This window comes from Melospiza melodia, chromosome 3 (assembly GCF_035770615.1).
Source record: "Melospiza melodia melodia isolate bMelMel2 chromosome 3, bMelMel2.pri, whole genome shotgun sequence".
NCBI lineage: Eukaryota > Metazoa > Chordata > Aves > Passeriformes > Passerellidae > Melospiza > Melospiza melodia.
Window position 1 is genome coordinate 107,968,152 of NC_086196.1, and position 144,179 is coordinate 108,112,330.

Below are 144,179 nucleotides of genomic sequence, written 5' to 3' on the forward strand. Positions count from 1 at the left end.
GCAACTTCTTTTGGCCTAATTTCTCAAATCTAATTACTTGTAAGCTTCACATTTGACTTTTCAAGCCAGAATGTGTCTGGTCCTCATGGCTTGAACTTCTAATTAGACAAACAATGAACTAAGAAAATCATCTCTTCTATAGTGATACCCCTTTTACCTCAATAGCTTTCTGTGGAAAACAACAACAAATTTAACTAATGGGGGCATCTGGTTATAAGCTTGTTTATTAAGTCTCAAAGCATTTTTTTCTTTAGTAATCCTTTATTGGTGATGTGACTCAGATTTTATTATTTTTCATCTTCCATAAGAAAGGCTTAGTTTTAGAGATGTCCCACTTGTAAGTTACCAAGATTGGTGCTTTGGACAGCACAGTCTGCCTGAATTTACTCTTAATGAGAAATAGGTGTTTCCTACAGGCACAATCTTGTGCACGTTGCATGTGTGCCCAAAATGAGGTGCCATGCTTCAGTGAGTAACAGGAGTGTGTCATTAAAAATCCCCATTGATTTATTCTTCACCTTTTTTTTTTCTTCCTTGATAATGGGTTTTATTTATGGAAAGAACTAAATTTTAAAAGTGCTCAAGTTTACATAGAAAATCAAAGCTATTTTTTTGGGGGTGTTTTTTCCATAAATTTTCAGCACATCATGCAAAGAAATACTCCATTTTCTGTTCTAAAAAAACCCACAAAAGCAGAATAACATCATAGAGGAGATGCATGGTACAATATCTGCTAACCATTCACAGTCAGATGTTCTCCATGTTTAAAATTGTATTTTCTCTGTTACTTTCACAGGAAGAAACTTCCAGCTCTCAGGTCTTCTCATACCTCTGGAGAGGACACCATGCCTGAAGTGATTGTGAAGAACACCTCAAACAAACAAAAAACCAAGGTAATCTGTCTTCATCAGATCCTGCCCAGAATGCATTGCTAAGTCCTTACATGAAAAAGGTTTTCTCTCTCTTCCATTATAATTTTTTTATCATTAGGTGTTGTAATTAAATGTTGTTTCTTCTATAAAACCAAGTTCTTCTTCAAAACTAGCTGAGTCTTTGGTCACAAAAATTGCAGCTTTGAGTTCCATTTATGGGTTTTTCTAAACACCTAAGTTACCTTTCTTTTTCAAAAAAAAAATAAGTCTTTTAAAAAAGTCTCTTTTCATTTAGGAAAAAAGAATTTAAAAATCTGTGTTGGCCCCCTTCTGTACTCTCTTTTCAAATAGAATCCCATTCAGGAAAAGCCTTAGTTTGGAAATTGTCATAGAAAAAAATAAAAGCTTTGAGAAGCTGTGGGGGTTTTTTGTTAGAAACTGGTTGCTATACTTAGAAAACCAAACAAAAATAAATTATCAAAGACAGAGTTTTCTTGTTGGAATCTTCATCCTCTAAGCTGCAAAACTGAGGCAGGTAGAAGTTTTGCCCCATCACTGTTGCATCAAATTCAAGATTAATATTCTGCAGAGGAATTGCAATGACCAGGAAAACTATCTCAAAGCAAGGAAATTAGGAAAGAATTAGCAAGGAAATGAGGCAGCAAAGGACACAGAAAGACCTGAAGCTCCATGTCCCACAGACCTATGGATTTTATCACTGAGCATCCTCTTTTAGCTGGGTCAGGAGATGGATCTGAAACTTCACAGCAGTGTAATTTACAGAGAAATGTGCTAGCTAAGAGTTCCTGGTCCTCATTATGCAGATCTTGCTTTCTGCTGTCCCCCTGTGCTGGTGGATACAAATCTGGTGGAGACAAACCCCTCCAGGTGCTTTGGTGTGCAGTATTTATTTATATTAATAAAATATATATAAGTATATATAGTATATATATATATAATATAGTGTATATATATATATTTATATACATACATATACACACACACACATATATATACATACTTTATATATATATGTGCTTTATATATATATATAATAATATTTATATTACATTAGCTTGATTTTTGGAAGCCAGCTAAACTGCTGTTTGATACTTTGTGGCATAAAATCCTCAGGCTGAAAAGGGTTTCTCCTCTAAGTAATTCATCCTTCATTTTATTGATTTCTTTCTAGTCAGCATAGTAGATGAAGGCTGAAGTGACCTGCTTGAAATTTTCATATTTGCTTCTTTTTTCCAAGCTATATTACAAAGCCTGTCCTCACTTATCAGTTTTTCACTTTAAATTTTTCGCCTTCTAATACTTCAGTAACTGATTGAAATTTTACTGAGAGTCAGGGAGGGAAGAAAACAGAACTAATCAAGTCATGGCAAGGGGAAGCAAGTTCATTTTCTCAGCCCAGAGAAGTGTCGTGAAGCCCACCCCTGGTGGAAGGTCCATGGGTTTTAGCCCTGCAGGTGAGTGATTCTGGGCCAGATTGCTTTCATCTCTCTGACAAAGAGAGTTCAGTGTTTGGCAATTTTGACTAAACTGCCAGCTTTTCCCAGAAATAGTGATCCAGGTTTTGAAATGACATTTTTGTCATTTCAGCCTTGTTTAGCTTATTCCAGGTAAAGCACAGTGGAGGCTGCTGCCTCTGTTACAAACCCACACCTTCTCTACCAACAAACCTTCAGCAACATGACCATTAGAAAAACCTTCACATCTGACCTGCCATTGTTGATAGGCACATTCCAATGTGTGGCTGCTAGTCTGCAAAAATGATCCACAAATGGCAGGTTGCAGGATGTAATTTCACATCCTGCAGGATGGTGTTGAAGTCCTCCTGCTTCACTTCAATATGAAGGTCATTCCTCCAAACCTGAAATTACACTTGCTCAAAGCTGCATGGGGAGCTGTATAACAAGCTTAATTTAGGATAAAAACACAGGATAATAATGTTTTGTGTCAATTTGTTTTCTGTGGTTCAATAAAAATGTTAATTTCTCACTGACCTGGAGACAAGACTAGTCCCTAAGAGAGCAGTGTATTTGAGACTATGTTTCTCTGTTGTTCAAATTGGTGGATCAGTACTCAAAGGACTCTTTGGTTTTACTAAGAAACATTCACTCAGTTCCTCCATTTCTTTTTTTAAAGCAGCAAAGTGCTTACCAACCACCTTTTACAGCTTTGCTTTTCACCAAGCTTTCCTGAGACTGTAAATGTTCAATATGACAAATCCATGCTTCCTAGTATTGATGAATCTGGCTCTTGGAAAGCCTGAGTGGTAATGATTAATTATCTGATTAAACCAAAAAAAGAGCTGCATTAAGGGTTTGAAAGATATGCCCTTCAGAAGATTGAATTTCATGATCTCCCTAATCAGTGTTTTGTAAATTCACAGAACATACTATGTACAGCTCTTAAATCAGGGCAGATTGCATATTGATTAACAGTGTTATCACAAATTAGCAGCACAGTATCAGTTTCTCTGATGCAGGGAACTATGAACAGGAATTGTTTGCATTTCTATGTGAGCCTCCTGGAGACAAACAGAATGAAATGAATAGCCTTTTAATTTAATTGGCTTCCAAGGCAAGCCTGAGAATAGAAAGCACAAAGCGTGGCACAGTTACTGTAGAAACAGCGGAGGTCAAAAGCTCAGCTTGCAGGCCTTACGTCAGTCAGCACTGCTCCTGTGCAGTAATTTTTTTAATTCTTGCTGCATCTCCATCAGATCCCAGGCAGCCAGATAATTCAGCATTAGTATTCCAAGTGGAAGTGCTGGCTCATTCGTCACTGGTCAGATCATGCTATGGAATTTGTTTTAAAAAAGCTGACAAAATGAAAAACTACAATCAATTGGTGCTCTTATATATCAGCCACAAGAATTAGATCAGGACAAAAAGAAAGATTTTTTCTCTCCTTTTTCTTTCTCATAGAAGAATAAAAAAGAACAAGGAAAGAAAAAGTGGTACAAAATGGATAATAGTCTGGCAAGAAACCCTTTTTCAAAACAATCTTTCTATAACAGACAGTTAAGATTTATCTGTTATTTAGTGGAGTCAGCCCGGCTGAATGCAGTGAAAGCAAAAAGGGAGATATTATTGTGCTAATATTCAAAACTCCTGCACTCTTTTGACTGTAGAAATAAAGAGCTACAGCTCTTGTAAAACTTGAGCTGGCCTAGGAGCTCATCAATGAACACAGAAACCCATCCACAGAGTGCTAAATGTAGAAAAGGGATTTCTTCACTATTTTTGGACTGGCTAGTGCAGGATCTGTGCTGCTACTCCAGCTTGAATTCATTCATCCTTCTGCAGCAAAGTTCAGAACTCCTCCTCTGTGTCTGATCCCATATGCCTGTGCCAGCACAAAAGCCTGGCACAAAGCACTACCATATGTAGCAGACTCAGCTGCACCAGGGGGATCACATGAATCTCCCATTTCATTTCTGGATTGTTGATTCTTAGAAGCACAAAGGTTCCTTTGAGGAGGTTGTGCGTGAACAGTTGTTGGCGTTTTTATTATTTCCTATTACAACACTAAATTATTCCATGTAGTATTTTAATCTGCTGAAAGAGAAGGTAGCGTTTTCCAACTAAAAATATCCTAGTGGTCAGTGTTCTTTCCACGGAGCACTAGGGGTTTTATACAGTTTTTACAGGTTAGCAAATTAGCATATTTGATGAAAATCACCAATTAGAGATATAAGAGGTGAGGTAATTTCCCCCTTGTCGGACAATGCTCTTTTCCTAACCCAGAGATGGGGCAACTGAGAGGCATTTTAAAAACTTTTGTTCCCATGAGAAGGGTGAGAAAACACAGATGTTATAATTACACCTGTGACCGTGTTCACAGGGGTCTTAGGATGGGGGAAGAGACAAGAATGTTGATTCCATGTTTCAGAAGGCTTGATTTAGTATTTTATGATATATACTACATTTAAAAAATACTACATTAAAAGAATATAAGAAAAGGTTTCACCAGAAGGCTAAGCTAAGAATAGAAAGGAATGATAACAAAGGTTTGTGGCTCAGCTCTCTGTCCGAGCCAGCTGGGCTGTGATTGGCCATTAATTACAAACATCCAACATGGGCCAATCACAGATGCACCTGTTGCATTCCACAGCAGCAGATAATCAATGTTTGCATTTTGTTCCTGAGGCCTCACAGCTTCTCAGGAGGAAAAGTCCTGAGGAAAGGATTTTTCATAAAAAAATGTCTGCAACACACACCATCACAATCAGCTATTTCCTAATCACAATACACTAAAAGTGTTTCTTGGCCTATCAGCTTTTTGCCACACCATGCTGTGGATGTCTTAAAGCCAGTCATCTAAAACTACCCCTCATGGGTCCCACTACGATGGATCTTTCATACTTCTGTTTCTCCAAAGTATCTAGTCTTATTTGCAAGGCCATCTTTTGAAACTTTTTTCTGGCTCCATTTCTCTCTCAACAACATCTGTCCCATTCCATGGCATTTCTAAGTCAGCATTTCTTGTCTCAAGGTTTGCATATGGATGCACACACTGTGTGGGCCTTCGGTCAGGCCCTGAGAACTCTGCACAAATCCATTTCCCACAGTTCCCCCTCTCTAAGTCCTTCCCCCTCTGATGGAAACTTGTTGATGAAAATGTGTCCCAAAGAGCTGTTTTTTGGCCTTGGCTCTCAGAAAAAACCAAGATAGGATAGGGGCTTTAGAATGAGTGTGGAAACCCAGGGCACTGGGAATATTTCCATGTCTGCTCTGGGGTGCCCTGACCCCCAGGGGAGCACTGTCTTTGACCCTCACTCATGGAGAAAGTTTCCTAAACTCCAGAATAGACCAAAATCCATAAAAGTGTGAAATAGATTATAGAGAGTAGTGTGGGTGTATCACTTGGTGAGAAATTTAGGTTTTGGGATTTTTAGTATGTTGTGGATGGAGGGCACAGGGTGTTGTCCTGGGTTTCTTCTTCATTCTTCTTCTTCCTCCTTCTCCATGGGTTTGGGTGGCATTTTGTAATTGGGCAGAAAAGTCCCCATTGGGGGCTCTTTGGGATCAGTTATTGGGTTGAAAGGGAAATAATCCGGGTGTCAGTTCTTAATTGGATAGTTTAGTCTTAAAAGCCCTTGTAACAAGAGATTGTTGGTCATTTTGTGCCTTGCTAATGAAAAGCTGCTGAACTCATGGTTGTGAGACTGTTTTAGTGATAAGAAATAATAAACACCTGAGTCAGAACATGAAATACCATCTCAAGTGCCTCCAATCCAGATCCAGAGAAATAAATAAGTTTTGTCTTTCTGCCTATCAGAGCAGGGAAAACTAGATATGAATGCAATAATCCAGAGCTCCAAATATATGTGTAAAGAATGCAGAGAGAATATGAAAGGAAAAAAAGACCAAATTGATCTGGCATCACTATCATGGAGAGGTTGTCTTGAGCAAACCTGGGATGGCAGGTTTTGTGAGGGTTTGACAGGTAATGCACCCAGAGAAACTGGATGTATCCTGCACACACGGCCTACACAGGATCATAGAAGGTTTGGGTTGGAAGGGGCCTTAAAGATCTTCTAATTCCATTGCTGGCTGATCCAGCAATGGGGCAGCCACAATTTCTCTGGACAACCTGTGCCAGTGCCTCACCACCCTCAGAATAAACAATTTTTTCTAATATCCAATCTAAACATACTCTCTTCCAGTTGTAAGCCCTCCCCCCTTGTTCTGTCATTACATGCTCTTGTACATTGCCCACTGTGGAAACAAACTGTGCTTAATTGTGGCCAGGCTGCCTTGAACAGAGGTCCAAAAGATGGACTCATGCAGCTTCACTCCTCTGCCCTGAATTTAAACCCTTCATTACTTAAAACTGATTTATCTCAAGTACCCTCATGTAGGCAACATTAAACTTAAATGGATTAATCTCCAGTTTAACTCTACTGAAAAAGCTAACTGGGGACAAGATGAAAGGAAAACATGTAAAAGAGGTTTTTAGGTGAAAGCTTCAATGACTTAATGAAAAAGAAATGTCATCTAAAGTGAATTTGACACAGGCACAGTTACCTGCATGGTAACTTTGCTTAGCATCCTTCACCTTTCCAATGGTTTTTGCATCTGCTATGTTCCACCAAGTCCAAAAAGAAAAAAGAGTATATACCAATTTAAACATATTATGACTCCTGGTAAAATTGTGTTCTCCCTCTTTGATAACTGATATTTCTCAGGTAATGTTGGAACCAGAAGAAAAGCTTTTCCTTTTCTCAATATTCAGCTCTAACTACTGAGAAATTTTCATCCTGTTAGGGAGCCAGGCTTCACACAGGACTATTTTCCTTACCGTAGCCCTGTGTTTCTAGGAACTCTGCCTTCCAGAGGAAATCCTGCTTAGTGACCTTTGAATATTTACCAAGTGGCATAAGGTAACTGAGGGCTGCAGCCTAGCAGTAGAGAAAAGCTCTCTGTAGAAGCAGATTTGATAATTATGGAGAAAAGAGGCCTCATTTCCCTGCCATGTAAAATGATCTCCACCTGGCCCACTCTCACTCCATAGTATGCTAAACAGCACATGCATTTTCTAAAAGTAAAACACTGGTGTCCAAAAACTGGAACTCAGAGAGGGACTCATATAATGCATCAGTGGGGGGAAAAAATAAAAATCAGTAGGTATAAATGAAGAAAAAGGCTGTGTCAGCCTTCATGGAAATAACATATTTTCTTCCTAAGCTCCTGATGCATAGAACAGGCAGTTACTGGCTGGGAAATAAAAGGAAGCTGGAAAACAGGAGATCCTGCTGGCTGTAATCTGCACAATACCTGAGCACCAGGAGTTTGTTTCAGCACATAAAATGCAGCAGCATGTGCATGTTAGGGGGGAGAAGGGGTCAGAGAGGAGAGGAGAGGTGGCACCAAGCTGGGCTGGCACTACAAAAGGATTAAGAACAAAGTGGGGCATTTCTACCAGGAGCTGCTGCAGATTATTGGGTAATTGGCCCAGGTGCAAATCTCCCTTCACTATCACCTGTGTGATTAAAGAAGCCTTCCCCACCCCTTCCTTCACTCACTTGGCTTGTGATTTCAGACTCCTACATCCAGTCAAAATACCTCTGTGGGAGGAAAATAAAAGAAAGAGGGTGAGCAGAGCAATGCCTGTTCTTTAAAGATCATCTTTAAGCTGAAAGACTGCACAACTACTTGATTAAGGTAAGTCTCAAGGCAATGGGTAGCATAGCAAGATTTACAGTGGGATCTCTTTCAGGCAGTGTGATGTGTGCATCCAAAAATCTTTGTTTTGCATGTCCGTGTTTATTTTTCTTCTTCATCTCCTTAGCATTCCTGCTGGTAAGTGCCTGGTTTTTGGCTTTTCAGAGCATTTTAGAATGCCTATAGAGCCTCATGGGCCCAGGCAGAAGTGGTTTCTCCAGGGATGTTCTTATCCCTGCAGTTGAATATGGGCTGCCTGTCCCTCTGGGAATTGAGGAGATGGGAGAAGTAGAGATGAAGGGTGAGTGATGTGGAGGATACCTGGGAAAAGGGCAGAGCATTGGTATCTCTGTCAAGAGTAGGAGCTTGGATCAATGAATGGACTCAATGGCCACTATGAATCTTTCATGAGTGAGCCCTCTCAATGACTAGGCAGGTTTGTAGGCTGCTGTTTCACTTTTTCAGGGATCTAGGCTGTCCTGGCAGCTGTGTCCCTTTCCCAGGGTGGTTTTCTTGCATGGAGCTGTAAAACAGTAATTATCACCAGCTCACCTGCTAAGAGTTTTTGGTATCATGCTCTGTCTCACAGCAGGAACATGAAAGGAGGAACAATCATCTCAGCCTCCTTGCACTCTAACACTGAGGCTGCCTCTCATAATTTCAGGGTAATTATTTGCAAAAAAAGGACAAATTCCACATTCCTGGTTTTGGTGCTGCTCCTGGAACAGCTGCTGCTCTCCTTTGAGTGAATGCCTGTGCTCAAACTTGCAGTTTCCCATGCCCTGTATGGAATGTGTGCATTTTCCAGACTTTATCCGGGAGGGGAGGTGAAAAATGTAACAGGTCTAGTCCGGAATAGAATCAAAGATTTATAAGTAGCCATGCATTTTTTATGCATATAAAGTAATAAGAGCTGCAGAGTAAAAGCAGAAATGTGACAGTAAATGGTTGCTCTTGCCAGTTTTCCACAAGATATGATCAAAGCACCATTTCAGCAGCAGGGCTGCAAGACTGCACCCTCTAATAGGAAGACAATTATTTGATCAGGCTCCAGTTGAGGCCAGGAGCATCCTCTGCTTGAGGGCCTGCTCAGCTTCTTTTGCATTACATTAAAAGAAGCTCAGCTGGTCAGACCAAATGGCTGACAGAGAGATGTTTTGTAATGCATCCTTTTGTTTCATTCCCATAGCCCACTGCTTCAAAGCCAGGGTTTCAAGTAAATAAAAAAATAAAGGTGTTTGTGAGCAAATTGGAAAGGAAGTGTTAACACAGGATGGATCTGTAACCCTCTGCTTGACAGAGAAGAAATCTTCTGTTCTTTCTCTCCCTATATATCTTCCAGTGTATAGTTCTCTTATTAGTTTGCTTTTTCCTGAGTATCCCACTTTCTGTTTTTGTAGTTAGCTGCCAGAGAGACGTATTTTCTCCTGCTGACTGTATCAGAATTTCCTGAGGTTAGGGGAATTGGTGCTTCTGGGGAATTATTGAATTCAAGTTATTTGGTGATACTTCTTCCTGCTTCTGCAAGCCCTGCAGGACAGCCAAGACATATATAATTTCATTTTCTGGAACATTTAGGTCACTGATTTGTCTGCTGGCCTGGCAGTGTTTTATTTTCACATTGTGTATGAACAAGTGTAAAGTTTTGTGAGTATAATCAAGTCAGTGTGAAAAGAGACTAAGGTTCATCACAGGATTTCTTGCAAAATAATTGTTGGAAGCGCTGGCATGCAATCTGGCTTGCTTATCAAATCTATTTAAATGGTTGGAGCAAGAGAAAGCATTGTACATAACTCGGTCAGACTTGTCTTAAGAGAAGTTTGTTCTAGAAATGTAACAAAAAAAAAAGTAAATGCAAGCAGCTGGTGTTTTGCTGGTTTGTGACCTGCCTTAAAAGCTTTGTGGAGAATCCTGCTGATGGCAAAGCTCTGGCATGTGCTGCTTTGCTGAATGCTGCTTGATGCATCTCTTGAGGTGCCTTCTGTGCCCTAAAGAAAGTTTTGGTTCATCAATTACAATTTGGGGAACAAACATTGATTATTTGATGTCCCAAACTCGCTGAGTATTTTCTAATTTTTCACTGAATTCTGCTGTTCTATTCTTTGGCAATGTGTCTTTTGGAGTAGCTGCAGTATCAAAATTGTTAATTTTCTGCCACTCAGCACATGTGCTGCTATGCCCTCCAGCTTTTCCTTTTTGAAGCCCTGGCATCCTGCTTCACTCCAGTGTTTCCTCTGAGACAGCTGAGCCCGCCTGCGCGGTCCTGGCGTGTTTCTCTTTGGCCTGAGAAGCTGATCGCGACAATTATTGTCACCAGTTCAAGCCCATGCAAGAATCTGGGCTTTGAGAATGTTTGAAATACTGCTGCCACTGTTTCAGAGACCCAGATGTATTAGTTTGAAACATTTCTGCTATTAAAAGGGCTGTGAGGAATTTTGGGTGAGGAAATTTCGGGTGAGGAAATTTTGAGTCAACCCCATGTTGACTTTGCAGCCTAGATTTCACTCTTTTGTTATAAGACTAGCTTTCAAACTTTTGATCAAACCACAGACTAACAGATTTATCTCCCCCACCCCCCTCAAAATTTAATTTGCAAATGAAATCTTCAACCTGAGACTTAGGCTGCAATTGGTACTGATTGGAATAGTCTGAGGGAAATCAGGCTGAATGAGGCTGTATAATTCTTTATTTGATATCAGTAATGAAATGCCAGCATTGGTTAAAATATCCACCAAATGTCAAAGGTTTATATCTTAAGAGCATTATTCACTCCTTGTTCTTTGGTATTTCCCTGAGGGTGGAAAGGACTGTAGTTAGAGGAGAAGAAACAATGGTCTGATCAATCACAGACCTCTTGAATTGCAAATAAGAATCAGAAACCAGCTCACAATCCTCAGTGCTGGTCTGCTGAGCTTTCTGCAGCCCCCTCATGTCATTCTCCTATGACTCTACATAGTGCACATGCTGAAATCTTTCTCACTGCTTTAGTTTTTGGGGAGCTTTTTATATTTCCAGTAAGGTGCTTTTAGGCTTGTAGAGCCTCTCGAAACAGAGCCACTCTACATTTCTGTCAGCACAGAGCCCTTCATGTGGGAGCCAGGGTGACAGAGCACTGCAGCAGCACCCTAACAGAGCACCTCTGTTGTACCTGATACAAGCAGTTATTATCTTTTATAATATGTGAAGAAATGAGTGGTGAGCTGAGAAACAGTGCTGAGCTGCTGGTGTAGTCAAGTGCCTTGTGATTTTACAACTGCCTTGTAAAAATGTGAATGTTTCCTCTCATTTATTGCAAACACCAGTGCAGCTCCACTGGGATCTCAATGCTTTAGAGTCCTCTGTGACACAGCTGCCAGAAGGGACTGGTGTCACTGGAAAAATCCCCTTGCCCAGGATTTCTGGAAAAATCCACTTGCCCAGGATTTCTTCTCCTGGGAAGCTGAGAAGCCTCAGAGAAAAAGGAAACCAATGTTATCTAATTTGCTTCTCCTGTGTTTTGCTGCTTTGGAATGTGGTTGGAGATTGTTTATCCAACAGGTGAATGTTTGATTGGTTTCATGTGAATTGTTTTAACTTAATGACCAATCACCATCAGCTGTGTCAGGACTCTGGCGAGGCTCACGGGTTTTTAATTAGTATCTTGTTAAGCCTTCTGTAAGTATCCAGCCTCTATTCTTTAGAATAGTTTAGTGTAGTATTCTTTTATTTAATATAACATAATAAAATAATAAATTACCCTTCTGAGAACATGGAGTCAGATTCATCTTTCCTCCCCACAACGGAGGACCCTGAAAATACCACAGACTGCCTGTGCTGCTGCTGCTGCAGACAGATGCTGCTGGGAACATCTGCAGCTCCCTGTGGTCTCCTCTTCCATTACAGGGAATTCTGGGGTGTTCCAGGCACAGAACAATATATAATGCCTTGGTCTCCCAGGGTTTTCTCTTTGATTTCTGAGATATTTCACAGGTTTCTGCTGTGCATTTAGAACAGGAGCTTGCAGGGAGTTGCAGGAATGTTCCCCCCTTTTCCTTGCTCTCGTGATCAGACTGAGGCTGAGTGCCTGCTTTGGAAATATGCTCCAGAGAAACCAAAGCCATTGAAGTCCTACCTGGATTCCTAGTGGAGATGTAAGGGGCTGGCAGAGCTGCAAAGGGACAGGATAATCCAAGTTTTTCTCTTCTATCTGTAAACTGGAAAACTTGGTGGAACATTGTGTGAGCTCCTGAGCAAGGCAAGCTTTCTTCAGTGGTGCTCTTTAGTTAAGAGATGTGCTGATGATGGTTTTGATGCAGTTGAAATCAGTTGGAAAGGGCTAAATGTCCTTATTATCCTGGTCTCAGACAGGGGCATGTCGAATAGAAAGTCATTTGAAAAAGCACTCTTCCCTGGTGTTGCAGACATCTTTTATGAAAAATCCTTTGCTTGGGATTTTTTCCTCCTGAGAAGCTGAGAGGCTTCAGGAACAAAATGTAAACATTGATTATCTGCTGCTGTGGAATGCAACAGGTGCATCTGTGATTGGCCCATGTTGGATGTTTGTAATTAATGGCCAATCACAGCCCAGCTGGCTGGGACAGAGAGCTGAGCCACAAACCTTTGTTATCATTCCTTCTTTTTCTATTCTTAGCTGGCCTTCTGATGAAATCCTTTCTTCTATTCTTTTAGTATAGTTTTAATGTAATATATATAATAAAATAATAAATCAAGCCTTCTGAAACGTGGAGTCAGATCCTCATCTCTTCCCTCAACCAAAACCCCCTGTGAACACCATCACACCCTGGCCTTTATATTTTGCTTAAAATGTTTGACAAAATTGGATTTTATTCTTGACTCAACAATAGATAAAGAATATAATGAGAAAGCAGCAAGTTGTGTGTAAAGCAAGTGGAGCTGCCCTGCCTTAAGAACTTCATTCAGGTGTCTGTTATAATAATTCAGTGTACACTGTGCTTTCCTATCAGATTTTCCTAGAGATCTCTGCTGTGTGCAAACATAAAGGAACTTGGAAGCTGCTGAGCCTTCTAAAATGTTAATGTAAGCACGTTGCATATGTAGGACTAGTGAGCATTTTCTAGGACAAACACATTTCAGACTGTGATTAACTGCTTCATTAGCTAATAATTGATTGCTATTGGTTTGGGGCAAGCCTGTGCCACGTGGGTTTGGTTTGCAGGAGGGGTTTAGCATGGTACTTCTACCCACTGCATCTCCATCTGAACCAGGAGCTACTGAGCAACAAGCACTTCTAAAGATCAGTTTCCCTTGCTTATTAATTGGCAATTACTGTAGAAAAATATCCATGATCTAGTGGCACCTGTCCCTCCAAAATGGCATCCCAGACTTCAAAGTCTGTGGGGATGAATTCTGCCTCTGATGTCTAGTGAGGGTGCAGGAGTGTGGTGGTGTTCACAGGGGTCCCAGGATGAGGGAAGAGATGAGAACCTTGACTCCATGTTTCAGAATGCTCATTTATTATTTTATAATATATATTGTATTAAAAGAAAATTATATACTCAAAGAATAGAAGAAAGGATTTCATCAGAAGGCTAGCAAGGAAAAGAATGATAATAAAAACCCAGACACAGGCTGGACCTGGGATTGGCCATCAAGTAGAAACAATTCACATGGACCAATCAAAGATGCACCTGTTGCATTCCACAGCAGCAGATAATTATTGTTTTTCTTTCCCTCTGAGGTTTATCAGCTTCTCAAGAGAAAAAATCCTGGCAAAAGGATTTTTCAGAAAATATGTCTGTGACACAGGAGTACAAGTAGGGGCAGAATGTATCCCCTGGTGATATGAACACTAGGAACCCTTCTCTCCTGCTTGGCCTGGGTGAGTAATCTGAGACTGAATTTAATGGCATTAATCTTTTGCCCCGTAGTGCAGCAGATTGTGCCCAGAGAAGACTTCCACAGGAGTCCCAAGGAGTGTGGGCTTTAGGTGGAAATAGCAACAATGCTGGTGCCAAGAGGCTGTTTCAGGCTGGGCTAACTTGCTTTTTCCCCAAGTTCATTTATTGCTGAGTCCAGAAACAGGGATATCTGGGATGGGTTTGAGTAGTCTCAGGTTTGGCCCTCTTGTCCATTTAGCTCCAATGTTGAACTGTGCAGAAGTTCTTTGTTAGCAGGGGAAAAGCATCTGGTCATCCAGTGATCTTTTCACACTTAGCTCCTTGCCAAGGAAAATAATTGGTCATAACAAGAAATCTGCACTCACTCCCTCAGTTTACTTGTGTTGGGCTGAAGAAAACACATTGTAATATGCTGTTAGACACATTTTTAACCTGACAGCTAACAGTATTGCTCAATTAGATTATCTCATGTCTTAACACATCATTTAGGTTACATAGATATCCCGATTTTTACTTGGAGTTTTATTTTAATGTTCCTTAACATTCCTGTGTAAATACAGCTCTTAACTGATCACAATAAGATCCTACTGAAACAGGACTGGAATTTCCTCATTAATATCCAATTTTGGTACAATACAGTATGGTATTAATGTCACTTCTGGTCTTGTACAGTTGTCAGGGCCCTGACATAGCTGGACACAACAGCGTGACTTTTATAACCTTGTTATAAAAAGCAATTAGGGGCAACATCCAGCTCTGCAGTTAGGCACCACGTGGAGATGAAAGGAGCCTCCCACAGTGAATTTAATTAGCAGGAATCACATAGTACTCTGTGACCTGCAGTGCAGACAACATAGTTCCTGTCCAGCAATGTTACCCTTGCTCTAAAAGGGCACCTAAACTGCTCTGGTGCTAGACCCATGCATAACTTACGGGCTTCCAAGGGACTGGAGCTGCAAACTTCCAGCCAGGAAGGTTGAATCAGGAAATGAAATGCTGGTAAATCCAATCTTGTACCAAGCAGCAGCATGGGCAGCTTTAAAATGCTGAGGAATAATCCAGGAGGAGCTGTGTGCTAATGCCAGCAGTGACTGGGTGTGTCTCAAGAATGTGTGTAACAGATTTTGGTAATCAAACTCTGCACAGAGTAATAAAATGAGTGGCTGCTTCACATGTGTAAGTGCAAGGGGTAAGGAGAGCTGTGATGTGTGACTTTGGATGAAAAGGAGTGTTCAGAACTTGTGCTGGCCATTATGCAGGAATTCCTTATTTGATATTGAGGGGATGTGCCCCATGTATCTCCATGCAGAACCTGATGGTGCTTGCCCTGCTCTGCAAGGGGCTGGGCAGCCTCCCAGAGCAGCCGGCCACCCTCCACAGGGTGGAGATAATGATATGAAGATAACCAGAGGGCTGGAGCACCTCTCCGGCAAAGGCTGAGAACTTTGGGCTGAGCCTGGAGAAAAGGCTGTGGTGAGACCCCACTGTGGGCCTCCAGTACCTAAAAAGAAGGGAGAGGGACTTCTTACAAGGGCGGGCAGCATCAGGACAAGGAACAATAGCTTTAAGCAGATAAAGGGCAGGTTTAGATTATCTGTTGGGAAGAAATTTTTCAGTCAGAGAAAGATGAACCACTGGCACAGGTTGCCCAGAGAGGCTGAGTGCTCCATCCCTGTAAGTGTTCGTGTTCAGGTTGGACAGGGCTTGGAGCAGCCTGCTCTGGTGGAAGGTGTCCCTGCCCATGGCAGAGAGCTGGGATGAGATGATCTTTAAGGTCCCTTCCAACCCAAAGCATTCCCATGATTCCTGTGGAAAAGCATTACCTACACCAAGAGAAGGGCTGCTCTCATTTTTCTGCTTTTTCCCCTACTCTGTGCTCTGTGTGCTGAACCCTTGCTGGGTTTCACAGTGCTGATGCAGTCAGATTTTCTGCCTTGAAATCTGATTATATCCATTCTCCAACCTGCCTGTGCCTGGTGCCAGACTTAAAGAGCCATTTCTGCTATGATATCCTGCTGAGACACTTGCAGGGCATTACTTGCAGGAGGCTAACTTGAATTTGACCTAGAGTAAAAGCAGAGATTTTTAAGATTGCTTTCAGTGTAAGATAAAATCTTCAAGCTAGAGGTGCAGAAGACAAAACTGATATGTGCCCAGAAACAAAAAGAACAGGATTTAAAATAGTTTATTAATAAATTATTATTTTATAAACAGGTAAGAAGTAGGTTCCCAAATTTTCATCTAAGCTGAATTTCATCAAGTACCAAGAATAACTACCTCTCCAAAATGTAGTTATTCTCAATCACATCAGGATTTTCATATTTTTAGGGCTTGGTCCAGCAGCCTAAGAGGAAAGAAGCTGTGTTTGAGGCTGTTTTAGAGCACTTCAAATCCATCTATCCACTGCCATTCTTTTTGTTCCATCTCAGGAATACTGAGCAATTAAAACATTCTCAGAGTAGTGTTTAGCTCTGCACTGAAGCCAGCAAGTGCAAGGTGTGAGACAGCTTTGCAGGCTGCTCCCAGGCCTGAACTTGAATGATAGAAGTTCATCAATCAGTGATAGCTTGGGAATGTTGGATAAATAGAAGGAGAAGGATGCCAGCAGGGCTATGCAAGATTGCCTTGTCTGTTGGAACCCAGGACATTCCTCTGGCTGCCCTGGATGACTCGAGACCCTGGCAGGGGGCTCAGAGACCTCGGCACAGAGTCAAAGACACCTGTGCCTTCGATTTTAGCCCATGGAAAAAATTACCAACTTTGTGTGAAGATTACAAGCCACAAGAGTTTGAGTAGAATAATAGTTAAGTTGTCAAAGGGTGAAAAAGTAGAATTTTGAGGATTTAGAATGGGGGTTCCAGAGGCAAGATGGAGGAATCTGGGCATGTCCTGTCCTTCTTCTTCTCCTTCTTGTCCTTCATCTTCTGCTGTGATGGTGACACTTCTGGATTGGTTTAGAGTAGAGACAGACTATCTAACATAGGTGATAGGAATTGGAAAATTATTGTAAATAAAGTACTTGTAGTTCTTAGTATAAAAAGCTAACACCACCCCAAGAGTGGTCAGAGTGCCTCAACCCGACCTGCTGGACAGATCTCAGCAGGTCAGAGAAAGAATAGATAAGGAAATAGATAGTTATAGATAAGGAAAAATAAACAACCCTGAAAAGCAGAACTGAAGAATCTCAAATTCTTCTGCAGTTGCAGGGCTGGGAAAAAAGAGACTTTCTGATACCTTGGGGGTCATCTCAGCCACAGAAACCTGAGACTCGTCCTGGTGTAATGGTATTGAGTCAGTAACTTTGGCTTTTTTTGGCTTCATGTCCAGCTGCATCTGCTGAGCTGCCTGGGGTGCCCATTGCCATTTTAGAGTTTGGGGAGGACACAAGGGCACCTGGCGGAGGAGGAATGGGCAGCGAGGCTTTTGTTGTTTGGTTTCAGCAGCACTTGGCTGGGCTCCCCCACCTCCCAGTGGCAGGAGGTGTTTGCAAATACAAATGTGTGTGAGGGCTGGGATGAGGTGCGTCCTGCAGCATATGGCTGGGCAGATGCACGGTGGCAGGTGTGAAGTGTGTAACTATATTTGTGTGCTCCCAGCCTGGCTTGGGAAGAAGAGAGAGGCTGCTGAGAACTCTGGCTAGGTACTCACTTTTCTTGTAATATATTAGTTTAATTTAAATTCACTTTACAGTCAGTGCACATGAGAATTATTTTGAAGGTTTAATTTGCTAGCTGCTGAAAGCAATAAGGTGGCTATCAACAGAGAAGAAATAGCTTGGCTGTTTGTTAATGCTCTTGGGCTGTACTGTAAGTACTCCAGGCAGCTGTAATGTGGAGAGGCAAATAAACCATTGTTCCTTTTAGAATTGCTCATTTTATGGTATCAATAGTTTCTGTTTCTAGATATTTACCTGTGGTACTTTCTGGGGCAGATAGCTGGGGGAATCCATGCAGATTCTCAGAAACATGCAGAGGGAAAAGCTGTTTAACCACCTAGAAAACATAATGCTTGGTCTCTAATTAGTGGCAAAAACTTCATTAAATTTATTATGTTTGGATTGGTGCTAATTTTTCTGCCCAGTTTGGTCAGCAGAAGCTGTACTGAATTGCCTGTATTTGTACTGGGAATTTCATTTCTTATGATGGCGGGATTTGATTTTATCTGCAACCATCTGGAGTAAGTTTATTTGTGTTACGTGGCTTGCATGTATTTATACTTCAGACTGAGATCCCTTAAATTGAATTCTCTGAATTTTTACATATCATATAAATGACATTTGCTTGCAACACAGTGGAGTGATTACAGTGAATACTGAAATGGCAACATTCTGCAGGGAAAAAAATACAGTGTAAAAAGAACATTCATTTACAACAGGGTGTAAATTTATGCTCTTTAATGAAATGCATTCACTGTGCAGTAAAATACTTCTTGTGCCTATTGAAGCACAATTACAAAGCACTGAAACTTATAATAGTTGAGACATTCTGTTTCACAGTAAAAATTGCCATGTTTGTTAAAATTACATTTGATAGAGTGAAATAAACATGGTCTGTGCATATGTTTATTTCTCTATATTCATAATATTAAATAAATGCAATCATGACATCAGTCTGCTGTAGACCAGAACTCCTGTACCTGGGCTCATTCAGCAACAGTTGTGTTCCACCTCTGCTTCCTTGTAGTTGGCAAGGTACCACCCTCAGGAGAAGTGTGAGGAAATGGGGCTTGGCAGGGACTGGGATGTGGGAATGTGCCCCCTGTTGATGGAGTGACAAAATTATCCTTTGTCTCCTAGAAAAGGAAAAAAAGCCCAGAAGTTTTTCTCCTCAATTAGGTAAAAAGACACCTCATAGGACTTGAGGGATTTCACCTCAAACTTTAAGATAGCCAACAGGACAAGAGCCAAAAAGTCCTGTCTAAGCAGTTTACTAGAAAAAGAAGAGAACAAAGGAACTAATGGCTTTTGTGAGGTGTTCTACCAAGAGCAAGAACCTCTTACTTTGCCTCAGTTTTTCCTCTGTAAAGAGCTTTGTTATTTTGCCTTTTAATAAAACTTTCCTGTTTCCAACACTACCACAGAAGCCATCCTGCTGATTTGATGCCTTCTAAGGTAGCTGAGCTATCTTGGGTGTGACATAAATTTCCAAGAGCTTATGAGACCTGGCTCGAGGAGACCATATATCACTGAGATTTTCCATGGAAATTTCTGGAGCAGGTTTTGTGTGACAGAAAGGGCCAGGAGACATGGATGCATCTCTCAGAGGGAAAACTGACCAAAAGGTGGCTGTCAGAGCCAAGTGGGCCCCATGTGAGCAGCCACGTTCTCTCCAAGCTGTGACAGAGATCTCTGCACAGGCATTTTGCCAGGATCTGGACAGAACATATTTGTGGCTCTTGGCAGTCAAAAAACCCTGTGGCCCACAGGCTGGGCTTGTTTCAGGGAGGAACTCTTGCAGCTCTTGAGGAAATGGCTGCAGCAAGGGATGGTTGTGGTGACATTACAGCCAGGAGCTCTTGATCGCAGAGGTGCTGGAGATGATGGAAGTATAAAAAGAAAATGTAATTGTCTCCAGCCCATTCACTGCCAGGAGAGAAGCCTGATGGCACAAATGCTTTTGGTTTCTGCAGGCACAAACTGAGACAATGTGTATTTTTGGATAGATACAAAAATGTTTTTAATAATGTATGCTTGGTAATTGCTCTGATTTATTAGGCCATAATTGTGCTAGGGAAATGCAGTGTTTCTGGACAGGCCTTTTTGGGGTTGTTCTGGACAGCCATCAGCTGTGACGGTGGTCACAGGGATTTTCAGGTGAGGGAAGAGACGAGAATGTTGACTCCATGTTCAGAAGGCTTGATTTATTATTTTATGATATACATTACATTAAAACTATACTAAAAAGAATAGAAGGAAAAGTTTCATCTCAGAAGGCTGGCTAAGCTAAGAATAGAAAAGACAAGAATGAAAACAAAGGCAGCTGCCTCAGACTCTCTGTCCCAGCTAGCTGGGCTGTGATTGGCCATTAATTACAAACATCCAACATGGGCCAATCACAGATGCACCTGTTGCATCCCACGGCAGCAGATAATCAATGTTTGCATTTTGTTCCTGAAGCCTCACAGCTTCTCAGGAAGAAAAAACCCCAAGAAAAGGATTTTCACAAAAAGATGCCCGCTACAATCAGCCGTGCTACAGAGAGAAGCTTTTCCTTTGTTTGCATGCATTCTTCTCCCTTTGACAGCCCCCAGCTCTCCTGTAAGGGAAAACCCCCCCAGAGAGAGCCACAGGGCTCTGCTGGCACCACAGATCCCACACCCATTGCCTCCTGGGCTGCCTCTGAGGCCTCCTGGCATCACCATCCCCATTTTGGGGCTTCCTGGGGGAGGCACAAATTACTGCAACCCTCAGGCCACTCCAAATGACTGCCAAGCCTCCTCGTTGCCCCTCTGAGAGCACTGGAGGGGGATTCATCATCATCATCATCATGTTGGGCTGAGGATCTGCCCTCTGCAATCTCTGGTGCCAAGTTAACACATTTCTTGCTGTCCCAGTGTAACAATCCTCACCTTTCCTCAGACCTCAAAGAACAGGCAGGCTCTCACTCCAAGAGAAAAAATTAAAATGCCTCAAATTATAGTGTTGGACATCAAATAGCAAAGATGCCTTTTATCAGCGCAGATTCTAGCCTGCTTTCTCTTTGTAGCTGGTGTTAAATTGCTGGCTGAAGATAACCACTTATCATGGCTTACATGCCCATTTCTATTCCAGAAATGTGAGGAGACTCATCTCTCTTGGGCTAATAATGCTCTGTCCATTTCTGTCTTCAGCTCAGCTGACAAAGCTGTTACATAAAATAAATGCTGTAAAGATGAAGTTGGCCATTCCCTCCCTTCTTTGCAAAGGTCATCAGCTCAAAATATGAGATAACAAAATCTCAATTCCACTTGCCCTTTTTATTTCAAAAGAGGAAAACCTGCTATTTATTCCAAGCAAAATATTGGTTCAAACTGAATGGGCAGGAGGTTGAAGAAGCGCCTGGGTTAACTTGAGGATTTGCTGCTGTGGATTTTCTCCAGGCTGCCTGTCTAGGGCACAGCTTGCCAGGGCTCTCCCATGTAGATTTTAGGCCCAGATGCCCAAAGGTATTTGCTCTCCACTTTTAGTTAATTTTCCACTTCTCCTCAGTCCCCAGCTTTTTCCCTGAGTGGCTCTGGCACGTCTTTTATTGCATATTCTCAATAATGCTGGTCCTCAGGCTCAGTGACATCCTTGGCTGTGTCCTTGTGTATGTGCTGTAGCAAGGGAGAAGTTGGGGATGCAACTGGGATAGAGCTGGTAGAACTGGGAAGGGAAGAGCCTGGGAGAAAGTGACAGAAAGTGGGGAAGAAAAGGAGTTGTGCTTGAGGAGGAGCAGGGCAAGGGAAGGGAAAGGATGGGCTGGGAAGAGGATACAGGGTGCCAAAGGAGGGTGAGAGACCCTGAGAGGGCGTGGGGTATCCAGGGAATTGAGAGCTGAAAGGAGGAGAGGAAAAACTTTTAAAAATTGAACCCTGTGATTAAAACAGTTAATTTGAAGAATGGCAAATTTGTGAGGAAAGGAGGAAGATAAAACGATGGAGAGGCTTTGCATGGAGGTGGCATTTCCATCCTGACTGCAGCTGGCAGAAACAAGGTTGCAGGAGGGCAGGGGCATGAGGAGACCTGCTGACAGAACACCCCAAGAAGAGCAGCACCATTGCAGAGCCCCTCTCTGCTCCCCCCTGGCTCTGCCATCCCCTCCCTCCAGCCTGCATCCCAGCTAAATTTATTCTGCTCCTAGTACTGTTTCTGTGCTGAACAAACTAGCTCTGTACAAATTAGGAGGACAAGATGTTCAGAAGTGGTGAATTCACACTTTTTTTTTTTGTTTTCCTAGCACATAAAAGCAAATTTAGATTGGTGGTGGGGAGGGCAACCAAACTCAGGGGGTGGGGAAAACCACACACAAAAGCATTTCATTGCTCAAGGAGCTGAGTGCAACATATCAAAGCAGCTTCTAAATGAATCTTTGTATCAGCAAGGTGGATTGCAGCAGCACTGATGCTGATTATAAATGGTGAGTTTCTTCCCATAAAGGCCTGAGCAAACACACACTTTGTCTTGGGCCAGGTGCCTTTTGTACTGAGTTTCCTATTTCTGTAGATACAGATGAAAATTTCCTAGCAATATTTGACCACTGTCATTGTATTTCTGGGGTGCCCTGTAGCAGGGAGGAATGATGAATCTGACTCCATGTTCTCAGAAGGCTAATTTATTATTTTATGATACTATTTTATGTTAAAGAATACTAAACTAAACTATACTAAAGAATACAGAAAGGATACTTACAGAAGGTTAAAAAGATAATAATGAAAATTCGTGACTCTTTCCAGAGTCCCAACACAGCTTGGCACTGATTGTCCAATGAGTGAAAACAACTCACAGCAGAATCCAATGAAACAATCACCTGTGGTAAACAATCTCCAAACACATTCCACATAAGCAAAACACAGGAGAAGCAAATGAGATAAGAATTGTGTTCCTTTTCTCAGAGGCTTCTCAGCTTCCCAGGAGAAAAATCGTGGGTGAAGGGGTTTTCCAGAGAACATGAATGCCACAACTGTGACCTTGGTTTCTCTGGGCCAGATGGAATTTAGCATCCTCTGTGCCCCTGTTAAAGAGGCCCTTGGGGTGTGGGGTGCCATAGCTGCTGAGGAGGAGGAAGTGCAGCTCAGAGGGTCAGGCTAGGGAATGGGGCAGTGATTCAGGGCTTAGGGGCTGCTCTGAAACCAGGGACCCACGCCATGCAGCAAGGAGCTGGTGCTCCTTAAGGAGCAGCTCTGTGCACATGGAGAACAGAAGAAAATCTGCTCTCTAAGCTATCCCCAGAGAGATGCTAAGGAGGACACATCTGGCTGTCTTCTGCGAGGCACTCGCAGGGCCCAGATCTGCCATGTTATGCACGAGGCTAAATTTACAGATTGGAGAATCCTTTCAAGGCTGAAGTACTTGGTTTCCTAATTCCTCGAGCCTGAGGGACACCTGAACCTAACTGCTTCTGTAAATTCTGACTTTAAGGCCAGATTACTGCAGCTGCAGAGGAGTCTGCTGCCTCATTTCCTTGCTCTGTGTCTCAGCAAGGATTACATTTTTTTAGTGCAAGGATTAGCAATTCAAACAGAGGGAAAAGAAGCCTGAATATGCTCCTGCCAATTGCTTGGTTTAATTAAAAAAATTCTTTCACCATATTTTTTTCAAAGAAAAGTGGCTTTTCCAGAGGAAATAATTGAGTTCTTTTAAGGGGCAGAAAAGGAAGGGAAAGCCAAACTTATTTACCATGTCAAATCCAGCAAGGTTCATTGAAGAAGGAAAAAAAAATTTGAAAGTTTCACAACAAGACTTAAAATTCAGTTTGGTTTAGACTGGAAGCACTGCCTTTTTCCCCATTCCAAACATGTGTGAGAGCTGACCTTGCCCTGCTGGGTGCTGTACTCTTGACTTTCTTGGTGCCCTCCAGTGTCAACTTCACTTTTATCAAAGAAAGGATCTGAGAAGAAAGGGGACTTGCTAGAAATCTGTAATTAGGATCTAAATTCTCTTCCCCTTCAGGTTTTTTCCTTGCAAGTGCTAGGATTTCTCCATGAGAAATGGTGATCATTGATACTCTCCCTGTGATGAACAAAATCTCTCCTGTCAATGCAGTAAGCACAGAGATGCAATAGCTTGTCACAAATCCAGTCCAATACCCCCCTGCAAAATAATTACACTTCAAGAGAATTTTAATCTCATGTTAACAAGACCCCCTACAATCCTTGTGCTCTCAGTCATATTAGAAACTGATTTATAATTAATGACAACTGCAATGCCACCACCTTTCCATGAGAGAGATCTTTAGCTGCCTTCTCAAAAGGGATTGAAAAAAAAAGAAAAATATGAGAGAAAGGTTTAACATTTAATAGTTGCTTTGCCATGTTAATAGTAAGTGGCTCTCACTCAGAAGTATCTGGAAGCACAGAATATAGGAGAAAGAAAATAATCTTCATACAGTGAGCATTTAAATTACAGTTGAAAAAACCTTATTTGAGTAAAATCAAAAAATGTATTCTGTGCAGCATAATAACCAATAACTGTATTTTGCCTCTAGAGAGGTAGTAAAGTCAATACTTTGACCAGGATTTGAGAGCTTGCAGAGTTCATACTCAAGATAGGGTGTTTGTGGGATGGATGTTCTTAAGAAGCACGTTAGAAATTAGTTTGTTTAACACAGAAAATTTTTTTGTTGGTATTCCTGTTGGCTTCTGCTCCTTTGATTTTTTTTTCCCTCCAAAATTTACTCGATAAATAGGTCCCTAATGTATCTACATTCTTCAAAAGCATTAAAAAATCTGGGTCTGATTAATTAAAATCTCATTATCCATCATAATTGCAGTAGGTATGCAAAAATAGAAGATTTATTATTCAAGGAATTAATACATTTCTAGAATTCTTTGGGGTTCATATGAGAGTTGGAAATGAGCACTGTGTAATAATTTGCTTCAGGAGAGCTAATTAAGTCAGTTCATTTATTCAGTTATCTAAGCCTGGTCTAATCCTGTACACTGCTAAAACCTTTTGATGCTCCCAGCTTCATTACTGATTTGAATTTACATGAGGACACAAACAGAAAATGTTCCTTCCATTTAGTGATGATGCATGGGAGGTGCCAGGCCTGAGATCCACAGGGTAAATCTGCGGCCTGCCCTTGTCTCCCAAGCAAAGCCATGGACTGCTTCTCACAGCAGGTACCTTTGGACAACACCAGGTGAAAATGCTTCTCTTGCAGCTGGCTTTGGACCCTGAGAGGTCTGGGGGGGAAGAAGGGGGGGTCACAAGCAAGCTGTGATCACAAACTGCTGTCACAGCTGGCATTTGCTCTGCACAAAGGCTCTGTGCTCTGGGAAAAGATGGGAATGGTCCTTGTGGCCATCTTGACCTCTTTCTGCTTCTCTGCCTCGTGCCAAACACTGGAGAGTACACACAGACAAAAGAGAGTCCACTTGTCAGTAAACAAAGGGTGTTTATTTAAGATGAGGATGAACTCTGAGTTCTGACAGCCCTCTGTTTGAGGATGCTTACTGTGAGGGGAGGGAAAAGGCCACAAGACCTGTTGTCTGCTGTTTCCTGGAGAAAACCTGATTGGTTGCTTTTAAAGCAAAATACTTTTTAGAAAAACACTGAAGTTAATTATTATTAGTCTCATGTACATGAGTTTTTTCCTTTCATTATATCCCCACTGTATTTTCATGGGAAACAGGAAACCATTCTCGGTATGCACTGCTTGGAGTTGATACTGTTGGGATATCAGAGTTGAATTTTCATGAGGAAACCTCTGGAGACTTGAGTCCTCATGCAAACTGGCCATACTGGGCATCCATTTAATTTCTTTTCATAAAACCGCACTACAAAACCAATTATTTGGTCTGAAGCTTCTGGAGCGTGCTGTATGCTTAAGGAGATCAAAGTGGCAGTTCTGGAGAATTTCCATGAATACATTGCATGAGGTAAAAGAGTTCTACAGGAAATTTCTGGTTTGCCAGGAAGGACTGAAGAAAATTTGCAGTCCTTGCACTGCTGTAGTAAGGGAATTGTTGATTAGCCAGATGATCACTGGGTCTTCTGACTTGTAATTTACTGGTTTGCATGGGAGTTTGCAGACTTGCTTTTTGGAGAGCTGAAGCCATAGCTCCATCAGAGACATGAAGTGATGATGGCCTCTTAAATTCTCAGCATTTCTCTTTTTTTGGCTGTGCACAAATACTTCATAAATTTTACATCCAGCTCATTTTTTGCAGCCCCAGATGCCATAGCTTTCAATTAAGTAGGGTTTGGATTTTCTCTTCCATTTTGTAAAGAATCTCCATTATTAGACGTTGACACCAATTGATTATCCCCCTTTATTGCATCTTCTAAGAACACTGAGCCAATTAAAAACCCCTAAGGGTGAGCCATCCCTGTAGACTCCTAATGGTCCCACCACAGCATGTTGTTCCTTTGGTACCAAGGCAGCAATTAACAAGTTTTTGATGGAACAAAAGCTCCCAGAGACAGGCATGGCATGATAACAGGAAGGTGTCTCATTTTTGTCTCCTCATCATGGCAAGATCTTGTATAATCCTTCCTCCTGTCGAGGTGCTTGGTGTGGGACCTGCTGCAGTGCATCCAAAAAATAATGATATTTACACACATTCAATTATTAAAGGGTGCTAAAACCTAAATCTGAACTGCAGTCCTTTTTAAAGCAAGAGGTGGTTTAATGTCATTTAAAGGGAAGGATTATCTTTTCTCACTGAGATGATCTCAGTGCTGCCACTGAGTTCTGCACCGTCGGGTTTTGTTGATGGAGTAATTGTTTTTTAAAGCAATTTTTTCAGTTTTTAATGTCATGTTTATGCAAATTTAAACACAGCAGCCAAGAAGGAGACCTGTCATCTTTTCAAAATAATCTATAAGACTATTCTTTAGACAAGTCTTAATTGGGAAATAATTATTTCTGTGCATGAGATTAATAATAACTAAGTAATTTGCTATTGTTTTTCATTAGGAGAATTGGTTTTCAGCTGAGCTATTTAAAAATCCAGAACTATGGATTTTTAAATCCATAATCCTGAAATTCTGGTGATTTTTAAGGTAGATGAGATGTTATTGTATATGGTGTAGAATGCAAAACACATCTTTCCCCCCTAGTGAACTTCAGCCTGTCTGGGTTTTATTTTGTGCTCTGGTCCATGCTAGGTAATTTTAGATTGGAAGGAAACAATACTGTTGCATCTGCACTACTGGGGAGCCTTAGTGTCCCAGCCTACTCCTAAATGTCCCTTCTCCATGAGGAAAGGATGGGCTGGGAGAAAGGCCAGGGCAGAAGTCGTTCTCCAAAGTGAAGGAGGAGCCCTTAGGATCACTAAAATGCTCTGTTCAATCCATGGCAGATAATGCTGCTGTTCTTTGTCTGTCTCCTTTCAAAATGAGAATTTTGGAAGATTCAATTTGCTTCTCACTCTGGCTGAGCAGCGGTCTCTAAAGGCAGGAGTAAGAAGGAGAGGAACTTGTCCATTTGGAGAGAATGGACATGTTGATGGCCATTTACTTCTGCAGTGGAAAGTGATGTTTCTGCCTAGGAAAGTGTTGGCTTTTCACTTTGAAGGATCAGATGTCACAGGAGGTGCATGTTGGGTGTTTGTGGTACAGCCCAGAATCTGCATCCTTTGGACAAGCCTGTCACTGTGAGGGACCTGTACTAAAACTGGAAACCACATGGGGTGTGACTGATTAAGCCTCTGCTGTGAACTTGGATCATCTTGGGAAGTTGTGAAGAGAATCTATCCTGGGCTTTGAGAAAAGATTTCAAATTTAAGTTTTGCATCCACGTGTGCTGAATTCGTGGGTCTCTGCTTATACCTGGATCTGGAAAGGTGCTGCTTTGGTTGTCTGTGATTTATTTCTTACGGAAATCCTTTAGGGAGTTGCTGCATTTCCTCAGTACTTGTGTACCCAAGCTTTCTTTCCCCTCATGTGTATGTATAGATATATATACACATACTTACCTATATATAAAGCTAGAAATTAGTAGTTGACTGTAAAGAATTTGGCAAAAACTCTGGCCAAACTGTAGATTCACTATGGAATCTTGTGACTTGAAACTCATTTTTTATAGTTCATTAAAAGTGTAATGAGTGAGATGGAATCTGTCAATGCAATTAGTCCAGGCTGGAGGGAAAGCAGGAGCTCATTTCTTTTGGACAGTAGCATCCTCTGTGATGCACCCTTGTCTCTGTAAGTGTTTTATCAGTATGTAGCCAAAAAAACAGTATGTAGGTCTTGCACTTCAGTGCTGTCACTTCAGAGTGATGCTTGAAATGCTTTAGCAATCATGTAGCTGCAGCAAACAAAGTATAATCACTCCCTTGTAAAATAACTGGTGATGTGTCTTCATTGGGAACCCAAGCTCTATTATCTCCAAAACAGCACAGTGCTACAGCATGAGAGAGGAGCTGGAGATGGGAATTTTAAATGGAAATTTTCTGCTTGTCTTTAGCCTTAGTGATGGAAAAGTCACTTCAAAGCTGGAGCTGTGTCAGGGTGTGTGCAGGAATATGAGTGGTGGAGAAGGTGCACTTGTGGCTGCCCCTGCTCATAAGGCATTGAGAGGGAGTCAATTATACTGGAGGACAGCAAATTGAAATTGAGAGGAACTGTCTGCACCATTAACCAATGTGACTCTCCAGGACTGCATATGAAGTGCAGAGAAACTCTGGAGAGGAACAGCCTATTCCCTAGGTGAGCAGATTTATCTGGCGGCTTTGGTCCCTGGCTGCACACAGTGACTCAGGCACTTGGTGACAGTGCATAGAGAAAACTCCTGTACAAACTGAGTAGTTTGGGTTCTGTTTACCCATGTTTCTCACCCCAAGGGGCTCTGTGTCCCTGCAGGAGCTGTCTCATTGTTCCTGCATTGTCTGCAGTGTAACTTCAGACCAGCTTGGGGATAGTGCAGTGAGAGCCTGTGATGGCTGTAGCTTATGAGGGATGTGTGGGACCCAAGAAAGCTGATCTGCTAGGAAACACACATGCAAATGGGCTCTGCAGCATCCCAGCATGGGTTTTCCCAGTCCCCTGTGCAAGGAGAATTGAACTGAGTCTCTCATTCTCACAACCCAACAGCCTCACTCCTGCCCAAGGTTAATTCCTATCAGAGGCTTCCCTTGCAGTGACAGTGTCTGAGGTAATTTCAATAACTTGACACACCCATGCTTTCCCTAACAGCCTGTTAAACCCTTTCAAACTGTCCAGATCCCCCTGTGTACAACGGGAGATACAAAATCATGGTAATGCCATTGCTGAGAGGAACAAACTGCTGTCAGATTCCCCTCCATGTTCTCAAAGAGTGAGTGTACAATTGCAAATCTATTGAGCTGCACTCCATTATCTCTTATTAATGGGAAATTGTCCATAAATTGCTAAGGCGTGACTGGGCTTTTTTCCCCCAACACAGCTGCAGTCTCTTTGTCCTGAGATATTCCAGCCTCTCAAAAATAAAAAGAGAAAGTGGTGTGTGGGGGTGGGGAGAGATGGGAGGAGGGGGGGCTTGAAATCCCTCGTGCAGCAACTTCCAGCAGCTCCTGGCAAGAGGAGCTTCTTCCCTCCTGGCTGCCCAGCAAAGGGAGATGAGCAATTAACAAGGACACACAAGAGCAGCAGCAGGAAGAAGCAGGAAAAAGGCTGTGTCATGGTGAAAGTGAGGTTTTATAAAGAGAAACACTTCTGTTTGCAGCATTGTTGTGGAGCACAAACACATTGGTGGGAGGCCTTTTCTGTAACATCAGCTTCCCCTCTCCTCCTTTGAAGAGGAGTGGTGGATGTGGAGGAGCACAGAGAGACCCAGCACTCACCAAGGGCTGTGGAAACTTCCCTTTTACCTTTTTTATCAGATCTTGTAACAGCTGGGAATGAGAAACCCTTGGGACGGTTGGACTTTCAATGGGACTCTTTGGGCGCTCTTTGGGACAGAACAAGAATCTGCCACAAACATCCCAGATGGAGACACTGAAATCTGAAAGCTTCTGAGCCTGGCCCAGGGCTGTTGTTACTGATGGCTCAAGTGGCGCTTGAAGGGGGAAGATCTTGGAAGGCACAGGAAAAGGGAGGCTGGGCTCTCAGAGCAGGATGATGGCACCAAGTTGTGTTGAAGCTGTGTTTTGCAGTGGCCAGCTGTGCAACCCTGGACCCTCCTTTCATTTCAGAGCCCCATGAGTTATCTGCCCAGACTTTGGGCATCTCTACAAGCAACACAAACACTCCTGAATAGCAGGAGCCATGGAGCAAGCAACACAAACACTCCTGAATAGCAGGAGCCATGGAGCAGAGCAGAGGTCCAGTGCATTTGGTCAGTGACCTGTACTTGTGATCCCATTCCTCCTGTCATGTCAGGATGAGGAAATGAGCTACTTTGTGTGGCAAGTAACAAAAGGCCATACAGTTTTCCCTGTGTTAATTATACTACAGGCTGCTTAATTCTGTTAATGAGCTGCTTGGCAGGCTTTCAGAACAATCACACAAGTCCCTCTCCTACTCTCCCTGCAATAGGTCATGAAGCTGATGAGCCTCAGCACCATCCACCTCATGGTGGGTGTCTTGTGAGAGCCCTGTCCTGCCAGCCTGCACAGCTGGGGTGTCCCTGAGCTTCTGTGCCAGGCTGGAAGGGCTGAAACCTGCAGAGGGAAGCTGTGCAGTGGAAGCCATGGTCAGGATAAGGAAGGAGGAAGAGGTGATTAATGGGATCCATGGGTGTCACAGACATCTTTTATGAAAAATCCTTTCCTTAGAATTTTTCCTCCTGAGAAGCTGGGAGGCCTCAGGAAGAAAACGTAAACATGGATTATCTGCTGCTGTGGAATGCAACAGGTGCATCTGTGATTGGTCTCGTGTGGATGTTTGTAATTAATGGCCAATCACAGCCCAGCTGGCTCCGACAGAGAGTCTGAGACACAAGCTTTTGTTATCATTCCTTCTTTTTCTATTCTTACCTAGCCTTCTGATGAAATCCTTTCTTCTATTCTTTTAGTATAGTTTTAATATAATATATATAATAAAATAATAAATCAAGCCTTCTGAAACATGGAGTCAGATCCTCATCTCTTCCCCCATCCTAAGATCCCTGTGAAAACCGTCACACATGGGCTAGAAATTTTTAAGGCAAGATGCTTGAGGCATGGTCACCAAAGCCTTTGGGGAAAGTCTCTATTTATTGGGGCAGATGTTTGAGTCTTTGAGGGACTTGAGTTCTGCTGTTCCTAAGTCATCAGCACCTGGCACAGTTTGGGCAGTCAACTGCTTCTGGCTCAGCCTCTCCAGGTGTCTAAAGGAAATAATGATCCCAGCCTCCTGCTTGGGGAGAGTGCTTTGGCATCAGCTGTGGAAAAACTAGCAGGTAGGAGTGATGGTGTTCACAGAAGTTCTTGGATGAGGGAAGACATGAGGATCTGACTCCATGTTTCAGAAGGCTTGATTTATTATTTTATCGTATATATTACACTAAAACTATACTAAAAGAATAGAAGAAAAGGTTTAATCAGAAGGCCAGCTAAGAATAGAAAGGAAAGAATGATAACAAAGGTTTGTGGCTCAGCTCTCTGTCCGAGCCAGCTGACTGTGATTGACCATTAATTACAAACATCCAACATGGGCCAATCACAGATGCACCTGTTGCATTCCACAGCAGCAGATAAGCAATGTTTGCATTTTGTTTGTGAGGCTTCTCAGGAGGAAAAATCCTAAGGAAAGGATTTTCCATAAAAGATGTCTGCGACAGGCAGGATCAGCATGAAGAGGGGAGAAAGGACAGCAGCCTCTGGGTGTGACGTGTGAGGGACCTCAGCTCTTGATAGGGAATGGCCTCTCCTAAATAAAAACTCTGTGTTGTTAAGGGTCCAGCACAGCTAATTAGCATTTGTGTAATTGCACAGTGAAATGTGAGCAGCACCATTGCCTCCGGGTTCCCATGAGGACTCAGCATTCCAAGGAATGTTCCAGAACACGAGCTACCTGTGAGCTCAAGGTTGCTCACCCGCTAATTGCTGTGCTCTGAACTCCTTGCCTGAGGTCTGCAATGGAAAACATCCCAGAAAAAAAAATGCCTTTAATCCCCTTTTTAAGTGGCAAATGTGACTCTGCGCACTGAGCACCAGCTCTGCTTTCTGCCAGCAATGCAATTTTCAAGCAAGCGAAAGAGATTCGTCCAAAGCACAGTTGAAAATATTGGTCTTTTATGAGGATGCTCAGTAACAATGAAAGGATTCTAGAATTTGTTGAAGAAAATTACGGCCTTGAAGAGAGTACTGGCTTTTATTCCTTTGATACATAAAGATTTATAATGCAATGTAATAGAGGCATCTTTCCCCAAAGGATATATGAATTCCATTACATCCCATTACTAGCCATAAATTTGATATTAAAAGTTTTTGATTTAGGATGACATGTACAGATGGATATGTATGAACCAGATTGACTGGTTAATATTAAATTCACGTTATTTTAGTGTTATTTATATTTATATTGTTTTATATCAATATCCATCATTTGAAAGTTTGGCTCTTAAGTGCTATTTATTGATTTGAGTCTTTTTTTTATTATTCCCCCCTCATTGTTTTGTTTGGGGAGAGGGAGAGTTCACATTATATATGGACTTTCCCTGTACTTCAGGCCTGGCTGGAAACTGATTATGGGGTCATAGGAAATAATTTAGTGCCTGGGATTCCAGAAATCAGGGCTTGGGCTGAGCCCAACCTTTAGAAGACGACTGTCACTTCCCACTTATGTTTTGTGACATATTATAGAACACTGCTTCTCTTTGCAGCAATTTTGTCATTATACAAGATAGAAAGAAAAATGGGAAATCTATTACAAGCCAGACTTTGTTATGACACAAGAGAAGAATCCCCTGGGAAGTTAGATTAAATTCTCTTTGAAAATAAAATAAAAATGCCACCATGCTTGACAACATTAGATTTATTATATATTTATCTCAGAAGCCCTAGGAATGGTCCTGTCAAAGCTTCTTTAGATGCTGAGATATGTGAGACAAAGCAAATCATTCCTTGAGTCATTGAAAGGGAAGTTTATTACAGAATTGGAATTAAAAGATTTGAATAAAGAACAGAAATTGGCAGTTCCATCACGAGCTGGAGGCTGATTGCTCCAGCAATCACTGAAACCAGCTCAGCTGTGAAGTTCACATATGCAGGAAGAGGTGTGTGCTAGGAACTCGTGTCTGACAGTGGTTTAAACCAAGTTGTTTTATTCCAGAGTGAACTCAAAGAGCAGCTCAGCTGCAGACAGGGCTCATCTAACATGTGGTGACTGGTGGTTTCCCCTGCCTCAACACAGGAAAATGCCATTTTGCTGTGTGATTAAACCACAGGGATGCTGTACAGCCCTCTTCTACAAGGAGCTGGGCATGCTCACAACTGATGAATTCATGGCATACTATTACACCCTAGGCCTGAGAAACTGGGATTAATGGAAAGATGGTGTTGCAGAGATCTTTTCATATAAAACCCTTCTCTTAGGATGTTTTCTTCCAGAGAAGCTGGGAGGCCTCAGGAACAAAATGTAAACATTGATTATCTGCTGCTGTGGAATGCAACAGGTAGATCTGTGATTGGCCCATCTTGGATGTTTGTAATTAATGGCCAATCACAGTCAGCTGGCTCGGACAGAGAGCTGAGCCACAAACCTTTGTTATCATTCTTTCCTATTCTATTTTTAGCCTGGCCTTCTGATGAAATCCTTTCTTCTATTCTTTTAGTATAGTTTTAATGTAATATATATCATAAAATGATAAATCAGCCTTCTGAAACATGGAGTCAGATCCTCATCTCTTCCCTCAACATAAGACCCCTGTGAACACCGTCACAAGTTGGTTCTCTCCACAGCTCTGCACCATCCTAGGCAGTGCATCTCAGAAATACTGGCTGATCCACCTTCCATGGCCTCCTTCCAGAAGTTAGGGGTGTGCATATGAAGTGGTTTTTGGCCACCACATACAGAAGATTCCATGCAAAACCCCCTCAGCACAGGAGGGAGGTGGGGCTCTTGTCATCATGACTGAATTTTCTGCAGGAAAACTTGCAGAAGAAATGGGGAATGAATTCCAAATAGCATCAGGTTAGAAACAGGAAAGACAGACAGACTTTCTTACTCCAAGAAAGAGGAGTATGCAGCATCTGGAATGGGTGCATGTGTGCTGATGCCTGGGTTTTCCCTGGTCCCAGGTGTGGTGGGGATGGATGTGAATGAAGTAGCTCTCGGTGTAAAACAGACATGAAAAGTGAGGTGGCAACAAACAAGCAAATAAATGCTGGGTGCCAGCAGTGCCTTTGCAGCGAGCAGTGTGAGAGCAGCTCGTGCCTTCAGATCTGTGGCAAGTCTTTGTGAGATTGAGTTGCTCCAGGGTAGCAGCTAGTCAGCCTCCCTCTCAGAGAGCAGGGAAGCAAGGTTTTCCTTGCCTTCTAGGCAATTCCGCTGCTCAGGAGCAATAATGCCAGAAAATGAGACTGTCTTATTTTATGGTTCCCAGATGTGTCAATGAAAAGCCAGTGGGGAGGAAACAGTGCATAAAAATACAGTGGCAGAAAGCTCCAGGAGGCAGCTCTGAATTAGGTGGAGAAGAAAACCTGTTCTTTTGTGGGAACAGGTGTTTTGCCCAGAAGAGAGGAGAGTGGGGGAAAAGCAAAAGAAGAGTGAGGAGGTTGAAGAGACACTTGAGGATGAGGAAAACTGAGGAGAGATGAAAGAGGCTAGCTGTAAAAATCAAAGGAGAAATGAGACTTAAATCTTGTTAAATAAAATACTAAGATCCCCAAAGTTTTCTTTCTGTATGTTAAAAAGCTTAGGAAAGATTCTGCTTCTAACTGTGAATTTAGCTTGAAGTTCCCAACTCCAGCACTTGGAGAGAGCATTAGGATTCATTTAAAACCCTTTATTCCTTTTGATGCAATAAAACCTATATGGTACTTTCCTAAATGAGTAGCCATTAAGGGGACAAAACTATGAAAGAGTCATTTCCCACAAAGTATGAAATCCAATAAGGTTTATTACCTCACATTTAGTGAATGACAGAAGCCTGTGGAGTATAGGAACAAGTTTCCAACCATCCATCCATTTGTCTCCTAGAAAATGTACAGCATGCAGTGTACCCAGCTCTTCCCTTCCCCCACAGGTCAAACACAGCATCAGATTTGTTTATGCACCATTTAACTTTCTTATCTCTCCTGTGACACTTTAACTTTGCCTTTTATCTCCTCACAACTGCTGAAAGGATGAATCCCAAATGCAGCTCTGCATTGCATTGACAGCCAAGGCTCCCTGCAATATCTCTGGCTCCATGAGCATCCCAGGGGGACAGCAAGGTGGGTTTCCTCCAGTGTTTTCCTTTAGTCAGCACCAGAAGCTGTATTTTTGGAAAGCAGCCCCACTTTTTGGCTGTTTTTATGGTATGGAAAGGTGGGAAGTAATATAGGATTGACTCTTTGCCTCACCTTGGAAAATGAGATTAAGTGGAATTAATTCACTGCTTTCTTTAGGCTGAAATTCGTCCATATCCTTTCAGGTCTCCCAAGTAGTAGCAGAAAAAATGTGAAAAAGAATTTATCTTTTTTTTTTTAATAAAGTCAGAGAACCTCTAGAGTTGGGGATTCCTCTAATACTTAAGTGATGGGGTTTAAAGTTGACAGGCATTCTTTGCTCCTATGAAAACTTCTGGCTAAATGAGGGAGGAAAGACCACAGCTGACCTTTACCTCTGAAACTATTTGGTGTTGACTGAGTCTCATTTAAGTGCTGAATTTGGAAGGAATCTGTTTCATGAAAGTTTACTGGAGGAAAATATTTGCAATTTTTTCATCCAGAAATGACATTTTTGAGGAAATTGCATTTTCTGTGAAGAAGAGTTGATATAGTCATGTAATGTTTTCTGTTTCTAATTTCTGATATTCCACTCACAAGAGGCATCTCTGCCCTGCTGCCCAGATGTGGACAGATGGGCACATTCTGAGAGCTGCAGGGCACAGAAAAGTGTGTGTTTGGGGGGGGTTATCTCACTTATTCTGGAGGATGTCAAGGAGCAATAGGATATTTAACACCGTACCTTTCCTCTTTGGAACTGTCTTTATTACTGAGTTGTTTGAATTTTTTTTTTTTGTTTGTTTTTTTTGGTTTTTTTTAATATCTTTTATTCCTGGCTTTCTTATTTGATCTCTCCACGAAAAAAAAAATAAATATATGCAGCAATTCAGCACTCAGCCTCTGAAGAGGGGAGAAGGGTGGGCAGTCTATTCTCACCTTGACAAGCCCCTGCAGAGAAACTCCTGCTGCTGTTAATGGGAGCTGCTGGCATGCATGAAAGAGAGAATTGATTCCCAGATTGTTAAGGGTTTTTTTATCTATTTTTTTTTTAATTTGAATTGCTGTTGTCAGACAGTGCAATAAGAGGATTTGCATGGTAATATGATGGCTGATGGGTTTCTTGCAATAAAATCCAACAAGCTGGTTTATGAGGTATTTTATATATTTCTTATTTGAGTTATAGGAGCAGCAAGGAGCCCAGGGATATGTCTGTGCTGTGTGAAACTCTTTGCATATATGTTACAAATAGTCATGCTCTGTGTGTTTTCTGTCTGTTTGGGTTGCTTTTCTCCCTGTTCTCACTTACTGTGAAGTGAGCACATACAAAGGCAGCACATTTGTATGGATGTTATTTGTCACAGTTTGTCCTGTGGTAATTTGACAAATAAACCCATACTGAAGATGGTGCGAGCATGTTTCCCTCCTGACAGGGAAGGCTCACAAAAATGGATGTCATGTCATAAATTGTTATGAAAAAGGAATCAGATTTGAAGAATAACGTGCATTTTTTTCCCCCCCAATGCACACTGGTTTTCACACTAATGCGAGCAAGCCACATGTGCAAGCCTTCAGCCCTCATTCCCCTTGCCAATGCCAGGGAAGGTGTGATAATTTTGTCATCTGTGCTGCTTGCTTTTCCTGGCTGCTAGCTTTGCCTCCAAATTAGACTCTCCATGCTATTAATGGCTCAAAAAATAATGTGCTCAAAAAAATAATGTGCTCAGTCAGTCTGCTTGTAATTTTAAGGGAAAGAAAAACAATTTAAAAACCCAACAGATTTAAAGGTAGCCCTGATTCTCAGCTAAGCTGTCTGCACAGATCCAGTGGTCCTTTTAAATTTTGGTTTTTTCCCTAGAAAATGATGCACTTTCTCTGAAGACAATAGGTCTGTTGTGATTTACATCAGCTCAAATCTGGCTCTGCTTACCTCACATTTTGCCATACACCAATGTCTGCTTCATTTTCCTTTAAAATGTCAGCCCTGTTGAATTGAATGAATTCAAATAAATAAATTTGGTTGTGGGAAGAAGAGGAAGTCTCAGTGAGGAGAGGGATATGTGGATTTCAAAGCATGATCTGCTTTCTCCTGCTTTCCTGCCCCAAATATGTAACTTTTTGTGTATAATTACCTGGAAGGAAAGAATAACAACAGGTGTGGAAAAAAAAAAAAGCTACGGAAGATTGTTTGATTATCCCAGTGGGAAACAAATCAAATTTATGGATGAATTATGCACAGAGAACTACATTTAGGAAAGTAAATTTTAGGGAATTATGAAAATGAGTGGGCCAGGTCCACTGGGAGGAAGCAGTGAAAATTAAAGGGGTTGGTAGAAGGCTGGAGGATGCTAACTGGAGCAGTAATTAAAGCAGAACAGGAAAAATGGAAATTAGAGAAAAAAAAAAAAAGAAAAGGAACCCTGAAGAAGAAGAAAATCCACAAGAGAGGAGAGCAGCATTTCACAGGGGAGTGCACAAGAGTTGAAAGAGAGAGCAAGTGCTGGGAGCTGGCTGGTAGGGAGATAGGGGAAGCAACAAAACAGAAAACTTGCAAAGTCAAAGAGCAGAGTGAAACAAGGGTGAGCAAAACAGGGAATTCCATCACCATGCTCTGAGTGCCTGCTGGAGATGCTGGGATCTGTCTCAAACACCTGATCCTGTACAGACCCTCTGTGCCCATTCAGAAAAAATTCCAAAAATCTGATTTTTTTCTTTCTCCTTGCTGGTTGAAGGTGATGGGGAAGGGGCTGGGGGTTGTGATCCATCTGCTGTGTGCAGGGAAGGGAGCAGGTGTGAGTGTGAGGGGTAATTGGGACCAAGCCAACATGAGGTGGGCTCCAGTGGGCAGGGAGGACTCCAGGAAAATGAAGTGTTGGGGCTGCAGAGGCTCCTGAGGCTCCTCCTGAGGGCTTACATTGGAAATGCTTGGGAAATATTGTGGGTCAATCAAGTGAACCTTTCCTGAGGGATTCCCCAGTTTCTTTTTGGGATGGAGAGTTGAGCTGGACTGGGGAGTAGGGCAGGATAACAGTAGCCTTTAGTTCTCTTTTCTTTTTTTTTAATGGAAAACCTTCCAAAGTTAATGAGGCAAAAACTTCTTAAAAACCAAGTTGATATTCATGTTGAATAACACAAATCAGGATGTACTAAAAAACCACAGAAGGAACAGAGAATATATACAAATTATTAAGAAATTTAATATGGAAAATGGGAAGGGGCTAATTTTTTAGGGGAGATTCAGTGATTAAAAGGCACCTAGAATGACATGTCCTTTCTCTGTAGCCCAAGCCTGGATCTACAATGCAGGAAAATTCAGGTTGTTAAAGGATGGGTATCCCCATCCAGAGAAGCAAAGAAAAGGATGAGCAAAACAGTTCTTATCTCATTTGCTGCTCCTGGCATTGGCACATGTGGAATGTGTTGGGAAGGTTGGTTACCTGAAGGAATTTGGTTGTTTACCCAAAGGAATTTGGTAATTGGATTCTGATGGAGATTGTTTATGTTAATTAGCCTATCAAGTGCAAGCTCTGTGGACAGTCATTCTGTAGACAGTCATGACTTAGTTAGTTAGTGATAGTTCTTGTTAGTGTAACATTCTGTAATATAGTTATAGTATAATACAGTATAATAAAGTAATAATAATACTAAAGTAGTAGTAGTAGTAGTAATAATAATAATAATAATAATAATAATAATAATTATTATTATTATTATTATTATTATTATTATTATTATTATTATTATTATTATTATTATTATTATTATTTAGCTCTCTGATATAATGGAGTTATGCACATCATTCTTCCCACCCTATTACAGCGACCTAATGAGGTCGCTGGGGTGAGAGAAGGATGAGAATCTTGTTTGGTGATGAGAAGGCTGGATTTATTGATATATGATATATAATACATTATAACTATACTAAAAAGAATAAGAAGAGAAGTTGCAGAGGCTGCTAACCTAAGAATAGCATAGAAAAAGAATCTCAAAACAAGAGAGTTCTCTGTCACTGTGTTCCAGAGAGCTTGCCCTGTGATTGGCCCTTAATTGTACACATGGAACATGAACCAATCACAGGTGCATCCTATTGCATTCCACAGCAGCTGATAATCATTGCTTACATTCTCTTTCTGGGGCCTCAGCTTCCCAGAAGATGATCAAGTCCCAAAGGATTTCTATGAAAAAATGTCTGCGACACCACCCGTCGTAGCACCGATAGTTTTTGGCATGACTTGAGGATAAGGCTGGGATGTTCTGACTCGTGAGCTCTGGCAGGTGAAGCTGGGAGAATCAGAGATGTCCATCTCCAGCTGCCAGCTCCACTTTTCTGTCACACTGGCTGCTCTGTGTCCAGGCACAGGGCTAAGCTGGGGGGGCTCAGCCGTGCCTCTACACTGAAGCAAAGTGGAAATTGTCCAGGGTAGAAATCCATTTGGATTTAGGTAAAATGTACATTTTTGAGATGAGTCTGTGGTTAGAAAACATGGTTATTTAGCCTGACTGCAGAACCTAGGCTCAGAGAAACTGCTTCAATGAAGGACAGAGATAAGAGGAAGAGAGACAAAGAGTGATAGAGACAGAGACTGCTGTGAGTAGGTCAACCTGACCTAGGAATTCGTTCTGATAAAGAAGAACTAGCGCAAATGTCATGCAAAATTTGTAAAAATGAATATGTATGAATCTATTGTGAATTGTATGCATATGTATCTGAGAGGGAGATAAAAAGAGACCTGAAGTTCCCAGAGGTACGCATGTCATTTTAGGGGAATGATTCCCACATGCATCCAGCGCTGTAATAAACATACCGGCTTTACAACTTTCACAAAAGTTGTGGAGTTTTGATTATCACCGCAAAACAACACCCACCTGCAGATTCAGCTGCAGATGTTTTGGCTTCTACTGGCAATGAGGGGCAACCTCCTGCTCCCCCTTGCTGGTGAAGCTTCAGGGAGTGCAGCTGCTCAATCCCTGGGCAGATCACAGCTCTGGTGCTGTCCTTGCCCCTTCTCCTCAGCCCTGGGGAGCACCTCTCCCCTGCACGCAGTGCTCAGGTGAGTGCTGCAGACATCTTTTCATGAAAATCCTTTCCTTAGAATTTTTTCCTCCTGAGAAGCTGACAGGCCTCAGGAACAAAATGTAAACATTGATTATCTGCTGCTGTGGAATGCAACAGGTGCATCTGTGATTGGCCCATGTTGGATGTTTGTAATTAATGGCCAATCACAGTCAGCTGGCTCGGACAGAGAGCTGAGCCACAAACCTTTGTTATCATTCTTTCCTATTCTGTTCTTAGCCAGCCTTCTGATGAAATCCTTTCTTCTATTCTTTTAGTATAGTTTTAATGTAATATATATAATAAAATACTAAATCAAGCCTTCTGAAACATGGAGTCAGATCCACATCCCTTCCCTCATCCTAAGACCCCTGTGACCACCGTCACAAGGTGAGTGCTCTTTGTCGTGAAAGTCCCACCTACAACCTCCCTGTGTCCTGGGAAAGCCTCAGGGATTTTTGTTTTGCCAAGTTCTTTGCCTGCTTCTATTGGCCTCTGGCTGAGTGGTGTGAAAGGCCAGGCTGAGCAGGGCTCTGAGCAACCTGACCTAGCAGGAGGTGTCCCTGCCCATGCCAGGGGGGGTGAACCTGTTATCTTTGAGGTTCCTCCCAACACAAACCAGCCTTTGATTCCAAACTGTTGGGAAATAGGATTGGATGCTACAGCTGGCCTTTATAGGCTCCCCCTGACTCCTTTTCTTCTCCAATTTGCTCTCTGTTTTGGTGGGGAATGTTGCTGTGCCCATATATATGTGCAATTTATATGTACCTATACATGGAGATAAATGACCCTCATTAGATCAAGACTTTAGAAACCCTCAATATTTGGTATGAGTAGCACCACTTACTGATAAAATCTTTCAAAATAAGAACTGAAAATAAAAATGTAGCCCAGAGCTTTGGTTCTGAGTTTGCTTCAGCTCTGTGAGCTGTTCTGAACAAGATGTATCTGAGTGAAAAGTATTTATTTGGCAAAGGAGAAAAGAGCTGGATGTGTATATATTGTTTTGAAAAAATACACAGAGGTAGAAGGATATACAAAAGTGGGTTTAAATCTGTCCTGCTAATCAACTAAAGCCCTAATAAAACAACTGTGCAAGTAATTGTTCTTCTGCACATCGTACAGTGTTGAGCTTCTTTTGATGTTTACCTCAATTTCTTCTTCACTTTTTATTTGAGTCTGCAATTAACACTTGTAATGAAAAAGGAGATGACGTGCTGCTGAGGAATCCTGGTGTTAATTAAAATTATTAACAATTGGAGAAATATAAGCATGGAAAAGGAGGCAATAAATAAAAAGGTTTGTGTATTTTTTTATTATTAAGGTGGAGTAAAGCACAGAGACTGTGTTTCTGAAGAGCTCCCTTGAAAATGAATTATGAAATTTGGCCAAAGGAAATTACAGTGAAATTCCCTCTTTTTAGAAGGATTGTCATGCCCCATGCTCTCTCCAACAGCATTTAGTTTTGCCAAGGCCATTGTATAGGGCTGAATTTCATTTCTGAATGAATTACCCTAATGTACAGAAGAACAATAGGGAAAATGAGCTCTGGCAACAATAGAGAAGGAATGGCAGCGTGATTCATCCTTGCAGAGTGACAATTTAGGGTTGGGTGGGAGTCTAATTCAGAGAGGAATAGTACAAAGGGCCCAGGGTTTCTGATGAGAGCAGCTCAGCCACCCAGCTGTGTCACTGTGCTCACTGGGAGATCCACAGTGACAGTGGGCCCACATCTGGAGCCTTGGGAGCATCTGGGACCATCCCTGTGCTCACAGCTTCAGGCACTTGTCACAGTCATATTTTCTGAAAAATCTCTTTGCCCAGGAGTTTCTCCTGGGAAGCTGAGAGGCCTCAAAGGAAAGGGAAAACAATTCTTATCTCATTTGCTTCTCCTGTGTTGTGCTCATGTGTGGAATGTGTTTGGAGATTGTTTACCCACAGGTGATTGTTTCATTGGTTTCATGTGAATTGTTTTGACTCTTTGGCCAATCAAGGCCAAGCTGTGTCAGACTCTGGAGAGAGAGCCATGAGTTTTCATTATTATCTTTTTAGCCTCTTGTAAGTATCCTTTCTGCATTCTTTAGTATAGTTTGGTTAAATATTCTTTAATATAAAGTAGTATCATAAAATCATAATTTAGGCTTCTGAGAACATGGAGTCAGATTCATCATTCCTCCCTGCCATGGGGTTCCCTGCAAATGCAATAGGCACTGAGATCCTTCCACCAAATGGGTCTTTGGCAACCAAATATGCCCTTGGATGCCTGCCCAAATCTGTTCTGAAACTTAGTGCTGGCCTCCCAGCATCACAGAGGTACTTCCAGAAATTTCACTGGGTAAAATGAATTTGGAGATGTTTTCCAGGAACGTGCTTGGAAGAGATGTTGTGGATTATGCCGGAGAAGGGAGCAGCAGGAACATGGTGCACAGGGAAAGGGAACACCTCTGCCAGGTCCGTCAGTGTCTCAGAGCATTCTCAGCCATGCTGCCTGCTTGGTGGTATTTGCAGGTGGTTCATCCTTTACACACCCAGCTAAGAAACACCCAGATGCAGTCCAGTATCTTGGGATATTACAAGGAACTGCTCTGGAGCAGTATTTCTATACTGAGTTTCTCATCAAAGTTATTACATTTGCAATATTACAGAATATAGCTAATTACTGCCCCTCCAGAGAAGCCATTACTTGAGAAGGACCATTAGTTTCCTGTTCAGTGCAGATGCTCAATCATGGAATGGGAGAATTTTTTTTTTTTTTTTTTTTGTGGTTTCAAATTTCCTCCATGGCTTTCAGGATGTTACCTGCAATTAGACCTTTCCACGGGAAATTCCATTAAAAAAATTTGGGATTTTTTGGGACACTAAAGAAAGTGTCCTCAAGCTGAACAATGCTAGAGGTTGGAAGAGGCTGTCAGGGACTCCTGGAGATGTTCCAGGTCTCTGGTTTTATGTGAGCTCTGCAGACTGGAGCCAGTCCCACTGGTGATGGGATCAAGGAGGGATCTTGGGGCTGTGCTGGAGCCTCTCAAGGGCTGGAGATTGTTACCCAGCCTTATAACTCAAGACCCTCAGGGATAAAGAGAAATAAACCTGATTCAAGCCATCTGACCCAGAATTAAATGGAAAATCTATCAGAGAAATGAATCCCACAGATCTGTGACTTTATGGGGTTTTTTCCCTTCCCTTTTCTCAGCTGCTGGTTGTGCTTCTACTTTATGTGTCTACTTTATTTTTCTTTTATGTTGGCCCTTTAACCACCTTTTTTTAGCTTGTTCTTTATGGCAGATTTTAAGCTTGTTTTCCATCTAAGTAACCCATTTCATTTTTGTGGTGCCATAGCATCTTTCACTGAGGAATTAGATGTGACTGTTGAGGATTAAAATCTAAATATCCTTCCCTTGAGACCTGTAAGTTGGAATGGAGTGAATTGCTAGTCAGTTGAAAAATTTCTCTACAGGGAGAGTTCAGGTAAGGACAAGAAAAATCCTCAGAACTGGAACATTCCTCACATCAGCAACTAAATTAATCACCTAATCTTGCTAGATCTTGCTGATGAAGGAAGACAATTACTGAAGAACTAAGAAACTCATAATCCACAGTATCTTAATCCTCACAGTTTTTAAGAGAAATAGAAAATTACTGGTTTTTCCTTTTAACTTCCCAGAGCCTGAGTGATGTGGTTTGGTCCTCTTAGAGATCTGGAATTTAAATTTAGGATGGTTTAAGCTTAAGGTCAAGGTCAGCTCCACTGCTCCATCCTTCTTTGTGAGATAAGACATTTGAAGCTGAAGTATTACCTAGTAAGAATGGCTTTGGAAACATGACATTTTAGAGCTGAGTAATTACAGAGGAGGAGAAAAGAAACCAGGAAAAGGCAGATTTCATTGTTTCTCCCTGCTCCCAAGGGCCAGCAGCCCCTTGTGGACCTCCTGGTTCTGGTGAACAATGTGTTGATTAGCAGAAAGTTCCAGCCTCATTGTTTTGGGGCAGGAAGCAGGACAGGATGACTTCCCCAGGGCAAATGTAACCCCAGGTTGGCTCTGCTGGGGCCTCCCTGGGTCACTCTGGGTGTGAAATGCAGAATTTTGCATCTGTAACTGCTTGCAAATCCTTGATGTGCTTCGTGTACACCCTGATTTAACTCAACACAAATACAGAGTGATGTGGGAGGGAGCTCTCATCTGCAAAGGAAATTGAGGATTTTGGGGGTTGGTGGCACTAAAATCTAAATTTTCCCCTGCCCTGACAGAGAACCCTTTCTGAACCCTGCCTCCAGAGGACGATTTGTGCTTCACCACAGGCAGAAGCAAGAAGGCTTCAGCCAGAAAAAAATGAAAGGAGAAATGCCTGTCAAGCTTGTGCATTATTAGGGATGAGCTAGAAGGTGCTCTCTAGGAAAACCACCTCAGATAATATAATTTGGGTGGGTTCAACTAAGGATATGGGGAAGTGTGGAAACCCAGGCACACTCAGTAAAACATAATAATAATAATAATAATAATAATAATAATAATAATAATAATAATAATAATAATAATAATAATAATAATAATTGTAATTGTTGCAGACATCTTTTATGGAAAATCCTTTCCTTAGGATTTTTCCTCCTGAGAAGCTGAGAAGCCTCACGAACAAAATGCAAACATTGATTATCTGCTGCTGTGGAATGCAACAGGTGCATCTGTGATTGGCCCATGCTGGATGTTTGTAATTAATGGCCAATCACAGCCCAGCTGGCTCAGACAGAGAGCTGAGCCACAAACCTTTGTTATCATTCTTTCCTATTCTATTCTTAGCTACCCTTCTGATGAAATCCTTTCTTCTATTCTTTTAGTATAGTTTTAATGTAATATATATCATAAAATAATAAATCAGCCTTCTGAAACATGGAGTCAGATCCTCATCTCTTCCCTCTTCCAAGAACCCCTGTGAACAGGGTCACAAGTAATATTAATAGTAAAAATAACAATAACAATAATAATAATTAGGGATTTTCACAGATCAGTCTGTCCTGTATTTGTAAAACAGGAGGTTTTTCTACCTACTACAGCAGTCAAACAATTCCAAGTTCACATCGCTGAAGGCACTGATGGATTGTATTCATTCCAACAACTTACAGAAATTTATTTATGGGTTTTGGTCCTGGGCTGACATCTCTCTCCCAGGAGGTGCCAAGCTGTAGTCCCAAAATGGGAGAAGGAGTCCAGTGGGAAGGAAGACCCTGATTGTGCAGGTGAGCCAGTGTGACCCCAGGGAGCAGAGAGGGAGGGTCAGCAGTGAGACACAGCCTGTGGGGTTTGGTGTCCCTTAAGCAGTGTCTTTATGGCAGGTCACTTGTGACCGTGTTCACAGGGCTTCTTGGATGAGGGAAGACATGAGGATCTGACTCCATGTTTCAGAAGGCTTGATTTATTATTTTATCATATATATTACATTAAAACTATATTAAAAGAATCGAAAAAAAGGTTCATCTCAGAAGGCTGGATAAGCTAAGAATAGAATAGGAAAAAATGATAACAAAGGTTTGTGGCTCGGACTCTCTGTCTGAGCCAGCTGAGCTGTGATTGGCCATTAATTACAAACATCCAACATGGGCCAATCACAGATGCACCTGTTGCATTCCGCAGCAGCAGATAACCAATGTTTGCATTTTATTCGTGAGGCTTCTCAGCTTCTCAGGAGGAAAAATCCTAAGGAAAGGATTTTCCATAAAAGATGTCTGTGACAGTCAATGTGCTGGACGAGGTTTTTGTGTGCCCGTGGTCAGGAGCTGCACATGCACAGACTGCAGTGAGCTCAGGCTCTGAGAAACAGCCACTGCACCCTCAACAGATCTTATATCCATCATATTCAAGGACCAGATCAGGTCATCCTTGATCAGTTTTGATTGAAGTACCATTCAAGTAAAAATTGCTTTTCATGGGTCAGGAGATGCTCTTCAGAATCTGAGTCCCTGCTTGAAATGTGAGTGTCTGATTTATTTATAAGTGTCCTGGAAACTCCAGAGGTGGTGACAGAGCTAAGGGGAGAGCCCCTCAGCTGACCTCTGCCCTTGTAAAGCCTTCATAGACAAAATTGATATTGGCTCAAGGGAGCTGTACATTAGTGAAATGTAATGTCAGTTCAGATTTCATCACATCATGTCATAAAAAAATCATTAAGCTACTTGGATCAGAAAAGAAAAAAATGAAAAGAAAATGGTAGCAGAAAGCCATTCAGACACAAGCCATCTGGAAGGGAGAGAACATAACACAGGTATTGGTTGCTTTAAATCTCTGAAACAGCTTCACTTTTCTATTTCTGCAGTTGTTGCCTCTGCACTTTGCTCCTTTTGGAATAGCAATTACAGCATGTCTAGTAAGAATCATGCCAGCTTAGGACCTCACTTTAAGGGTAAAGGGTGTTTTGTTTTATTGAGGAGGGAAGAAAAAGACATTGATACAACTCTAGATCTCCGCCAACTCCCAGAAGAGATCCAAGCTATTAATACAGACACGTGTGCAAGACATACACTGGTCTGAGTCTGTTGTTATTAGAAGGTCTTGCAGTGACACCTGTAGCTGTCTAATCTCTCCATCCCTTAGCATTCATCTTGTAACAAGTTTCCAGAGGAAATTTCAATTCCAAATGGTTGCTTCAGTTTGTTGGGTCATTTTGGAGGTGTAAGGAGGCGGAGAAGGGCTCAGCAAGGGTAGTCTGGTGGCTCACAAAAACAAAGATCCCCACTAATGAGGGTTTATTAAAGTCAGAGGCCTGGCACTGACCTGGTGGGCAGTGTTGGTGTTTCTGCAGGGTGAGGCATCCAGAGGCAGTCTTGTGTCATCCTCCGGCCTGTGGAAACCCAGGGCACTGGGAATATTTCTCTGTCTGCTCTGGGGTGCCCTGACCCCCAGGGGAGCACTGACTTTGACCCTCATTCATGGAGAAAGCTTCCAAGACTTCAAGATAAACTAGAATCCACAAAAGTGTGAAATGGATTATAGAGAGTAGTGTAGGTGTATCACCACTTGGTGAGAAATTTAGGTTTTGGGATTTTTAGTCTGTTGTGGAAGGAAGCAAGATGGAGGGCACAGGATGTCATCCTGGGTTGCATGTCAACAGCGATTCTGACATTGGTGTGGCAAAGAGAATGATGCATTTGATGCATTCTAATATCCACTGATATTAGAAGGCTAATTAATTACTTTATTATACTGTACTATATACATTTCATTTAAACTGAATGTCCTAAGCACTCAACCCTGCACACTACTGCTCTGAATCTCGTGACTGTCACCCCACAGTCCTGACACACACCTACACACTTGGCCCTGACAGGCCAAGGAAACAAAACCCCATCACTTTGGGTAAACAGTCTCCATATTGCATTCTACTTTGGCACAGCACAGGCACAGCAGATGATAAGAATTGTGTTTTCTTTCTCTGGTGTTCAGAGAATGTGAATCCCAGAAATATTCTTGGGAAGAACTGTGCCTTGCTTTTCTCTGTGAAGAGGAATGTGGGACTACGGCCCTGGGTTTCTTCATGCTTCTTCTTCCTTCTTCTTCATGGGTTTGGGTGGCATTTTGTAATTTGGCAGAAAAACCTGCATTGCAGACTTTTAGGGATCAGTTATTGGGTTACAAGGGAAAATAATTTAGGTGTCAGTCCTTAATTGGATAGTTTAGTCTCAACAGACCTTGTAACAAGAGGTTGTTGGCCATTCTTTCAGCACTCTTCCAGTGCACTGAGCCTGGTGTGGACAGTGTGCAAAACTTTAGATAACAGTAAGACCTGAAGACCAAAAAAATCCAGTGCATCTCTCTTTCCTGACACAAAACTGCTCCAGGAAGGTCTCCCCCAAAGAAAATACCACACTGTGAAAATCTCCTCCCTCCCATGGGAGGGCCCAGCCTGAGGCCCAGAAAGGGAGAAATGGATACCAACCCTGCAAAAACAATTCTTACCTCATTTGCTGTGCCTGTGTTGTGCCAAAGTAGAATGCAATATGGAGATTGTTTACCCAGAGTGATGGAGTTTTGTTTCCTTGGCCCACCAGGCCCAAGTGTGTATGTCAGGACTGTTGGGTGACAGTCATGAGATTCTGGGCAGTTCAGTGCAGTTGAGTGCTTGGCAGTTTAGAAGCAATGTAATATAGTATAGTATAGTATAATATAGTATAAAAAAGTAATTAATTAGCCTTCTGATAAGATGGAGTCCTCCTCATCATTCCTCCCTGCCACAGGGGCCCCTGCAAGTCCTATATTCCTCTGAGCCTCAGTGCAGGCACTGTGCACTGACCTCTCTGCCACGGTTTGGGTATCAGCCCCTCCAGGCAGGGTGACATTGTTGTCTGGGCATGAACAACCGGCTTAACCCCCCTGGTTGTGTGGCAGGATGTCTCCCTGCTTGGCCTTGTCCCTTGGGCCCATGCACTGCCCAAGGAGAGTCAGTGCTGGGGCAGAAGGTACCAGATGCAGTGAAATCCCTGACATGAATGTTTTGTTTTCTATCTGGAGCCCACAAGTTCAGTATTCTGCTGAAAAATTAAATGCCCAGGAATCAGAAGGGTAGTCAAAGCTGGGGAGCAGAGTAGGAGGGTAAAGTTTTCACCTTACCCCAGGAATGTTGCATTATTTGCTCATCTCAGATCTGGGGTTGTTTTGCACTGCTCGCTTGACTGAACTTCTGAGTAGGAAAATGCAAAAGCTTACAATGAAGCTAAAGGGTTTTTAATTGTTTTTTGTTTCCCCTTCTTTATGTAATTTCAAAGCTGGACTGTTTTAAGAAGCCCTGGGAGCTCTGAGCCCTTACTCTCAGCTTTATTTTTTTACAGTTTGAAGTCACACCTGATAAAAATCAAGTGCCTTTTAGGTTTTGAGATGTGCAACTGTGAGTCCCCAGGGAGAGACTAGTGGTTCCCTAAATACAAGTTTTTGGGATTCTGAACAGACTGTAACCCTACAGGTGGGGCCATGCCTAGTTATTGGTACAGGGGTTTCTTCCATCAGAGGAGCTGAAAGTTGTTGAGCTATGAGCTGGCTGAATGCACCCTCCAACTTCAAGGCTGAAATGTAATTTCACATAGCCTGTGAAATGTGGTCCCTGCAGAACAGAGCAGCTCTGCAGGAAGGCTTGTGGTACAGAACAAGCAAAGACTGCATTCATATCCTTTGGAAAAATCCAGGTGAATCTGCAGGAACAGAACAGGCAAAATAAATCCCTTTTTTGGCTCCATCTCAGCAGAATTATGTCAGTGTTCCATAAACTGACAGAATTCCTATTTGACCTGAGTCCCAGATCTCACTGCTTGCCATATCTTGCTGCTAATTGAGCAATCCCTACTCCAGACCAACACTGCAGAGCCTGGAAAGTCTTGGAAGCCTCTGAGAATAGCCTCAGCAATTAGCAAAGTAGCAATGCTTAATTAAATTGACTGTGTGTTTAAAAATGGAAGGGAACCAAAGCCAAGATAATCCCGTTCCCCAGAAAAGCAGCTTTGGGTGGGATTCCTCGTTTCTAAGAGCCAACTTAATTTTCACATTCCCCACAACAGATTGTTTTGTGAAAGGAGCCTTCCCCTACCATTTATCCATCTTTCTCATCACTCTATTTTCTCCCTGTCCCAGTGTTCCTGACTTTGCCTCCTCTAGCTTCCATAGGGGAGGTTTTTCCACCCTATTTTCTGGCAGTGGTGCTGATTTCTGAAAATACCTACTATCTCCATAACCTCAGATAGCAAACAGATAGATGGGGCTATGTCTCCCCATTTTGAGAAGCTACTTGTGTAATTAAAGACAGCAGAGTTGCTGTTTCAGTGTGTGCCCCACAACCTTCACTCACATTCCTCCAGTTCAGCAGGATTATCTGCAATGCCTAAAAACACAGCTTTGCCAAGCCCCATTTTCCAGCTGCCCTGTGGGGGATGTAGGATTCCCAAGAACCTTCCTTTCAGAGGTGGGTGTCTGCTGATAACAGATTTTCCAGAGCAGAAACTCAGTGAGACAACTTTGACCTGAAACTGTCAGTGAGAGATGCAGTGTAACTTCCATTGGGTATGTTATCAGGAACAGCAGTAATTTATTAAGGCAAGAACCTACATTCCACATGAAGGGAAAATTACCTGTATCTCTGTGTGATAAAAAGGCAGGTGCAGTGACTTCATGGGGGATCACTTTCTGCCTTCCCAAACCTCTGCAGCTCCCCAGCTGGTCAGCCATGAGCAGGCTTACAGGAGAAAGAGGGAGGGAATATTGTCTATTCTTGTAATTATCATGTGCAGTTGGGCCATTTTACTGTTATCCTGGATGTTACTCCACAGAGCATAGCAGGGCTTTTTTTTTTTTTTTTTTTTCCCCTTTTTTTTCTTTTTCTCCATTCTTTTAACATGGGTATGGGGGTATCACCATGATATTTTCTGAAAAATCCCTTCACCAGGATTTTTCTCCTGAGAAGCCTCAGAAAAGAAATGTAAGCAATAATTATCTGATTGCTTGGAATGTGGTCTGGAGGTTGCTTACCAACAGGTGTATCTTTGATTGGTTCCATGTGAATTGTTTTTCCTTAATGACCAATCCTAGTCCAGCTGTGTCAGACTCTGGTCTGTCACAGGTTTTTATTATTCATTCTTGTTAAGCCTTCTGATGTCTCCTTTCTCTTTCTTTAGTATAGTTTTAGAATAATATAAAAATATAATATAATATAATATAATATAATATAATATAATATAATATAATATAATATAATATAATATAATATAATATAATATAATATAATATAATAGTCTTCTGAGAACTAGGCATCAACTCCCATCTCTCACCTCATCCTGGGGACCCTCACAACACTGCAACATGGGGGAAAGAGTACCTGGACAGGCTGATACTTCCTGACCCCACTCTGGTGCATTTCAGCATGGAAATGGCTGCAAGGATTACACATTTTCCACACATTTTCATTTGGAGAGGATGTGGATTTCTCAGTGTTTTTTCCTCTGCCTGCCCTATCTGATATTGGGGTATCACCTGTGACCTTTGTGTCTCTCCATTTCATTGTGTCTCCGCTACTTGATCTCCACGTGTCTCGTGAATATTTTAGGGAGTATAGAGCAGGGAAGCTTTGTACAATTTCCAGCTACCTCCCAATAATAAAATTTTCCTCTTTCCCATATGATTCTGGAGTGGATCTTGCCCCTGCCTGGAGGAGTGCTGCTTGTGCCCTTGCCCTTTCTCAACAGGCTCAGAGCTTTCCAGTCACAGGTGGCTAAATAGGCACATTTATCTTTATTTTAGCCAGGCTGCTTGTCACCACAGCCCAGGATGCTCAGGAACCCCAGGCAGCTACAAATCCCTCTTTTGATCGTCAGGCAGGCACAGCAAAGCTCTCCTGTGAGATGGTTTGAGTGTCAGCCCTGTCCTTCCCTTGTGACAGTGAACAAACAGCTGGGAAATCAAGGAACCACTGCTGCAGTGACAGAGGGAATCCCAGCCCTGCCTGCCTGCACCCAGAGCTGTGCTGCTTTCTACATGACAACAGAGCAGTCCCCATGTGTGGGAGATTGCAATTCCCATGAAATGGGGAATTGAATCCCAATTCCCATGAAAGAAAGAATGAGAAGCTGGTCATGTTCCCTTAAAATGTTTGTCTCAGAAAGAATGAGAAGCTGGTCATGGTCCCTTAAAATGTTTGTCCTCTGGCTGACAGAGGAGGAGATGTGTTTGAAACACATCACTGGTGTACCCACTAAAATAAACTTTCCAAAGGAGTCCATCCATATACAAATGCTTACATTCAGGAGCAAATATTTTTCCAAAATGGCACTGTGCTCACATCCATCACAGCAGTGACATGATCCATGTAAAAGCAGCAGGGAAGGAGGGCTGGATGTGGCTCATACAGGCACGTCAGCACAGCTTCACTGCATCAGAAGAGGCTCACAGCTCCTGTCCTTCAAAGGCAGAAATTCATCCAATCTCATCACTCCATTTAAAGGGAGAGAACTGTGCAAACAAGAGGCAGGGTGCCTCTTTATTTCCCCCTCTATCACTGAAGTAGCAATTACTGTTCTCTTCAAGCTGCCAGGAGCCTGCCCTGAGAGGAGCCCAGACACAAACAGTGCTGTGCACAGGAGGAAACAATGTGAAAGGGGAAGTGTCACCATTAGACATGAATTAACACAACGTGGACATGCAGCTCTCTCAAGGTAAAAAGAGAGTTTTTAATTTCTGACTCCAACATTTATAGATTTCCAAAAGTGACAGTGGATTGGAGGGTGACAGTGCCACATCTCCAATGACACTGGACAGACCAACAGTCCATCAAAGTTCTCCTCTTCCATAAAAGAATGCAAAACAAGAAGTCATTTACAGGAAGTGTGTGAGAAAGTTCATTACAAGAATGAAAACATCAGAAGGCTTAGAAAATCTTAAAAAATCAGGGTGACAGGGAAGATCTACAAGTCATGTTTGCCTTCAAATGGGAGCAGTTCTAGTGCCTGCTGCCTCTGCCAGATGTGATGGATGTGAGCACAGTGCCATTTTGGAAAAATATTTGCTCCTGAATGTAAGCATTTGTATATGGGTGGACTCCTTTGGAAAGTTTATTTTAGTGGACACACCAGCAATGTGTTTCAAACACATCTCCTCCTCTGTCAACCAGAGGACACACATTTTAAGGGAGCATGACCAGTTTCTCATTCTTTCTTTAATGGGAATTGCTATTTCCCACATATGGGGACTGCTTTTTAGTCATGTAGAAACTCATTTTCTTTCTATTTTGAGAACTTCATGAGGTGCAGGAAGGGGAATTCTTTGCCCCAACTGAAAAGATACTCATCAGATTCCATGAGTGGCACAAAGCATCATGTAAGAGAACTGAGGGACTCAAAGGAAATGGCAATACAGACAATAAGTCGGTGTCTTATCAGGACAAAACTTAGGGATGGAAGACACAAGGCCAGTCTTATGTGCAGAAGACCAGGACTCCTGCACACAGAGAATTCAGCAGCAACTTGGTGCTATCATCTGCTTAACATGCTTAATCTGCTTTTTATTTAACAAAAAGCTGGGATTTGTGAACAAAATGCTGCATGTGCTCTTTGCTGTTGAATGGGTCAGCACACTGCATGTCCCTGTGGCAGATGACAGAGCCCTCTGGGGATGCTGGAGTTTGTTGATTTGCCTCCTTAATGCTGTGGAAACAAAATCCAGCAGCTCACCATCAGGATTCGCAGGACGTTCAAAGTTGTGGTCTATAAACCCCAAATAAGTGTTCAAGGTCTGCTGGATTTGATTTATGGCTCATAAATGTGATTCTGCTGACCTAAATACTACTTATCTCTAGTCTGCCTTCCATGAGAGTGGTTAGAAGTAGGAAGCCAAGTTTGCTCCTGCTTTTTGAGAGAGTCAGCTAAAAGGGACACACACTGTTCTCTGTGACGGTGTTCACAGGGGTTCTTGGATGAGGGAAGAGATGAGGATCTGACTCCATGTTTCAGAAGGCTTGATTTATTATTTTATGATATATATTACATTAAAACTATACTAAAAGAATAGAAGAAAAGGTTTCACCAGAAGGCCAGCTAAGAATAGAATAGGAAAGAATGATAACACAGGTTTGTGGCGCGGCTCTCTGTCTGAGCCAGCTGGGCTGTGATTGGCCATTAATTACAAACATCCAACATGGGCCAATCACAGATGCACCTGTTGCATTCCACAGCAGCAGATAATCAATGTTTGCATTTTGTTCCTGAGGCCTCCCAGCTTCTCAGGAGGAAAAATCCGAAGGAAAGGATTTTTCCTAAAAGATGTCTGCGACAGTTCTCTAGTTAAGAGAAGCCCTTTTTCCTCCTGCCTCCCTAATCCTTGGAGAAAAGGCAGGGAAAGAGTGTCCCAGGAGATTCACCCACTGCTCAGCCCCCTCCTGCCTCAGGGGTAGCTGCAAACTGGCACCCCCTGAGGGACCCTGAAGGAACAACCGCCAAACCTGTGCCCCACTTTTAACCACAGCCTGCTGGCCCCCAGCTACACTAAATATATCAACAGCCCTGTCCTGCACAGCTGCAGTCAAATCCTGAGACTGATTTGGGCAAACCAGTGGGATTTGAGATTTCTGTTAAAAGAAGGGTGCTTATCTGTGCTCAGGGCTTCTCAAGTGCTGGTGTCTGAAAGGTCTGAGGAGGATTTTGTATTTATTGCTTTATAGCTGAATCAGACTGCTGGAAATTAACCTCCCACCTTCAGAGCCACGGCTTTCACAGGCTCCTAAGCAAGCCGGATTCCTCTGCACAGTGAGTGCAGCTCTTCCCTAAACCACAACTTTTATTTACCTCAAATTCATTTCAGGAAGGTGTGAATTCATTATCATTACTCTGCAAGAAATAAGCACAGGCTTATTTCAAAAGAGTTTTAGCTTTTTTAAAAAAACAACATAGCAAAGAAGTGTTTTGCTGGTAAATCTTTCTGTGTGAGCTGGGGGGTTAAGCCTAAGAACCTCATTACAATTTTCCCCAGTTTTTGATAAATTTGCAAGGAGGATCCTGTTTAGCACCATCCAAAAGGCAGGACTAGGAACTGTGGAATGTAAAAAGCTGCACAGGAACCACCAACACTCTGAGCTGCACAAGGTGGGCAGTGACAGAGCAGGCAGGTGAAATGCAGCATGTCTGTCTGTCTGTCTGGATGTCTGCGCCAGTGATACAGAGGGGAAAGTGACCTGTGAAGAAAGTCTGTATATAAAAGTTGCTGATGCATGGCTAATGCTTTGTTTGGGGAAATGTGGGGCTGGCAGGCTCTGGTCTCTTCTCCTCAGGTGATCTGCCTGCAGGCAGCGAGGCAGAAATGGATTTGGCCAGGAACAGAAGGCTGTGCATGCACTGAGTGTCCGAAAAAATGCTTCATGTAAGAGGGTCTGCTGATTGAACACAAAGTCAGATGTTGTTAAGAGCAAAATTACTAAAGTGGAGAACTGAATACACCTTTTTTCCCCCCCTTGGGCTCAGCACAATGAGTGAAAATATAGCTGATGAGTGCCTTTTCTGTCATTATTGGTGGTGTCCTTCCTTTTATCTGTGGCAGAGATCTCTGTATTTCCCCCTAACAACTCTCCAGGGCATTGATCTGCTGCTCTTAAGCCCGTCCTTAGTACAATTAAGTCTGCACAGTGAATCTGTGTGGCTGCAGGTGACAAACAATGAGGAGCTTTTAGCTGACCCAGTCTATCAAGCTGCAGTATTCACCTATCTGAGAAATCAGGAAATGGCAAAGATAAAGCTGTCTGTAAGCAGAAGAGAAATAGCAAAAAAGGGAAGAATTGTGTAATGGCCATAATGGGATACCTACACCCTTGCCCAGGCCATTGTTTGCCAACAATTCCCCCATCACCTGTACTCACCAGGCTCCTCTGTTAATAGGCTCTGATTTCTCATGAGCCACAGGCACCTAATTACATCCAGGAATGGGACTTAGGTCCCACTCTTCCCATCAGCGTTTCTTATTAGTAGCTGCCATTGCTGCTGCCTTCTGTGGTTTTCCCTGTGCATTCAACAAAGAGCTCCAACACCTTCATCAGGGCTATGAAAATTAGCAGGGGCTGGAAATGAGGTGTTTCAGCAGCTGCCTCTCTAAGGATCCACTCCTAAATGTATCCATGGACAATCTTTCATATTAAATGTACAGGGAGCCTCAGCCAAACTGAGTCTTCAGCCTAATACAAGGGAAACTGCAGGACTGATTTCATGAGGAAAAGAAAAAAAGAAAAGGCAAGGCAAGGTCCCCTTGAGCAACAGAATCAATGATATTTAGATATTTACACTGACCAATATCTAATGTGACTTGTCAGCTGTGGAAATCTGTCCTCAATCAGGGCTCTGCTGGTTTGTGGGCAAATCTTTCCTGGCTCTGCTTTCCTGCCTGGGTCATCACTACTGGAAGGAGAGCACATGCCAGTTGCAAACACGTGGGAAAACACAGCACACAGATAAAAATACAGCAGCCTTTTGGTTAAAAGCTCAAGTTGCTCTGTCTGAAATCCCAATAATATAAAATTTATGTCGAGAAAATATCACACTGTGAAAATGAAAACCTAAAGGGTTTATTGTTTCTGTTGAAATTTCACTTTGAGGAAATGGAAGAAGAAAAGGAATTATTTTGTTCTTGTTGCTGTCACAATGTGTTATTTTAGATATTTTTAACATTTGTTTGATAGAAATTTTCTGTTGGGCCATGCTGTGGCGACGTCCCAGTAGTGTGCGTGGAAATGTTGGAGCTGGTTGTACTCTGGAGCACATCTACAAAGAGAACAGCTGTGGCAGTGAAGCAGCCTTTCCTTCACACCTGTATTTAGTATTTATCACAGGGAATGGTCATGGCAGGGCTGGCCCATTTTGAGTGATTATTTTGTTACTATCTGGGTTAAACTGAAATAGGACACAGCTCATTCTGAGGAAACCTCCCTATGGAGATACCTACCTCAGTAATGAGATGAGAACTCAAGATAATTGTGTTATTTTGCTTCCAGAGCATTTGTAGGCAGGTCTCATTCTTAGCAAGTATTTTACACGTTAAAAAAAGCAAACAAAATTTAGCGATTGATCTGTTTTCCATAGAAACTAGGATCTGTTTTATAATGGGTTTAAAATTAGAAAGACTTACAAGTTAAAGAAGAATTCTTTGCTGGTTTTAGAGAGGAGATGGAGAACCAGAGGATGTTTAAGTCTCTGGTTTTTATGTACAAATATTGGTTATGTCTGTATCTCTTCTGTTGTGGGTTGCAGCTGTTTCTGTAATATCCTTCTATAAGTTTCTAAGAACACGCTCCATTTGCAGTGATAATGAACTAATTAAGAAACTAAAATCAGCCAGCTTTCTTTTAAAAGAAATCTATTTAATTTAAATTTCTTAAAGTATACTACCACTCTCCAGATATTGAAATTGCACTCTTTTGTGTTCTTAATATGTTTCAACAAGATCAAGTAGCAGCAACGAAATATTCCATTTCCATGGAAATCAGCGTAGCTTTCTTTGCCTCTAATCAGACCACTTTGCTGAAAGCTAAACTGTTTATTTTTAACCTCTCAGAAGATGAAAGCTTGGCATGCCTTTTATGTCAGGAGTGTGGCTGTTCTCCTCTGCTTCATTAGGTGTTTTGGCTTCAGCCTCACCTGGGGCTGAGCTGGGCACTGGGACAGATGTGCAGGAGATGCTGATCCTTCCTTTGCTCTGCTGGCAGTTTCCAGCCCAGTGCAGTGGGAAGCAGCATAAAAAAGGAGAGAGCTTCCCAGGACTGCCTCCTGCCTGTCTGCAGGCTGGCTCAGTGAGGAGCAGCAGGATCTGCAGGGGCAAAGTGCAGGGGATGCTCAGAGAGCTGGGATATCTCATGCACATGCATGAAATAAAATCGGTTGTCCTATCATTATTAGTCCCAAAAGGAAAGGATGAGGTCAGGACACAGGCAGCACACAGGAGAACCCATAAACCACTTTCCAATCCATGTCCTGCACAGCTCAGTGTAAAAGGCAGTTCTGTGACAATTGCCACTGCAGAACAGCAGGAACAAAGGAACAGAGGAACAGAAGGGTGCCTGGAGCCAAAGCTGCTGACAGTCTTGGTCTGAGTCCAGCCATGGTCCTTGTACACCATGCTTGGTGATGAAGGTTCAGAGGCTCTGCAACCTCCTGTGCAGCTGCCAGCCACTTCTGGCCTCACAATCAGAGAGACTCCTGGGTGTCCTCCCTGGCTCTGAAGGTTCAGAGCTCTGAAGGTTCATTCCTATTGAATGGCATCAATAGGAAAGCACATTTCAAGAATGTACACTCCAGCATGGTGAAAGCCCTCATTGTACCATACTTGTGGGTAGGTCACTTATTTTTATTTTTTCCTAAAAACCAAGTTGCTGACTTAGAGCTTTGTACTAAACCAGAAGCTATTACAGTAAATTGCCTTGGGTGGGTTTATTTTTTGAGAAACCCTGTTGCTGTAACCAAGCTGATATTTATTTTTGAAGATCACAGGGCAGCACATCCCATCAATGCACGTGTGTTATGAGGGGTCCAGCTCAGTATTTGGATGTAAAGATGCTTTTTCAGTTTAGAGATACTTCTGTTTAGGGTTGCCATCTCCTCTGTGCAGACTCAGCACTGCACCAAGGCACTTCTGTGGTGAATAATGCAGGAAGGAGCTAATGCAGACAACAGCATTCAGGTGGGGATAGGAGCCCTCAGGTGAGAAGAACAGCCAGGGGGAGGTGACTGGCAGGTGATGGCATAAATAGGGTGTGGGGAAAGGGAGCAGGAGGGTAGGGAAGTTGGCAGGGATTTCCCGTGTCCAGCCCATTCCTGTCTGTGCTCCCCACCAAGGTCTCCTCCTGTTCCAGGTGTGTCACCTTGGTGCCTGTGAGCAGAGAGCAGTGCCTGGCTGCCATGTGTTGGGAGCTGGTTCTGCTCTTTCAGAGTTTTGCTCTTTCAGCCCTCTTGGCAGCATCCTGAGGTTGGTGGTGTTTGCCACCTTCTCCAGGCTGAGCCCATGCTCTTCCTGCCAACAAAGCACGGCCTGTGGATCTCACCAACATCACCTGTATTGATCTGGTAAGACTGATTTATTGGTCTGGGGTTTTTTTTCTTTTTCTTTTTTGACCTCAACAGCTTAACTTATTGATGTATCTGTTTGGCCTTGCTTTTGTTGAAGGTTGTGCACCTGAGCACAGTTTAGAATCAACTGCAGTGCTTTTCCTTTCCTTGTCTCACCTTCTTGTGCTCCTGACAGTGCCAAAGCAATTGCAGGGCTTGGGGACAACACAGGGCCTGAACCTTCAAGGGCAGGAACAGATAATCAGCTCATCAACACAAAAGCCTGTGCAGAGATTTTATTTACCTCTGCTGATGACACACAGGAGGGAACAACCTCCTGCTTCCTCTTTAACAGCTCGATGCTTCTGTACAAACAGCAGCAACCAGCAGTAAAATTGTCTCCTTGCCAGGAAGGTCAGGAGCTGCAGCTCCCAATTCCCTGGGAAAAGTGTGCAGGAAAATACCATTTTTGTGAGGTCACTCTTTACCCTGGAAGTGGCATTGAACTGCCTGCATGGGGTCTCTGCTAGCTGGGGAGGGAGAGAGGTTTCCTCATGATGCCAAAAATGTACTCCAGAGTTGAACTAGGGAAACAGCAGGAGGATAATCAGAATGACCTGATATGAAATAATCTCCTCTGTTTTACTTGGGGGTTTTTTGTTAGCATTCAGATAAGACTTTAATTAAGGGTTTCATTTGTTACCTATTGATCTTTGATATTTACCCATGGCCTTTTTTTTTTAATTTGATTGATTTGATCTTCCTAGATAGGAATTAAATACACAATTAGTTTGAAGTTAGCTGAAACTGAATAGTTCTGTTAATGAATGATTTGCTGACAATACAAATTGCTCAGGTTGCTGACAGACTCCAGGAACCACTGCAGGACAGACTGATATATTACAGCAGGTGTCTGAAACTGGCAGATGGTTAGGGAGAAGAAACAGATAAGCAGGGAATTCCAGAAAAAGTTAACCTTTTTCCTTTCTGTGCCACAGAGGCCTCACCTGAGGCATCATTGCTAGAAAAATGAGGCCATTGTGAGATTTGTTGGCTCACAAAAGCCAGGTGTGTGAGCAAGTGCAGCCTGCAGTGTTTCACTGCCTCTGAGCCAGGCTCTGCTTCCCCAGGGGTGTTCAGTAGTGACTTTCCCAATACACAACACAGGGAAGGTGGAGCAGAACTGCAGCACAGACCTGTGTGTGTGAGGAAAGAGCCAGCAGAGCACAGCTTTGCTTCTCGTGTTATCCCCACACAAAACATTTCCTGGGAACAGCATTTCTGGTGACTCCAGCAGCAAAACAAGCTGTTTTACACCTATGTGCCTGCCAGAAGGTGCAAGTCAGCCAGCAACAGGAAGAAAAAGGGGTGAAGGGATGTGTGTGTGTGAGAAGGAGACAAAAGTTTCAGTTGTTTAAATCCCAGGTGATTTCTCTATAAAAAAAAAAAAAACAAAATCACAACTTATATTCTCTTTTTCCTGCCTGTTTTCCCTAGAGAGAGTTATCTTTTCTTCACCAGTTTTCCTCCTCCTTCCTTTTTTCTTTTTGGCACTGTAAGAAGAGGGAGAAAAGAAAGTATGCCAGAGGAAATGAAGGAGAAATGGATAACCACAACCTGGAAAAGCATTTAATTTTTTTATCACTACCTAAAAACCAGAAAATGGTTTTAAAGTAACTTTTATGATATAGGAGTCATTCAAAGTAATTTTTTTTTTTAATATGCGTATCAGGTCAAGCAATTGTTTCTGTGTCATGACAGTGAATGAGTAACAATGGGATGGGGAAAAACTGGCTGACTTCATAATTGAAAAAAATAATTGGTCACATCAGTTTTTGTTTCTGTACAGCCTCTTGCTTTCTCAGTGTGATGTTGAGCACCAGCTTTATTGCTGCCTTGTGCATTCAGGGTTTAGAAGTGTGTTGCTGCATTACAGGGGATTACACTGGCTGGGGCTCTGAGCAGCCTGCTCTGGTGGAAGGTGGCCCTGCCCTGGCAGGGAGGTTGGAACAAGATGAGTTTTTAGCTCCCTTCCAGCCTAACAAATTCTGTCATTCTGTGATTGAGGCATTTGGCCCTGAACACTGAGCCAGGGAGCAGCAGGGGCTGCATAACCCCATGAGGACACAGCACCTGTGGATGGAGACAGCCAAACCATCATCCAGCATCCTGGCCCTACAAGGAAAAACCAGAAAAGGGGATTTTTTGGGATTTAATGTAGTTTGAGCTGTTTTTTTTTTTTTTTTTTTTTTCCTCCACAAGACTGGTGAGGATGGTGGAAGGGAGCAGGTGGGGATGCCAGGGGTGAGCTTCATCTGCCACAGGAGAGAGAAGCTGGGACCATGCCCAAAGGGAGAATGAAGCTCAGCCAGGAGGGCTTCTGAGGACACCTTTCCCTGAATGGGAAAGCACATCATTCCAACAGTGAGAAAGGATCTGGTTTAAGGGCTAAACCAAAAAGCTGTGTATTGCTGAAAATGCAGTCTCAATTTTCCTGTGACATGCAGGATTCATTTCTGGGCCTTGCAGTTCATGAGATAATGGACTGCATAACTGCTCTTCATCACTGTGACTAACAGCCCCTTTTTGGCACACGTCCTGGAACTCAAAGCAGTGTAATTTTTATTTCTGGATATCACAACTAATTATTCTATTACAACTAGCTGTAATGTTACAACTAACATTATTCATCTGGGGCCTGGTTATCCTTTCCATTTTATAAATCCTGCTTCTGCACAGATTAAATTTTGAGGCTATTAACACTTTGATTACGGTCTAGTCATATTAAATTATCCCTTGGTAGTGAGGTTGTCCTGTCAACTACTATGATACCCACAATTAATTGAAAAGATAACTGGTGGTTTGATGCAAAGGCTGAGCTGGAGTAGGGTAGCAACCCCCAGGGAGTCTGGTGCAGGCTCAGGTGGGCTCTCCCTCCTTCCTTGCACTGAGGCTGGTGACAAAATGGAGTTAGGCTATAAATGGGAACAGGATTTAGGCTCATAACAAAAGTGGGTGGCTGCATGCTGAAGCATAATTAGTTTTTTAAGCCCTCCTGGGTGACACAGGAGAGAGAAATATAAAAAATAGGAAATTGAGTCACTACCTTCTGCGTAAAAGTATGTGCCCATCAAAGGGGTTCAAAGAGCCTTGGGGAAACAGCACAGCTCCAGGGAACAAAAATCATGGTGTTTGGGCCTTCAGCCCTGGTATGCAATGCCACTGCCCACTCATTTCAGGTTGCTGTTTACCAGGGTATTTCAGGGCCCCTGAGGGGGATGTGCCACAGAGACTCCCATTACCAGCAGAAGGACTTTGGGGTGGTTTCCGAACACACATCATCCCTGGATTGAGCAGCTCCACGGATAATTGCCTTTTTGGCAGCTGTTGCCTATGGGAGGGCTGCTCACCCCAGGCCTGCCTTGTTTATCTCCCCACACTGGGACAGACAATGAGCTACGATTTTCCCTTCCATAATTATTGATAGAGTGCCTGGTAAATGCCTCCTTGCCTCCTCAGCAGACTCAAAGGTTAGCTTGTTAACAAGGAGGTTTTCAGATACTCCCCACCCGTGTTCCCTTCAGGGGCGCGCGGGGTGTCTTTCAATGCTTGTTTGATGCTGCTCACACGGGCAGGCAGCACTGTAACACGGCAAATGATTGTCTGCTTTGCTGATCAGAGCCTCTAGTAACTGCTGCCTTGCTGCTGCACATTCAATTCCTGACAAACCTACAGGCACTTACCATTTGGGCTGATGCTATTTTTACCCCTGACACCAGTTTGTCCCAGTTGGGCCGGGGTTGTTGCGTCTAATTGCAAATGATCTTGTATGGTTTCTTTTCCCTGATATCTCCAGAGGCAAAACTTTTGGAGTGCCAGCAGCAGGCAATACAATTTCAAAGCATTTGGGAATGACAATTAGGGCTTATTTAGGTGATGATTGAGCTGCCTGAGAGCTCAGTGCCCACCAAAACGAACTGTGGCCTTAGACAAAGGGAATTTTCTTGCCTGCCTACATCTGATGAAGAGGGATACTTGCATGATGATGGCTTCTTTTCTCTGTTCAATTGTTTGCACCTGCAAAAAGTAGTGTGCCCATACTTGCATGGAGGCTGATGCACTGTCACATGGGGTTTGTCTATGCTAATTTATGTTACTGCATAGAATGCAAAAAAAATTACAAGTATCTCTAAAAAGAAGCAGCTTTTTTTTTTCTTCCCACTAATTTCTAATAGTAAAATTGGCTTTGTAATAAATGTAGTAAACATAGGTTGGTGGGTAAATAGTAAACTTAAATTTCTGCTGAATTTCTGCTGTTTAGTTCCACTAAACCAACTCAAATTTCTGCTGTTGGTTACTTCCACTAAATCAACTGGGCAAAACTGTTTTGTTGTGTAGGTGTGGATTTCATTTGCTGTTTGTTGCGTTTTACTGTTGGAGCACAAGTGGAATTTTATTTGAGGTAGGAGTTAAGGCTGTGTTTCCAATAGTAAAAATCCTGTACTTTGGAGACAGGCTCCGCTGTTCTGCCCTGGCATCTCCCAGCCCTCAAGCAAGGCAGGAATGTATTTCAGACCTTTCCAAATTCCACAGTCCTTGCAGGTGGCTGGAGCACATTTTCTGCAGCAGACATGGTGGGATTTCCCCTCCGCTCCCTTTCCTGCATGGCAGAAGCACACCAGCTCATCAGCTTCTTCCCTCCTACTCCTGTTAGTTCTTACTGCTTCCAGAAATATTGCTGGATCTGGGTTAAGTGGGAGCTGCGGAGCAGGAGGGCAGAGCAAGCCTTTGCTCTCAGAGCCTGGAGAACCCGTGGCCGCACTGCGCAAAACCAAGCGCGACCTCAGTCCCGAGGAACTCAGCCTGATGTATGTGAAGCTCACACGTTCTATAAATAAGCAAAGTGCATGTGTGAGGGCACAGAAGTAGGAGGACAGTGTCAGGAGGCATTTGCTGCTTGCTTGAGGAGCAGTCAGTTGAGATGAAAGCTTTGTGGCCAGACTTTCCCAAAGAGCTCGCTCGCATGATTGAGGTCGGCTCTCATTTAGCCACTAAAATTAGCAGTGGAGCTTCTAGGCCAGCTGACTCTTTTGGGTGCTAAACAGCTTTGACAGCCTGGCCAGAGATAGCCCAGAAAGTGCAGCTGAGTGTGGAAAAAAAAATAAATTCTATTGGTTATGGAGTTTCTCCAAATGGAGCATCCCTCCTCTGGAAACGCATCCCTCACACTGCCTGCAAAGGTTTTGAAAGCCTATTTCTGCTTTGCAGATAGGTAGGAGACACTTGGAGATCTGTGCAGGCAGAGAGGTACAGATCTGTAGTGCACATCCCCAGCTCTAGGGCTGCTTGAGCTGTGTTCAAACTGCTGAGCACTCAAGTCATGTAACACTGGATGAAAGTCAGTGCTGTAGAACAGTCCCCAACCATAAAACAGGCACTGTCCTCTGCTTCTCTCCAGGAATGATAGAGGTGGCATTTAAAAACAAACCAAAAACCCCACAACAAACCCAAACAAGCAGAAAAAACAGAATAGCAACCTTTTTCCTTCTTGCTCCTGTTTTTGGTGTTGTCCTTTGTTTTCTGGTTTTAGCTTTAAAAGCTTGAAGCTTCCCCCACTGTGAATTGGGTAAGATGTATTTTTAGAAAACAATAAGGATCTCATGAGGCTAGAGCTGGGTCTAATAAAGAAAAGACTAATTGGGGAAGGGCAAGAACCAAATGATAATGTTTCACTTATTATTATGAAAATTACCCATGAATAGGAAGAGGAAACAGCTGGAATTAATATTGTCTCACTTGCATTTTGATTTTTTGAAGTCAAATAGAACAAGAAGTATTTGCTGAAAATGAGAAATTGAAATACTATTTTTTGAGTTTTTCATGCAAAAATCTTTAATCCATTGTGGGAAATATCCATAAAATGTTTTTCCATATGTCCTGTAGAAAGCTGGTCCTTTAGAAAATACCTAAATTCCCTTTCTGGATCTGTGCCAGATACTTTAGGCTTAATGTAGAAATCACAAAATTTGTTAATACAGAAGGCAGCAAATGAAGCAGGACTTTGGGTAGAAAGGCCCCCGGAAGGTTATTGACTAAATCTGCAGGTTCATTAATCACCTATGGATAGGAGTTTTCCTTTTTTTTTTTTTTTTTCATGAGCCAGAAGATATATTTTTAAGTAAGACAAATGAAGAAAGGGTGGTTCTACAACTCATTTTCTGACAGTAATGGAAAGTCAGAACTTTATTTCAAGTGTGTACCCACCATCTGTGGGGAGCTGGAGCAGAACTGAGTGATAAGGCCATGACCTTTGAATGAATTCTCATTGAACAATCTCTCTGGGTGAAATTCAGCCCTTGGACATGAAGGTATTTCTTATTAAAGACATGCATCTGAGAGCTAAACACAGCTACAGGAGTCCAGGCCAAACAAATCTGATCAGGCTATGAAAGTGAATTTTCACTGGTTATATGTAGGGAATGGTGTTGGTTCAGTGAATGAAGTCCTACAGAGCTCTGATAAAAATGATCTTTATCAAAACTAACAAATTTGGTTTCGCCATCTTGGGTCATTTTATTGTTATTATCTCTTTGTCAGCGATCACCCACAACAAAGTTTTCAGACTTTCCAGGAAATTAGCTGGAGATCAGTTACTGTGTCTTCCAAATTCATGGCTCTGCAGCTGACTACACAGCCAGACAAACAGCCATAAATAATCTCTCATGTCTTCCAGCTCCTCAAACTGAAATCTGCTTCCTTGGGAGGAGGCAAAATGAAATTTGTGCATTACAAACAAATTTATTACAAGGTGTGTTCAGTCTTTTGTGAAGCATGAGAAATCATCAGTGCTTAGCAGGGAATGAGATTTGTTTTCCTTTTTACTTTTTATTTTATGAGTATGAATGTATCTGAGAAACTCAGTAAGAGGAACAGCATGGAATAAGTTTACCTTCTAGAAGTCAAAAGCAAAGGCCAGACCTGGAGCTGATTAATGGCTGCATAATCTATCAGTTCAGAACCAAGGAGCTGTGGGTAGAGGCTAAGTTATTTGTAAGGTAATTTAGCTTGACCTAATGAAGGCTGAGTTCCCACAGACTATGGCAAGGTCTATCAATCTCTCTGGCTCTGGAAGCACTTGGAGAGTTTTCTTACTGTATCATCATAAGTGCATTTGTTGTTTATGAAATATTACTGCAGAGTGTCGCCATAGGACACGAAAGAACACAAGCGCACACCACTGTTCTCAAGGTGAAGAAAAAAGGGAAGTTTATTTTCTGACTCTAACATTTACAGTTTTCCAAGAGTGCCAGTAGATTGGAGGGTGACAGTGCCACCTCTCCAATTACACTGGACAGACCAACAGTCTATCAACTCTCTCCTCCTCCATAAATGAATGCAAAACAATGAGTTATTTGCAGAAAGTGTGTGAGAAAGTTCATTACAAGAATATCAACATCAGAAGGCTTAGAAAATCTTTAAAAAACAGGGTGACACCAGAGAAGATTTTTTAAAAATTCTTTTTAAAAAAAAAGGAAGACTGTAGCAATGGTGGTAGTTCTTCTGAGATAACAAATTATTATTATAAGGGGGAAAACTGCAGCAGCAGGGTACAGTACTGAATTCCCCAGATGTAGAAAATCCTTTCACCCTCTTTAGTCTGCAGTTAGGAATAATTAAGTTTCTCCCTTGCTAAACTTTCTGTTTAGCAAGTCCCCTTGTATCAGGCCTTTCTTGCAGCAGATAATGGCAGGTGCTGTGGTAGGGCGACAGAAAACTCCTGCTGACTACAGACAGAAGGTGCCTGAGGAAGGTGACTCACCTGAAAAGTTTTGTTTGCACACACTTAGACCAAAGCAGGGATGTTTTTTTAAGTGATAGCTACCAAAGAGGAGCACATTCCCAGCCCTCACCAACACAGCTTGGTATCTTCAGCTGCCCAAAATCTAGAATCTGATCAGTTGTCCCTGACCCTCCTGCCAAGGAGCTCCTCTTTTGGGTACCTGTTCTGCACAGATGTGTGCTGGAGAAGGAGTGAAAGCCAAGTGACTCCCCTTGTCACAGACATCTTTTAGGAAAAATCCTTTCCTTAGGATTTTTCCTCCTGAGAAGCTGTGAGGCCTCGGGAACAAAATGCAAACATTCATTATCCGCTGCTGTGGAATGCAACAGGTGCATCTGTGATTGGCCCATGTTGGATGTTTGTAATTAATGGCCAATCACAGCCCAGCTGGCTTGGACAGAGAGCTGAGCAACAAACCTTTGTTATCATTCTTTCCTTTCTATTCTTAGCTGGCCTTCTGATAAAATCCTTTCTTCTATTCTTTTAGTATAGTTTTAATGTAATATATATCATAAAATAATAAATCAAGCCTTCTGAAACATGGAGTCAGATCCTCATCCCTCCCCTCATCCAAGAACCCCTGTGAACAGTCACAACCCCTGACATCTCAGTGCTGCAGAGATCCACAAACCTGAACTCCTCTAAGGTTTTCCATCTTTGCAACAAGGATGATAAACATTGGTCCCAACTCTGTTTCCTGACTACAAAGTAAGTTTAGGCCAGTTTTCTTCACACAGATAAACATCAAGATTAATAGGCATGAGTGAGGAATCTTAAATTCGACATCATGGATTACTGTTGCATTGTTGAAGATAACATAAGAGCAGCCCATGGCTGTTTGCACGCCTGGCTCACTTCACAATTATTTGCTCAAGAAGGGCTGAGGGTCTGGTACAGTGTATGAGACACTGCAAAAGCTTCCAGTGGTTTCAGTGACTTCTAGCTGAAATTGCTTTGTTGATAGTCTTTGCTACTTTCCTCCAACAAAAATGTTGTCTTTTTAATAAGGAGAATTATCTGTGTTCTTTCACTGCAGCTCTGCCTGTTTATCCTGTTGCTTTACTTACACTGTATTCTTACCAATATTTAGTTCATATTTCCATTTAATTCCTCCAGGAATGGTCTTTTGGGGCTAGTTTGCAGTTTGCTGGTATATTCCTTTCTCACCCAGCAAACCCAGCTGATGCATTTCTTTTCCCACTGCATTATTCAGCTTTGTACCCTTTCCCAGCTTTTCCTCTCTCTCTCCCCCTTCCTCCTCCTTCCATGCAGAGGAATGTTCTGTGCTGTGCCTTTTTTTGTTCTCCCTTTCTGCTTTCCTCATTTCCTTGTGATATCTCCCTGGAAAGAAAATAAGCAGAGAAGGAGCCACGGAAGGAGGCAGCGCAGCCGTACTTAAAAAAACAGGAAGGCAAAGATATGGAGTGATGGATGGTAGCTCAACATAATGTCTGGGCTCTCCTCACCTGTTTTGTTGCTCTATGCTAAGCAGAACTGCCACACTCTCTCCATTTTAAAGATGGGTGAAAGGGTTCAAACAGCAAAAACATCCAGTTCAATCTTTTATGTTTGCAAAGCAAGGCTTCAAAATGTAGCTCAAAGCTGTCTCTGGATGGTGCAGGCTAAATGTGGTAGCAGTGGCAAGTTCCTGGACTTTCCCACAAAGGAAATTTTGGGGCTCCTGTCCCAGAAACAGCTGGCAGAAAAGACTCAGTCAGGATTTGCATTCACTCATTTACTTCAATGAGTTGTAATTCTGTTACAGGGTTTTATGTTTTCTAATGATGTTGTTTTGATTTTTCTTTTAATAGTACTGTCATTACTTAGTCTGGAAGGGTACTTCAGTTGCTTAGACACCTCAGTATTCCAGGGACATCTCTCTTTACAGAAGGAAATTAATTCAGTGTTTAACTCTTAGAGGCATCTTCTGCAACCTGTTCTTAATGGGCAAAACAAAGATAAATTCAATATAGTGCAAAACATAGGAATAATGTCCAGTGTCTTCCTTTTTCCTTTCTTGGGGCAGACCTGCCAGGCAGCATTGCAGAGAGCTCTCTGGTGGGAAAAAGAGATGCAGAAAGTACTGCCATCAGTCTTTGCCTGCACTTAGATAAACCCATTGACATTCACAGACTGTAATGGCAGAAAAGCTTTCCAGAATCATTTGACCAGAGAAATTTGAGTTATCATCATTGTCGTATCTCAGCCTGACAGGGAAAATGATTCGTCGGTCAAAACGTCTCGTAAACACAGACATTCGATTCAATTTCATCAGAGGCAGCTCCTTGTGCAGAATGAGGGTGGCTGGTTCCCAAGGGAAGGGGGAATGGAAGAGCAGGGAATTCACTGACTCCTGCACTGCTGTCAGGGTGGCTCTGGGTCAGCAGGGAATGCATCAGGAGAAATGCTGGCTGCCTGGGGAGAGGGAGGGTCTCCCAGGCCTTGGGAGCAGCTCAGCATGCCAGGCACAGGCTGGGACTGGGTTTTGTGTGCTGGAGTCAACCAGGGACCTGCTGGGAAGAGGGAAAATCCAAGTATCCCTTCGTACCTGTGTGGTATTTTCTGAGAGCCCCATCAAAGGGAGGAATGATGAATCTGACTTCATGTTATTAAAAGGCTAATTTTTTATTTTATTGTATGATATACAATATGATATGATATTATAATATGCTGTACTAAAACTATACTAAAAAATAGAGCAAGGATACAGACAGAAGGCTAAAAAATAATAATGAAAAACTCATGTCTGCCTCCAGAGTCCCAACACAGCCTGACCATGATTGGTCATTAAGTCAAAACAATTCACATGTTTGATAAACAATCTCCAAACCACATTCCAAAGCAGCAAAACACAGGAGAAGCAAATAAGATAATATTGTTTTCCTTTTTCTCTGAGGCTTCTCAGCTTCCCAGGAGAAAATCCTGGGCAAGGGGATTTTTCAGAAAATGTAAATGTAACAGACCTGAATGACACCGGTGAGGGATGGGGCTGGCCCAGTGCCAGCCAACAGCACCCAGGGTCTCCCTCTGCAGGCACTCGTGGGCCTGAGCAAATCTCCTTGTGCTAATGCCTTATTAAGATCAAGCCAGTGTACATTGCAAATCTACACAAAGAGAAATTAGAGCCCAGATTAGATTAGGGGCTGGAGGCTGGGAGCGTACAGCTGTTTGCCAGATTGAACGCTGAATTTCATTTTTGAATAGACTTTTACTGATAGCAATTTGAAGGTAGTCATTAGAGCCATCAGCCTTTGAATGAGAAATTTCAAGGGACACTTCAGCATAAATCTGCTCCTCTGCTCTAAGAAATTATTCCTGATATGCTTTGGGCTATGGAAACCAATTACATGAATTCTGCACAATAACCAGTTTCTCCCAAATGGGAGTAGCACTCCTGGCCATAAACAGACATCTTTTTACTTCCAATTAACTGTGTGGGTGTGTAAATATAAGGAAAACTGCCTTTTCAACTTGAATTTATTAAACAGAAAACAATGAGGGCAAGGAATCATCATTCACAGTTAGAATATGAGACTCAGGCCATCCTTATTCCCTTCCTCTCCAAGCCAGCTGGAATGGTGAAAACAAACCCTTTCCCATTAAATCATAAATACTGCAGGGTTTATTCCTTACTGACTCCTAGGCTCCAAGATTTAGGAAAGGGTAGGATATTAATTTCCAGAGCTAAACTTGATATAACTCACAGTGCTCTGGTTGTCATTTAAATTTCAGGTGTGTTTTTCTTCTGTTGCAGATACTCCAGAGCTGCCCTGTAATCCCCAAATCCTACTGAATTCACAGCCTGGTGATGTAGCAATGTCAAAGGGATGCAGCTGGTAATTCTGCCTGGCTCTTAAACTGCCTCATGTCACCCTGCTTCCAATGGCTGTGACAAGGTATGTGTTTTACCTGCTCTCAAGTGCTTTAATCTTAGTATTAGTGGAAAAACAAGCCATTATTAATGCTTAAAGCCATTGTTATCTTCTCTCTCTGCCAGCCAGCTCCACATTAATATTAGTGTTTCTAAACTGAAGCTTTGTATGTGTGACTCAGGGCCTCCCATGTCATTAGTTTGAAAACCCTGAGAGCATTTTTCTTACACAAAAATTGCACAGGGAAGGAAGAGAGGTCTTTTTATTTACCTTCAGATTTCCATCCTTGAGGATTTTCTTGCTGGGTGTTCTCAGGTTGCACCTTCAATTAGAAGACTTAATTGATTTTGTATGAACACTGGGATCCCTTCACTCCCCAGGAGCAGTTTTTTTTGCATTAAAACCACCACCCAATACCATGACAAATGCAATTAAATTCTGGAGCTGCCAACATAGTTGCAAAAATGGTATATGAAGCCCAAGTGATAAACACGTTGAGAGAGGAGGCTGAGCTGCTCCAACTCCTGCTCTAGCAGAGCTCTGGTGTGGCATTCGCATTCGCTGAAAAATTCCCTTCACCCAGGATTTTCCTCCTGGAAAGGTGAGAAGCCTCAGAGAAAAGGAAAACAATTCTTCTGTCATTTGCTTCTCCTGTGTTTTGCTCACATGTGGAATGTGTTTGGAGATTGTTTACCCACAGGTGATTGTTTCATTGGATTCTGCTGTGAGTTGTTCTGACTCATTGGTGAATCGGGGCCAAGCTGTGTTGGGGCTCTGGAAAGAGTCACACATTTTCATTATTATCTTTTTAGCATTCTGCAAGTATGCTTTCTGTATTCTTTAGTATAGTTTAGTATTCTTTAATATAATATAGTATCATAAAATAATAAATTAGCCTTCTGAGAACATGGAGTCAGATTCATCATTGCTGCCTTTGTCAGGCATTTCCCAGCAAACACAATACTCTAGGTGTTTGGGGAGAGGCACGGCACTGCTCAAACCAGATCCAGCCAAGCCTTTAGCCAAGCTGGGGCCTGGACAGCTGCAGCCACAGCCCTTGCATGTCTCCTGTGTGAAGGCAAGGCCCTGTAATTGCTGCTGGACTTGTGTTAATCCATGCCTGGCCAGGAGATGGAAGGAGGGATCAGGAAAGCTTCAGTTGCATCTTCTGGGCCTCTTGCAAAGGTTGAGCTTATTGCAAAGCTTTTCTTCCTGAGCAGTAGTAGCACTGGGAAGGCAAAAATAAACACTCATGTCTCAACCCCCCCAGACTTAAGGAGTGCATTATGCCAATTTTTCTTCCAGTTGCTTGGCTTAGTGCAGTGCTGGTAGCACAACATGGGGAAGTTGTTCCTGCCAGGTTGAGATGTGGACTCACATCCAGCCAGCAGGAAAGAGCTGAGGATTTGGCTGGGACGGGAGAGGAATTTTCATTTTTTAACTGCTTTTGCATCTCACACTGAGAGGAGGATCAAAGTTTACAATGAGCAGGCCAGCAGAACAGTGCTGGATCTGTGATCCAGTGTCCATGTCTGTCTTCCCTTAATGTTCTCCTGAAGGAGAAGCACAATCAGAAGTTCATTTGAAATTGTGAAAGTCGTAAGTGAGGGGCATTGATAGGTCAGAAGAAAGAGCTAAACTTGCTATATTGGTCTGTTTTCCCCCTCTCTATCTTAAAAAGAGAGAGAGAGTGCATTGTAGAGCCAACAACTCATCTAGCCACCACAACATTTATTTCCCTTCACAATCAAGGAAAAAAAATCCTTCCAGGTACTGAAGAAGAGAACATGTGCAGGGTTCTGTGGTCCCCTCCCATTAGCCCTGACTGTCTGCTGTCCTTTCCTTCCGCTGAACTCCTGCCCTTCCATGGGAGGTGCACCTTGTGGCCTTGCACACAGAAATTGCAGGAAAGTGGAAAAGTAGTTGTCTGTCATTCAGTTACTTGCTATTTTATTCGCCCTTTGAAGCACCAGAGAGAGGTTGTCTTTTATAGGTAAGACCAATATTGGGAGCAATTTGTGATTTCAATTGTAAACAAGCTTGGTGTGATTGTGTAGCAGCAGATGCTGGGAAGCATGAAGTATTTTATCTGGCAGGTCCTATCTCTCTGTAGGTCTTGCAGGCCAAGACACTGAGCTTTCCTGGGAAGACCCACCACGGGAACAGCACCCAGCTTTTTTCCTTTTTTTTTTTTTTTCTTTTCCTTTTTTTTTTTTTTTTTCTTTTCCTTTTTTTTTTCTTTTCCTTCTTTTCCTTTTTTTTTTTTTTTTCTTTTTTTTTCCTTTTCCTTTTTTTCCTTTTCCTTTTTTTTTCCTTTTCCTTTTTTTTTCCTTTTCCTTTTTTTTTCCTTTTCCTTTTTTTTCCTTTTCCTTTTTTTTTCCTTTTCCTTTTTTTTTCCTTTTCCTTTTTTTTTTCCTTTTCCTTTTTTTTCCTTTTCCTTTTTTTTTCCTTTTCCTTTTTTTTTCCTTTTCCTTTTTTTTTCCTTTTCCTTTTTTTTTCCTTTTCCTTTTTTTTTCCTTTTCCTTTTTTTTTCCTTTTCCTTTTTTTTTCCTTTTCCTTTTTTTTTTCCTTTTCCTTTTTTTTTTCCTTTTCCTTTTTTTTTCCTTTTCCTTTTTTTTTTTTTCCTTTTCCTTTTTTTTTTCCTTTTCCTTTTTTTTTTCCTTTTCCTTTTTTTTTCCTTTTCCTTTTTTTTTCCTTTTCCTTTTTTTTTCCTTTTCCTTTTTTTTTCCTTTTCCTTTTTTTTTCCTTTTCCTTTTTTTTCCTTTTCCTTTTTTTTCCTTTTCCTTTTTTTTTTTTTTCCTTTTTTTTCTTTTCCTTTTTTTCCTTTTCCTTTTTTTTTCCTTTTCCTTTTTTTTTTCCTTTTCCTTTTTTTTTTCCTTTTCCTTTTTTTTTTCCTTTTCCTTTTTTTTTCCTTTTCCTTTTTTTTTCCTTCCTTTTCCTTTTTTTTTCCTTTTCCTTTTTTTTTCCTTTTCCTTTTTTTTTCCTTTTCCTTTTTTTTTCCTTTTCCTTTTTTTTTCCTTTTCCTTTTTTTTTCCTTTTCCTTTTTTTTTCCTTTTCCTTTTTTTTTCCTTTTCCTTTTTTTTCCTTTTCCTTTTTTTTTCCTTTTCCTTTTTTTTTCCTTTTCCTTTTTTTTTTCCTTTTCCTTTTTTTTTCCTTTTCCTTTTTTTTTTCCTTTTCCTTTTTTTTTTCCTTTTCCTTTTTTTTCCTTTTCCTTTTTTTTCCTTTTCCTTTTTTTTCCTTTTCCTTTTTTTTCCTTTCCTTTTTCTTTTTCCTTTTTTCTTTTTTCTTTATTTTTTCTTTCTTTCCTTCCCCCCTTTCCCCCCCCCTTTCTTCCCCCCACCTTATTTCCCCCCTTTTTTTCCCCTTTTTTCCTTTCTTTCCCCCCAGCAGCCACACTACTTTTTCTAGCTTAAAAGCCAAACCCGCTCCTTTTCTCCCCATTGTGCGGGTCTGCAGAGGGAGGGCGCGCAGGGAGATGGGCAGGGGCTGGGAGCGCTTTCATCCTACCAGGGCTGTGTGTGTGCGTGTGCGTGTGTATGTGCGTGTCTGTGTGTGTGTGCGAGCATCCCGGGGGATCCCTCCATCCCTGCCTCCCTCCCTGCCTGCCCGGGAAGCGCCGCCGGCGGTGTGCGGAGCCGATAAGGAGATGAAACAATGCCTGCGACACCGGGATGGCTCGGTGAGGATGTTGCAGAGTCAAAAAGCTTTTGTGCCTTCGCTGCACGGGGCAGATCTGCTCGCTCCCGAGTGCTTAACTCCTTCTCTTCCTTTTCACTGTGTCATTGCATGCACAGCTTGTAGGAGCATGTCGGCATCTCCAGCTGGTCAGAGTGACCTCGAGAAAAGTTCCAAAGTCTCTTTTCCCAGCCGACCGGTCGAAGGAGGAGTCAGGGCTCTTAATTTCTCAGTCTCAGGGTTGTTTATTGTATCTTATCTATCAAAAATTTTCTCCTGCCCTGCCGAGGTCAGCTCAGCAAGACAGGCCAGGCACTCTGCCTGCCCCTGGGGCAGTGTTATCTTTTTATACTAAAAACCACATATACAATGTTTACAATTATTTTCCAATACCTATCACCTCTGTTAGACAGTGAGCTTCTACTCTAAACCAGTCTGTCAGTGCCACCATCACAGCAGAAGATGGAGGCCAAGAAGAAGAAGGAGAAAGGCTGGACACACCCAATTCCCTCCATTTTTGCCTCCTGAATGCCCATACCAAAAACCCCAAAATCTACTTTTCCACCCTGTGATAACTTCACTGTTATTCTACCTAAACTGTTGTGGCTTGCTTCATACAGGGTTGGTAATTTGCTCCACGGGTCGTAATCAAAACCACAGGGACATTCTGGGCTCTGTGCCAGGGTCTCTGAGCCCCCTGCCAGGGGTCTTGGCTGCTCAGGACAGCCAGAGGGGTGTCCTGGGTCCAGAGCATCCAAATTTGTGAGTGCTGAGGAAATGGCACTCGTGTTTCTTGTTATTTGCAAAGGTTTACATTCCCTTTCTTCCTCTGTGAGACCTGTAAACCACTGCAGTGGCACCCTATGTGAAGATTTAGGGATGCCCAAGCTGTGCCTTGGCAGAGGTGGGAAACCTGAGATGTCCTTGCTTGAGATCCTCAAGTGGAGCTAAGGAACCGAATTTCTTACATTATTGATGCCTCATTTCCTCATTACTGCCACAAAGATTTATGTGAAGGGACTTCCAGAGTGCTAATGGAATTACCCACCTAAATCTCCCCCGTGCCAGTGGCAGGGAACGCTCTGGTTCTTTGCCCTCACGTTAGTGCTGGGTGAGTAATTGAATTATTTGTTAGCTAGCAAAACTAAAAGTCCTTGAGTTTTGTTGGTGGTGTTGAGGCCTTTTCAATACCTGTTTTTTAATACCTTTACTTAGGGTTGAGTTATAATTTGAAATACAAAACGAAAACATTTTGATAATTTTTCCCATTCCAGTGCCAGCAAGGGTCAGTGGTTTCATTCAGTAAACTCTGCCCTTTTTTTTATTATTTTTTAAAATTTTATTAACAAAATGCCATCTTGCAGCATTCCACTTCTCTCTGATTAGTGTGCCTGCTCCTGTCAGGACTTTAATGTTATTTCAGACCTGGTGCTGATTTTGCTGAGAAGTGCTTTCCCATTGCCTCACGGCTGCCAGTTAATTTCCTAAAATCCCCTTGGGTTTGGTGTCTGTGCCAGGGCACAGAACTGGGCTTGGGGAGGATGAAAAGAGCAGCACAATCACTTGTGTGGAACAGGACCGACTTCTGGTCTGCTGAAAATGACCGAAAGAGTGGGAATAATTCTGGAAATCACTCTGAAATCAAGAGGGGAGGATACAGCTGGGGCTGGGCAGCCTCTTGTGTGAAACCACTTCTCTGAACCTTGTTCAAGTGTGTGCTCAGACATCGGGGAATGATTTATTCCTGTCCTGGGCCTCATCCTGTGGGGCTGGGAGTGTTGTCAGGAAAGGTGACCAGGTCAGCTGCTCCATGCACTGGGAGGGCAGCTTGTGCCTATAAAGAGAAATAATAGTTCAGGACAATGGAAGTATGATAGTCTGAAGATTAATGACAGAAAACTATCATATGTTTGAGGAGAGGAAAGCAAGCAGGAAAAAAGGAGCCTAAATTAGGCTGCAGCTCCCTGGGCAGAACACTCAGGTTATAAATATTCTGGCAGCATTTAGAGCAGGGCTGGCTGTGCTGGTTGCTCTTTGCTGTCCTTGACCCTGTCTGTGTGCATTCATGCTGCCGTGCTGTGCTGACAGAGCCTCCCCAGGTGTCCCTGAGGTGTGGGAGGAGACTGTGAGTGGGTCTGGCAGCAGGACTGACTCCTGGCTCTGCTGGAGAGAGACTGTGGGGCAAATTGTGCCCCATTTGCCACAGGCGCATTTCACTGTGAGCATTTGATTGTGAACATTTCACTGTGAGCATTGCATTGCTCAGCTGCTGCCAGGGATGCTGGGTTTAAAGAGCATCTTCTCAAAGGAGCTAAATCTCCCCACACCATCACTGAGTCACCCTGATCTTTGTGATCAAGCTGACAACAGGGCTTGAAAAGCATCAGCACCATCCTCTCCAGCCCCCAAGCTGATGGGCAAAGGAAATTGAGGCATGAAGAGGAGAATGTGGGGTGCTGATGTCCCAGCTGGGTGGGAGAGCTGGGAGCAAAGCAGCAAAACGCTTCTCATTGTCAGGCTTAGGTCACAGCAGATTTTAGCCTTCAAAACCCCCAGTGATTGTTTTAGAGGAGCAGAATTCTCATTGCTGCAGGTAGCCAGTAACTGCAGTGAGCTCCACCTCTGCCTCCCTTGGTCTTGGCCCTTTCCTGGGGGGACCAAGGAGTGAGGGGAAGGCAGCAGTGTGAGCTAAATGAGATCAGGCACTGGTCACGGTTTGCTGGGCTGCCATGTGTGGATCCCTGGGAATTGCTGCATTGCTGAGTGCAGTCAATCCACTTACCAGCACAGCACTGCTCCTGAAGGGTCCCAGCCAGCTGCTCCTGGCTGCTGTGGTGCATGGAAATGAAAAGTGCAGTCCAGCCTCTGGTTCCAATCAAAATTCTCTCTAATCTGAAACAGCCCCTGGGAGGTGCCTTCAATACCTTCAGTATGATAGTAGGGCTGCTATATCAGGGTGAATCTTTTATTTGTAAAAAAAAAAAAAGGACTTTTATTCCTGCCATGAAAAAGTTTAGTGCAGAGAGTTAACTGAGGTAATGTTTTTAGAAGCTGAAAATCACAGGAACTCAAAAAGGCAACAATGATTTTTTGGTTTTTATTTTTAGATTTTTCTTTCTCCTCTTTTAAAGCTCCCGAGAGTTGATTTCCTGATGTCATTGTTGTAACTCCAGATCTGAGTAAAATTCATTTGTATTTGTGTCAATCCCATGTATGCTTCTGTAAACATTGCATGCAATTCAGACTAAATGAACAGCTAAACTAAAGCTGGCACTGAGCAAATCAAGCTGCAAACTGTTGCGTAGAGGCAAGAGCAAAACCCTTTGCCAGAGCTCCACTGTGCCATCAGGTGTTCTCTGCTGGATGCACTGTTTTCCTTGGATCATTTATACAAAAAGGCCACTTTGATTTTTGTTTCTGTATCAGATGCATTGTGAGACCAGTGCTGATATCCTGACTGTGTCAGTTTCCTGGATTTTAAGGAAATTTTCTAGGCCCCTCTGTTTCCCCATTCCTGGTTGTGCTGATGCCTGTGATGTGAATAAAACAAGAGTGGTAACCTCAATGCCATTCAGAGCTATGACTGTTCATGTTAAACTCTTGCTTTTGGCTTAATAACTCAGTATCCTCTGAACTAACACCACTGTTTAGCCCATCAGGACTTTAAACCAGCCTATTTCTGTTAAGGAGCCAGTGGTTTTTGGGCACTCCTCTTTGCAAGATGATACAGGAGTTACTGTTCATGCAGAGAGAACAAGGAAGGGGCTGAAGCATGGTGGAGTGGGGCTGGGAAGGGATCCCTAAGGGAGGTGTGGGCTGCCAAGGGACCTGGGTGGTCAGAAACTTTGTGTGTGGTCAGTGTGTTGTAGTTGGGGATGGAAACCCAAAAGGATGCACTGCTTGTCTCTCACTCCTTCACAATCACAGTTGCTTTTGGGGTCAGATGCATCCCTTTCCTGGAGCATAATTTCCAGCTCCAAGGAAACCATTAGCCATTTTCCTCAGAATATACTTTGAAATATATCACCTATTCATTACTGTCCTATTTTAAATTAAGTGGGAAATTCCTTATTTTGAAATCACAAACTGTAATGATTCCTCTCTGCACGAGAATTCGTTAGGCTTAATTTAATCAACTACCAATGCACACTGTGGTCTTTGCCAATAGCAGCTGCAGTTGAGTAACAGGAAAAACAGACTCCATGGACATGAGGAAAAAAGCACTCTGGATAGCAGTCCAGTCTGCAAAATCAAAAATCAGATACCCATAGTTCAGGTAAATTGAAGCTGAAAGAAAACCAAATCACTTTGCAGCACCAGGATGAATGAGAAGCCAATCTGAATATCAAATTGACCTTGCTCCAGGGGAGAATAATTTGGCATGATATATATGCTGTCTCTGAATGTGTTGCTTACAGACAAACTAAGTGGTTTTCCTGGAAAAAGAAATAAAGGAGGTGAACATAAAGTCATGAGGAATTAAGGGTCTTACTCCCAAGTCAACCCTGAGATCATTCTGGAAACAATACACTTTTAAGGGAAAGATGCAAGATTTTTCTTGGTAGGAGTGTTCATTAATGCATAACTTGTACAGCTGTTGACACAAGTTTAAGGACAGCATTAATGAACCCAGGACAAGTAGGGATGAGTGTATGAGAAATGGAGAAAAATCATGCTGCAGAGGGGCTGAGGGAGTGGCTATTGAGAAGCATATCCTGGCCTGAGTGAAGGTACTGGAAATTTTGTTATGAATGTCCAAAAAATTAGTGATTTTTTTTTTTTTTTTTAATACAGTGATTCTGTTATAGAGCTCCTGTAGCCAAGCAGCCCTCATGAAATGCTTAAAGTGGCTTGGTGGGCTACTAAACCACCACCCTGAGAGCAAGAGCAGGAGTGGTTTCACTCCTGAAGCCTCACTGTCGGGTCTCATTAAGGAGCTAAGTGTTCTCTTTTCTCCTGATTACCCTGTGCAGGTATCCCTGGTGCTGTTCAGCCTCATTTTATGGCTCCTGCAAGTAAAGTGCAGCTCCATAAAAAGGCAGCCTGAGATGTGCAGGGTAAGAAGGCACAGACCTGCTGGGTGGGTGCAGAGCATAAATACCAGGACTAAATGACAGGGTGGGTTGGCAGGAACAAGAGTGGGAAGATTGTGCCTGTTTGTTACCACTGGGACTTGGGGGAGTTTTGCCACCAAGTTCCATTAAAATGAGACTTTCAGCCTTTAAAAGCATCATTCAGGGGCTTGTTTTGTTAAATAAGCTAGCAAAGATTGTATATTAGTCTCTGACAAGGCTACATTTGGGTGAAAACCATGCTGAATTATTTATTTTGTCATTAATGTCACACAAACCACAGTAAGGAGAATTATATGGGCTGCAAGAGCGAGTGGCTCTAAGTCAGGTTCAAACAAATGGAATTGTTATTCTTCAATACCAGTGGCAGGCTGCAGCTGCCTAATGCATCCAGGAGAGGATGAGAAGTGAATGGTAAATCAATGGAAAGGTTCACACCTGACTGACAGCCTTTAAATAATGTAAAGGGTCCCATGGCAAACAGCAGAGTTATAAAATACATTAGCATTTCAGACCAGTGCAAAGACATGCAAGGAAATGATTGGGAAGTTTTGGTCTTGTAGCTGCAAAGTTTAAAGAGCTGCAGAGGAGAGTACATGGAAAATGGGGTGGAAAGCTCAAAGGGTGCTTTTACAATGAGAAAACAAAGACATTTTAATTTGGCCAGACTGACTTTGGCTGGTATTGGCCTTTGGTAAGGCCAGAAAGTGTTGTGTGGTGTGCAGGGCAGAGGACTCCAGGGAATGGTGCTCTCTGGGCAAGGAGGTGAACCCAAGGCCACTTTGGGAGTGCAGGCTCAGCCCCTTCTTGTTTCACATGTGACCTCTCTAAGCCATGCCATACAAGTTCCCACAACTCTGATGCTCTGCCCACCTCTTGCCAGCTGTGGAAAGACCATTCAGGGCATCCTGGAGGTTCTCAGCTGTGTTCTGTCTTCCACAAAACAGCTTCTGTTTCCCTGAACACACCTCATAAGGGTAGGATGAGCACAATTGAAGTTGCATCTAGCAGACGCTGAGCTTCTGTCTGGTTCTGGGAGTCTGTGCAATGTGCATTCCCTGGTTCTGGGAATCTGTGCTGTCACCATGATATTTTCTGAAAAATCCCTTCACCAGGATATCTTCTCCTGGGAAGATGAGAAGCCTCAGCTTCTCCATGTTTTGCTCCTCTGGAATGTAGTCTAGAGATTGTTTATCCAAACATGTGAATTGGTTTTAATTAATGACCAATCACAGCCAGCTGTGTCAGACTCTTGAGTCTGTCACAGGTTTTTATTATTCATTCTTATCTAGCCTTCTGATATATCCTTCCTCTTTCTTTAGTAAAGTTTTATTATATCATTTTCTTTTAATATAATATCATAAAATAATATATCAGCCTTCTGAGAAACATAAAGTCAAATTCTCATCTCTCACCTCGTCCTGGAGACTCACAACACCACAGTGTGCAATGTGCATTATTGCAAATCCTCTCTGCACGTGTGTACGTGCCAGCTTGTACATGAGTGTGCTCTCTCTCTCTCTAAACTTTGAAAGGTCAGAACTTTGCATTCCTGACCCCAGAAATGGGCCATAAAGGGACCTTTGATTTGAGGTTGTTTGGTGTGCTCAGAAAAGGGAAGGAGGATAAACGTTTGCGATCAGACAGATGGAAATGCCTTCATGGTATGATTAGTTTATGGCCATAAACTAAGCCACAAGAAGTTTCACTCAACACGACGGAGAGCTTCTTTATGTTGAGGGTGGCAGAGCACTGGGAAAGCTGCCAAGAAAGGTCATGGAGTCTTCCTCTCTGGCGACATCCCAAACTCACCTGGATGTGTTCCTGTGTCACCTGCTCCAGGTGATGCTGACTTGGCAGTGGGTTGGACTGGAGGATCTCCAGAGGTCCCTCCCAAACCTAATGACTCTGTGATTCTGTGTTTTCCCACTCCACATTAGGATGGGAGAGAGTGAGGCTTGGCAGGGCTGGTGTTTGATTTGTGATTCAGCAGCAGACTTTTGGTGGGACATTAAGTGAACAGTGATTTACATAAGCTATGCAGCTTTCTGCTTTGTCATCTATGAAATTGGGAGAAGTAGCCTGAAAATTATGTAGTGATGAGAAATGCCTTAGCAGCTCTGTGGTGCTGAGCAACAACTGTAATGAGGTAACAAGACTGTGAAACTTTGGTTTATTAAATTCTTTCCAATGTTAATGGTTAAAGTTTATGGGAACAGTATTAGAAACACATTTAGGTTTTTAAGAAGCTGAGGCATCATTTATTCTGCAGTGAGAAATGTCAGCCACTAGAAAGACAAAAATTAACTTTTTGTGTAACTATAGTGAGGATGAGCCTGTCACTGAATGAAGGTTGAGAGTTTGTTTTAGCATGTCCAATAGTCCACAGCAGACTGGGAGCTTTATATGGAATATTTCATGGAATGAACTATGAATTGTAATGCTTGGATGCAGCCTTTAAACAGGCACAGCCATCAGAAGGAGCTTCTGACAGCCAGGAATGGGCTAATGAAATTAATTGCAAACATTTTCTCAGCAATAGAAAAAAATTAAAATAATCACATTTTTAATTTAATGATGGGAAAAATTCTGCTTTGTTTTGTTTATGAATACTAATTTTAAAAAACCTTAATCTGGTAACACCGTTTGCTTCAGTGTCCCCTCTGACCTTCTGAGGGAGCTATGAAAAGTCTCTCTCCTCTTCCTGGGATTTCTCCTCTTTTATCTACCTCCCACCAGTCTCCTCACTTGATCTCCTTTGCCTGGTTGGCTGCTCTGAAGTTCTCCCTTGGTTTTGGTGCCTCCAGGCCATGGGGTAGGAGTTAAGCACAGCACAGCATGGACAGCTGATCCCCTCTTTGACAAGGAGAAGCAGCAGGATCTTTTCTCAACCACCTGGCTGGAAATTCTCAGTAGCTCCCTTTAGCTGTGAATTCAATAGAACAACTTAAAAGGTGTCTCCAGTAGGAGTTGCTTTCTCTGCCTTTGCTTGGCTAGGCATTGTTGTTATTTATTCTCCTAATTCCTGTGTCACTGCATGTTTGTGTGTCATGTATCATGTGTGACACATCACTAGTGGTTACTTGGATCTGTTCTTTTTCCTCCCTTAATCATGGACAGTGATGCTGAGCAGCATGGGCCCAATATGCAGCCCTGGGGGGCTGTCAGAAATGTTTCTTGCATGAGGATTTCACCAGTCACCATTTAGTTATTTTGGCTGTGAAATGTAGCACAATGACTTTATTCTTCCCTGTGACCCAACAGGCAGAGCTTTTGCATGGCATACTCAGGTGAGAAAAGGTGTAATGAAGAAAAGCCCTCTCAAATAATGACCCAAAACCTGATTCTACCCAATGTTCTCATACATGCCATGCTGTTAGGAGTCACCTATTTCAGGATTCAGAAAGGGCACCCAACAGGTTGGCTGGAAAGCTGAGTGCCTTGAAAATTCTGGAGTGGCTTTGTTGCAGTGGGGTAAAAAGATGATTTGGTCAAAGAGCTTTTTAAAAGCGTAAGGTGCATGTGTGGGTGTGGTAAGTTCAGTGACACCGTGTGAGACACAGCTGTGGGGGTGTGAAGAGAATGATCACAGTCCAGGTGAAGGCAGGATAATGTCACTGAAGTCACTCCAGTAGGTTTGTATTTCCTAGAATCATAAAATGGCCTGGGCTAGAAGGGAGATTAGAGCTCATCTGGTTCCAATCTCCCAAAGGTGGGCAGGGACACCTTTCCCATACTGGGTTGCTCAGAGCCTCATCCAGCCAGGCCTTGAACACTTCCAGGGATCCAGGGGCATCTGACTTCTCTGGGCAACCTGTGCCAGTGCCTAAGCACTCTCACAGGGAAGAACTCATTCCTAATACCCAATATAAACCTAATTTCTCTCAGTTTGAAGCCAGTCCCCCTTGTTCTGTCACTCCAGGCCCTTGTGAATAGTCCTTCTCCATCTTTCTTGTAGACTCCCTTCAGGTACTGAAGGCCACAGTCAGGTCACCTCTGAGCCTTCTGTTCTCCAGGCTGAACAATCCCAAATCTCTGAGCCTTTCTTCAATGAGAGCTGCTTCATCCCTCTGATCATCTTGGAGGCCTCCTCTGGCCTCACTCCAACAGCTCCATGTCCTTCCTGTGCTGGACCTGAGCTGGACACAGCCCTGCAGGTGGGCTCTCAGCAGAGGAGCAGAATACCCTCCCTTGACCTGCACTCCAGTGTGAGTAAAAGTAAAATTTGCATTTTAACCTATAAAGAGTAGCTCCTGGAAAAAGTAGTAAATTTGAATGTGCTGCAGTAACAGATCTCCATTAGCTGCAGAAATGGGGTTTGGCTGCCTGTCACTGAGTAAAGCTACTTCAGGTTTTCACCTTGCTCTAACATTGTCAGTCCTCTGAGGAATTACTCCGTGTTTACACAGCACTTTCCTTTCCTGGCTGATAGAACAGCTTGTTTGCCACAGCAACCCCAGTGGTGACTCTGCTGCTCAGGCACAAGAGATGTTCACATGAATTTTGGAATTATTGGTGTTTTAAAGCAAAAGGGATCTGATGATAAGCCAAGAAAGTAAGGTGTGCTACAAGCTCATTAACCAAGATTCCTGTGCAATCATCTTCAGTAATGCTCTTGTTTCATCTGTTGGTTTTGCTTTCCAATGCTTATGCATGCACTTAGGGAAAAAAAAACCTTTGAGAAGTAGAATACAGGTGAAGGTGCTGAATGACATTTTTAGCCTAGTGTTTGACAAAGACATTGCTAATGAAGACATTGCTAATTACAATTCATAGTTTATTCCATGAAATCTTCCATTTAAGGCTTCCAAAAACAACCAAAACCAACTAAATCCATTTTTCCTCTAAGGGAGGCTGCTCCAGACCTGAAGGTTCCTGCATGCTTGTCTGGGCTCATGCTGCTGTGCCACTCGCCTTCCTTATGGGAAGAGTAACATTTTGTGACCAAGACAAAGCTTCATAAGAGCAGCAACAGCCGAATTACAAATTACTGTCCTTTCTGACTAGTCCTTTAAAGGAAAATCTCTCAGACCTGACTCCCAGGGGGCTGAAATCAGTGTGGGCGTTAAGCAACGTGGTTTGGCTATTTGGGTAAAATGGCCTAGTTTTGATTAGGTAGGGAATTGGAGGATAAAGGGATTTATTTTTCTCAGAACTGGGCCTAGAATAGCAACATAAAAACCTGGATCAAATAGCTGAAGCCAATATCTTCCCCTTGAGGCCTTCTTTTGGTTCCTTTGTAGCACATCAACTTAAAAGAAACCTAAACTCCAGTTTCTGAAGGTTGCCGAGTAGGAGGGCAAAAAATAAAAAGGATGTTTGGAGTTCACAGATGCAGCCTCTTAGGAAATTGTGGAATCAACCTGTCATCCTTGGAGTCATGGCTGATAATTCCTATGTGCCTCTTGGTCTTTATCTAAATTATCTGCTGGCACAGCTGCAATTTAATGATGCAATGTGACATTGGTACAATGCAGTCTCTTTAACGTGTTCCTAACTCTCCTGGTACTTAGGAAGGCAGCATGGACAGGAGAGGAAAAAAAAAGATTAAAAAAAAAAGCTTTTTTGCTACTTTTTTTGCCCTGGATGTGTTAATCCTCTCCAGCCTGCTGAGCAGCTCAGGCTGTTGGCTGGGCATTGCTGACCAAGAAGCTGATGCAGACACTTCCACCCACCTGCAGATAATCTGTCCTCTGTGTGTATTCCTAAACTATATTTGGAGTCAAAAGCAGAGAACAGATACATAAGTGCTTATTTTAACAACTCTCACTGTAAGGAGCTGCTCCTGCTGAGTGGGCATAGGGATGTGTGCTGCTTCTTGCTCCAAACAGAGCCTGGGTGCCCTTGGGGGGGGGGTGACAGGGTGGGTGGACAGAGCCCCTGGTGACACAGGGGATGGGGAACCTGCCCCCAGGTAAGGTGGGGGACCAGCAAAGACCTGACCCTGCACCCACAGAGCTGCCCCCAAGCACCGGCTCTCACTCCAGTTTCTGTCCCAAATCTTACTGGATTTGCAGTAACTTGTTTTAGCCTTTCATCTGGCTTTCCTGGATCTTAATTTGCTTTGCAATACATCTTCTGCCACGTTGTCTAAAATATATTGAAGGAAACAACACTAATGCCCCCCCAGATATGACAACAGAAGAATAAAAAAGAAAACAATTCCCTTAAAGGAGAGAAAACAGGGTGGAGGAAGGGTAATAAGCAATGAAAGAAGAAAGACTTGGATATTTTGTCAAATATATTTGGTCAGGATTTTTTTTCAAAGAGCTTTTTGTTTTAATAGTCTTTGGTTTAAAGGAAAAACTGTTTTATTAAGAATACTGCTTCTACTTATTTTCTGTAAAATTAATATTTGCACAGAAAAAATACAGCTTATACTTTGCATACTAATTTTGACTGCTCATCTTTGCTCCTTTTAATTTTTTAAAGGAAATTATATCTGGATCCCTGTAATCCTAAATTCAACATGAAGAAGGAACTTGAATGCTACTACACATCTGCCCGCTGATTTCCAAACCATCTTATACAATTTCTAAAATAGCTTATGCAATATATGACCTGGAGAGAAGGAACATTTTCTTCCAGGAATAAAAAAGGAAGAAAGGTCAAGCTTTTCTGCCTCTGTCTTCCCAGAGGAAAGGAATATGGAGGCTCAAAGGCCTGCCACTGTGGCTACAACATTTCAACCCTGGAGGGGCAGAAAGAAGCAAGAAGAAACACCCCTTTAAAGGTAAGTGTGAAAAATGCATATTTTATGATTGGCCTTTTGCAAATATTAAAATGAATATTATATGTGTTATGTTAGGAAGTTAGGCTGTATTAATTTTTTTAAGTAGTGTGTTAAATATAGTTTTAGGTTATAACATAATATTGAAATAGAAACTATGCTATGTAAGATACTTTTTTTAAAGAGAGGACTCGCACTGAGATAGCAGGCCCAAGACACCTAAATCTTTCAGAGAAAAAGAATTTATTGCTCTCTTTTGAGTTCTTCCTGCCTCGCTAAGCCCTGAAGGTGCTGTCAGGATTGAGAGGAAGAAGTTGACACTGACCAGACATAATCCTGTGTTTGAATGGAATTTATGCATCATGAATGAGGTGTATGAATATGCCAAAGGCTGTTGCTTTTAAGGGTTAATCCTCTTTTAGTGTGTGTCCATTTTTGGGCTTATTTTGCCCAGAAAGAGGTAACCGGACTGTCCATAACTCTTTGTTTTTATTGTGTCGTATTGTCCTAATCCTAATTGTCCAAATGTTTATTACTCTAATTGTACTACTATTTTAATAACTATTTTATTACTGTTCAACTTTAAAAATTTTAAAAACAGGTGATTGGCGTTTTTCACAGTTAGGGTGAGAAGAGCCTCCCTCCCATAGGCCTCTTTGGGTGCATGTTAATGTTTTAAGTTTCATTGGTTTACTGAGTTGATGTCACCGCTGTTCAGCCCCCTTTTACCATATTTGTATGCCCCTAGAATGTTCTCCCCTCTCCTGATCCCCATTGGCCCCAGTTTGCCACAGTGTTCCGCCCCTGTTATCCCATTGGCTCTCCTAGTTTGCTGCCCCTCCCCTGCATCACTTTTCCCTGTTCCCATTGGTCCTTGACCCTCAGATCCACCCCTTTTCCCCCATATTTAACCTTGTGGTCTCCACCTTGCTGTGTCTTTGTCTCTGCGCCCTTTTTGTGCCAGTAAATGTTTTTAGGATCTCCAAATAAAGACCCATCCCTCGCCTCCTTTGTCAGCTGTTTTAACAAGTGTGCTCTAGGTCCTGAAAGAGCAGGTCACACCCTGGGATTTATTGAAGTGCGCTGCTTCAATGGAACATGCAAAATCTGAAGGCATCAGTAAGAGAAGGAATATAATGAGCAAATTTTAAAAAATCTTACTGTGTTTAAATAACATCCTGGGCTTTGGCGACTTGTTTCACAATGTGTTGAATTTTGTTGCTTTGGCAATGAAATGGTTTCTGTTCTGGAATTGCACTTTGCTGTGGGAAATCTTGCTACAACAGGAATGGGATTTGCTTCTTCTCTGGGAAACTTTTCCCACAGCTTGTGTCATTATTGTAGGGAATTTTAGGGGTGCCCACTTCAGCCATGTCCCCTGGGCACTGTTCCAGGATATTCCTGTCACAGGTTGGACATGGCTCCACATTTGCCAAGGAGTTAGTTTTGTTGTATTTTTCTAGTGGGGCACTGTGTAAGAGACACCAGGCAACCACTGCCCATCTTCCAGAGAGAGAATTCCCTCCCTGGGGACATGAGAGCCCTGACCAGGAGGAGCAGTTGGATGTACATCGCTTGTGACACTGTGCTTGAATCAAAACCTTGACACCAGAACTGTGAAGCAGTTTCTGTCCATGCTTTCCTTAGGAGAGAAATTTTCCCTTACTGAACTGTCCCACACCTTTGCAGACCTGTTCTGGCCAGCAGGCTGCTGCTTTCTCATTAGCATTATACATTTTTAAAGAGATGTGCTACAACGAGCACAAGGAAACTCTGAAGCCTTAACCAGAGGCCGTGAAATGTTGTGTTGCATCTATTTTTTTATTTTCAATTACTGCATAGAGAGAAATGCATTAAAACTCAAAGCAGCAATGACAGAATGATCCTGGGTGAACAGGCTGAATCAATGGGTAAGGAGTTCCTGTAAGATTAAAAAAGGTGTTAAAATAGTCAAGCTTTGTGCTGCTTTGAAGCTCACAGGCATGACATTTTTGGTGGTTTTATTACATTTTTTGTGTGTTTCAGTCAAGTAGACAGCGTCAAATTCTGATAAAGCAAGTTCCAACATCCTGAAGTCAAATGATGATATAATGTAACACGTACAAACTATGAGCAGGTTTTTTTTTTTCTTTTCATTCACTCAGAGTATTTTAATATAGCTGAGAATTTAACCATGTGTGTCACTGCAGTTTTTAAAACAAGCTAAGGTAGGAAGGTATTAACTCAAAATTATTGGAAAAGATGAAGACCACTTGAAATTTCCAAATATCTGCATATGCTGGACAGTCTGTATGTCCATCTGAAGGCATTTTGCTGTAGTATTCTTTATCTTTTCTGCATTTTGATGAAAAAAAAATCAAATTATTTTGATACTCTATTTTAGGGGAGGAATTGCCTTTTCAGGTAGTGCGGTTTCAGAGTAACTGCCAAGCGTAATGTTCTGTCATTGTCTTGCTTAGGGAAATGTGTTCTTGCCTAAATTATTTCTGTGACACATCATCTGGAAGTTCTTCAAAACAAAAAGCTCATCCTGAAGTGTTTGGCTTCTGCACTGTAGATTTCTGAACTCTCACCACAACAGGATCTGAACCCTTTCCAGCAGCACGTTAAACACCGTGACAAGCATCTGCCATGTTTTGTTTGCTTTTGCATCCTCCCCTCTGGGGAAAAGAGAAGTGCACTGGCATGGCCAATTTTGGTCAGGTTTCTCTCTGTATGAGACTGGTTTGGGTTTTTTAAGCAAGAGGCATTTTTCTGAACTCCAGTGAGAAAAGGCAAGGTGGAAGAAAGGCGCGGAGCTCTTGGAGCGGCAGGCAGGAGTATTTGTGCAGTGTGGGTGGGTGGTGCTCACCTCCCTCACTCTGAGCTGTGAGAATGGCTGATCATACTGGGATTTTTTTGTACGGGAGAGAAGCAAAGCTGAGAGCAAAGGGCAGGTGTGCTCATTGCTAGATCACAGGACATGGAATGAGAGCTGGCTGGATTCCAGCCTCGAATGCAGGAGCACCCCTGTCCACGGCAGGGGATGAGCAGAGGAGTCACTTCTGGAAACCGTGGTGTCAGAGCTTTGGGATTGGATTCACACTTACTCACAGGTTGTCCAAAGTGAGCTTTTTCTGGTTGAGAGACGGCAAACACAATGCTATTCTGGGACTGCTGGTCCTTGTGCTAGGAGGAATTCAGCTTTGAGAGAGCCTGGAAATCCAGCTCTGATGTGCAGCCCTTTTGCTGGCTCAGGTCTCAGGAGCTGGACTTGCTCTGCATTGCTAACTGTGGTGATCTCATTGCAGGATCTCTGTATCCATTGCCAGTGCTGCTGTTCCAAAACAGAGCTCATTTAGAGTTGGAATGTGACAGCATCAAACAGACCAGATGGAGGCACAAATAGTTAAATTGTCCTGAAAACCCAATTTGCCAAAGGACAGAGGAGTTTTGATAACTGATACTAAACCACTGTTGGGTATTTGCCTTTGTTCTCCATGAGAGGTGGCCAGGCCTCCAATGGCTGGGAATGGGAAGCCTGGGAAGCCCTGGCTGTTCTCACCTCCACCAGCTTGTCTGGCATAGGAATCAGTGCTCCAGCCCTCAGAGGTGTCAGCCAGCCACTGGCTTTGCTGCCCTGTAAAATGGCATAGTGCTGAAATTTATCTGGACTCATTCCTAAATCCAAAGCTGCTTTACAGAATAAACTGGACACAAATCACAAATATCCTTTGTCCTTTTCAAAACCTCACACACAGCTGCTGGTACTCACTAGCCCTGGAATAAATACTCCAGACTTCAGACCAGCATTTTCTGAACAGTTCTATTAAAAAGGCAGCATACTATGTAAAACAGCTCTTCAGTTCCTAAAACTGGGAGATCCCAGCTTCTTAAATTCTCTGTAAAATATCCAAAGCAAATATTGTCTCTGGATCATAAGTTTTATTAACATCTTGAATTCGCTTTATTTTTATTTCTCAAAAAAACATGCAGTGAATGGCAAGCTGGGGATGGTGGGATAGGAGACTCTGTCAGCAACATTTTGAGGAGGAATGCAAATGGTTTTGGATAGAGAAAGGAGGAAGAGATTCCCAAGGGCAGGCAACCTTCAAAGGCAGGGAGGGAGGGAAGAGAGGAGTGAATAACAGGCTGTGCAGGCAAAAGCAAAATCTGAAATCAAACTTAGCATAAGATTAGCAAAAATGTCTGCATTTACATCACCTGGAATGATGGTTGGCAGTTGGCAGCAGTTCCTCTCCATGGGGTGCAGGAGAGGTGCCCTTTTGTTTTCTGTCTTCCAGCTCATGAGTCAGCTATATGTTTCCAGGGATGATTTATCATTTCCAGCTGAAAGGCACATGCTGAGCTTTAACTTACTCCTGTGGAGTGACTCCTGCTGCTTCCTAAATGCTTTAGTGTCTATTACAGAACTTCCCAGGCTGCTCTATAAACAACAAATGGTTAAAAACCAGTGAGGAAGGAAATGGTTGGTTAACTAATAATCCTAGTGAAAACTGGCCCTTGATGATGTGCACACTCTGAGCTGCCTGTGATGGGCACCAAATTTTCTTTCAAACAGTGTCCTTTTTATTCCTGCTGGTTTTGGCTACTGCAGAGTGTGATTCTGCACTCAGGGGTTTGTCATTAACTCCTGCATGGACAGACTCAGCCTTCAAAAGGTGGTGGTTTATGTTGTTTTTATCTTTTCTTTTTGTGATCTTTACTAGTGGCAAAAGAAGCTAAACTTGCAAAATGAAAACAGTGAGAAGAGAATGATGTGTCTGTTGATCATGATTATGCTACGAGAGGAACACTGGCATAACGAAGGGAGGATTGCTAACTATGCTGTGGTCTGTTTTCCCATGTTTGTGGCAATTAGGTACGGAAGTGGGCAGATTGTCACTGATTTTAGGCAAAACCCCTGAGCAGGCATGAAGGAGTTGAAATGCTGGCAGGAGACAGTTCATCCTTTGCAGCCCACCTCTGCATTTCCAGCAGGATTAAACTCACCCATCAGCAGCACATGCACAGCAGTGCCCAGTCTTTGTAATTTCTCATGGAAGCAAAGGAGGGAAGGCACCAAACTCCCAAGAGCCTCAAACCCAGTAGGTACCATTGTAAGAGCCTGAATGAGAGATGTGGAACTCCAGGGGCTCTCCAAAATGCAGTTTATTCCATTCAAGAGGTTACAGCAGCCCAGGGAGGTGGGTGACAGAGCTGTGCCTACAGCTGTCAGCTCCAGCTGCAGGCAGGCCTGGAGACCCTGAGTTTAGGTTACAATGCATTATATATTTTCCTTTGCTGAGCATCTTAATACAGTAGAACCAATCTGTACCTTAACTTTTATCTATAGCCTGTCATAACTGCTATAATTACCATATTCATGTTACTGTTCTCCAATCACTAAAAGTTAGTACATTACAGTTTAAGCTAGAAGTTGTTTTTCAGTTTTCTTGCAGTGGAAAATTCTGAGACCTTTTTCTACTTGCCACATTGGCAGGCTTGTTTGCCTGTGCTATCTTTCTGATTGGTGAAAACATCTTCTGTTTGAGGTGGGTTTATCCTTTGCTCTAAGTCATTAAAACCCTTCTAACTAACACACCCTTTGCCTCCTTGGTTATCCAGTAAGACTGGCTCAGCAATTGTCAATCTGCACATCTATTATTCTTCTATATCAAAAATGGCTTCCATCTCTATTCCTTCTTCAGATTCTACATTTGAAAATCTTTCTGCTAAGCATACATATTTGTGAGACTTTCTTGTCAAAGTTTCATCCTTCCCAACATACCATATCAGAAAGCTTTGTATCAACCTAGCAGCCATTCTGCATGTGCACAGTGTGGAGTCTTTCACCCAAATTTTGCTTGTCTTTGCTTTGGTTTAGTGATCTCAGGCAGATCAGTAGTTCTTTATCACAAGACCTCCAGTCTGTGGAGGATACAACCTCCTGTGGTCTGTTGGCAGGATAACTTTGAGGGACAGCACTGGGAAGCCATTCTTCCATGGGATAAAAGAGTTCCAGCTCTTTGATGGATATTGAAAGGCAGATCCTTGTGCTGCCACTCAGCCAACTTGACGGCTGGGGACCTCGAGCCTGCAGCTCCCTGCACAACCAGAGCCTGTTTTCTCACATGTGTCAGTCCTGGATATCCTCCCTTCACTCAGCTTGAAATGCATGTTTTCTCCTTAAAAAACTATCAGGGCTGCCTGTCTTCAGTGATTCATGTATGTACAACCCATGATCAGGCTTATGGATTTGCTCCAGGTTTTGTTGTCTTAATTGCCATCCCAGGTGGCTGTTAATTAATTAGTTAATTAGCTGCATGTTTCAGGGTGCACCACAGTCATGTATAAATAAATCATTACTGAATAAAAAATGCACAGATACGATATATTTGATGATGTGGCATAAATAGTTTGGTTTGACCAGGACAAGTGAAATCCAAGTATTATTGGTGACCATAGTGGTTCCTTATATTAATTGTCTTCTTCTAGATTTGTTTTTTGGAGATTTGGGAATAAGGAGTTATCTAAGGATTAGATATTAGGAAGAAATTGACTGTGAGGGTGGTGAAGCACTGAAACAGGTTGCCCAGAGAAGTTGTGAATGCCCTGTCTGTGGAAGTGTTCAAGGCTAGGTTGAATGGAGCTCTGAGCAGCCTAGTGTAGTGGAAGATGTCCTTGTCCACAGCAGAGGGATGGAATGAGGTAATCTTTAGGATCCCTTCTAACCCAGACCATTCTATGATTCTATTATTTTAATTTCGTTTTCAGACCAGCCTGTGCTTTGTGAGTTTTGATGATCTTCCCTCTTTCCTTGCCCAAAGGAAACCTGTTTGTTTGTGACATCTGGGGAAGATGATACAAAGCCAGCAACATCTCCTGTTGGTAAGGCACCACTGATTATCTTCTGCTCTTGAGCAGCAATCCAGTGTCTCCCAACTGTTTTCTATGTGTCACCCTCGAAGGATGGTGTGACAGTGTTCACAGGGGTCTTAGGATGAGGGAAGAGATGGATCTGACTCCATGTTTTTGAAGGCTTGATTTATTATTTTATCATATATATTACATTAAAACTATACTAAAAGAATAGAAGAAAGGATTTCATCAGAAGGCTAGCTAAGAATAGAATAGGAAAGAATGATAACAAAGGTTTGTGGCTCAGAAAGAGAGCCCGAGCCAGCTGACTGTGATTGGCCATTAATTACAAACATCCAACATGGGCCAATCACAGACCCACCTGTTGCATTCCACAGCAGCAGATAACCATTATTTACATTTTGTTCCTGAGGCCTCACAGCTTCTTAGGAGGAAAAATCCGAAGGAAAGGATTTTTCATGAAAGATGTCTGTGACAGGATGGATGAAGGCAGCCACAGGTCCTGTGGCAGCCAGCCCTGGTGGCTGGGGACAGGTTGAGGGGTCTAAGCAGGAAGCCAAGCTTGTGCTCTTCTCTCCCACCACCAAACCTCCAAGTCCTTTCCTCTGGGGTGCCTGTCCTCAACATGGCTATGTCCAGGCCTGAATCTGTTGGTTTTCCTTCCCTCTGCTCTTTCCACAGTCAGTCACTTTGCCAGTTTGCATTCTTCCCTTGCAGGGGAAAAGAGTGGGATGGGGGTGGCAGAGAGGATCAGCAGGATGTGTCTCTTAGGGACAGTTTGGCATCTTACTACCCATGGACGCCTGTAACGGTGTTCACAGGGGTTTTCAGGGGAGGGAAGAGACGAGGATGTTGACTCCATGTTTCAGAAGGCTTGATTTATTATTTTATTATATATATTACATTAAAACTACACTAAAAGAATAGAAGGAAAAGTTTAATTCAGAAGGCTAGCTAAGCTAAGAATAGAAAAGAAAAGAATGATAACAAAGGCAGCTGCATCAGACTCTGTCAGCTCTGCTGTGATTGGCCATTAATTACAAACAAGCAGGTGAGACCAATCACAGATGCACCTGTTGCATTCCACAGCAGTAGATAATCATTGTTTACATTTTCTTCCTGAAGCCTCTCAGCTTCTCAGAAGGAAAAATGCTAAGAAAGGATTTTTAATGAAAAGATGTCTGCGACAGACTCCCACCTCAGTGGGACCAGGAGATCCCTGTGGATGGGAGGTGCATTCCACAGCAATTGCATCCACCCCATCCCTGCAGCCAGGCCCCTCTGACTGTAGCCTCACATTTCATTTCCAGAGAACTACAGAGGATTTTCTGGTGTTAAATTCTGTCTTGCTGACATATCTGTTGAGTCAGTGCCTCACTCAGCCTCAACCTGAAACACAGCTTGGGACTATTAGCACAGTTCCTAATTTCAGCTGTGCTTATGTGCCTTGAGCTTGAGTTTGTTCTCTCACTGGAGGCACCTATTACTTCAGCATATTTTTTCTAAATTCATACCCTCTCAACACACACAGACCTCACAGAGGTTTTCATGCATTTAAATGAAAAAGCCAAATAGTTGCCTTTCCTTGTTCACATTATGCAGTATTGTCCTTCTCTGTACCTTGTCTTATTTCAGAACTGTCATGCAAATAAACCTAACTTAACAAAAAAAAAATCATTAAAAAGCATGCATCCTATCAACCTTTTTTCTCCTTCTTGTGCTTTATCTGCAGGAAGAAATCCCTTCTCCTTCCTGCTTTGTATTTCAGATGTTTCCACTCCTTCCCTGACTGTGATCCAGTATCTTTTTGGTTCTCCAGTTGCCCAGGAAACAAACCCTGACTCCCTTTTCCCTGACATGTAGTAGTCACTATTCCATGAAGTTACTGTTTCCTGAAGTGTTTTATTGTGGGTTTTTTCCCCTAAACTACTCAAGGAGTGGGAATTCTCCTTTTCAGTCCCTGTACTGGGGCACCCCCTTTCCTTTACCCACCTGAGTCTGTCTGCATTTTCTACCTCCATCACTGCAGTGTCTGACAGAATTCAGCATTATTTCTTTGAGTGTACTGAACAGTCATCCTTCTGCAAGGCATTCTGCAAGAATTCCCATGGGATTGCCATGCTGGGCACAGAACAGAGATCCTCTTTGGCAGACACTAAAGGTGGAGAAGGTGGATCCAGCTCTGGGATTTGTGGTGGGCAGTCCCTGGAGCAGTCCCTGGGGAGTCCCTGAGTGTCAGCAGGAAGGATCATTTGTCCTTCCTCTTGGCTCAAGTGCACAGCACTTTTTATTGGCTCTCTCTTGTTACTGACACCCTCCCAGAAGGAGAAAACCACCAGAAAATGGAGAAAAAAAAAACAACCCAAAAGCAAAACAACCAACCCTAAAAATTATCCCAGGATATATGATGGGGGAGGGATTTAAAGAGTGAAATGCAGGTTGTCCCTGTGGAATGAGGATCTTGTTCTTGCTGTAGCTGGGACTCCTTGTGAGGGAATGTGAACGTTCCCTCTTTGTGAGAGAATTTGGGTGTTGGTGTGGCTGTGGAGGGGAGTTTGCACAAATCACAGGTGGAGAGAGCGAGAGACACTGGAGCAGGTATGGAAGAACAACTCGAGGCTTTTTTGCCTGTAGTCCTCTCATCTCTGATATTCCCTACAGAGACCCCTGATGGCCAAGAGACTGCCTTTTCCAAAATGAAATCTGCCCTGGAAAAAGATCTCCAGTTTGTGGTAAAAATAACTATTACTTCACAGGCCCATGGAAAAGCACCTGCCTGGGCAGCAGGAGACTGGCAAATCACAGATACAAAAATGGATGTGACACCTTCTGTGCAGAGCATCCATTGGTGACGTTGAGCTGCCCCATCTTCCCTTTTTCCTTGGAGAACTTTGTATTATCTTGATTTTTAGTGACACATGGAAGGTAAAATGGTCTAAATCTTAATGATTCATGGGATGGGGACTGTTTGTCAGCTTCAATAAATCTGTTAGCCTCTTTGACAGTGAGGAGGGAAGAGCTGTTTTGAATTCATGGTATGTTTTAAAAGTTTCTTTCAAAGAGTACTGTTTTTTTTTCTCTCCTCTCATGTTTCTCAGAAGAAACCAGCCTGCCAAACTGCTCCAGGAAGCTCTTCTGAGATAGAGACATCCATCTCAGTGTACGGTCTGTACTTGTGAAGCAGAGCACAAAGCCCTTTTTCCATTTAATCCATATTAATTACCTCTCTGCAGCTCCTCTCTAGTTTCCACTCATCCCAGGCCCCAGAAACTCATGTGGCTGCATCTCAAACAAACCAGAGCCTTTCACCAACCACCTGGTAAGTCAACACTCCCAAAATAAAAATAAATAGAAAGGTTTACTGCTGAAGGATTGAAGCTTTCCACACTTGAAAGCTGAATGCCGTGGGACTGTGGACTAAGGCGGATATTTTTAGTGCCATCAATATCTCTTGGAGTTGATATCTCCCAAGACAGATGGTTGTTTCCCACAGAACGTTGTCAAATGTTTGCTCAGCCAAGATCAATTTTGTTCCAAGTCCTTTCCCACCTTCTGGTGAAATACATTTCACTTGCCAGACAAAAAATTACAGGAACAGCACGAAGCCTTGCCACTGTGGAAGGTTCTCGTCCCCGTGGCTCTCCTGTGTCCTTTGGCTATGTGACTGACATCTGTCTTGGTGCTGGGGGAGAATAAAAGATGCACAGGTGGTGTGGGCACATCAGGGCTCAGGTCTGTGTCAGAGGCTGGTTTCCTGTGACACCTGCCCATCACCTCGCAGCCTGTCAGAGGGCCTTTGCTCCTCATCTCCTGGATCCTGAGCTCTAAACCTGCACGCCCCAAATTGATTTTGTAACAAAACGAGGTGCAAGGGGGAAGGAGGAGCAGAAGTGGCTCTGAGGAGGGGGCACAGAGAGGCTGAGTTTGTGTCCATTGCTCAAGAGCTGCAGCTTTTCTTTTAATTACAAGCCCAAGTGAGCCTGGAGACATGGGAGCCCTTTGTGGTGTCCAGCAGTGTGTCACACACATATTTTATGAAAAATCTTTTCATTAGGATCTTTTCTGAGAAGCTGAGAATCTTCAGCTTCTCCATGTTTTGCTGCTTTGAAATGTGATTTGGAGAATTGTTCACCCAGCATATGAAATTTTTTTTACTTGATGGCCAGTAACAGCCACCTGTGTCGAGGCTGTGAGCAGTCACAAGATTTTATTATCATTCTTTTCTATTCCTTGCTAGCCTTCTGATGAAACCCTTTCTTCTATTCTTTTAGTATAGTTTTAATATATAATTTTCTTTTAATATAATATATCTATCATAAAATAATAAATCAGCCTTCTGAAACGTGGAGTCAAGATCCTCATCTCTTCCCATGTTGGGGTTGTCTGCAAATTCAACAGGTAACCTGCATGGCTCTGTGGGCATTTTCAGCTGAAATCAGTGGGGAGCAAAGGACTTTTCAAAGGCTGGTGTGGGATGTGTTTATTTTCTTTTCCTTGCTGGTTGCTATTTTTAGCTGAGCCTGGCTTGTCACAGTGTAAGAGACAGAGCTGGTTCTTTCCAAAGTACAAGTTCCCTTATAAATGAGAAATTACAGCAGGAGTGACAGCAGCACTTTCTGAAATGTTATGATGATTCCTTCCTGCCACACTTACATCTTGTTGTGGCTCTGTATTTGAAAATTGTTAATACATGGTTGGTTTCTAGCAAGGACTTGGCAATCCAGGCTCAGCAGGGCATCTCTCATTTTTATTGCTTCATACACAAAAATAATACTGATTTAGTTTTGTAACTCTAAATCCTTTTGAGAATGCTACGAAATCAAATTCATTCTTCTGCACACTGAAAGGTACATTGGATCATCCAGAATATTCTTTCCATGCTGATCCATAATCTTTAATATTAGAGATTCAGAGGCGGGTGAGGCTCTCATTGAAAGGGAAATCAATGCTATGATACCCAAAAATATTTTTCATCCTTAATTTAGTTGTCAAAGTGATCTATTCACACCCCCTGACATCTTAAACAACCCCTATATCCTCAGCCTGCTTTTGCAGAACAAGATTATAGTTGAAAGAAACATGCAGGCCTTGGTATTGTTTGGGATTTGCCTGGGATTTATTAATATTTCTTCCCTGCATTTTCCTTAAGATTACAGACCCTTGGTCCTTCAGTCACGTAGGAGGCATTTCAGCCTCCTCCTGCCAAATGAGTATCTTCAGTGTTATCAAAGTACTGTGGATGCATAACCACATATTTCATACATATATGACTAACTTATCACTGAATTGTTAACCTGCAGAAATCACTTTCTGTCCCCTGGCAAAGTCAAGTGGAAGCCTCAGTGTAAGGCCTTTTCTTATATGGGCTTTATTTCCTATATTTTTTTTTTATTATTATTATGGCAACCTGTCAATGGAAGCAAGGTTTGCAGTGTCATAGAGACTCCTGGGAGGGAGTAGATGTCAGGGTAATCAATCCTTTGGCCTGCAGGTGGGTTTGGGACAACCCAATCCCTGTCCTCTTGTACAAAGTCTTCTTGAGCAAAGAGAAATAAGGGGAATGCAATGATTCCATATATAAAAATCTGGGAAAGGAAAACCCAAAACATACAGAAACTATGTGTTTGTGTAAGATGGTATTTTTTTATTAAGCCTTATTTTATCTATGTCATAGAATCACAAAATAGTTTGGAATGGACCTTAAGGAACATCCAGTTCCAACCCCTCTGCCATGGTAGGGACACTTTTCACTAGACCAGGTTGCTCAGAGCCCCATCCAGCCTGGCCTAGGACACTTCCAGGGATGGGGCAGCCACAGCTTCTCTGGACAACCTGTGCCAGGGCTTCACCACCCTCAGAGGGAAGAATTTCTTCCTAATACTTAATCTGACCCTGCCCTCTGATAGTTGAAGCCATTCCCTTTTGCCTTGTCCCTCCATGCCCTCCTTAGCAGCTGGCTTCTCTCCTGCTCTTTTGGGAGGTTTCTGATCTACCTTAAACTGTAAGGAGGAAAACAATCCCTCTTCATTTCTCCTTAAGAATATTCATATGCAAAGGTCAAGCTCCTGCTCTTACGTCTTTGCTTGGGAGTTTGTCTCCCAGATACATTAATTCGTGGAACATTGTCATTGTTAAGGTCCAAATTAAGCTGCCTATCCTGTAAAGAATCTCCCCTGCCTGAAGCAAAACAGAACAGTTAATGCATTTTTTATAAACAATGCCATTAAGGATGCATAAAAGAAGTGTTGTAAATATCAAAGCAAGACTATAATTTTTTTCTTACTCCATAAAACATAGGAGAGAAATCTACAGGTCAAATTTGTTCTGATGCAAATTAATTAATGAATTAATCTGATGATTGTTTGATTTCAAGAGCTTTGTCTATTTCTTTTACTATAGTATTAGAGTTTCTTCTTGAGCTCTGAAACAGCCCTGCTAGGATGTTTGAAAATGTGGCAAGATCAATTATAGGACTATGCAATAGTATAGCCATAAAAACATTTGCATGTGAACAGAGCAAGAACAGAGGCCATATATGAATATTGCCAGACATGTTGAGGTCTCCTAAAGCTGCTCCCTGGCCAAGGCAGGTTTGACACAGAGCTGAGGGCTTTATTTGTGGGACTCCTGTGAGCGATGTTGGCCCAAGGCTGGGTGCATGCATCTCCCTGCTAGGCTGTTATCCCACCTAGTGGCTGCTCTCCCATCCCACAAGGTGATTTTCTTCCAGGATATTGGTGAAGCAAGCCAAGGCTTGATGTATTTCCTTCAGTTAAAAGTGGATGTGCTTCCACATTGCTTGGTCAGATGCTCAAACGTGTGCCTTTGCCTTAGCTGTGTTACACCAGGGACAGGTTTCATGTTCACATCATCTGGATTTATGCATCAAATACAGATGCCTGTCTAGTACAGCCAGCTTTCCAGTGTGAGTGCTCTCCATCACTCTTCTTACTTACACAATCACAGAATTGTTTGGGTTGGAAACCCAAGATCTTGGGAGTCCAACCATTGCCCAGCACGGCCAGCTCAGCCCTAATTCATGGCCCCAGGCACAACATCTGAGTGGCTTTTAAATACCCCCAGGGCTGGTGACTCCATCCCTTCCCAATGCTTAACACCCATTTCAGTAAAGAAATTTTTCCTAGCAACCAATCTAAAGATCCCGTGGTGCAACTTGAAGCCATTTCCTATTGCTTGTCACTTGGGAGAAGACACCCACAACTAACACTCTGTGACTTCCTCTTAATTTAGGCACATGAGATAATGGGAAGAAGTCCCTCTCTGTCCCTACTTGTGGGACCATCTCAAGTGTCCCTAACAGCAGGATTTATTTGACTTACTGACTTTTATCTTATCTGCTGTCAATACACAGGTGTGCACAATGCCCCTACTCACTGTCCATCCACTTCTCCATCAGTCCAACACTGGCCTGACTGAAGGCAAAAATACAATTTGATTGCCTTCCAAAGAAGGAGGGTTCAAGCCAAACTTTTGAGTTGGAATCACATGAAAAAAATATCCTTTTAAGCATATTTGATGACAAGAAGAAAAAAAGATTATTTACCAAAGCACCGCAAGAAACTTCCCCCAGCTGGACAGGGATAATATTTATAGTGAGCCTTTGAGAAGGAGTCCACTGTGAAATCCTCTGTTTCTTCCTTCCAATCCTGCTCTCTGCCCCTCTATTTCTATGCCACATTTCCTCTGCTTTCCAAATGTTGTTTTTTTGTGAAAATAAGAAAAAATCTGTCCCCACTTAATTCTTTAAGTCACCATGTTAAGTTGTTTAATGCATAACTCACTCTGACTGGAGGGTCCAGCTTTTTTAAGTTGATTTCTGTACCCAGAAGAACCTCTTCATTCCTTTCATCATCTTTTTTCCCTGGTTTTGATGTCAGTCTTGCTTTGTGGGACTGAAGCACTCAAGAGTAAAGGCAGCTGAAATTGCCAGCATGTGCCTTAAGAATGTCTGCTGCTCTCTGCAGAGCAGAGATTTAATAATGAAGGTCACCCCAGAAATGTAATAGTTAATCTTTATCTTTTTCTACAGAATAAATAACTCTTCTTCAGAATGTAGAACTACAAGAATTATTTTCATGTGTATTAAAAAAAAAACCCACTTTGTTACAAAATAAAATCATTGTCCTGGCCATCATTTTTACTAAACAAGTCTCAGTATTTAATCTCTTTTTTATTTGAAAAAAAAAATAATTAATTGCATCAGCCTACTGGCAATTATTTAAGTGAAAACATTCTCACCTGTGCTGTATCTGCCAATGTACCAGAATAAAATTTTCCCTGGAAAAGTGAAAAAAGGCCCAGAAAGCTTGACACGTACTTAGTTTCTTTTTTCTTTTCCTCTGTTGTACTTTTTTATAAGTCTATAATTTGGTGATGAAATGCATTTACCATCACTACTATACTCAATTTAAGAGTCAGCTTTTTCCTGCAGAAAACCTGTAACTCCTATCTCCCTGAGCTGCTTGGTGCCTGCAGCTGGGAAAGCTTTTCCCATGGCTCCCAATTAGCTGCCAACCCAAGCTGTCTTTTCCAACTGGGTTAGATATCCAAGATTCCCTTCATATGTCCCTCTGCTGCCTGCTGCACTTCCTTTTGCATTTCCAGCAATATCCTTTACAAGTGGTCTGCCATGTGGTTATGCCACGGGAAGGTTTGCTGGATCTGAATGTGAAAAATGTGTATTTTATGATTGTTTTTTTGCAAATATTAAAATGAATATTATATGTGTTATGTTAGAAAATTATGCTGTCTTGATTTTCTTAAGTAGTGTGTTAAATATAGTTTTAGGTTATAACAAATGTTAAAATAGAAACTATGCTAGGTAGGATACTTTTTTTAAAGAGAGGAATGAAGTACTCACACTTGAGATAGCAGCCACAGGATACCTGAATCTTTCAGAGAAAAAGAATTTATTGCTCCATTATCAGAAGAAATGAACTTCTTCCCACATTGCTCAGCCCTGAAGATGCTGTCAGGATTCAGAGGAAGAAGCACTGACACTGACCAGACAGAATCCTGTGTTTGAATGGAATTTATGCATCATGGATGAGGTGTATGAATATTCAACATGTTGTTTTTAAGGGTTGATCCTCTGTTAACATGTGTCCTTTTTCAGGCTTATTTTGCCCAGAAAGAGGTACCTGGACTGACTGTAACTCATTGTTTTTATTGTCTCATATTGTCCTAATCCTAATTGTCTAAATTTTTATTACTCTAATTATATTACTATTTTTATAATAATTTTATTACTATAAAACTTTTAATTTTTTTTTAAGTGATTGGCATTTTTCACATGCAAGCCCACTGCAAGGGGTGCATTGGTTTTGCATGGCCTGGTTTTCGGGAGTAGGGGGGGGTCACAGGGGGTGGCTCCTGTGAGAAGCTGCTGGAGGCTTCCCACCATGTCCAGCAGCACCAATCCCTGATAGCTGTGAAGATGGACCTGCTGCTGGCCAATGCCTCTGTGATTACATATTTGAGAGGAAAATCAAAACAAAGGGCACACCGTTTTGCTTCTAGCCAGAGAAGAGGAGGAGATGGAATATGTGAGGGAAACAGCATGGAGACACTGAGGTCAGTGGAGAAGGAGGGGCAGGAAGTGCTCCAGGTGCCAGAGCTGAGATTTCTCTGCAGGAGGTGGTGAGACCATGGTGAAGGCCGTGGTGAAGGCCATGGTGAAGCAGCTGTGCCTCTGCAGCCCATGGGGATCCATGGGGGATGCAGAGATCCACCCTCAGCCCATGGAGGAGGTGCCCACACCAGAGCAGGTGGGTGCCTGGAGGAGGCCGTGATCCAGTGGGAGACCCAATGGAGGGAGAGGGCCCTGCTTCCAGGCTGGAGCAGCCTGTCCTTGGAGGACTGCCCACCATGGGAAGAGACCCACGTCCCAGCTGATTTGTGAGGACTGTGTGCCCATGGAAGGGACTCACATTGCAGCTGATTTGGGGAACTGTGTGCCCATGGAAGAGACTCACATTGCAGCAGTTTTGGGAGGATTGTGCCCATGGAAGGGACTCACATTGCAGCAGTTTTGTGAGGACTGTGTGCCCATGGAAGGGACTCACATTGCAGCTGATTTGGGGAACTGTGTGCCCATGGAAGAGACTCACATCGCAGCAGGTGAGGTTTGGCTGCTGCTCATGAGAGGACCCACACTGGGGAAGTTCACAGAGAGCTGTCTCCTGTGGGAGGGAGCCCACAGCCTTACAGGGGAAGGATTCCTCTCCCAGAGCAGCACAAGACAATCTCAGTGATGAACTGGCCAAAATCCCCATGCCCTGTCCCCCTGTGCTGGGCAGTGGGAAGGCAAGAGGGGCTGGAGGGAGAGAAAGTGTTGCAAGGGCTTATTTTACTTCTCATTATCCTCTTCTGATTCTGTTAGTAATAAATCCACTTTGCAACTTAAGTTGAGCCTGTTTTGCCCTTGAAGTGTTTTCTTCTGGTCCTTATCTCAACTCATGAACCCTTTGTTGATTTTTTTCCCCTCTCCACTGCCCAGCTGTGGCAGGGCAAGGTGAGTGAACAGCTTTTGTGGGTGCCTGGCATTGCCCCAGTGTCAAACCATGACCAAGGGCCAAAGCTTCTCCAACCTCCAACTGCTCCAGCTTCTTGTCTCCTGTTTTCCCAGGGCACAGGGATGCTCCTGCAGGCTGTGGATGAGAGGGATTTCCCACAGCACAGGGGTACCTGCTTGCAGTGCTGGGGCCAGGGCAGAGCTGAGTGCAGGGTTGTCTTCCCCACTGGGCTGCAGGGCAGTGTCAGCACTGGGAAAAAAAAAAAATAAGGAAAAATTATTAAATTTCTACCACCATGTTTCATAGCTTTTTGTTATTTAAGTCTTGTGTGCAGGCACTCACCACTGAAAACTTATTTCTAGACAAAATCTGGTAATGAGCTCCCACTTAGCTGATGATCAGTTTCTAAAAATAATTGCTCTGAAATTAGTGATGCAGAGTGGGGGGTTTTTTTTGTTTAATCATACTATCTTTATACCAAGTTACACCAGAATTATTAGATCCACTCTAACAGGATCATTTGCTGTAATTTGAGATCATAATTCTCAGACTAAACTGAAAGCATTACCTTAAACCTGCAGCAAAGGGCAGCTTCATGCTTGTTGCACTTGATGCTCCCTGCATTTTTGACCCTGTTATTTTGAAATGTTTGAGCTTTTAAATGTACTTGGAATGCCAAGAAAAAGACCTAAGGAGGAAAATGAGCTTTGCACTGGGTGATTCTGCTGCATGTTTTAAATATTTCCATGGAATTTTGGTCTGTAAATAAGACAAAGGTGTGGGAAACAGCTGTGTGTCTCACGCTCCTGCAGAATCCAGAACCAAGTCCGAGCTCTCGGCAGTTTGTGAGCTGAGTGCTGGTAAATTGAGCAAACCTCCTTGTCTGATGGGCTGAGCAGAGCAGACAGAATTAGGAGCTTAAAAACCAGAATCCCCTTTAGTCCAGTTCCTCTGGATCTGGTGGCTGTGCCTTGGATCCCTCTGTGCCTGTGACCTGTGGGAATGACATCGGTCAGAAGAGAGTGCCTGCTCTGGAAGGCAGAGGGGGATTTTTCTTTGCACTCCGGAGTGTCGCAGACATCTTTTCATTAAAATCTTTTCTAAAGATTTTTTCCTGATGAAGCTGAGAAGTTTCAGCAACAAAGTGTAAACAGTGGTTATCTGCTGCTGTGGAATGCAACAGGTGGATCCATGATGGGTCTTCTGTGGATGTTTGGATTTACTGGACCACTCACGGCAGAGTTGCTCTCGGTCTCTGCCGAGACACAGATCTTTGTTATTCATGCTTTTTCTGTTCTTAGCTTAGCTAGCCTTCTGAAGAAACCTTTCCTTTCTATTTCTTTTCAGTATAGTCATAGGTTATATATATATATCATAAAATAATAAATCAAGCCTTCTGATCATGGAATCAACATTCTCACCTCTCTCTTCACCTGCAAACCCTTGTGACCACGGTCACACAGCAGTGTCCCGTGCTGTAAAGACTTCATTGGTCCATCTTCTGTTTAATGTGACTGGTGTATAAAAACGGGTTTTGGTGCTTTTAGTGTTTTTTTCTTAAGGAAAAGGAATTTTCAATCTCATCCACTTTGAAAGTTCAGGCCACTGCAGCGTCCAGCTGTGTCACCCTATCAGTGTTCATTAACAGCTAATGAAAACCATTAGGCTCTGAAGTACTCTGCTTTCGTCGTTTGCAGAGATCACTTAGCTGCAGATAACTAGGGAGATGCCTGAGAAAAGGAGCAATTACAGGTAATCAATAATTCTCAAATGGCAGCAATTAAAATTCTGAAAAAAAAAATTAAAAAGAAAGCAGGCAAGGTAATAGCAAATCATCCATCAGCCATTCAGAGAGGTTTTGCAGCTCTCATCTTGAGGAAAGGAGGAGTTTTTAATTAAATCATCATCTGAGAATGCCATTGATCCTTCGTGTGTGACAATTTAGAGTACAAGAAACAGCTTTGAATGGCCATAATCGTAAAAGATGTGTTTGTTTTCCCCAAAAATGAGCCCCTTAGCTGGCTATGCAAAAGAGATTATTCTACTGAAACAATACAGGAGAGCTGTCTGCCTTTAAATGATCTGATTTCCATCCCCTTTAGCTGACATAATTTAGTGCAGTAACTTATGCATTTGTTTCCAAATAGAGATGTCTGTAAACAACATTTTCGGTATAACTTTGTCTCCTGTCCCAAGAAGGTAAAACCCGTGGATTATGATTCAGCAGGGTTTGTGTTTCCATGAAATGATGAACTCGAGCAGCTTGACTTGGGAATTGCCTTTCCTCAGCTCTAAGCAGGGCACAAATTCCATTTTCAGTGTTTTTTTTGGAAGCTCAGTCTGTGTCTTGAAGGGCCAGCACAGGGGGTATCCTTAGAAAGGTCACCAGCTGCTTCCAGAAGCAATGGCTGGTTTGGGACAGCACCTCCCAAAGCTGCACAAGTGTCAGCTCCCAATCATTGATGAGGAGGAGGAGGAAGAAAAGGAGGGGGTTCTGAATCACTCTGTAGCTGGCCCAGGCCAGGGGGAACTGGTGGTGGGGATGGAATTAGGGTTGCCCAATCTGCAGTGGCCTCAGGTTTGGGTACCTGTGAGTTTTTCCCTGGATGGGAGACATCTGGCATCTCTACAGAGCCTGGAAACTTCACCCATTTTGCAGGGAGCAAGCCTGAAGGGGTAAGTGGTTTTGGTTTTTTATTTTGCTTTTTATTGTGTGAGGTTGTTAAGAGGAGATTTTTTTGAGTTTTTCCCTCTGTGGTGGTAGAATTGATGGTTTATTGAACTAGAGAACATTAACTTCTGTGTCTGGGGCTTGGGAGAATAGGAGTGGTTTGCCAGGAAAGGTGATTGCAACCTTCTGTGTGTGAAAAGCAGAAAGACTCAGCTAGGGGTTTGTGTAACTAAAACCATTGTGGTGGTTGTGAAAAATGTGTATTTTATGATTGGCTTTTTGCAAATATTGAAATGAATATTAAATGTGTTGTGTTAGAAAGTTATGCTGTATTAGTTTTTTTAAGTAGTGTGTTAAATATAGTTTTAGGCTATAACATAATGTTAAAATAGAAGGTATACTGTGTAATATACTTTCTTTAAGAGAGGACTTGCACTGAGATAGCAGCCCCAGGACACCTAAATCTTTCAGAGAAAAAGAATTTATTGCTCTCTTATCGAGTTCTTCCCACCTTGCTCAGCCCTGAAGGTGAGGTCAGGATTCAGAGGAAGAAGCTGACACTGACCAGACAGAATCCTGTGTTTGAATGGAATGTATGCATCATGTATGAGGTGTATGAATATGCCACAGGCTGTTGCTTTTAAGGGTTAATCCTCTGTTAGTGTGTGTCCTTTTTCGGGCTTGTTTTGCCCAGAAAGAGGTACCCCGACTGTCCCTAACTTTCTGTTTTTATTGTCTCATATTGTCCTAATCCCAATTGTCCAAATTTTTGTTACTCTAACTATATTACTATTTTTATAACCATTTTATTACTATTAAAACTTTAAAAACAAGTGATTGGCGTTTTTCACAGTGGTGATGTTGAGGTTGGTGCTGGAGCTGTGCTGCAGGTGGGGGTGGCTCAGGTGCAGGACTGTGCTCTCTGCCTCCCACCCCCAAGGCCCCTTGGAGGCAGGCAGTGGGTTAAAGATCTTTTTCTCTTCTTGATTAAAGATCTGCAGTTGTATTGAAGCTGGTGAGAGTGCTCACAGGAGAGAGATTAAGTATTCATGCAAGCATTTGCAAGGTGAGCTGTTCGACCTTGCTCTGCCTGATTTCCCTGCCCGGCTGTACAGCAGAGCTGAACATGACCCATCTGTGTTAGAAAGGAAGGATATTTGCAGTGTCTGTCTCTAGCCAGCTTGGGGTATCAAAGATGGTGCCTTTTGGGACACAGAGGCCTCTTTTTCTTGTAAACCTGCACCTGAATTAGGTGTCTGGGGCAGCCTGAAGGAGACATTATGAATTGTCATATCTGTCCCCTTCTGCTGACCTAAACTCACAGCTTGCCCAGGGAGCAGGTCCTGCTGCTAAGGGGCAGGCAGGGGTCACAAACCAAGCACCTGCTGCTCCTTTCCTTGTTCAGCTGCTAAATAACTCCAGAAACCTTTTCTGCAGTACCCTTTGTGCTCGAGGCTTGAGCTGTGTGGCTGCCTCATGGTGCAGCCTTCACACCAAAATCAGCACACCTGAAACACTCATTTGAGAAGCCCAAAAGCTTTGCATTCAATATATGCACTAGGATGGATCCAAACACTGCCTTGCTGTTGAATCTCTGCTCCTTTAAACAGAAACTTGTAGATAATTTTTCTAAAAAAATCAGGCGTGTTAATTATGACCTGTGAGAGGCCAGATAGATACTTGAGAGTAAGTTTTAAAAAACAAGTGTTTTTTGTAACAACAGGGCAACAAATGAAACCTTGTAAGCATGTGCAATAGTGGCTGTTTAATAAGAGTTGATAAGGAGGCATCAAGTTGCCACAGAATGCTTGCCCTGTAATAGATCCCACCACATCTGGGCCACTGCTTGGTGTCTTGCAAGACATTTGGGCAAGGGAAAGCTCTGCAGTAAGGCCAGGCTGGCTGCTGCCTGGGAGATGTTGGAGAGGGGTGTGAAAAACGGCAATCACTTGTTTTTAAAAATTTAATAGTAATAAAATGGTTATAAAAATAGTAATATAGTTAGAATAACAAAAATTTGGACAGTTGGGATTAGGACAATATGAGACAATAAAAACAGAGAGTTAGGGACAGTCTGGGTACCTCTTTCTGGGCAAGACAAGCCCGAAAAAGGACACACACTAACAGAGGATTAACCCTTAAAAGCAACAGCCTGTTGCATATTCATACACTTCATACATGATGCATAAATTCAATTCAAACACAGGATTCTGTCTGGTCAGTGTCAGCTTCTTCCTCTGAATCCTGACAGTGTCTTCAGGGCTGAGTGAGGCAGGCAGAAGTTCATTTCTTCTGATAATGGAGCAATAAATTCTCTTTCTCTGAAAGATTGCAGTGTCCTGGGGCTGCTATCTCGCTATGAGTCCTCTCTTTAATTTATGTTATAACTTAAAACTATATTTAACACACTACATAAGAAAATAATACAGCATAACTTTCTAACATAACACATATAATATTCATTTCAACATTTGCAAAAAGCCAATCATAAAATATGTGATTTTCACAGGAGCATTCTCAAAGTCCAGATCATTCCCTTAAAAGAAAATCACCCTCATCCTCCCCCAGGTACCCAGCACTGCTCACACACAAATTGCAAAGCATTTGTGCTTCTCTGTTTCCTGCTTTGTCAGAGCACAGGGCTCTTGCCTCTGTTATGTTTGCCCAATTATCCCATCAACTATTTATTATTCTCAAATACTAATTACTGTATCAATCTAAATTACTGTTTCAATTTTTATCAGCACGAATCATACCTATTTATCACACCTCTATACAAACACTAAATTGGAAGTAGATGAGTTTTTCACTCCTTTGATTTGCACCTGCCTGAAGTACCATCAAATTGTGCTGTTGACTGCCTTGGGGCTTTTTCAAGGCTGACAAGGGGTGAAGAGCAAGATCCAGCTGATGTTGGGTCCCATATAATGCTTGTAGGCACAAAAATGTCTTCTCTGCAGACCATAACCAACAATACTTAGAGAAAAAAACAGAAGGAAAACAGAAGATACTTTTTTTTTCCCTTTTTCTTTTCTGTAAGGTTTCCATCAGAGCCTCTGCAGTTGCTAACTACTGAACATTCCAGTGTGTTCTCTTATTTCTATGATTCCTGTACGTTTGTGAGGAGAAAAAACTGAGCCACTTACAAACTGATGATCAGAGGGGCCTCTCTGTGCAGCTGATGCCCTCATTTTCTAGGTCAGACTGGCAATTACAGAACAACTTTCTTTGTCTTTCCTTAGACAAAAAAGGTGATGCCAATGTCTACATCCTGAAGTAACAGGAGCAGCTGGTCCTGGTTGGCTCTGAGATTTCAAAATGTGCAAATGCATGTTTAGCCTTAAAGAGACACAATTAAATCCCTGAGATTTGGGTGTTTAAATAAGTTACATGTGTGGTTATGAATCACTAACAACAGTGAAACAGGAAGGATTTGTAAGGCCTGGCTAGATCTCCTCTGTGGAATTAGCCTTGTTGGAGAATCTAAATCTGTACTAGAAACTTGGAGATAGTAGTTTGTATGCAAAGAGGGGTAAACAAAGCTAAGGAAGCTCTGCTCTGTGAGTCTGATCCAGGAGATCTCTGGTTCTAATTTTTTTTTGAGTCCTTTAAATACCAACTCCTTGAGCCCTTCAGAGCATCACTGCACTCCTTCCCTTGCAGCAGGATGAAAACAACTGCTGAGGAGCTGCAGCTTCAATTGTTCTCTCTCTCCCTTGGGGGGAAAAAAGAGAATAACTGGCTTCAAGATCATCAGGGGCTGTAACTTGGATCTCCTGAAGCAGCAGAGCAACTCTGGCTTAGATAGTCTCCACTTGCGCACATTGGCATTTGCTGCTCCAACATGCCAGCCTAGCTGTGCTCTGGTTTCTCAAGAAAAGCTCTGAAAGACCCAAGAAGTATCAAAAGGATGATGATACTTTCCAGTATGTAAAGCACTTTTCCAGTTTCTTTTTTTAATCATCTTATTATACTTTTCCAGTTTCTTTTTTTATCATCTCTGGATGAAGCCCAAGACACATTCTCAAATACACCATCAGGAATACTCTTGGGCTTCTCCTCTTCTTTTCTGCTTTGGTGCAAAGGTTAAAGCAAGGGCCGGTTTTGCTTATTACAGGTTTAAAAAGGAGCAGAACTCAAAGGAAGCATCACCAGCAAGCCTTGCTTTCCCACCCAGCAGGGATGAGCCGTGTGGCAAATTGTTTGTTAAAATGAATCCTGTGTTCTGTGCTCCAGCAGGAGCCAAACAAGAGGTGCTGCAATTACAACTTCATTCCCTGATCACCTGCCTCAGCATGGCAGCAATAAGCATCCACAATTTGTCACTGCATGGCCAATTAATCTTTAAACAGAAGTGGCATCTTAATTGTATCCACTAATAGTCAGCTTCAATCAAAAATCTCTGTGAGTCATTCCAGCCAGACTGGCTGTGGCTCCCAGCTCCTGCTTGTGCTGGTTAAGGGCCTCAAATGAGATCATTGTGGTTTTATTTATGAATACGATCAACAAAAGGGGGAGGAGGGGGGCAGTGTCAGCCACATAAACTCTGGGGCATCTTTATCACTTGGCATTAAGCTGGGGAGACAAGGCAGCTGGGATTTATGGGTTAGTGCATGTGGCTCCTTTTTATGGCTTTTGCATGATTTAGGCAGAGCTGGGCTTGTGGATGGAAAAACTGATGGGAGGGAGGGTCTTGGGTTTTAATTTTGCAGTTCCTGTTTATGACAGTAGTCATAAATTTCAAGGTTGTTTTGTGGTGAGGCTGCAGCTTTCAATTATTGGTGTAGGGATGCAAATGTGAGCAAGCAGAGTGAGAGCAAACCCTATTCCAAAGCAAATGTTTGGGTGTGAGAGTCTGCAAAAATTGCTCAATTAATTCTGAGTCTCTTCCCATTTTGTGGCAGACTCAGATTACACCTGCAGCTCTTGGAGCAGAAAACGGAACAATTTCTTCTTCTCACAAGCCCTGAGGATTTTCCTCTCTTGTGAGTGCTTCTGGCTCTTGAGGTGTAGCCACCCTCTCAGGGCACCTGGACAGGGCTTGAACTGGGGATGCATAAGGGTGGCATGGAAGCAGGATAGGGCCAGCAGAACCTTGAAGGATCAAGTGAGATTTCCCTAACCTAGAGAGGGACCTGTGCCTGCTTTTCCATCCCATTAAATCACACTGTGGATCGATAGCAGACAAATGATTCTGGTTGCCAGTGGCTAGTTTGTGGGATTTTTCTTCATTACTGCTTCAGCTGCAGTGCTGCTGTGGAGGGAGGAGGATGCAACTAATTTAATTTCTCTCCTGATCAATACTTACCCAGATATGTAAACCCTGCTTGCCAGATGTGCAAACAAGGGCTTTTTGGTTAAGCTCCTCCTATCAGAAGACTTCAGCTCGCCTTGCAAACTCCCAAGTACAGCTCAAAGGCTCTACAAAGGCTTCAGAATTATTGTACCAGTGAAGAGATTTACACAGTTATTTCAAGAGAGGGTGTGCTGGAAGAGATGGGTCAGTGAGTTAGAACTGCTGTGTGGCACTGGGAGGCATGGGAGGAAAAGGCAAGGGGACACAGGAAGCCTCAGCAGGAGGTAGACAAATCTCAGCTCCTAAGTGCTACAGAAACCTCCTGTTTGTCCTTTCAAGTTGCAAATAAGACTTTACCACAGAGCTCTGGAACCCTCTCCTTTGTTCCTTGGTGTTGAGTTCCAGGATCAGGAAAGGAAAATGTTTCTGTAGCACCCTGAAGGCTCACGAGAAGCTGCTTCACCCTTCTGTGGGTGTGCAAACACTGATGTGCATTGCCCAGCCTCTTCCCAGCTGATCGTCCCTGATTGCTGCTGGTTCCTGCTGCTGCTCCTGCACAGCTGGGAAATGAAAAGCACTTCCACCAAACAAATAAATAAATAAATCTGCTATATTTCCTCCTTCCTCTGCGTGCCAGCATCTCTGAGGACAGGTGATGTTGAATAGCTCTGTTCTCTGCTGTTAACTTCACTGCTGCTTTTGTGTGGGGGGTTTTTGTTGGTTTTTTTTTTTTTGTTGTTTTGTTTTGTTGTTGTTGTTTTGGGGAGTTTCTTTGTGTGTGAACTCCATTTTTGCTGTAAGAAACTCCTTTCCTTGCTCCTTGTTGCCCCTTGCATCTCCACTTCCTTAGAACTCAGCACCTGTGTCCTCCCTCCCTGCTTTTTCTTCTTTTCCCTCTACTTCTGAATTACTTGATGCAGCACTGAGCTCCCTGGCCTGTGTGACCTGTCCTGGCCACGACCCTCAGCCTGTTTCCTGTTAGGTGCCCTATCCCTGGGAACACTCCAGGCCAGGCTGCACAGGGCTCTGTCCACCCTGATCTGTGGAAGGTGTTCCTGCTTATTGGACTGGAGAGCCTTTAAAGGTCCCTTCCAATCCAAACCATTCTATGATTCTGTGGCTGCTGGGTGCCAGACTTGCAATATCCACAGGTTTTTCAGACTTGGGGCTAAGATTCAGCTGCTGATGCTTTTTCAAAGCCAACTAGATGAAGGTGTGATGCTACGTAAAAGGCAAAAGCATTCCATTGCCTTATTCGCATGTTTCTGGTGCCAGACACATGAATAGACAGAAGAAATGCTGGATAAAGACCAGAGGAGTTGTAATTAACACATTAAAGAGATCAACTGACTGCAGGATCAAAAGTGGAGTAGGAAGTGACACCCCCATGTAGTGTGACCCTGGCTTTGCCTCGGTGATTTGATTTATGCCAGCAGTAAAGGCCCATAGGAAGCTGATGCTGCCTCATAAACTTTTTCTTTCATGTAAACTGCTTCCCACAGTCTGGCACCAAAAAGATAATTTCCCTCTCCTTCTTGTCTCTTTATAACAGCATAATCTTCATGATCTGATTCCTGCCTTTACCGTATACTTGCTCACTGCTAAACAAACTTCTGTACATGTGCCAGTGTTTTGTTGACAGAAAAATCATTTTGTCACTAGAATTATGTGTATGCACCTGATGAAATCCCTTCAGCTGACAGAATCCTTTTAGTCCCATAAATTTACTCAACTGAATGATATTAGAAGGATTAAACCAAGAATTTCATCAAACTCCTTCCTCTAAGGGAAGAATTTCATTGATCCTCTCTGAGGTTGGAGAGACTTGTGCAGTCAAATGTATTTATTTGATGAACAAGTCTGCCATGGCCTTAAAATTGCTGCAGCAGAGCACAGAGATGCAGGGATGTATTAGATGAGCAAAGTGACGAGGTGAGATCAGGACTGAAGTTTCTCTGTGAGATGTAGCACTACAGGGAACTTGGTTTTTGGATGTCAGGTCTCTGTGGCCATCACCACAAGAAGTGAGGCTTTGGTTCCCATATGACTGTCACAATAGAAAACCTGAGATTGGCAAAAAGTTAATTTTTTCAGATGAGGGAAGGGGAGTGCCAGCATGCAAAAATCAGAATAAGCAAATACTGCAAATGTATTGGTGTTTCTTCCTCTTTTTGGAGATTTTCTCCTTCATGATCTGTTCTCCTGAATGTTTTCCTAGGCCAGGCTTGGCTGCTGTTCTGTGAGTAGCTATGCCAAAGCAGGGAAATGCTATCCTTGTCTCTTCTGCAGCACCTTTAACTTTGTGTGTTCAGTGGTGGAAGAAGTTGGGTATGGAGGAAAGAAGGAAAAAACCCCATCATTTTTTTTGTACCCAGTGAGGTCACAGAGACTGGAAATGCTGCTTGCTTTCCTGTATGGTGATGCCTAATGATATGCTGTCATCTCTTCTGCCATAGAAAGCCTTGATTTTCCTCTCTTGGGTCTTTCTACAGCTGGATGATGGGTGAAAAGGGATCCCCAGGCATTCCTCTCTGCTGGGAGCCTGAGTACAGCTATAATAATTAATAATAATGACCCAAATTATTACTCCTGGCTGTGTTCTGATGAGGCTCTGAAAGCCTTTTGCACAGAGGGATAAGAACTGATCCCCTGTTCAGCCTGAGTCTGTCTCATGCCAGCATAGAGGCAATTTATTTGGAGCATTACTATGACTTTTTTTCCCAGAGTGCTGGGTTTGGAGAAATCAAGCCATAAGGGTTATTTATATGTGTTTTACTCCTTGTGCGGATGCAGAGCTGCGATAAAGCCACCTACAAATTCATCTGGGCACTTACACCCCTTGCAGAAATTTCTGGCTTGTGACTCACTGCTGTTACCTTTAATGAGGTGTTCTTTTTGTAACTGTTTTAGGTTCAGACTGGGATTCCACACAGATTCTCAGTGTGGCTCTTCCCAGGGGCTGTTCTTCCATGCATGTGTTCGCTCCATGTCCTTCTGTCTGGGAAATATTCAGGGACTTTGCCCCGCCTCTCTTCTCCATGGTGACTGCACGGCGGATGCACTTCCATGGCCAAGGGCTGGCATGAAATGACCACTGCATTAGTTATCTGCTCCTTCTCTGACCTGCAAGTTAGTATTTTTATAATGAAACCATTAAAATAGCCACAAGGTGTGTCTGTGAAATCAAAAAATTTTAAATAATTTTAAGTCTGCTATTGAATAAGGACAAGTGTGTATATGGTGTTGGAGCTGGTGCCACTTTCTGTTCAGGCAGGGTTTCTTCCCTTTGCCAACTGATTCATCTCTAAAATAAACAACCAGTGTTGAAATTAAAGCACATTAATATAGCTGATTTGTAAATAAAAAGGAGAGTTAGCCAGACAGAGCAGAAACATAAATAGAGACCAAATGTTATAATGTAATGAGAGACGATTCTCCTGTTCAGAAAAAGACTTTCCTTCCCCTGCATGCTCATGGTAATAGAGCAGGAGGCACATGGGCTGCTGGTATGGCAGAAATGCCATTGCCTAGTACTGCAAATGTGGAGATAAACACATTTGGATGTTCATCAATTATAAAAACCATTTTGAAGGTCTACGGCAATTATCCACTTGAGGGGTTTTCCTGGAAACTCTTCTTGGAAAAGTTTACTTTGGTGAATTGCATTGCAAAAATCCTGTCAAGCCTGGGAGAAGAGAGGGAGAAAGAAACCCAAATCTTCAGTGCTTCCCCTGAAAGTTATCCTAGTGTGGAGGTTGTTTGGGGCTTTAATAACTTGCAATAAAGAAGCAGAGAGGTTATGGTCACAGCCACGTAATCTGGGGGATGTGGCTGAGTGCTGCTGCTCCCAGGCAAGGACAGCTCGTAGATGGATATTAAGATGGAGATTATTCCGTGTGATGCACTCGAGCTGCACGGGGAAGAATTAATTGACACCTAGATGTATTGGGGGTAGGGACGGTGACAACATATGATAAATGAAACACACAGCAGTGAGAGCAGATGTATGCTGAAAGGACAGCATGATAAATGTACATCTTGATACTTACAGTGCCTGAGAAAACGCTCCCGATCTGATAGCGCTTCAGAAGCCGCAGTCGTGTTTGAGTACAGCGGGTCCTTGATTGATTTAATTAGTTCTCATTAATGGCATTGAAGATAGTTCAGCAACAAGACCCAGCGAGTTGTGCTGAAGCATTACATGTTAATTGCTCGATGATTTGTGTTGTGGGACAGCTCTTTTGCATAAGTACAAATTAGGCGGTGAGTTGTTTGGAAACACTGATGCCTATCTTTGCTGGGAGTAGGGTCTGTGCTGCATCGAGCACCTTCCCCATCCCAGCATGGGCTTGCTGTGTCCCAGGAAAGTTTAAAGCCTTCAACAAGGCTCTGGCCACAGCCTGCAGGGCTCCTTCCCCCATCATCCCCCTCCCTGCTCGCATGAATAGAATGAACCTTAAAAATCAATATTCTCATTAAAGCTTATAAATTATTCTTTTGATCTCCATTGACTCTGAGGAGTGAGCAAGCTGGCCCAGAGAAAATTAAAATAGCCCCTAAGGCTATATCTACTCAAATTTATTTATTTTTTTAACCTTTCTCATAATAGCATTTTCAAATTCAATTTAGAGCTCTTAAATCAACTGCAAAATGACGTTTGGTCAAACAAGCACACTTCCTTCAGAAATTTCTTATTTAATGTAAGAAGCAGCTAAGCTTGATATTTCCTGACTTACATGCGAGTTACCTGTCTGTGCCCTGGACTTCGCTGCTCTTTGTAGCTCTCCATGTCTGACATGGCATTTTCCATGCTGTCCTGGTTTACAAGACAGGTGTCTGCTAGGGAAGACAGAAAAAGCCTCCCGTGGAATGGAGAATGTAAAGCCCTGCCCTCTGAATTATTAGAATCTTGACATTCAGGGGCTCTCAGGCAAAGATATGAGAATAGGAATAGCAGTTCTTTATTAGTATGTATAACAAAGAAAACAAACAACAACAATTATGGCATTAACAAAAACCAGAACACAGTCCTGGCCTCTCACGGCTGTGGCGCTTTCCCCTTGGGTGCAGTTCTGGGCATGGCCAGCAGGGGCGCTGCTGGCTCACGGCCGGCCAGGGTGGGTGCGGTGATTCCCCTGCGCTCCTGCAGGGGGCGCTGTGGCGCGGGCTCGGCCACGTCCCCCCTCACGCAGCAATGGCGGGCCCGGCCGCGTCCCCCTCACATGGCAACGGCAGGCCCAGCTGAGTCCCCTTCACATGGCAATGGCAGGCCCAGCCGAGTCCCCCTCACACGGCAATGGCGGGCCCGGCCGCATCCCCCTCATGCAGCAATGGTGGGCAGGCTGCGTCCCCCTCACACAGCAATGGCGGCTTGGCCGCCTCCCCCTCACGCAGCAGTGGCTCCTCGCCACGTCCCCCTCATGCAGCAGTGGCACCTCAGCCCCGTCCCCCTCATGCAGCAGTGGCATCTCGGCCCAGACAGGGAGGTATGGAGGAGAGGCTTCGCCTCAGAAATGCCCAGGGGTGGCCGATCTCGGTGCCCCTAACAGGATTCTCAGAAGCGGCAGGCTGGATACGGCAGGTATGAGCAGAAATCTCAGGTAGCAAATGATAATGTTGCAAAACTCCACGGCAAATAGTTGAACTGCGGGGTGTCCTGGCGGGGCAGGGGAATGAGAGGCCCAGCAGCAGAAGGACGGTTCTCCGCTGGGTCATGGTGGGGGACAGGACAAGGCAGCAGGGATGGAGTCTTGAAGTGGTGCCAAATCCTTTCCACAATGCCCACAGCCTGTCTCCCCTCCAGTGCCAACAGAGAACTGTCCTCAACCCCTTTCCCCAGGCTGAATTTCCCGGTATCTCTGCCCCTGCCCCCTGAGAGAAACTCCCAAAAACCAAGAGTTCTCCTTCCCCACCAATCTCAGGCCTCAGTTCCTAGTAGCAACTCAATGGGAAGAAATTCTCCAGGTTTCCACAGGAAAGAACAGGGGAAAAAAACAACCCAAAATCCAACCCCAACACATGCCCAAAACTCACCTGGGGCTGAGCTCTTTGGAGATGACTTTGCTCTTTGGAGGTGGCAGACAGATGCATTTCCAAAGATCAAGATAAAGAGTGAGTACACTTTGTTTTTGTAGTAAACAGATTGTAAGAGTTACTTACTTTACTCCATGGGTGAGGAAGGGAAGCAGGCTGAGGGTGGACACAGAAGATGAAAACATGGGATGGCCCAGTGCCAGATGGGCTGGACATGGGGAGAGCAGGAGCTGTGTGGTGTTTCCTATTGCTGCTGCACCTGGGGAGGTGAGGGGGGAAAGCTGAGCCAGAGGATGGAGCTGGTGGCATGTTCTTACTGCAGTGTAATTGCTGAGGAGTGATGCAATTACAGACTTGCTTTTGAGTAGGTTAAACCCATTTGGGCCAGTCATAATTCTAGTGTTGCATTTGTTTTGTAGACTTTGTTTTGGTAACCTTATGGCTGTTTAAAGGGGTATTGTTCAGGGGTGGTGTTATTTGCTGATAAAAGAAACCTCAACAGGACTTTCACTGCAGCAGGAGAATTCCTAAGCAAGGTGTACCTCACCAGAGGGCTGCATCTGGGAAATCATCAAGGTTGTCCTTTAAAAGAGGAGCATTGTCACAATGGGCCCTGGAGGGGTAATTATTAGCACAGACTCCCTGTATTTCAGAAGGCTGATCAATCTATCTTTATTAATAAACCCATTGCTCTTATAGACAGTTAGATTATAGGTGGACCCATTGGTCCTCCAATCCAAACACCATCATCACTGGCTAATTAAGAAAACACCCATTGGTAAACAAATCTCCATAACATATTCCATGTGTTCACAACAACAGGTGCAGCAAGTGAAGATAAGAATTGTTTACCAATCTTTTCTCTGAGCTTCTCACAGACTTTTCCAGGACGGTGCCTGGGAAAATTATGTGTTTCTCTTTGTGGCCAGAGAGCTGCTGCCACAGAGGGTTAGAGATTTATTCTGGTCTCCAGAATGGTTTAAAAGAATGGGAATTAAGAAATCTGTCTTGTCCACCATTTCTATGTCAAAACCAACATAACAGGTCTGTGCACGTCACTACACCTCCATTCTTTCTTCAGGAGCCATGATGCTTGATAGCATCACAGGGAGATCTGATTTGACAAGTGAAAGGCTGCCTTTGACTCCAGTTCTGGCAGCCACAGGCTACAAAACTCTGTCTGAGGTTTTGAGTCCCTTGATCTGCCTTGCTGTGAGCCAGGGAAGAGCAGAAAGATGTGCCTGCCTCTGCCAGTGCTCCCTGACTGCTGAGGCACTGTGAGATGGTCCTTTCCCAAAGGCCAGAAAGAACCCAGAATGCTTTTCATGGATAAGGATTCAGTCCCAGCTGTGAGCACACTGGCAGAAATACATTTTCTGTTTGGACTCCTCTGGATGAAGCCCAGAGATGTTGTATTCTGGATTTCAGTGCTGAGAGGGGACATACCTTTTGGAAGCATTTAAAGATAGCATCCTCCACAACTGTGGTTTCAAGCAGTCCAGCCTTGGGGTGTCTGGGAGTTGTTTGCAGGCTGGGTTCAGTGTCCCTTGCCCACACTGGATGTGCTGGATGCTCTCTTTGCCTGCACTGAGTGTGCCCCCTGAGGGACAGAAATAAATCACAGGCAGCTTCTCACCTCCAACCCCAGGGCAGCATCATGTGCATGGACGTGGGAATGGTTTATGTAGAAGAATTAACTCTACAGCTGCTCTTGTTCATGAGGGCCACTTCAGAAATTAAAGGCAGCGTTCAGGAGCTGGCTCAGCTGTCTCCTGGCAAATCTGTTCCCAGTGAACAGTGTGTGCTGCTGGATGACCGTAGTAAAATGCAATCTATGCCTCCCAAAATAACTGGTTTTCCCCACCTTTGGGTTCTTTTTTTCCACCTTTCTTCCACACTTGATGCTGTGCTCAGAATGGTGGGAGAAGCAAGGTGTGTGTACTGTATGCTCTCCATGTCCTTGGCCAGCTGGGGCTTTATGGACTAGAGGCTGCATCATGTTCGAGTCTCACCTGTTTTGTGTTTTCACTTCCTACTTTCGTCATGGGAAGTCTTTTTTACACTGTGAGAAAGTGGCGTGTGTGGTCACCTTGAAAAAGTTATTAGGGCTGAGCCAGGAATTCTGGGCTGCAGTGACAGAGCTGGTGTGGGGCATTTGGCTTGTACCTGCCCAGACCCAAAGGGACACCTTTGCACAGGGTTTGGGAGGAGCACTGGCTGCTGCCCCCATGGGGCTCAGAGAACGCAGCAATTTCAGAAGAGACACAAAACAGCGTTTGCCTTGGTGGCAGAGAGGAATCGGGTTCTGTATTTATGGATGCAGTGTGAAGCAGTCGCATCATCTGTAAGTTATACCTTGTGATTAGACAAGTCACTGAACTCATTTAACCTGTGGCTTTGGCAATGTGATTGCATCAAGAGAAGGCTGAGAAAAGAATTTCTCTCCTTGAAGAGTATCATAGATGTTGACCTTCTCTTTTGCCCTGGAGGAAGGCAAAGAAAGATGAAAATGAAGAGGTTTTGCAAAGGCAAAACTCACAGTGATTTCAATTTACTGCAGCTCTTTTACTCCATCAGGTCGTTTTGATGGTAAGATTAAAGTGACTCCAATAAAATTCATTCCACAATTATTTCCCAGAGGTTATTTCTGTTGAGTGCAGTTTTCCAGATGGGAAGCTCATCTGGAAAACCAGGAAACTTCCCAGCAGCTCTAGAGACCCACAGGTTTTCTGTGCTGGGAAGGACAGTGAAGCCCCAGCACTGTCTGCAGTTTGTCAATACCTGTGGCTGACATTACAGCCATGCTCAGCAGCATTCCTACACAGCCAAGAGCTGGGATCAGCTGAGTTTTGGGACAGGGAGGAAAGCTGATCAGCAGGAACAAGAAACCTCTCCCTTCTGAAATAGTAAAAGACTAAATGCTTGGTATTGTTAGGAGATTTTTGTATGTTTTTCTTAATGGGACCTTTTTTGTGCAAAGCAGCAGGATTCCTGCACAATATCCACTCTGATGCCAACACGGAACTTTCTGAGTGACACAGCTGAGTTTCCTGAGGTGTAACCCTTTCTCAAAGAATTATTTTCTAAAGTCCAGTCCCTTGGTTTATAGATTTGATGAGAAGATAACATGGTGCAGGAGGCTGCTTTACAGCCCTTGCCCTTTCTGTGAATGCTGTGCTTTTCCTGAAATTGTCTCCAGCCCTGTATCAATTCTATACAGAACTTGTTTTAATAATAACTAGTCTAAAGAAACAAATTTCATTATCTAAGAATAAAAGGGACCCTGGCTTTTAAAATATACAACCTGCCCATGTGACACACAGAGACCCTCTTTGAGCAGGATGGGTGGGAATCTTCTGCCTCCTGACTTGAAGGTGTGTGAGAAAGACCTTGGCCTTTAATCCTGGTCAAATACTTGTGTTAAAACCCCACCCTTGAAGTTCCCAGCTTGGCAAAATTCTTGGTTGCTGTTGTGGGGGGAAGTGTTGCTCATCACTTTGTCAGCTGTGTCTTGGGAGTTACTGGCAGTTTTCATTAAACTAGGATTTAGAATAAGCAAGTTGCTGTGGTCCAACCATAAATCTCAAATAGAGGTTGTTTGAGAACTGATGCCATATTTTTGGGCAGGATAGCTGAAATAAATTTATTTCTGAAAGGAGTACTTGTGATTTGATAGAAACTCAGTGTACAAACTAGCCAGGGTGATTGGTGCTTTTTTGACTGAATAAGTAAAACCCTTTGGCTGTCTACAGAAAAAAACCTTAAACAAACCCTGTTTGAGTAAAAATCCTTCATTTCCATTATTATACAGGAAAACCTCAGGGGACCAAAGGTTTATATGTCTGTCTTGGCCTGCTTTCTACTGTGAATAGGAAGGTCATATCTGCAGCATGATCTGTCCTTCAAAAGATGTCAAAACTTTCCCTCCCCTTGGAGGTATCTGGCCTTGTGAGTGAAGGTGACTTCACCTAGGCTGTCCCTCAGTGCTGAGGCTCCACAGTCTGCTTTTCTCCTCCTCTTTTATGGGATGATGAAATACAAAATCTAAACTTTCAGTAAAATAGCTCATAATTTATATGAGCTAGATCTGGTTATAGTGAGAACTTTGCCCTGTAGGTTTGGCTGGATATTATTTTTTTTTCCTCTAACACTCTTATTTGGACTTGTGTATTTGTATTTTGGTTTGGGTCTGTCTCAAGTTTCTAAATTTAGGTGAGAATGAAGATGTGCTTTTACCATTTCCCATGTGAATGGGTTCCTAGCAGCTTTACAGGGTTGAAAATAGCCAAGCATGGAGGCATGTGCTGAGAGCAGCACAGAGGCAGGCCAAATGAAGTGGGGAGAAAAGCCAAGACCTGCAATTCTACAAAATAGGGTCTCCCTTTACATTGGAACCAATCTTCTTCTTCCTCGGCCAAAGCTTTTCTCTTGCTACAGACACAAATCTCAGCTCATTCTTACTGCTGTGCTCCCAGTTTTATTGCTGTTGTAGCACTGATGGAATTGCTCAGCAGTAGGGCATGTGGCTTCCCACCAGTCTCTGTGCCCCAGCCATCAAATCTACTTTTCCCTTCCTCCTGCTGAGCCTTGAGCCACTTTCAAAGGGTCTAAAAGGAATTTGTGTGGTGCTGAGCTTTAGCAGACCAGTGCTGCTATTTTCACCCTTATATTTCCCTTGAGCAAGTGAGAGCTGTTTATGACTATGGAGCAAGGGCATTTAATTTTCATCGGTCATTCCTAGTTTTAGCCTTTACCTGAGATTTTAGGAATAACCACAGCTTCCCAGCAAGAGTCTGCTGTCTGTAGCACATTGTGTGATGCCCTCATGTCCACACAGCTTCAAGCAACTGAACCTGCCTTGGTTCATCAGTTTTGCTCCAGAGAATGTCTCAAGCTTTAACTGTGGCTCATTAATCGGTTTGGGGAATAAATAATGGCACCAAACTTATTTAACACCTCCTGCTTTTTACTAAGCCTTATTGCAGTGCCCTAAGGCACTGGCTAAGGAAGGACTCTTGCTAGGAGAGCTCTCTGGGAGCACTTAGGCTCTCATTGCTCACTGTCAAGAAGCCGGGTTCTGCATTAAGGAGGTGACAAAAAGCCAGCTGAAAATCACCCCAGGGCTGGGCTCTGGTGGGGATGTTTGTTGGTATTTTCTTGATGAAGAGGTGTTTCAGCAGGTGAAAAGGGAAATGGTGTCTGTTCTTGCCATCACCGTGACCTCTTTCCAAGCATGCAAAGCTCAAAGGTAGTTGCAATTAATGCATTGTTAGCTTGTTGATACTCTGGTTATGTAAATGTCAGTGCTTCTACCCTCTGTGGTCTTTTCAATTTAGAGAAGTGAAAATGAGACTTACAGATTATTTTCAGTAAAAAACCTCACTGGGGAGGAAGTCTTTTATTTGGGTGTTTGAGGTGCATGTTGAGGAGGGTTGGGTTTTCTCTATAAGCAAATGCATGCTTAGATCTGTTTCAAAAGAGGCAAATAGGAATGCTTCACTTTGGTCAGCACTCTGAGGTATTTCTGGCCTTTCTAAAGGTAGCATGACATTGTACAGCAGGTGGTTGTTCACAGGGCACATGGAAAAATGAGTGGTGTAAGGGAGAAGATTCCATCCACTCTGGCAGAGAAAGCAAATCAACTCAATGCCAGGGCATGCAGAGGGAGGCTGAGCATTTTGCACACCCTGAAAATCTTGGCTATCAGGATCATGGGAACACACACTTTGGCTCTGCCCATTTGCAGAGGCAGCAGCAAGAAACATGTGAATCCTGCATGCTTCAGTGGCCAGCATAATTGAAATCTCTGATAAAATGTAAATTAACAGGGAGATCCTTCCTGTGCCATCCTGAGGAAGTTGCTTCCATTTTATTGAAGATGACTGTGAAGAGTGGACCTGTTATGGTCCACTCTGTTATGGTTATACCTTTTCTGGCCCCATAATGAAAACAGAAGGAGATTAAAATAATTTATGTATGTGTATGTATATATATATATACACATGTATACATTTTAAGAAAATGTTGATAACTGTTGTCACAGAACATACAAAATTTCTCCAACAAGTGGCATAAAATATCTGCCTGAGTTTGCTTGTAATTAAGGAGCCCAATGCTGTAAATTGGACAGATAAGTGGCAGGCCCTGATTTGGCAGTGCACTGGTGAATCCCAGTGTATGAGATGTTCCCAGGAAGCCACAAAGATGATGTTCCCTTGGCCAAAGAAGGATATACAGAAATGCTTTTCTGGAGAGAGGCCATCAGGAGTCAGGTGTAGGGACTGGCAGAAGCAAAGCACTAATAGAGTAGTAAAGTTGCTTTGGGTAATGTTCTTACAGAAAGTAATCCTAATTTCATGAATAAGAATGGGGAACAGGATGCTTGCAGCTGAAGGAAAGGGGCTCTGCATGTTTCTCAGCAGAGACACAGGCCCAGGGTGATGGTGTGGATTTTCTGTAATTAATTTTTTTTTTAACTTGGTAAATGTGTTAATCTTGTAGGATAAAACTATCTTGCTTAGCCAACTGCTGGAAGGTTCTGTGAGAAAGGTAAGAATTAAACTTGTTTCAGGATATTTACTTGAACAATTTGTATTCTCTTATTCAGTCAGTTGTTTTTTGTTATGAGGCTGAGAAAGGCTGTGAGCAGTGTTCAAGAAACGGGCTCTAAGGGGAGAGGTCTCAGTTTATTGGTCCCATTTGAAAAATTGCATCCCTTCATCCCCTCCAAAAAAGAGCTGTGATCTCCTCCTGCTCCCACTCATCACTTGCAATATTGCAGCGTTGTGCAGCTTGTACTCACAGTGCCAGAGCAATAATACTTCTTCCAGACCTGCAGGAGGCCTGCAGCTCCCCACAAACACAAAGGAACTGCTGGCAGAGTTTTTCCACCTTCTCACCAATGTGCAAAGACATGGCTCTCTGGAGCCTGGGAGATCTCAGCCCATCTGTGGAAATAAAGGGATTTCTGAAGATTTTTTTTTTTTTAACCTTGCAGGCTGGAAGAAGTGACATCCACAGCTGGTTACCCCATGGGGGTGGTGGAGAAAGCCAAGGAATAGAGACAGGAGTATGTGTCACTAAATTAATGTACCTGCTCTGCTGTGGGACAGCTACATCAGCATCACTGCTGTCACCTGGCACGTCCACGGGCATTAAGTGACAACGAGTCTGTCACACTCCATTTACCAGGCTTTGATGATGGATTTGGTGAAATTGTTGTCTGGGATGATCGACTTTTCTCTTGTATAAATGTCACAGGAGCACTTGATGGGTCTGATGGCATCAGCATGGTGGTGCAAAGGCAGCTGTAATGGACTAGGGGAGGCAGAGCTGAGGAGGAATCCCAGCTTTGGGAAGGGAAGGCTCTTGGAAGTCTGCAAGCTGCTACAGCAGCTTGGTCCAATGGATGAGTGTTCCCCTGTGGGAATAAACTCCAATAACCAAAGGTCTGGTTCAATATATGCACAGGGGAGCCCTGAGACCTAGTAGTGCATCTTGTGGAGGCTTCACATTAATATCCCAACCCATGGATTGATCTCCCTGCTTCCAGGAAGGAAGCACAGGGTTTAAAATAGATATCCAGAGATGTAAATAATGTGAGCTGTTGGTGTTCAGGACAGAACCTCACAGATACGTCCTGTAAAATCACAAGGTGTGTAAAGAGGGATGGAGAAGCTGCAGGCCACCTTTTTTATTCCTATTTGGAGATTTTCCATGGGGGGATTGTTGTAAGAAGTCCCAGGCTTGCTGAAATGATAGGGCTTCCTAATCTGAAGTCAAAATTGGGCTAGTCTGGAGCCCTTGGAAACAGAGAGTGATTCACTGGAGCTGGCCTGAATGACTGGATTTTGATGCATTTGGATTCCTGGCTTCCCTGGAAATCGATGTCAAATGTACCCTTTGGCATCTCAAATGCTTTTAAAATCTGGCCCTAGATGTATTTATGCTCCAGGAAGTGTTGGAGTTGCAATGAAAATGTGGAATTTATGATAGAATCTGACCTGTGGCAAAGTCTTAATGTTGCTCACCCAGAAACTAACAGTGAATGCAACACTGGTTATACTGCAGAGAGAAGTGGGAAAAAATACATATTAAGAGAATTTATTTTTTTCTTCCTGAATTAATTAGCAAAGTATCCCAATCACCATAGAAAGTCTTTCTGGACCATGCTGCCAGTAGAATTATATGGGCTCAAATAATCAGTGATCTCTGTTTGAAGAAGCAGCATTTGGTTGGTGTCCCCTCGTGGTGGGGCACAGTTACTCCTGTCTGTGCACTCATCCTCCTGGTTCCTCACATGTGATCCTCACCCACAGTACCACGAGACCCAGGACAAGCTTTGGATAGTGGCACAGGCAGAGAGGGGCTGGATTAGCAATGCCCTGGGTGTTGTCTTGTAAACTTTCCATCAGCTCCATGCTTTGAGTGTCCTTTCTTACCCTTCCTGGCCTCCCACTGGAGCCATGCTGGCCTCTGGAGGAGAGCCCCCTGTGAGAACTGCTCATGTCTCTAGCTGTCACTGTCATATTTTCTGAAAAATTCTCTTTGCCCAGGATTCTTCTCCTGGGAAGCTGAGAAGCCTCAGAGAAAAAGGAAAACAATATTATCTCATTTGCTTCTCCTGTGTTTTGCTGCTCAGAGAAAAAAGAAAACAATATTATCTTATTTGCTTCTCCTGTGTTTTGCTGCTTTGGAATGTGGTTGGAGATTGTTTATCCAACAGGTGGTTGTTTGATTGGTTTCATGGGAATTGTTTTTACTTAATGAAAATCATAGTCCCGTCGTGTTGGGACTCTGGAGAGAGTCATGTGTTTTTAATTAGTATCTTATTAAGCCTTCCGTAAGTATCCTTTAGTATTTAGTATAGGTTTAGTATAGTATTCTTTAATATAATATAATATTATAAAATAATAAAATAGCCTTCTAAGAACATGAAGTCATATTTATAATTTCCTCCCTCCATCCAGGGGACCCTGAAAATACCACATTTAGCCTCTCTCCATCAATCAGTAGGACATGCTTTTCCACCTGATTTTTGGAGCAGAGCCAGCTAAAGCAAGGCCATTAAAACTAATTAGATAAATATATATGTATTTCATAATCAGGCAGTTAATTATGGCTTAGGGAGCAGGTGGCAGTTCCTGACACTCATCTCTTCATAGCTGGTTTAAAGTGAAGTGTATATATATATATATATATATATATATATATATATATATATATATATTGCAGCTAATTATGACTCAATATAAAATTTGCAAGTAGTTGGGACCTTAGCCCTTGTCTCACTGCATGTTGTTTGTCTGAAGAGCTCAGGTTGTTTTGGGAGGCTTTAGGAAGGGCCCCTGTGGTAACACTTCTCTCCTCCCCTCTCCATGATTTGGATGACTGTGCTTCTGATTTGTTACTTGAGATCTTTTACAGGGGAGCTCAGGCTCTCTTTTTTCAGCTCCTCTTTTATTTTTTTTCTTTGAAAGGTTATAAAATGTTAAACCCAGTGTTTTAAAATCCAGATGGGTGATAGTGAAATAATGAGAGTCCTATCTCTGCTGGAAAAAATATGGAGATAGGGACTCATCAAAACATCAAAGAAACATTTGGTTTCCTACCAATGTCATCTGTAAAATTATTTTGCTAACACCTGTGAAACGTTATATCATCTTTTCACACACACCCCCAAGCTGGAGTTTCTGTTGGAAAGAAATATTTGCAGTAATATAGATTGGGAAAAGCTTTGAAAGAAATATGGAAAATGAGGAGGCTGAGTTTTGGCTTCCAACAAGAGTGCACCCTCCATATGCTTCTCTGGGTCTTTTTCTCAGTAGGAGAGAGACATCCTGATCCTGGAGCATTTTTGCTCTCTTCACTTATCAGACTAGGAGACTTTCAGGTCTAATTTAATTTGAGAGTGTGCTGATTTACAAAGGGAGACAGGAATTAAATGTCAGAGGAATATCACCCTATGTGCCTGATGAGCTATTGGTGGGGGTTTTTTAGCAATTCCAAGGCATTTTATTCCTGCATGAATTATGATTTCAGAAGGGCAGAAGGAAAGCCAGCATTGCATACTGAGAAATATTGTGGCTTCTAACTTAGATCACAGAACTTGAAAAGACTGAATCCATAGGTGCTTACCCAACCAAAACTTTGGCCACAGCATAGAGCTGCTTTTAAAGGAAGAATCAGAAACACAGAATCAACAAGGCTGGAAAAGACCTTGGAGATCATCAAGTCCAACCTAAGAAGCTAAACAGGAGGCCAGTGTTGTCTTCAGCTGGTGTGATATGACTAAAATGACGTGAGGTAATTTTTTTGTGTTTTTTTTTTTAAACTGAGTTCGAAGTATATAAGAATAAGTCCACCTATAGATGTTGCAGGTGAAATCCCTTAAGCCTTGTAGATGTTGGCACTGAAGAGCTAAAAGGATCCATCACAGAAATGGTCCATGAAGTCCATACTGTTGTTCTGCTGAAATTGTTCAATCTGTATATTCCAAGGTCAATGTATTTCTGCCTCCTGTTGCTCCCAGTAGTTATGAAATGCTTTCTTTATCTAAAAAACCTCAGATACTTTATAACAGCTTACACAAAATTCTGTGAAAGGCAGGCAATGGCTCTTTCATTTCTATGTTTATGTTGTGACTGAATAAGCCGAATTTTTGGGAATATGCAGTTCTTGTACATATAATTGATTAGGTCCATGTGGATGTATTCATATTCTGATGACAGCCTGTCATGTAGATAGAACAAAAATGGTGTTTTGTCCCATATGTGGTAAATGCTGAGATCTAAAGTGAAACATGATTCAGAACAGCAAATTGTGTTTGGTTTAGGACTTTATCCCCCAAAGAGCAGCAGTATTACATTTTAAATAAAGAATAAAACAAAACATTTTCAAATCCAGGCTTCAAAAGGAAGCATTTCTTTTGGGTATGCTTGATAAAAAATTAAAATAATAAAAAATAATTTTTAAAATCATGGTATTTTCCCCATAGCTTGATATTTCCTGGTGAACCCATTAGATCTGATGGTAAAATTATATTACAGAAAAATTGCATTGTTACCAGTAAGATGGTAAAAATAGGAGGATCCTGGAGTCTTGCAAGAGCTCCCCTGTACTTTAGGAGCACCTCATGCTGAGCAAAATAAGAAAGTGATTCCTGAAGAAGTGCACTATGTATTGTGTCAAATTATAAAAACACATGAGTAAAGGAAGTCAGCATTGTTGTTACTGGGCGAAGACTGCAAAACTAAAAGTATCTTCCTTTGGCATTGCAGTTGCCAGAATTTTAGGAAGACAGATCTTTACAGCCCCCTCCAGAGACCCCTGTGCATGAGCCTCCTCTGTTAATTCAAGCTTCTCCCCACTCCTGCTGCTTTTGGAGCTCTACCAGGAGGGTGCTGCTCTCTGATTTTGCACAGCTTTGTCCTTTGTAACCTTCTTGGAAGCATAGAGAAAATAAATTGAATTATGCTTGTTTTGGGGGGATTGGAGAATAATGGAAGCAGCTCTCATGGATGTGGCACACAGGCTGCATCCATTCATCCCCGAGGCACGATGAATGGAGGTGAGAATTGATTTTGACTGCACTACCTTGAGAGCCAGGACTTCAGCAGGAACCCTACAAAATAAGACAAATAGCATTCTGTATTGTGTAGAATTATATCCTTTGTTCTTTAAACAGCTCTTATGCTGAATAGCACCCAGACAAGTTACATGATTAGAGAACTCCTTGGAAATCATGGTAGTTTCTGATGCTCTGGAAGGGCTTCAGGGGAACTGTAGCCTGATGCACACAGTTAAATTTGCCTGCTGGGGAGGTTTAGCAATGATTCCAAAGAGGTCAGCCTTCTTAATTTGTTAACTGTGTGGCATAATGTTTCTGTCTTTGTGAGTTATCTTTATTTCTAATTGGTTTTCTTCTTATTAAATCATAATTTAATTTTCATTTGACTGTACCAGAACACTGCCATCATATACAAAAATAAAACTGGCACAAGCATCACTGTGTAACCACACAGTTGTGCTGAAGGCTAGGAGGCAATTCATCTATACAATGCTCTGAATTCTCCTGCAATGATCAGTTCCTTACTAACTTTGTGATTGACTATTGAGTGTATCATGTAAATATTCGCCTAATTTGACTGAAGTTTTTGGCTGGTTTCCATCAATAATTTTATAGTCTGTAACCTATTTCTTTTTTCTCAGAGTTTTATAATATGTATTTAATTGACTTTTATATTGAGTGCTTGCCCCATTTACAAGCATGCATTATCCTTATTTTACTGAAGTGATTGAAAAATACCTGATTTAAATATCTAGGATTCCCCAAACTAAATCATACCAGAAAGGGGGGAGAAAACCCAATCCAGAAAAATGTTAATGAGTTCTTAGTGTAGTATAGAGCTTATTGGGAAGTACATGTAATTTTTATTGTTTCATTAAAGAATGACAAGGAAAAACTTACTTTAAAAGTAAAGATCTATTCATTCATCAATTTATTCATCCATAAATTGTGGAGGTGCAACTTTTAGGTCCTTGAAATGACACTTAGAGGGTAACAGTGAGTGCTGAAATCTTTAATAACCACAGGTGAGCAGAGCTTAGTGAGAGTTCACCCACAATGTGTGTATTCTTTATGTATTTAAAAAATATTTCAAGACAGTGGAAAGAAAGAGGAGCTAAGGTCCTAAAGACCTGTGATCGCTTCCAGCTCCTAGAAACACATGCACATTTTAGACAAACACAGCCTTTTTCCCCTCCAGCTAAAAATTAATCCTGCTAATCGAGCACTGGACCTCATAATTTGTTCATTAACTAGAAGCTAATTGCCATCACAGTACAAATACTAATAAAATTATTCTATTGTAGCAATCATGTTAGAAGCTCCAGGAGAAGGAAGCACTTGGAAATTAAGAGCAGTGCATGACCTCACACTAATCAGAATTGCTGTTGCTGAATTTGGTGCATCTGTGGCATTGTTAATAATAAAAGCAAGCGATGGATCCTGCCCTGGCAGGTAATTACACTTGACCACACTGAATTGATTTGCTTTGTGTTCACTTGAGCTGAACAGACATACAAGTAAGTTTATGGCACTCATCCTTGAATAAATGACCTTTTCAGAGATACAGAATTAATTTTCTGAAATGCTTCTGATATTGAAGGAAACTCCCTTTTCACATTAGCTTAGGAAATGAAGGATTTCTTCCCTCGATTAGAAGGCTCAAGGAATACATAAATAATATTTAATATATACTATATACTGAATCTTTGAAAATTTGAATGAATCTTGGAGAAAGCCTGTCCTCATAATTGTGATTTGTGAGATAGTTTTATGTGTTCTTATCTTTGATATTGAATTTCTCAGTACTTGAATGCTTCCCTCAAGGCTCCTTGATTTGTATCAGCTCACAAAAATTTAAAAACACAGAAAAAAAAACAGTTGTTGCTATGATGTGTCTAAACATCCCTTTTATCACCTCAGCCTCTGGCTGCAAAGGCAATGCTCCCTTCAGTGGCAATCTGTTCAATTCATTTTCCGCCCAAGTGCAGGCAGAGTTTGCTCCTGCTTTAAAGATGGCCCTTGCAAGAGTCAATCATTTGCCAATCATTTCAGGTAGCTTAAATGTATTCACCCAGATCATTTCTGTGCTCTGTGTTTAGTGAATGCTTTTAAAGATATCCTGTAAGGTTCCAGGGCATTAGCTGCTCCAGAGGATGTCTGTCTATCCTCACTGTGCATGCAGTAGATGCTTTGTGCTGTCAAAAGTGTGTTATTTATTCCACTAATAAACAAAATCAATATTTAAAGTCCCATCCTGTTATGGTCTTCAAATTCACTCTGTTTAGATGTATTTTTTTTTAATCTTCTCTGGAGCTAAGAGCAAAAGAAGAAACCTTAGCAATTCTGTAAATGGATTTATATCTTGAAGGATGTGACTTACAGGATAACGTATCTTGCCTCTTAGGTTTAATGCTGAAGATATGTTTACACAGTCTTTGGGATGGAAGTGACAAAGGCAGCAAGGACAGACTGTCACTGTCACTGCCATCTTCTCAGTGTGTAGGCAGACAGGGAAGGAGCCAGTCCCTTTGGGCTCTGTAACAATGCAGCTTTCTGCTGCAATATGGTTTGCTTTCTGCACAGAACAAATCAATAGACACTGAGGAAAGAAAGTGGAAAATACTTGAGTACCTTTGGTAGGCAGCAATTCATTCAGCTTGTTTCATCATGGCAATCAAAAGAAAGGGTGTAAATGTTTCTAGCTCTTTGTTTTTGGTGCCAGAGATAGCACCAATATATAGGGGATTATAGTGCCATTGCAAGGAGTGTAGCATTGATTTACTGCCTTCCTGTTTTCTTTCTTCCTTCTCCTCACACCACAGTTATGGTTCATATGGAGTGAGCAAACTCTATGGGCTGATGGAGTAATACTCTGGCACTGCTATGATTTTTCTTCCATTATAAAAAAATAATGGAGGAAAAAACCAAACCAGTGATGCTGGAAAGTATTATGTTTCTCTGGGGAAAGGTAGACCAGGATGTGGGAAACAAAGCTTGGAAAAGTGTGAGCAACAGGCACATCTTCTGCTTTGCAGCATAGCTCTTTTGGGAGAGTGTCACTATTCTGACAAAATCCATCCTGTCCTGACCTGGCTGTGTGACTTGAGCTATGTGGGAAAGCTCCTCTCTCCTCTCTGATTTCAGAAAAGGTGTTAAAAGCTTCACTAGCAAAGGGCAGTGCTGTCAGGTGCCCATCCATCACTTGCTTGTTCTTGTTCCCCAACCAGAACAAGTTTTCTCCAGACGCTGGCAGAAGTGTCAGAAATTCAAATAGGTTTTGCTGCTGAACCGTGCTCCTGTCAAAGCCTTGCTGCTCAGATCCTCTCCTTAGCCCACAGTGTGTCCCTTGGGAAGCCTGGGTGCCCTTGGAGGTTACTGGGGTGTATCTCTCCTGACATGGAGTGGGCAAAGGGATGTGACCCTACCCTGAACATGGTTTGAATGATGAGCTGGTTTCCTTCTCTGCCACTGCTTGTTTGCAATGGGGAGATGGCAATTTCTTTTTCTCTTTTTTCAAGTGCTTTTGGAATTTTTGAGCGTAGTTTTGAAAATCCTGATGGTGTAGTTCATGAAAATATAACTTGTGTTTGTAGTTTCAAACACAATGCATTATTAAGAACAATGTAATATATTGATTATTCCATATGTCTTCAAGCTTATGTCTTCCTCCAGTTAGTTATTGATGCTCTAAGCTATGTAATTAATAACCTATTTTCATATATTGCAGCAACTATCCATTTTAAGGTTATCTGAACTTTTCTCAGGGAAGCAATTCAAATAATGTTGCAAAGAAATCACCCCTCACCCTCAAAAAAATTTAAATTTATGTTGAATTCAAAGTAACCTTGGTTATGTGATTTAACCCTTCTGGGATGGGAGGCCAGAAAAATGTTTCAGACAAAAACCTAAGTGAGGCCTGGATTACCCAAAAGTGATGCTGTAGCTGTTCACCCTCACAATCCAAACAAGGCTCGGGGACAATTGTTTTTATCAGCATTAAGCTCATAAAATTGTGTGAACGGGATAATCATTGGGAGGAGAGTAATTTAGTAGCAATTTCTAGGAAGCCAGTAGTCCCTTCCTCAATGCCCATTTGACTTAGCACACTAGGGAGCCTGAAAATGTAGACAGTAAAATTCTCTTTTCATAATGGATGAATTAATTTAGCCAGCCTAGTTAATTCAAGTGCAAATTATGTGTTGAAAATGTCCATTATTTATTGCTTCATCTAAGACTGTTTCTCTGTTTCTCTCTTTAATTTCTGAAGTGCAGCAGAGAAGTGATGAGCCACTAAATGCTCTGTCAGACACCAGCCAATTTTAGTATGCTTTCAAATGACATTTGATTTTTATTCTCTGGTTTAAACCTAATTTTGGGATTGTTTATTTGTTTTGATTCGTTCATGTTTTCCAGCTGTGGCGCATTTCTGCTGCCAAGTGTTTCATTTTAAGCAAGCAGTTGGATACCAGCAGGAGGAATACCTCATCCCAGCTGGATGACCACTGCCAGTTGCATCCTGTATTATCCTTAAGGTTATGTTGGAAACCAGCACGTGGTCCTGTTCTGTGTATTTGCACATGTATCCATGTGCACATGTCCACACACATGTACTGGACTGGGCAGGAGTCCTCCTAAATATTTTCCTCTGGCTTGGTGTTCCTCCCCCTGCTCCCCCCAGCTAATTTCATAACACAGGAAACTTTTGTGGCTATATTTTGAGGAAGGACAACCATCACTTGATATTTATTAGCTTTGAAGAAGGATGATATCCTTTCTTGGGGTCCAGCAACTCATCAGAGGCCCAGCAGTCCTTCAGTGACCAGGGCCAGGGCCACAGTGACTTCAGGACCTGTCCATCCCAGACCATTCAGGGTAATAAACATTTTTTTATGAGAAAAAAATAATAAAATGAAGGCAGGGGCAGAAGAAAAGTAAATAATGGAATATATGGAAGCTGTCTTATTGTGGTATTTATAGGACTTTGTTTAATAGCATTCAATATCTCTCTCTGAGAATATTACACCATAATTACAGAATCATTTCGGTTGGAAAATGCCTCTAAGATCATTGTGTCCAGCCATAAACCCAGCACTCCCCAACTTACCACAAAACCACCATGTCAGTGCCACACCAACATGTCTGTTAAATACCTCCAAGATGGTGACAGCCTCTTCCCTGGCTGTTTCACTACTTGACAATCCTTTCAATGAAGAAATTTTTCCTAACAGCCAATCTAAACATTCTTTGGAACAGCTTTAGGCCATTTCTTATTATTTGGGAGAAAATAATAACTGAGTGGAGGGCAGCTCTTGTTTTACCAATGTCCCACCAGAGCAGAGGTTCCCATTTTTGTCATTGAAAGGTGACATTGTTGGAACCATCAGTCTCAGGGGGAATCCATTGCAGACGTCTAACAAAAAATGCTGGAGGACTCCCACCAAATATAGATGGCACCAAGTAGAAAATCAGCCAAAATCTTGTAGAGACTAGATGATGATTAAAGAGTCTTGTATTTAACAGCAAGAAAAGTCCCTTTCCTTTCCCTTCCATGCAGAAGAGGAATTGTTATTTTCACTGGTCAAACAGGTGAGGCTGAAGGGTCAGATACCCTTGCAAGGACTGCCAAAATGTTTCTTTTCATCTGACACACACTTTTTGCTAGACATGGCTGTCCATCTACCATTTTCCTTCAACACTCTCCAAAATCTCTGTTTAAAATGGATGAGGGAAGCCATATGCCTAAAGACCAACCTGGAGCTACATTATGCTCTGTGAGCTCTACAAAGAGATCTGAAAAAGAGCACCTGAAACAGAATTTATTTTCCTTTGAGTGGGGACAGCCTTTTCTTTCAAACAGCATCTTTCTACCCTCTGTACATCATCCAGATGAGATTATGAGTCAAGCTATGGATGCTGCATTGCTTCATGTCCTCTCTAGTCCTTGTCTTGGATCTATTCCACTAGCAAGCATTAGAAAAACTTTCTAGCCTTGAATATGTATCTGAGAGAGCAGGATTTGAAATAAGAACTTTGCTTTGTGCTCTTCAGCTATTCTGAAATTTCCAAATGTCTTGAACGTTGTAAGCTCTTGGAATTCAATTGGAAAAACATCCTTGATAGTAACAGAATTGTTTTTATATTACCTAGTGCTCATTTTCTAATAATTTCTTAAATTGATTGATAGTTGTATTCATAAATTGCACATAAATAAAAGTAATCCCAAATGTTCATAGTATTTTTTCTGTATTCCAAACTTTCTTGTTTATAAAAATATGAAGAAAATATTTTTGTTTTTTTAGAAAGGTTTTAATCCAGGTTTAAGTTCTCTTATTTAGGCTTTGTGCTGTAATAGCAGCCTTGCATAAGCACTGCAGGTCCATAAAAATTTGATAATTATATCAATTTAGCACATTGTTTGCAGCCATGCATCATCTGTTGCTTGCAGACTTGCCTCAGCTGATGGGGCACAAGGCAGGGAGAAGCATTCAGAAAGGAAAATGCTGTGAATCAGCCATCCTAAGTCTTGTCTGTGCATGGGGATACTTAGCAAGAGGTATCCCTGAATCCTTCCTTATACACAGATGTCTTGGTTCAGGATAAAGCAAAGAAGCAAATGCTCAGTTTCAATTGGAGCCAAGTTCAGAGGAGCCTTGCCTACAAAATAGATACCCTAATTTAGGTAATATAGCTGCTGCAAATTAAATGTATACGCTCCCTCAAACTGAATTAATTTTCAAGTGTAGACAAGCTTTAAGCACTTGGAGGCTGACTTTTAATTAGTGAAGCTCTGACAGCACCACCACAGAGCTGGTTTATCTTAATGACAGAAGATAAACTTCATTAAGTTTTCCAAGCAACATAAGAAAATGCAAATAAGGCAGAACTCCTTAAAGGGCTTGTGACTCCTTCTGTCATTTTATTACTGTTGTGATTTTCAGTCATAATCCCATCAGCTTCCCCTCATTATTGTCTGTGTCAGCTGTGTTCCCAGCTTGGCACTGTACCCAGATATTTGGTATGGCAGTGCCTCTCTGTGAGAATGGCTGCTTTGGGGAATGATGTACAGCCACAGCCCCAAGCAGCTCTGTATGGTTTTGCTCCATGTCCATGTGAGATGGCACAGGCAGAGCCTGGCTTTCCTGGTTTCTGAGACACAGACCAATTTGTGTAACCACACCCCAAGAAGAGGAGCTGCAGCTGGTGTGGCCCCATCCTTCAGAAAACATGTATTTCCCAAAGATATGTTACCTTGGAGGGTTTGTGTTACATTAACACACCACTCTCTCTCTTCTAGGAATATGAGCAAAATTATGTTTATTTGCTTTGCCATTTTGCAAATGGAAATGTGGTCTCAGAGGCCTCTGCTTTCTGTGTTTATCAGTAATCAGGAGCTGTTTTATTCCACAGCCCAAAAGCTGGAGTAGCTGCAGTGACCCAGGGAAGGATGAGGTTGCAAAGCACTCACAGCTGCAGCAAAAGCAGGGCATCACCCCAGCCTGGAGATTAAATGCTGCAGGCAACTTTCTGCAGCTCAGAGACAGCTTTTCTTTTCAATTCCATATCTGGATCTGGATGGTGACTTAATTCTCTTCTTCTCAGAGAAAGCAGGGTTTGGGTGAAAGAAAACAAGAGAAAAAAGGAAAAAAAACCCAAGATCCCATCAAGAAATACAGTGACAAATATATTTTGATGTAGTGGGAAGCAGCAGATTCTTACTGACATTTCCCCACCTTCCCTGTACTCTCAGGACTGCTGTAAAAGCCAACATCAAACTTCTGGACTTGGTCCAGGTCCAAGTAAAACTGAAGCCAAAAGAAAAATCTATTTTGGGGAGTGAGAAGGAAGAATGTGGAGAGAATATAAAGTCAGTTTGTTATTAGAAAAAGAAAAGAGGGAGGAGAGTAGAAGGGAATAATGTGTTTGTTTAACAATGATTTTATTACAAATGTGATGTACAGCGACAGTATGTTAAATTTCCTAGTCAACAGGGATCTATACAAAACAATTTGTGGCAAAAGGAAACAGATGCAGTTCTGTCTGCAGCTTCACACATCTGCTCTGCAAGCCAGTGCTCTGCCTATAATTCTCTAGGAGGGATGCAATAAAAATGATATAAAATTTTATTTTGTTAGTGGCACTAGTTATTACAGTGAGAAGCCAGAAAACTTATCCAGGGCTGAACTTTTCCCATCTTTCAGTGCAGGGTAAATGATGAGACTGTTGCTGGTACCAACCATACTAGTGTGAGACAGGTAAAAATCCTTTAGGAGCATTGATCAGGCTGGGTGGATGGGAGGGATAAACCAGGGTGGCAAAGCATAGTAGTAGAGTAATAGGGAAAGATGCATTGGGAAGCATGGAAATGAAATGTCGAACTGGTGTTTAAAATAAAATTTTACAAGAAAAAAAATATCTGCCCCTGCTTCACTGTTTGATGCCATCAATTATAATTTGCCATCCTTTTATTCTGCATTTCAAATGGCTGTAGCTGAGGCTTCTCAGCTTCCCAGGAGAAAAATCCAGGGCGAAGGGATTTTTCAGAGAATGTGAATGCCGCACTGGGAGGCCTCCAGGAAATGGCTGCCACCTCCCCTCTTGAGGCCTCGTGGTGCCTTGTCCTCTCCAGAGCTTTCACACCCATTTGGGTCATATTGTCACATGCTACAGCAGCAGGTTTTTTTGATTTTTGTGTACTGTGGCTTTTTCTAGATTTCACTAACTAAGAGTCCCAGGTGATAGCCCCAGGCTGGCTGAGTTGTTTGGTGTGGCAGTTTGGAGTGACCAGTGTTATTCCCTCTCCCTGCGTTCCCTGGGTGTTCATGGCGCTGAGGTGCTCAACAGAAACTTCTCACACAGTCCAAGCACAGGCTTTAACCATATCTTTGAACATGTTATTTTTATTAGCAGGGTCTGTTGTCTGCCAAAGAGAAGGTTCAAAGCATTGATGGAATCTCACCTCAGTGAGAGCACAGCAGGAAGGCCAACGCGTTCATCTTTCTGTCACGTATCTTTCAAGAATTGGAAATAAATACTAGGCTGTGAAGCTTTTGCAGAATACAATGTTATTTAGACACTGGAAGACTCTTGCCAGGAAAAACAATGGGCAGGCTTGTTTTTTTTTTTTTTCTTGTAATTTTTTTTTTCTTCTTAATTTTTCTTGTAACTTTTTTCTTTTTTCTTTTTTTTCTTCATCCCTTAAGTTAAAGCCATGTGAATATGTATTTGGGACAGAGAAATTAGCTTACTTTATGTTTAAGGTAGTTTTGTTTCTTGTATTATAAACATAATCAGATGCTAGAAATCCTAAACATTTAGAATTTATTTTACTGTGGAAGATTAAAAAATAATTATATTGACAATAAATTGACATAAAACATAACAAAAATTAAATCTGGAACCAAAGTTCAAAGAAATTCTTCAAATCATAATGTCCAAATACAACCCTTCAGGTCTTTAAGCTGAAGTGAGGTAATTTAAACTTTTTCACATAAAAATTAATTTCTGTTTGCAGAGCCACACTGAAACACTTTATGCTGGCTTATGTTACTGAATCCTTGCAGTGACCTGTAGGAAATTTCTCTGCAGGCTGAGGGGTTTTGTCAGAGAGTTGCATGTTATCACCATAACGATGCTAATATTTTGACTCTGTCTCACAAACCAAATATTGCAATACCAGATTACTTATCCTGAGGCAAAATATTTTGATCTCACTTCCTCAATTAAATCCAAACATTTTTGAAAGAGCAGAGCTTTTCATTCCAAGAATTCCTTTTCCATCATAAGGAACAGTCCTGTGCCATTACAACTTCCAGTAACAATTTCAAAAAGAACAATCTTTTAGAATCTCACTTGCTAGATAACACCATACTTTTCTGTGTGTTTTTTCTGAATAAACAAACCATGATTTAGAGCTGTAATGAAGAAAAGCTTTTCAACACTGGTCTTATACTGGCTGGTTAGAAAATGTTTGAGGAAACATTTTGCCAAGTAAATACATTATTGATTATTTTAGAATAAAATGAACCAAGCTGATAACTAGGCAAATAAAATGGGTCAATATTTAAGAGCTGTTTTATGAGTTCTACATAGGAAAAGCCAATAGCAATGAGATTGTGGTGACAAATATGCTTGAATAAATGCAGTGTTTCTGACGATGTTCATACCCATTCCCTTCTCTCCTCAGCATACTGAACAATAAAAGTAAGAAAAACTGCTGGCATGGCCTCTGGGAAGTAGCTGTCTTGACCTGAAGAGACTCAGAACTTACCTGAGAATGACAGAGCAGGGGGCCAAATTCCTTACTGCTTAGGGTTTGGGGACATAAACTAACAAAAAAGAGCCATTGGAATCTTAAATTTGTAAACTTTGCATTTCAGCTCAACATTCCAGACACCTTGTGTTTCAGAAACATGGTGACCTGAAACTGGAACTTGGCCTATGCTGACAAAGGATCTGTTTGCTAATCACTGAGGATGATCCAACTGGAGCATTTGGATGCCCTCAGCACACCAGGGTGCACAGTCTATTCAGAAATCTGGAACAGACTTCTGGAAGGCTACAGATTCAGATGAACACAACAGGCATAAATTTCTGGAAGCATAAACTTCTGCAACCCTACCTAAATGAGAATAATTGAATCCATAGATTACTATGAGGTGATTATTTTATGTTTTTACTTTGTGCTAAAAATTAAGCTGGAAAATTGGGTTAATAATTCTAACTTTTTTTTCCCCCTTCAGCTCCCTTTCATTCATTCCTGGCTGAGCAAATGAGCAAATGAAAGGGGCATCTTGCAGAAATACAGTTAGCAGAAAGCAATGTAATGAACAAGCTTGTTTTGAAAACCATGAAGTGCTATCATCCGTAAGAATAATTCTGAATAAACTCTCTGATAGCCTCAAGCCCAGCCTGTTCTTTGTGGACTTGTGGGTAATTGCCACGGTGAAGAACATGCATATATTAAATTACAGGTATGATTTAGTTTTTTTTTTACTTTGTTAAATGCATTAAATTCCGTGCTTACTTAATGTCAGCATAAGACTCCAGGCAACTTGTAATGTAATAACCATTGGTGTCATACATACAGCTGCTGTTCTGTGACAGGTGACAGCACAGCTTTGCATTAATGTGAGGCTATTATTAATAACACTAATATATTCACTTGTAGAGATAGTACATATTGCAAAAAGGTTATTATTTTTTACTAGTTTAGTCTGACTGTTTTCTATACTTCACTGAATAATGCCACATTAGGAAACAGCCAGCCATGGGTGTGTCACCTGTAAAAACAAACACCTTGCATGACTATATTGAATTCAAACCTTGTTTTTCTTTGCTTGGGTTCTGAGCCATGGCTGCTACCACAAAACAGATTCATAACCATAGGATTAGCAGAAAATACATCCTGTGTGTGTGTGCTGCGAAGGGTATGGCTGATCCTTTGGAGATGACAAAATAAACTCATTTATGCTTCAAGAGAAGCAGAACAGCCTCACAGACTAGCAGAAGTTTCCTTCCTATTTCACAGAACCATTCTGTAATCAGCATCTTAAATTGTGTTATCTATAACATAAGGTCATAATGCAGCAGCCTGGTGGCCTATGTGAACTGCAAATCACTGCCCTGCTAAAGAGCTTTGCAAAGAGACACCACAGAAGTCACCCAAACTGAGACAAGCATGGGAGAAAGCCATGCTTTTAAATACAGAGCAGCTCATATCACAAGCCAGCTGGCTGAGAATAAATAGATTGCAGTTCTAAATCAGTGGTAATTTCTAGGTGTTATTTCTTCTTGTATTATGCAGTCAGTATGAGGCAGAAAGCATTAATTCTCAGAATATTTATACATTAATGTTTTACACAAAATATACCACAGACAAGAAGAGGAGTTTTCAAAAGCAGCAGACTGACCTAAGCTACCTCTAATCACAAGCCTCTTCAGGAGGTTTTGAGAAGTCTCAGCCAAAGGGTTTGGGTTTGTTTTGCTCCAAGTGCAGGCAGGAGCAGGGACATGCTGGGGTGTGCAGAAGGTGTCTCCTGGAAATTTTATTGGAGTGAATATCAGAGGTGGTCAAGCTGGCCGCCTGGTTTTGGAAGCAGGGTGTCCTGCCCTGCCAAGGGCTGCAGTTTCTGGTCACTTTGTGTGACCTGGAGGCAGCCCCAAGCTTCCCTCCCTGTGGCTGATCCATCTGTCCCTGGAATTGGTTCCCAGTCAGTGCAGTCATGCCCCTCTGTGGTTATTAGTGTCCACTAGGATGGACATGCAGGCAAACAGAGAGACTGGGGGGCATTTTGTGTAGCTCACTGGGGAAGGAGGCACAAGCAGCAGGTGCTTCTGGGGGTGTATGGTTTGGAGACAGGACATTTGTTCGTCCAAACAATTTGCCAAATGTTTCTTACAAATCCCATATCTAAAATAGTAAGATCTGTTGAGTTTCTCTAGGATTTATAACAGCCTAACAACCATAATAAATGACTGTATTAGCATGAGGTGGTCAATTGTGTTTTCTTGAAGTTGTAGATATCAATGAACAGCAGAGGAAAGGAAACCCTTCATATTGACACCATGGGAGCTCTTGTATTAATTGGCACATAATCAGGTACAGCTGCTGATAATCAGGCAGCTCTTAAAACTGCCGCACAGAGTACTACCAATGCAGCCTGAAGAGCTAGCAAATATGTAAATATTTCTAAAATTCAGGTTGCTGGATGAAAGTCTTGTTTTCTTCTAAGCTTACAGATTGCTGGTCCTGGGTTCTGCTGATGTCAAGATGAGACACTGTGGGATTCCCTCATGTCATAAACCATCTCTTCCCCTACTTGCAGGTCACTGAAAAGTATCTGTCAAAATACACTTTTTTCCCTGTGTCCTGTATCTTGATAGCACCAGTCTCCAGAGCACTCAGTTTTCTTGATGGGACATTCTGCAGATTCTTTGTGGGATCTTCTTTTTTATTTCTTTTATTGTTGTCCTGTGGAGAAATTATGCACCTCAGCTTGCCAGAGCTACTCCAGGGTAACACAACAACAGGCAGGTTCAAACAAGAATATAAACTCAAGAAAGCAAATTGTGTAGCTACAAAGGATTGAGCTCTTGATAACAACCTTGGAAGCACTTACAGGCACAGCAAAAAATCCCCAAACATTTAGGAAACCTGCAGTGACTCTAATAACACCCTCTTGTTCTAGCTGTCACTTAGGGGTTTTTTCTATCAGCTATCAGTCAAGGGGCCAATTCAGCCAAATTCTCCCTCCATGGGGTGGATTTCTGAGTAGCTTGTCATCCTGGTGTTTCCATTAACTTTAATATGCAAGGGCTTTCTTGTTGCTATTGAATGCAAACAAAGCTGGAGGATGTCTGTTTCTTTGCCCACTTAGAGTCTCCTGCTCCCTGCAGCCTTGGTGTGGGTGTTGCACGTTCACATAAGCTAATGAGATATCTCTAACATGGAGCATGACAGCTCTGGTTTGTGAATAAGGTTGCTGAAGGGCTGAGCTTTTCCTGTTCTCTTTAGAAGGTGAGCTGAACTGCAATTAGAAGCCTTTATGTGATGTTTATTAATCCCATGAGTCTGCTTGCACAACACTTATGTCCTTTGGATTCATGACACTTTTACAGTGACCATGCAAGTGGCCATGTTGCTACACACTAGTCATTTCAGAGTTTGTTCTGCCAAACAGAGATATCCTAAGGTTTGTGTTACATTGCTTTAAGAATGGCTTTTGGGATACATGAAACATCTTTTCTTGCAACCAGTCATAGCTATGACAGCTTTCATGCGTACCTTTACAAAGCTGCATTTTTTCTTCTCTCCAAAACACCCTTCTCCATCTTGGCCTAGGTGTTCCTTGCATTAGTATTCATAAATTTGATATTAATTAAGTGTGAGATGTGGTCTCTTCTATTTTCTGAGGTTCTTTCTTCTCTTCATGTCTGCAGCATGCTGGTTTTATGATCTTTCCCCCCCCCCAAAGAAGTGAAAGGATAAATGAGTAAATACAGACACTTGTGTGAAAGCTGGTGCCACGTGTTGCCAGGTGACTAATAGCTGTCAGATCTAAATTAGCCAGCCTGCTCTGGAGATAGGTGATTAACAAATAAGGACCTCAGGAACAGGAAAAAGCACAAAGGGGAGGAGATTAACAGAGCTCACAAGAGGGAGTAGGAGTCAAACACTTAGAGAGGTGTAGGCTGAAGTCCCTGCAGTAATCATTGTTTTTATTTATTGCTATGCTGATGAAAGAGTTTCTACCTTTCTGATTTTTGTAAATGGCCTTGTTTTCTCCCTGGCCTGACCCTATGGTTTGCTTTTTCTGATAGAAATGCAAAAGGTTTGGATAGGGGTTTTATAATTTTGTTCCACGTGTTATTTTCTTGAGCTAGACCTTGCTCTGTTTTGTGCCCTTGAAAGGCACAAGCACAATAAAGTGTATGCAGAGTGAAATCAAAAGGTGGTGCAAAGAAGGTCTTGTGGAACATCACACTCTTGTTCCTTATCAGTTAGGGTGGTTGTTTTTTTGTGGTTTGGTTTTTGGTTTTGTTTTTTTTACAAGGTCATCAGAGAAAATAGGTACTGGAAAAATCCTTACAGCTTGAAAATTTTGCTTGGAAGCATCTTCTGCTTTTTCCAGAACTGGTGTGTACATTTGATGATTCCGTTTTTCAATATACTGAGTGTGAAGCTTTCTCTTTGAAATATGCAGTAGTTCTTATATGTCTACATAGTGATTCTACGGAATTTATTTATTTTTTTCAATTTTCAAATAAGAAAACAGTTAAGTGGCATTTGATTGAATAAAAAATAAATATGAGGAAAATAATAGAAAGCTGGAGAGAATGAGTGTAGAGTGTAAGAGATTTATTGAAAACTTTGAAGAGAGGAGCATGTGTGGGAAGCTGTCCTAAATTTGTGGTTACACTTTAAATTCTGCCTCAACAGTACTTCAACTACTCAGTATTAATGAATTGGTTTTGCCTAGATTGTATTTTAAGCTTGTAGATGGTATGTTTATTTATTGGTTTTAAGGAATGCTATGCTAAAGAAATATGAAGTACCAAAAATAGGGCACAAATCCACTCTGAGGTACTGCTGATGATCTCATTTACAGGAAAGCCCAACACTGGGTTATTTTAGATATACCCTGTGTGAATCTCTCTCTTTATTTACTGTGTAGTCAGCATTAAAAATAACATTTCACCATATGTGAAGAACAAGAAGTGATCAATACAAAGTCAGGCTACCTGCCAAGGAGGTTTTGTTTTTAAAACTTGTTTTTGTTTGTTTGGTTTTTTTTTTTTTTCCCAAATATTAAAAACATAAAACCATGAAACAATAATACTATTAAGAACTTTATTCTGTGTTGTTTGAAAAAGAAAAAATTAATCCTTAAATATGACTTTTGTGCTGTTCTGTAATTCACTAGGGTGTAAATCCTGACGGCTTTGGAGCTTTTTGATACTTCTGAAGATGTACATGAAGAGCTGTCATGCCTTTTCTGAAGGTAAGAATAATTACCATGCTTTCTTTTGGAGTAAAGGGAGAACCAGTAAGCTTTACTTTCCTTAAATCCATGGT